A 144,179-nucleotide genomic window follows, 5' to 3' on the forward strand; every position below is an offset into this window, starting at 1 on the left:
TAATAATGCTTCAAATGATAGATATAGATTTAAAATTGATTAAGAGCTTAATATAAAAATAAGTGCCCAAATTATGTTTCGAAAAATGTTTGTGTCTAAATTTTTTCGTTAAAAATAGGTGTGTAATGTTTTCAATATTACATTTTTAGGTGCCCGATCAATAACCACGATTGTCATGGGCCACGTTCTGGTAATTTTGAGAATTTATTTAAAAAATTTTAAAAAAATAAAAATATTTTTTAAAAAACCCCAAAAAGCAGCCTGTCTCCCCCTCCCCCTTCTCTAATAGTCGGCCAGCCAGTCACGACTGTCACTACCACCGTCATCAGCACCGGCATCGACCCCCGATCAAACCCCCGTTGGCCTTTTGTCACAATATGCCACCGTTTGCCGTTGATACGCGTTCAAATGTTTATCGGACTATCGTTGTTCTTCATCGATTTCGACTAATTCCGATGTCCATAAGCCACACCGCGAACACCATTCGAACCACCTTGCAATTTCGATCAAAACTCAACCATTTAGCGATGACAATAATGGCCATAGATGATCGGCGACAGTTGATAATTGGGTTTAAATGTGAAATTTTAGTTTTTTTAGGGTTTTTTATATATTTTTAGTAAAAAAAATTGGGTTTCTTATAAGTAAATTAAGTTATTTAAAAAAAATCTTTTTAAAATAATATTTTTTATTATTAAAAACTAAAAATATAATGGTAATTACCTAAAAATATAACCGAAAAAACATTAAACGTCTTTTTCAACGAAAAAATCTTTCGACACGAAAATATTTTTCGAGATATACTTTAAACACTTATTTTATATTAATCCTTGATTAAGGTCCAATTTATACGTAAAAATAAGAGGATTTTGATGTTGTAGCCTTACCCGTCCATTAATCCAACTATAGGTTTAGGCAACAAAAGTTTATTCAAACCCTTGTCTTATTAGTGTTTGATTATGACACTTGAAGATTGAAACATGTGGTTATTTAATTTAATAAGCAGACTCATTTAGTCTACATACAATGCATTACATGCATCTGTCACTTCAAAAGACACTATTTAATTTATTATTGTAATATGATGGAGAAAATGCTAAATATTGGGGGAAGACTTGTCACCAAGATTTTATAACTCAAACATATGTCCCCTTCCCTTCAAATATCTTAAAACAAAATCCGGCCTTCATTGATTCCCATATTTTTTTTATGCTTAATATATTTTTTTTTGGCCCATTACGGTTTCACCCGTAATTATTTGGCCTAATAGGACACCCGGAAATTATTTTGGCATTTACGACATTTTCTACAGTATAGGGCAAACTCTTCACCTCAAGATGACGAGTTCCAAAAGAAATTATTTTTATTACGGGCCTAATATTTTAATGTTTCCTGAGAAGCTATAAAAAGATGATAATGCATCACTATTTACGAAAAGTTTTCTGATTTGATTTGATATATCACTGAGAAGCTATAAAAAGATGATAATGCATCACTATTTTCAACCGTTTTCTGAACAATTGCTTGAATTATGCATTAAATGGCCTCTGAAAAGTAGCTAAAATGGTGCATTATTGCTGCAATAAATGGCCTTTGAAAATTATATAAAAGATTGATGATTGAGATGACATTTCACTAGAGAGTTGTTAGATGGTAATTAATGAGGGTCATATTTGTTTTAAATTGACTCACTTATGAAAAAACTTTACAAGCCTTGTTATTTTGTTGCAATTGATTTTAACAAGCAACAATCAATCTCTCTCAGAAGCTATGGAAAACAAATTTTTCGCAGTCGTCCACCCAAATATCCAAGTTGTTGAAGCTGAAGATGGTATTCAGTTCATGTCACAGAGTCATGTGAACATGATGTTCCCAGTAAATGTAACTCATGGGAAAATGAAGATGAAAATCCAAAACAAAATCAGAGCTTCTGTTTCAAGTTTAAGATATCAACACATCATTTCAAAGACTCTGCTGAAATATGGAGCAATCGTGCTCGATGATGATGACGTTGTAGCTGTTATGGTTGATCTTCATCAATATTTTGGTAATCAGATGATTGAGATTGTTGTCAAAATCGCAGATGTTCCTACTTCCTTAACTGTTGCACAATTAACCGTAGAACAGGACCATCTGAAGATGTCGATAACCTCATCGGGCGATTGGTGAAATCCTTGTTGATTTCAGTGTGGATGATAAAACTTTTGTTTTTATTACGATGGACGATGACACACCAATAATCGATGAAATTGATATTACCAAGGTTGCTTTAGAGGGACATGCCTTTAACATAGATGGTGATGTTTGAGACATGGTGGTTTCTCGTGCCCAAGCAATGTAGATTTCTCCACCAGTTTAGGCACATCCATCACCAACCTTGCAAGCATAAAGTTTGCATCCCCAATTGCCTCAATATCATCATGCAGTTGCAATGGATGAGATAAACTATGATGCCATCAGGAATCCTGAGATTTCTGATAGACCTGATATATGTGCAGTCCACTAGGGGACCTCAGATGAAGGATCGACGAAGTTTGGAGTTTGGTCATAGTTTGGGAGTAAGAAGGATGTGCAACTGGTTGTGAAGGAGTTATGTATAAAAGCTCATATAGAATTTACCATTGTGGAGTCAGACCAGAAGACATATTTTTTAGATGTATTAACAACAACATCGACTGTAAGTGGAGGACACGTGTCTTATACCTACAACGATAGATGTTTGGGAAGTCACTAGGTTCCACAACCAGCACAGTTCCACGTTAAACTCCTACACTCAAGACCATAATCACTTAGACTCTGATGTCATATGTGCTTACATGAAGCTATTGGTAGAGAAAAATCTGAGGATCCTGGTATCAATACGGAATACATTTGGTTATATTTCGTCCTATAACAAGTCTTGGATGGCCAAATGAAAAGCTATGACACTACTCTACAGTGATTGGGATGAGTCGTACAATGAGCTGGCCCATTTGTTGCTCGCGATAAAATATTTCATCCTACAGACCATTTCACTCCTACACTTGTCTTGTAACCACATTTGATAGACAATTTATCCTTGCCAAAAGAGTTCTCGAAGGCTTGTTATGGGTTTTCAAGTCACAAAATTGAAGTCTTCCGTTATTGCAAATAGATTGTTCAAGTGGATATCATTTTTTTGTATGGCTTATACAAATAGGTCCTTATGGTAGTTATTGCACAAGATGGTGACAAAAACATCTTCCCTATTACCTTCTCCATTGTAAAAACATGTCTAATGAAATGTGGAATTTCTTTCTGTCAAACTTGCGCTCCCATGTTGTCATCTAATATGGGGTTTGTATGATCTCAGACTGTCCGCCTGGGTTATTGGCCACGATTGATAGATCGAGAAGTAGGTAATTGTCTCCTTATATATTCACTGCATATTACATATGCCATATTGTTTCAAATGCTATGATGAGGTTCAAGAATAAGAAGATAAAGAAAGAGATTATTAACATGGGTAACTTATTCTATTTCACCTTTCAATTTTTGGTCTTGATCTTTGTTTAAAATTATTATACTTACACCTAACTATTTTTCCAGGCTATGCATTACTGCAACCGAGCTTCTATGCAAGAATAGAAAATTGAGAGAACATGGAGAAGATGTGTATAACTTTGCAGATGAGATACCTCGGGAAAGATGGGCACAATCATATGATGATAAAGGTCGGTGTTACAGTTACATGACAACCAATCTTGCAGAGTGTATCAATTCAGTGCTAAAAGGGACTAGACATCTTCCGGTGGAAAGTATTGTTCAGGAGACTTACTTCCAGTTGGGTAAGGTTTAGACAGACAAAAAGTGTCCACGTAGAGGCAATGCTCCACGAAGGTAGATATTGGACTCAAGATCTGGAGAAATCAATGACCAAAAATCAACATCATACAACATCAATGCATGTTCGTAATTTCGCCAGACTAAAATCTGATTATATTGTCCAAGCACTTGTTCGACCACATGAAGGTGGGACTTCTACCACCTATACTGGTAATCTGAATATAATATGATGTGATTATGGTCGATTTCAAGTGTTCAGATACCCATGCGCTCACGCGGTTGTTGCATGTATGCATGTGAATGTAGACCCATACATTTATGTTGATGATTGTCATAACTTTCATACTGTTCACAACATATATAGTTACGAGTTCAAGTACCTCCCGACAGATGCATTTGGCCACCTACTGTCTCAGAAGAATGGTTGTCTAATTCGCAATTTTGTAGGAAGTTGAGGGGTCGTCCTGAATCTACTCGAATTCATATTGATATGGATGACCCTCAAAGAGAGCAAGGTCTGTTGAAGCTATGTGGCCACTGCAGAGGTGAAGGTCACAATAGAAAGAATTGTCCACATCTCCCAAGATATCGAGTAAGTAGGTAAATCCTTTGTAATCGTATTTGCCGATTTTACAAATATTCAATGATAATTTTTCAATTTTTTACGTTTCATATATAATTGCAAACTATAATGTTTAACTAATGTCAAATTCATACATTTATTTAAAACATTTTCTCAACAAAGTAAACATTTTTTCCTCTCAATATTCTTCTTCCCCTCCTTCTTATTCTTCTCATCCTCCTCCCTCTTCAACTCTTTATGTTGATCAATAATAGACTTTATTGATTCTTTCACCCACTCTTCATATGAAGACGTGCTAAAATCCGTATCATTTGAAGAGCAATCAGACCAAAGATGATCTTTCAAAAATTGCTTGAAATATTCTTCCCACAAGTGCATTTTTGCTTCTACTATAACTCTATCAACTAACCCAACTCCTATTTATAGTTAAAATTTTAGGAAATGAACGTTGAAACTCATCACCGAGTTCCAACGGCTCTTTTTCAAATAAAAAACGGCTACAAAATTTTAAACCTTTGGAAATTGAGGTGACGATTTCCAAGTATTTAAAAAAATCACTTAATAATCTTGAAAAAATAATAATTTTTTTAATGGAAAGGAAATCTTAAAATATTGGGCCCAAAATAAAAATTAATTTCTTATGAAACTCGTCATCTCGAGGTGACGAGTTTTTCCTGCATTGTAGAAAACGTCGTAGTTGCCAAAATAATTTTTTGGTATCCCATTGGGCCAAATAATTATGGCTGAAACTGTATTGACCAAAAAACCTAATTTTTTTTTATCTTGTAGGCCGATCTCATGAGTTTTGGAAGGAAAAAAATAATCATACCATTTTTAAAAATATTTATGGGTTAATTTGATATAACTTTTGAAAAGTGTTGTAAAAACAAAATTTTAAAATTATTGTATAAAAATGCAGTTTAAAATTTAAATGTTTAGAATTGTTGTTAAAAAGTAAGTTTAAAAAGATAAAATGTCCATTATAATTATTATGTTGTAAATTAAAAATATAACATTTAAATTATATTTACACTTATATATGAATCATATTAAATTTAAACTATAATAAATTCAAAAAATTATTATTATATATGAATTAAATCAATTTAAACTTAATAAAAATATAAAAATACAAATAAAAAATTATAATTTTAATAAAAGTATATTTTATATAATTCATTATTAATATTTTTAGTATATAAATCATAAAGTTTGTTTATTTCTAAATAATTAAAATATATTATTAAAAATAATAAATTATTTTTTAAAGATATTAACATTAAATTATTAAAATAAAATAAAATGTAAATACATAATGAGTAGAGCTCATACAATAGTAAGGGTAAAATTATAATTTATTTCCAAATACAAAGTTGAAAATGAAAAAGCTAGAAATCTTAACTTTTATCGTTAGTTTGAAACCATTGTTTTCACCATTTTTTTACTTTTTACCGGTTTGACATTGATTTTATGGTCAAAAAAATCTTTTTAACTAAAAATACTTTTAGAAAGTATTACTAGACGACCCTATATTTGAATTTATATATTCAATACTAAAATATTCAAATTTTACAAGCGGATTACAATATATATTTAAAAATATTAAATTTTGTGAGATTGTAGTTATTTAAATGAATTAAATTTATTATAAGGTTGTTTAAGAAAATTTAAACAGGGAGATGAAATATATAAATTTATTCACTAATAATAAGTTGGTTTAGTGTGATAAGATACTAGATTTCTTGAACAAAGCCAGTGGTTCAAATCTTGACATTTGTGAATTGAGCTAACTGGATGGGGAGGATCGCCCTCGTCTCTGTAGTATTCGATCTGGTTTAGTCGATCAATAAATCAAATACTATGGTTATACTCTCTCTCTCTCTATATATATATATTCTTTTAAGGAAGAAGGCAACAACCCCACGCCCACAGATCCCTCTTACTTTGTGTCACTGGCTTACACAGTGATACATTTTCTAAGATTGAATTGAAAAAAAGTTAGGCAAAAAAGAAAAAAGAAAAAAGATAATTTAAAACTCTTTTAGTTTTCCACCTTTTTAGTACCATTGCAGGAGAAAAACTAAAGACTGAGATTAACAGTAGAAAATAAGAAGATATTCACTAGAAACAATAATGAGTTAATCTCATCCTTTAATTTTCTTCAATCCAACAATCCTAAACAGTGTAAAATTAAAAAGTTTTACATAGTGTAAGCAGATAATAACCTTGTTTTAGAGAAACTTGAATATATTTCATTTAAGTTAAAGAAAATGTGTTTGGTGCTCTGTTGTCGTCACCTTCGCTTCCTTAACGTGATATAGGAAATTTTGACTTTTGTCTCCTTAAGATGGTTCCATTTTTCTCCTAAATAAATCCATTTCAGTGACTTTATGAGCATGGCTTTTTCTATGCTCTTAAGTTCAACAATTTGTTGATCTTCCTTTCCAACCTGGTTTACAATAGTAACAAGGAAAATGCAAATGTCAAATCCTTTTACCCCAAAAAGGACGACTTCTCTAGAAAAAATATCATTTTCATGAAAAGAAAGAAATAACATCTTATTTTATTTTTGATAGGGCAAAATGACATCTCTTAAAAATGATCCAATGAACAAATTGAATTAAATTTCGATTATTTTATTTCAAGTGGTTCAAATTATTTTCACGAATGTGAAAAGTATACGGTTTCAAAGTTCAACTGATTCTTTGAGCTATGACTGTAGGTTTCAAAGTTACCAATAAATTTACAAGGCTTTGTAGGTCAAGGAAACAGCCTGGATACTTACCAAATGCACGTTGCCTAATGCCATCAGCTGTCATGGCTACACCTGCTTATCAATGAAGGTTGAGTTGGTATACTATAGATATATATACAGGGCCGTGGTTAGGTTGTTGGGGCCATGTGTAAATTCTTATAAAGGGACTAGGTTGTCGGGGCCGTGTGTAAATTCTTATAAAGGTGCCCCTATTTTCTAGATATATTCAATTTTGGTGCCCTATTTTCTAGATATATTCAATTTTGGGGCCCTATTTTTATGTTTCTTAATGGCAACAACTGATACGTATAGTCGATTTCGGATCCTCTATTTTTATACTTCTTAATGGCAACAACTGATAGATATTATTAAATTTCGGGACTCTGTGCGGTCGCCCACCCTGCACACCCTCAACCACACCCCTGCATATATATATATATATATATATATATATATATATATATATATATATATATATATATATATATACGACATATACTTGATTTTATATTATGAGATAAATTTATAAATATCTAAAAGTGGTGAATATAAAAAATTTAAAAAGGATACAAATAAATTATTAATATAAATATAAATATATTTAAAATATACAAAATTTTGAAATTTTAGGGGCGATCGTCTCTCCCCTGGTACAAAGATGTTTTTTATGAAGAGAGAGAGAGAGATCACTAATAGTGAAGCAAAGCAAGAATTAGCCCAATTCATTGGCCTGCTAATAAAATAACAGGAATTACGATTTGGGATAGAAAAGTATAGAGCCCAGGATCCACATAGCAATGTCTGTGTAGTGCGACCCATCATCTCTCATCAACCCGATACAAAAGATAGGCATAATGTTAAGTTTAGTCTCCATGGTTTATCAAAATAGTTATTTTGTCCCCTATTCTATTTCTTGTACAATTTTGGTCCCGAAGTTATATTTTAAGACAAAAAGGCCTTTAACATTTGATAGAATAATAATTTTATCCCTTATTCTTTTTCTCTAGAGCATTTTAGATCAGTGTTTCGTTTTATGTTAAAAAAGTTCATATTTTGAAGTGTTAAGAAACGCTTTAGCTAATGATTCTCATCTAAAGAGAAAGTTTTTTGCCTTATAGTGAAACGTTGGGCTAAAATGCTTAAAAAAGAATACAGAGACCACAATTATTATTTTGATGAATGTTATGGATTATTTTTTATATTATGCACAAAAAATAATACAAAAGTTGGTATAATTACATGCTAAGCTCCTCTATTCGTTCAACATCGGGAAATTAAATGACCTATACTACATTTTATCTCTTTTAACATTTAATTCTTTTTCATTTATAAAATATCACCAAAAATTGATTCGTACAACAGCAGGAAATGATAATTACTTTCACTGTGTCAAACTGTCAGTCCTCTCCGTAAAAGTTTTGTACTATTAATTAGGACAAACATATGATTTTATTATAAGGAGAACGAATTTAAATTTTTTAAAATTTTAAAGAATGAATCTGAAATTATAAAATTTCAGAGAAACAAATATAAAATTTTAGAAAAATACAAAGAAACCTAAATTATAAATAATTTTAATTTTCAGAGGTACACGACAATCCTACTCGCATCTTCAGTCCATCCTTTACTCCCACTACGCATTACCGACTTCATCTGATCTGTATCCTCAATTTTACTCATCAAAATCAGTCATAATGTCAACAGTTGAAAATGTCTCTAAACTCTGCTGAGAAGCAGGAGATTATATCTTGTGAGGCAATAAATTAATTTATTTTGGAAGGATTATGAGGAAATAAATAAAAAAAAACATAAATTATACGGGTGATCACTAAACTATTACCTATTTTCATTTTGATTATAAATATTTTGATTTAATGAATCAGACCATTTAACTATTTAAATGTTTTAATCAAAGCACTGACCTTTAATTTTTAACTGAAATAGTGACATTTCAGTTAATAAAATTTACATAATTATACATTTGGTACTCGGTACTTATATATTCTAACAATTTAGTCACTATTAATTATATATTCTATCAATTTGGTCATAATTTTAATAAATTAAAATAAATTTAACCCTCAAATCAAATTTTGTCGTGTGTCACCATCTAATTGGAGGACTAAATTTATTTTAATTTAATATATTCATTTTCCACCAATTAGAGAATTACACGTGTCCCCTTCTAATGAAAAGAAAATTAAGAACACTTAATGGGGGAGACATGTGACTCAAACTTAGGTCTTTTAGGTGGGTGATGGGAAGCTCAACCACTGGGCAAGCTTATTTTTAGCTTTTAAGTAGTATATATTTTGTATATTGTTGTAATCTTAAATTCTTAATATTTTTAAATATATAATATATTTAAAAGTATTATGTATATCTTAACTTAAATTCATATCTTAATACTAAAAAATATACATGTTATCCTTATTTTAACTAGATTCACATCTTAATATTAAAAACAAATATTAAAAATTATATTTTTAAATTAAATTAATTTTCTGTAATTTTTTTAAATAATTATATATGAATTATATTAAAAATGGTGAGTAAAACTTGACTCGACTCGAATTGACTTTGAGTTGTAATTTTATAACTTGACTCGACTCGAAAAAAAATTTCAAGTTCAAATTGATTTGTAAAATACAACTCGAGTAACTTGAAATTTTTAGAAATTAGTAGATTGATTTTCAAGTTTGAGTCGAGCTCCTCAACTATGTATAATATATGTACATTATAAATATTTATAATTAAATTTAAACAGAAACTCGAAAATTCAACTCTACTTGACTCGGATTTTATAAATTCGACTCGAAAAAATTTCAAGTTAACTTCGAGTTATAAAATATGACTTGTTAACTCGAATAACTCAATTTTTTTAACTCCACTCGATCGAACGCTTACCTCTATCCAAAGTCACAAAAACAACTTAAATCATAAAATAATTTTCTCTTATGAATCTTAACTTTTTTTTTATTCAAATTTTTTTTAGAATTATTTCTTATTTACTTTATATTTACAATGATTTAAAAATAATTGTGAACAAATTAATTTAAAATTAATATCAAACTCATTTTTATTTTTAAATCTTGCATTAACTGTAATATATATATATATATGAGAAATATAATTTATTTATTAGATTTATTTCAATAATTTAATATATATATATACACACACGTGGTAAATAATCTAAATCAAAATATATAGCAAAGTTTCCAATTAAGAGACAAAATTGGACATTTTATCCCAGTGGTTGAGATGTGTCATAGTATTCTTGGGGTCCTTAGTTTGAACCTCTTAGGAAACATTTCCTTCACCATTTATTTTCCGTTACACAGGTGGTGACATGTGTCATTTATAAAGCCCTACAACAGTACGACACGCAGTCGATCAATGAGAGTGTCACATGGAACCACCGGAGTGGCTAACCAAAATTTTTCTTTACCATATTCAATTGAAAAACAATCATTTATAAATGCTTGTAATAAAATAGATGATAACATTCATCCAAGACAGTTACAATGGGGAGCTCCCACAGATATAAAATTCAAAATATATAGACCTTGAATTTAAAACAAGCTACAAACTCGTTTATACAAAATAAGAGTCACAAATATACATGCCCTCTAAAGGACTCGAGATGTACTTTGCTCTGGATCTGGTCTAAAAACACTACTGATCAAAAAATGTTCCTCTACTGATCTTCACCTAATATGCGTAAGGAAACAAATTTCAAACGCTAAGCTAACTAGCCTAATGGCACACTAACAACTAAAACATACAAAAAGGGGTTATTTAAAAATCATGCTTTAATAACTGGTAAAAGTACTGAGAATATATCCAAATCAAACATTGGCAAGTATCCTTGCGATACTCACTCTCTACGCTATGGTAGACATCATGGTGTGGCTGAGGGATGTTTTCATCTCTGAGCTCACACACCCCTCTAGTCTATCGAGGATGTGGCCCCCGAAATCTCTGCATCAAAAACCACACCCCCGACTAGCCCACCCCTTGCAAGTGTTGGATTTTAAGGGCCTTGCACCCTACCTAAGGATATCCGGACTGTTTCTATACTTCGACACCTTGAACTAAAGGAACTCAGGTGTCTGAATCGTTTCCAGAGCATCAAACAAGGCTAGTCTTATTGTCCCTACTTTATCTCGTTTCTACGTTTCATGAAACGTTATTATTATTCCTATTTGTAGTCTTATTTAAGAGTAATTATAGAGTTCTTGGGAACCTCATTTTGCTCTTAATATCCCATGAAAATTCATGCTAAAAATGTACATTGGTACAGATACTGGATCCTCAATATCGGTACTAATCCCCGTAGTATCGATACTTCCCTTGGGTATCGATATTAATTTTTGGTTCGATGTTTTGAAAATATGCTCAGTATCGATACTCATATGGAGAGTATTGATACTTCTACCCTGGGTACCGATACTCCCTTGAGTACCTATACCAAATTTAGCTTCGATGTTTTCAAAAATACCCCAATATCCATACATACCCTCTGTGTATCGATACTGGACACCGAGTATAGATACTCTTTTAATGAGTATCGATAATACCCTTTCAAACTTGAATAATTTTAAGCTGAAAGAAGAAAAATATTGATATTGTTTCATTCAGTATCGATACTCTCGTTCGAAATGGCCATATTTGGGCACTTAAACTTGCCCATATTACTACTTTGAGGTTCTCATGTGTTCTTAATGTTTATGTAATCATAAAGGGCATAAATAAGGCTTTAAAATCATGCTTATAACATAACACATGGAATCTACCAATAACATGCTTTACAAGGTCTAATTCGAGTGTTCATACTAACATACACTTCAAGTGTTCTGATAACTCCGTAAAAAGCCTATATTTAGGGCCTTTTCACTTAAGTTATTGGTTGTCTTAAGGAGCATGTAGGTTCATATAGATGCATTTAGGAGCAATATCTTGTATTTGATTGATTCTTTTTGCAGTGGCATCTTATTTTGAAAATAGTGCTACTTAATTGGAAAGGTAGTGTTGGCTAATGATGTGCAGGTTAATGGGAGAATTGTCGTAGCAAATTAAGATGACAAGGCAACCGCAAATGCCATGTCATTTTAAACAACATTTCTGGGTAGAAAATGACAAAAATGATGAAGATATTTTTATGGGAGCTGCAAACTGTCCATGTTAACACGTGAATGTCATACTCAGGTGTTATTTTTAGGACCACATAACATCCTAGCATCCCCTTCATGTAAAGGGAATGAATCCTAGGATACAAAAGGAATTTTGGCATGAAACCTTAGGTTATTCTCCTAGTATAAATAGAAAATAATGCCATAAGAATGAGAGGAAGATTCTTAGAAGGAAAAAGTGAGGTAAGCAAGAGTGAAAAAGGGAGTTGAATGTTTCCATTTTTTCCCTTTTCATCTTCTTGGTGGCTACCTCCATATCCAAGCTCATGAGAGTGTCGAGTTGTGCATCCAAGAGGAGTCGACATTTCTAAGTTGGTTCGTGGTGGCTGAGAGAGCTCACGACAATGCGTGTTCAAGAGAAACTAAGGGAGTATCAACATGAGTAATGAGTTTTAGCTAAATCCAACTTTAGTGATTGAGAGAAACTAAGGAACGAATTTCAACGAGTAGTGCAAATTTGATAGGTTAGATGTTTCTGTTCACGCTAAGAGGTATCGTCGTGGCATTTTAGTCTGTCAGGTTCCCTTGACTCAAGAGAGTGTATAGACACTCTTAGTAAACTTTGTCGAGCAAATAGACAATAGAAATTCAAATCACTCTGAGAGGTAAGGCTTAGGATTCTTTATAAACCCCACAATTCATTTCCATAGTAACTTGTCATGTGAAGATTATCAAGTTTGCTTACTTATTTCCAAATTCTCAGTTTATTTTGCTTTGACATTTTCAGTAAATTACATTTTAAACATCTCATTTCTCACCACATTTCCATTTACCATATTGCTACCACATCTCACATTGTCATCATATTTCCGCAATACCATAAACCTTCAACAACACACATTCCATTCTACCACTACATACTCATTTGTGTATATCACCACACTAACTATACTTAGTTACTTTAGAATAGTGTATAAACTTTACTCAAGATCCCTCAAATCCCTGTGGAGACGATACACACTCATTACTATATTATTTGTTCAATTGTGTATACTTGCACATTTTTTTACATAATTTATAGCACTACACAATGCGAACAAGTTTTTGGCGTCGATGCCGAGGATTGACAATTGGTGATGTTAAGTTTAGTTGTTGTATTTTTTTATTTCTTCTTTTTGTATATATTTATTAGTTTTTGTGTTTACCTTTTTCAGGTGTTATGTTGTCGCGTGTCCCGTAAAAGACCCAAAGAACCATTATTTCATTTTGAACCCGAGGTTCTTGCAGTTCAAAATCAAGTGAGGATCATTTAGTTCTAAATGCCTTAACAATTCGAAATGATATGGTTGTAGCTCAACCATAAACTATTAGAGATCACTTAACTCCTAACTTGGATGACCTCAAGCCTAATATCGTAGCTCCAGAGATTCAAGCAGCCCACTTTGAGCTCAAACCAGTGATGTTCGACATGTTGAACTTGATTGGACAATTTGGTGGTGTGCCTCATTAAGATGCGAGGCCTTATGTTTGAGCATTTATAGAGTTGTGTGGTTCCTTTCGACAATAAGGCGTGCATGAAGATTTGCTAAAGTCGAAGTTGTTTCCATACTCATTGAGAAATCAAACAAGGGTGTGGATTAATGGAGTACCTTCATGCTCGATAAAATCATGGACAAACTTATGCAAAAAAATTTTGCTATGGCATAATCCATTCAATATGAACAACCATCTTAGGAATTACATGGCATATTTTTGTCAATATGATGATGAGTCTATGTTTGAGTGTTCGGATAGATACAATGGAATCTTACGCGAGTGCACCAACCATGGATTCCATGATTGGACGTAAGTAGTGATGTTCTACAATGGTGTCAATGCTTCCACAAGGATAATACTCGATGCTTCAGTAAATGGAGCTCTGCTGGACAAGTCACCTAAAGAGGCATTTGACATCCTTGATAGGATAGTAGAAAATGACTATCAATTCTCTTCTTTGATACTAAGAATGAGGAGGAAGACTCATGAAACACTTGATCTTGACCTTGATGACTCTATTTTAACTCAATTGTCAACCATCACCAACATGTTAACGAATCTCCAATGCCATAGCAAAGTAAAGGAAGTGAAGATGACTAACTCAACCTGTTTTTTATGTCGTGGAAATCACCATGAAAGTGAATGCATGGATAATCAAGAATCCATCAACTATGTGGAGAATTTCAATCGAGGCAGCAAAAACAACCATACTCTAACACGTACGACCCATGATGGCGTCAGTTTCCTAATTATTTTTGGTTTAATCAAGGAGCCACTAATGCTAATCACTCCACTCGACAGCAGAATGTAAACGAACCCCCATGTTTTAAAACAAATATGCCTTGGCATAATTCTAACAAGGGGGCAACATCTTCCTCTAATATCAACTCACTGGAGGCTACCAGGCAAGATTTCATAGTAACCACATGGACTATGCTGCAAGAACATTCTACAACTATCAAAAATCAAGGAACATTGCTACAAAGCCAAAGTGCATCTTTGCGAGCTTTTAAGGGTCAGGTTGGTTAAATTTTTGTGGCATTGCAAGTACATCCATGAGGTAGTCTGCCTAGTGATATTGAAGTCACTAAGGCACATTAAAATGAACATTGTAGTGCATTCACCTTAAGGAGTAAAACCCATATCAACCAAGAAGCTAAGTTTGGGGGGGGGGACACACGTAGAACCCAGCCATGAGATTGTCACGAAGATCAAGAGATGCAAGAAGACTTACCTTCAATGAAGAGTAAGGCTAAAGGTTCGATGAGTGAACCCAATGATGAAAGGAAAAATATTACCACAACAAAAGATAAACCCTCACCAGCAAGAGTGGATGACAACGAGGTACTATCAATGTCTTCAACACTCTCAAATATGTTGATAATTATAGGGAGTGTCAATAGCTTCAAGATATGTAATCTATGATGAAAGAGGAAGTTGCAAAATTTTGCTGCAGTAATTTTTTGCGCACTAATGATTACTTGAAGCTTGATGATGAAGATGACCAGGAGCACAAATAATGTTCAAGGAAGATGCATCAATCTAGCTCACTTGTAATTAGACCAGGTACGCAATTTGAACCCTTGAATTTCATTGAATTTACTCTTCCCAAACTCTCACTTGAGCATTCACCCACTTTATAACTAAATCCCTTACATTCACCCCTTAAGCATGCTCATTTGGGATGCCATGAAAATTTCCCTATGCTTCATAACCAAGTGGTTGCCCATCTTTTTAGGCTAGAAATTATGAAAAAACTAAGAAATGAAATAGAGATTAAGGAAAATTTTCTTGATAAGAAATTATTATTTGTCGTGATAATTTCATGGTGTGCTGACATTATCAATTTTCTCGTTAGTGATATTTTTCCTCCTAATTTGATTAGCTTGGGAAAGAACAAGTTCATGCACCAGGTTTGCTACTGTGATTGGTATGACCCCTACCTCTTCAAAGAATTTGATGCCCAAACGAGTAAAAGATACTACAGGAAATATGAGCAAAAAGAGATCTTCTTCCACTACCATTCAGCTACATGTGGAGAGTACTCAAGAGGAGAGAGGACTATTGCAAAAGTTCCTGTAATTTGGGTTTTATTAGCTTTCACTGAAGGTGTCACTATTATATATGCCATACCAATTCAGGATGTTTTGGAGTTTGTACCCTTTCAACCCTCTTTAATTTATGCTATAGCAATTTTTGTTTTGTTTTGTGTGCTTGTTTGTTTCTTTTCTTTTCTTTATTTCTTTATTTTTTAATTTTAATATAAGTTTTTTTAGTAGAACAAATTCCCACGCATGTTTTCCAAAGGTTAAGCCACTTTAGTTGCTGCACCCACTTAGGAATAAGGGCGTTTTGGAGGATGAATATGATGAAATCTTACCTGGGTTGAAGGGAAATAGTAAGGCAAAGTTGCCCATGCTATTGGGATTCAAAAGGACAAGCCAAAGGAAAATGTGGAATCTAGTGCAAAGTTATTTGCTATGACAAAGTTAGTTGCCTGCATCGAGTCTACTAGGAAGACGATGGAGCACATTGAAGCTTTATCTGGTGAAAGAGATCTATTTCAAGGAGATGCTCCTCTAATTGGCGCAAGATCTCCTGATTTTTACTAACTTCATACTGCATTAAAATGAAGATACCCTAGCATTTTCAGATGTTGCACAGCCATAGACCTAGACGAGTCAGAACAGCCAACAAAGGCCCACGCTACTGTTGGGGAACCTCCCATCCAGATGCCCACATAAACATAAATATCGCAACAGTACCCCCGTGTAAGAGCAGACGTTGCTTAAAGAAGTCAACAGGACATGTGGACACTCAGTACACCAAGACTCTGAGTGTATTTACTCCCCATCCGCTGAGCCAACATCGGACTTAAAACCGAGCCCACCCCCTTTGAAAGGCGTACCAGGCGCAACACACCCACCACATCACCACCACCTTAAGAAGTCGATGTACCTTGCATTGCATTGCATAAAATATAGTTTAGTTTAACTTAGTTTTTATTAAAGCATTGAAGGTAGTGCTTCCTTCAAGTTTGGGGACGTAGTGTTCTTAGTAGGACATTTGCATTGGTATGATGATACTTTTTATGGCTAGAGTTGAATGTACATGACTGATGATGATGATAGAACCAACTTTAGGACTTGATTCTTTGTGATTCAATGATACATGATTATATGTTTTCTATTCTTAAGGAACTTAGAAATCTTTTATGATAAAACTCATGCATGTTTTGGCCTAAAATTATGATAACGAGCTTAAATGTTAAATGATTGCTTAAAGGCTAAATTAAACTCCCTTATATTTTGAGTTATGGTAACTTGTGAAAAAAATGTTTTGGTATAACTATAGAGGGACACTCCTCTTTACTATGGAATTGCATGGATATTGCGTTTCAATAAATGGCAGTCATAGCTTACGAGTGAATAAAAGTAGTCATGTGATGACTCTATACCTTTTCCTTGCGTTGCAGTGCATGGATACTGCATTTCAATAAATGGTAACAATAGCACGAGTAAAGGGTAGTTGTGATAGGCTGACTACCCTAATAGAAGTTAAAAAATTATTAAGTGTTAAGGAAATGGGATTGACTTTTATGCTTAATTGAATAATAAATGCTATAAAAAAAACAGGAGTGCTTGATTAGAAACTTTCCAGCTTCATTAAGCATAGATTAGATACAATCACACACACCTCTACAAAGGATTTTGCCCTAGGGAACAATACTTGATTTCTCAACCAGTCTAGCATGTTGAAGGAAATTAGTTTGAGGGTTGAAACTCTAACCCATATGACTCTTAAATCTGAACTTTTCCATTACATTTTTCTTTTGCTGACTATTATCCATTGCGTGAGGGGTATGATAACTCTGCAAAAAAGCTATATTTAGGTCATTTTCACTTAAGTTATTGGTTTTCTTAAGGCATATGTAGGTTCGTATAGGTGCATGTACGTTCATATAGTTGCATTTAGAAGCATATTATTGTATTTGGTGGATTTCTTTTGTTGTGACATTTTATATTGAAAATTATGCTACTAAATGGGAAAGGTAGTGTTGGGTGATGATGTTCAGGTTTTGGAGCCAATAATGAGCTAGGAGAATTGCCGCAGGAAATTGAGATGATGAGGTAACAACAAATGCCATGGTATTTTGGACAACATTTCTTGGCAGAAAAAGACAAAAAATGACGAAGATATTTTTATGGGAGTTGTCAGCTATCAATGTTTGCATGTGAATGTCATACCCAACTATTATTGTTGGGACCACATGACAACCTAACATCCCCTTCATGTGAAGGGCATGAATCTTAGGGTAAAAAAGGAATTTTGGCACAAAACCCTAGGATATTCTCCTAGTATAAATAGAAAATAATACCACAAAAATGATAGGAGGATTCTTAGAGGGAAAAATGAGCTAGGCAAGAGTGAAAAATGGGGGCAGAAAGTTTTCATTTATCCCTTTTCATCTTCTTGGTGGTAACCTCCATATCCAAGCTCAAGGGAACGACAAGTTGTGCCTTCGAGAGGAGCCGTCGTCGTTAAGGTGGTTCATGGTGGTCGAGGGAGCTCACGACAACGCACATATGGGAGTTTCTGCTACCCTTTTCTTTTTATTTTATTTTATATTTTATGGGTTAAAGGAACAAATTATTTCCATGGAAGATTTGTACCTATTGAAAACATTTTCATATTTCGATATAACAAATTAAGTTAAATAAATTTTAAGATTTTCCAAAAGATTTTCTAAGTATATTCGATATAATTATTTGAATATCAAAATATTACTCCAAATCTTTCAAATGTCATTTTTAATCCTTACTCAAGTGTAAAATTAAGTTTTAATCTTAAAATAATTTCAAAACAATTTTAAAAAATATTTCGAACCATTTCAAAGAAAAAAATTCCAGATTGCTAAGAGGGAACCGATTCCCCCTGTTTAACGGTCGAAATATTTGAATTTTACACTCAGGGAACCGATTCCCCATGAGGGGGTACCAATTCCCCCCACGCTCCAAGCTGTTTTATTAATTGATTTTACACTAAAACGGCTCTATTGACTCCACTAATCATCCACAACGTTCAGAATCATTTGAAGGTGTATTTAAACAAGCTTAGAATCCATTGATCAACAACAAGAAACAATATTCAACAAGAATCAAGAGATAATCAAAGAGAAAGCATCAAACCTCAAGTTTGAGCATTTTCAAGCCTATTTCATTCAATATTCATTTTTTCTTTCAAGAACACTTATTGTGCTCAATTGTATTATTCTTTAGTGTTCTTTCTTTGTTCTATAATTATGCAAACATCTTTCCTTGTGAGGATTTTCTTGTAAGTTTGTAAAATTTGTATTATTTTCTTTGGGAGAGAGTGTTCTCAAGAATTTGGGGTATAATTCTTGAGGGATTTATAAGGTTACTCTTTGTCCTCAAAAGAAAAAAAAATTAGTGAATTTGTGGAAAATCCTTAGTGTGGATAGCTAAGGTAGTGGACGTAGACTTTGGTTGAGAAAATCGAACCACTCTAAATCGTTGTGCAAATCTTTTCAATTGCAAAGCTTCCACCTAAATATTTATTTGCCAATTCACCCCCTCTTGGCCAACTCCATCGATCGATTAACTCAATAATTGGTACCAGAGCCACACTCATTTGAAGGTTTAATTGCCTCTTGAGTCGATTCGGGAAGAGTTACATCGATTTTCAAGTCATCAATGGTCGACGCTTTAAACTCCGACTTTGGTCTCGATTCGATGCCCGTCAACAAGCCTCCTTTCTTCAATGGAGCTAACTATGCCTATTGGAAGAATAGGATGATGTATTAATTCAAGCAAGTGACATGGGAGCATGGAACATTGTAGAAGACGGATATATCAAGCCTCTCACTCATCCAAGATTGTGGAGTGAATGAGAGACAAGAATGTTCCACCCCAACTCCAAAGCCATCCATATCATATTTTGTGCTCTTGGACCAGATGAATATGGAAGATATTCATCTTGTACAACCGCCAAAGAAATATGGGATAAACTACAAGTCACTCATGAAGGCACCGACGAGGTAAAAGAATCTAAAATTAATCTTCAAACACATAGCTATGAAAATTTCAGGATGAAACCAAATGAAGATATCAAAGCTATGACGGATAGATTCGCAATGATTTTCAATGGTCTCAAATCATATGGAGATATCATTCCAAATGAAAAGCTTGTGAGGAAGTTAGTTTACTCACTTCCAAAATCGTGGCAATCCAAGAAGACTGCAATCATCGAGGCTAAGAACCTAAAGTCCTTAACTCTTGAAGAGCTAATCGTTCCCTCCTCACTCATGAAATGATGCTTAAAGATGAGGTGAACCTCGATAAGATGACGAGACACCAAAGGAGAAGGAGAAGAAGAAAAACATTGGAGTTGCTCTCAAATCCAAAAAAGATGAGAATGATTCGGATGAAGATGACGATGACGAGGAAATGGCATTGTTTGCCAAATAGTTCAGAAAAATGATGAGACCTTATCGAGGAAGAAAATTCAAACGAAATGAAGGCCTCAAAAATGAACCAAAAGAGAAGGACCCTATCATTTGCTATAAATGAAAAAAGCTGGGCCATGTTAAATATGATTGCCCATAATTGAAGAGAAAGGGTCAATCAAAGAATAAGCACAAGGCTCATGTGGCTACATGGAGCGATGAACAAGGTTCCGATGAAGAGGAACAAGAAGTAGCAAACTTGTGCTTGATGGCATTCGGGGAAGATTCTAAGGTAACCTCTAACTCATTAGATGAATTATCTTATGGTGAGTTATTAGAGGAATATAATAGGTTGGCTTCGGATTATGAGAAATTGTTTTTAAAATATAAAAATGATGTTTCAAAATTGAAAAATGAAAATAAGCTCATATCCAAAACCAATAATGATTTTGAAAGTAAAATTAGTGATTTGCAAATCAAACTAGAAGAGTTTGAAAAGAAAATTTTAGATTTGCAAAATTTACTTTCAAAGGTCAATGATGATCATCGAAAGAAAATTGATGATCTTAAAGCTTCTTTTGATAAAGTTGGAACAAAACCTTTTAAAAATTGAGAAAATTCAAAATCCAACTTTGTTAGAAAAAGTTTTAAAAACTACAATCATAGAGGTCCCCGAAGAAACTCTAATGGAAAAATCGTTAGAAGTATATGGGTTCCTAAAGGACTCATTACTACTAAAGATAAAGATATCCTACACAAATGGATACCTAAGGGGACTAGGATTTTGGAAACTAATGAATATGGACCCAAAAGAATTTGGGTACCAAAAATTAGAAATTAATCTATGTTTGTAGGAAAATGAGAATTGCTACAAGGCATGAGAAACAAATTCAAACTCATGGTACCTTGATAGTGGATGCTCAAGACACATGACCGGAGACAAAAGTCGGTTCATAGAGCTTAACGCCAAAATTGGAGGAGAAGTGACTTTTGGTGATAATTCAAAAGGTTACATCGAAGGTATAGGTACAATAGGTAATACCTCTTCCATACAAATTAGAAATGTTTTATATGTGAACGGATTAAAGCATAATCTTTTGAGCATTAGTCAATTTTGTGATAAAGGATTCAATGTCATATTTGAAACTAATGGTTGTAAAGTTATTTACATTGCATCTAATCGGATTATGCTTGTTGGTCATAGAATAGGAAACATATACATGGTGCATTTAGACTCTATAGATATAACTAATTTATGCCTAGTTACTAAGGATGAGCATGATAGTTGGTTATGGCATAGAAGACTAGGACATGCTAGTATGAGTGTCTTGCAACGGTTAATTCAAGGAGATTTGGTTCGAGGGTTGCCTAAACTAAAATTTGATAATAATAAAATCTGTGATGCTTGTGCTAAAGGAAAACAAAATAGAGTTTCTTTTAAATCCATTAATGATGTATCAACTAGTAGAGTATTGCAATTGATCCATTTAGATCTTTTTGGGCCATCTAGAACTACTAGCTTGGGTGGAAAACAATATACATTTGTCTTGGTAGATGACTATTCTATATATACTTGGGTTCTATTCTTAAGTACTAAAGATGAAGCATTATAAAAATTCGTCACATTTTCAAAAGTAATCCAAAACGAAAAAGGTTACTCTATAACTAGTGTTATGAGTGATCATGGAACTGAATTTGAAAATCTTGGATTTATTGAATTTTTTAATTCTAATGGTATTAGTCATAATTTTTCAGTACCTAGAACCCATCAACAAAATGAAGTTGTTGAAAGGAAAAATTGAACTTTAGAAGAAATGGCTAGAACCATGCTTTGTGAAAACAATTTGCCAAAATATTTTTGGGCGGAAGCGACAAATACTACTTGTTATGTTATTAATCGAGTAATGATTAGGCCTATTTTGAGGAAAACTCCATATGAACTTTTTAAAAATAAAAAAGTCTAACATTAGCTATTTTCATCCTTTTGGATGTAAATGTTTTGTTTTAAACAACGGTAAAGACAATCTTGGCAAATTGATGCTAAAAGTGATGAAGAAATTTTTCTGGGTTATTCCTTAAGTTCTAAAGCTTATCGAGTATTTAATAAGAGAACTTTAGTTGTAGAAGAGTCTATACATGTTGTTTTCGATGATAATCTCCTTCAGAGGAAGGATTCTTGTTTGAATGATGATGTAGGTATTATAAATACAAATGACGTTAGACACGACGTTGGAGAACCATCATCAAAGAAAGAAACGAAAGATGAGGAAACTCATGATCCTCTCGATAATCCAACCATTGAAGAAAGGGAAGTATTTTACCCAAGAGAGTACAACTATGTCAAGGATGGTGAAATCATAGGTGATCAATCCAAAGGGGTAACAGCTCGATCTTCTCTTAGAAATATTTGTAATTATGTTGCATTTATCCCATGCATAGAGCCTAAGAATATTAAAGAAGAATTAAATGATGAACATTGGATTATGGCTATGCAAGAAGAGTTAAATCAATTTGAGAGAAGTAAAGTATGGACATTAGTTGAAAGGCCTAGTAATAAATCTACTGTAGGTACTAGATGGGTATTTAGGAATAAGCTTGATGAGAGTGGTAATATAGTGAGAAACAAGGCTAGACTTGTTGCTCAAGGGTATACTCAAGAAGAGGGCATAGACTATGATGAAACATACGCTCTCGTAGCTAGGATGAAAGCAATTAGAATGTTATTAGCATTTGCATGTTTTCATGAATTTAAATTATATCAAATGGATGTTAAAAGTGCATTTTTAAATGGTTTTATTAAAGAAGAAGTGTATGTCGAACAACCTCCAGGTTTTGAAGATTCAAAATTTCCGGATCATGTTCTTAAATTGACAAAAGCACTTTATGGTTTAAAACAACGTCCTAGAGCTTGGTATGAAATATTGTCAAACTTTTTAATTGAAAAAGGTTTTTCAAAAGGGTATGTTGACACTAAATTGTTTTTAAAGCATAAAGGTAAAGATTTATTAGTAGTTCAATTTTTTGTTGAAGATATAATATTTGGTTCTACTAATGATGTTCTTTGCCAAGAATTTTCTAAGCTAATGCAAAGTGAATTCGAGATGAGCATGATGGGGGAGCTCTCATTTTTTTTGGGACTCCAAATCAAGCAAAGAAAAGATGGCATCTTCATCAATCAAGCTAAATACGTCAAAGATATGCTCAAAAAGTTTGGACTGGAAAACGGGAAACCTCATGACACTCCAATGAGCTCTTCTACAAAGCTTGACTTCGATGAATGAGGTAAATGTGTGGATCTTAAATTATATAGGTCAATGATTGGCTCTTTGCTCTATCTAACTACAAGTAGACCAGACATTATGTTTAGTGTTTGGTTATGTGCTAGATTTCAATCATGCCCTAAGGAATTACATTTACTAGATATTAAGAGAATCTTTAGATACCTTAAGGACACTCATAGTTTAGGACTTTGGTATCCTAGAGACTCTAGCTTTAGCTTGAATGCCTTTTCTGATGCGGATTATGGAGGATACAAATTAGATAGGAAAAGCACCTCCGGTTACTTGCCAATTCCTTAGAAATATGTTGATTTCTTGGTTTTCAAAGAAACAAAATTGTGTTGCATTATCTACCACTGAAGCCGAATACATTTCAACTGGTAGTTATTGTGCACAAGTTTTAGATGAAACAACAACTTTTTGATTATGAAATTAAAGTAGGTACCATTCCTATCAAGTGTGACAATACTAGTGTTATTTGTCTCACTAAAAATCCCATCCAACACTCTAGAACTGAGCACATTGAAATAAGACATCACTTCATTAGAGACCATGTCACTAAGGAAGATGTAGTTCTAGAATTTGTTGATACTTTGCATCAATTAGCGGATATCTTTACAAAGCCTTTAGACAAGGAACGTTTTTGGACACTTATGAGAGAATTAGGTTTAACTTACATATCTTCACTTAGTGCTTAAAATAATTTTAGCATTTTTAAGAATAAATAAAAAATGCTTATAATAGTAATTTTTTATTGCATTCATTGCTTTTAGTTAGGGGGAGTTTATGATTCTTGGTGAAAATTAACTTTATGTTCAAATGTAATTTAAAGATTAATTTGATGGATTGAACATGATTAATTTTCAATATATAAGTTTCCAATACCACTAGAGAAAATTAATTTAGCATTTTGAGTGTTTAAAATCAGATTTTATTAGTTTTGGTGCAGAGGGAATCGATACCCCCTTGAAGGGGAACCGATTCCCCCTTTGAAGGGGAACCGATTCCCCCTGTAGAGGAATTGATACCCCCTGGGGTTCTGGTTTTTAACACGGGCAGAACACCCTAAACTCTCAAACCCTATATTCTTCTCTCTTAGGTATTTTCATCTCTACTCTCACCCTATCTCCATACTTCTTCAAAACAACATTTTTAATCGAAATTCTCTTCAAATATCATCTCCTAAACCTGTTGGAATCATAAAAAACGTGCAAATTTCATCTAATCTCACTCAAATCCGAAATTCTTCAAGGTATTTTTCTAAAACTTGTATTTCATCAATTTTTTGAATTTAAAACTAGTTTTAATTAGTTCTAGGTTGAACTTTAGATCGGGCATTGATTGTTTAGTGTTTAGAAACTAGATTCTACAACTAATTTCATTAAAAAAACACAAGAATTTTTGAAAATTTTTTAAATTAAAAAAAATTAATTTTCAAATTGTTGTGTTTTGATTTAATTATGTTGTTATTATGAAAACTATGTGTATATTGATTTTCAAACCCTTATTTTTCAATAGTTTTCAAAAACTTTGCCCACTAGATTTGGTTTAGAGAACCTTGAATTATTGAGGACTCAATTGAGTTTTGAGATTGATTATATTGCATACATGTGTTCTTAAAATTGCAGGTTAATTCTTCCATTCCGATTACCTTAAATCATGTCTCACAAACGTTCTAGACCTTCCTCTAGTCGTTCTAGCCAACCTCCAAACTCACCTCCAAATCCTCCACCTATCCAACAAATTCCTAATCCTAATCTCGATGATCCAAACATGACCATTCGCAATTCTTGCTTCAATGAACCCGGTCGTAGACAAAATCTCTACTTTAGGTTTTGTCAATACTTTGAGTCCTACAAAATCTAGGAAGAACGAATCCCATATCTTCAAGCCATGTTAGACATCAATTTTTGACATCTTCATACTCTTCAAGAGTGAAAATTTGATAAACTCTTCGAGCTTGAACCAATAGTCTACCATCAACTCGTTCGTATCTTCTACTTTAATGCCATTTGCATTCAAAACCGAGATAAAACCTTAACCATAGGAATTCGATCCTATCTTCTAGGACGATTCCTTCATCTTGACTCGGAATACATAGCCAAAGCATTAGGATTAGATAATGATGGGTTAGACAATGAAAAACTGACGGTAGGATCTCAGTATAAATGAAGGGATAGTACAAATGTTTTAGATCTTCACGACCATTTTCTTCACCTTATGATCTCTTGGTGGTTTCGACCATCCGAAGGCCGTTACTCTATTCTCCGAGCCTTAGATTTATTTTGGCTACATTGTGTCAAAAATAATCTCAAAATCAACCTTCCACAGATTACCTTTTCTGAACTTGTCAAAACCGTAAATCTTGTTCCCAATAAAAAATTATGTTCTTCTTTAGTTTACGGTTGTATTCTTAGTAATCTGTTTAAAAAGGATGGGCTTAGAGTTGGTCTTGATGCTTCTTTTCCCCTCAAAAACCAAATCAACCTCTTCTCTTTAACCAAATCGAGATGAAAGTTCAATGAAGAGACTGGTCTTTAGGTTCGTATTCATGAACAACCTCCGGAAGCCGATGACTCCGACAATGAGCAAGAACACACGACGAACAAGCTCCACCAGAGGAACAAGCACGACCAGAAGATCAAATGCCTCGATACTTTCAATCCTTTATGGAGACATTTGATTTCCTGTATACATCCATGGATTCTCGCTTCATTTCCATAGAGTCTCATTTATCCACAATGGGAGCTCAACAATTGGAGATTCTCAGGGAGATGCGCGCGAACAACGCTTCTATGAATGAACGTATTAATGCACTCTCGCACGAGATGGCCGCTATGCGAGCTCATTTTCCTCCTCTCGATCCTCCTACGGATGCTTGATTATTTGTCATGCTTTAGAACTTTGAAATAGAACATGGAGTTTATTGTTTCAATATTTTGAATGACTTTGGATTGTTTTTTGGATGTTTGAATTTGGTTGATGTTTTATGGATGTTAGAACTTATATTTCTATATATTTGGTTTGGTTAAATTTATTGATTATTGCATCATTTACATCATGTTAGATATATGACCAATTTCGCCATATCACATTGTTTTATGAATATTGATTATGAAACTAATGGCTAACTTTTCTCTTGATTGTGATCTTAGCAGCTTACGCTATATTTATTTATAATCAATTGGCTAAATGTTTTTTAAACACTTGTTTAAAATATTTTAAAAGTCTTTTTGATTTAACAAAAGAGGAGGAGAAATGTTAAAGTATTTTTAAGGGGAGAAGTGTTAGAATAAGGGGGAGTAATTTCAAAACTTGATTTCGAAATCTTAAAATTACTAAAATCTTTTGTTATATCAAAAAGGGGGAGATTGTTGAAAACATTTTGATATTTCGATATAAAAAATTAAGTTAAATGAATTTTAAGATTTTCCAAAAGATTTTCTAAGTATATTCGATATAATTATTCGAATATCAAAATATTACCCCAAATCTTTCAAATGTCATTTTTAATCATTACTCAAGTGTAAAATTAAGTTTTAATCTTAAAATAATTTCAAAACAATTTTAAAAAATATTTCGAGCCATTTCAAAGCCAAAAATTCCAAATTGCTCAAAGGGAACCGATTCCCCCTGTTTAACGGCCGAAATATTTGAATTTTACACTTAAGGAACCGATTCCCCATGAGGAGGTACCGATTCCCCCCACGCTCTAAGCTGTTTTATTAATTGATTTCACACTAAAACGCTTTATTTACTCCACTAATCATCCCCAACGTTCAGAATCATTTGAAGGTGTATTTAAACAATCTTAGAAGCCATTGATCAACAGTAAGAAACAACATTCAACAAGAATCAAGAGAGAATCAAAGAAAAAGCATCAAACCTCAAGTTTGAGCATTTTCAAGCCTATTTCATTCAATATTCATTTTTACTTTCAAGAAAACTTATTGTGTTCAATTGTATTATTCTTGAGTGTTTTTTCTTTGTTCTAGAATTGTGCAAACATCTTGCCTTGTGAGGATTTTCTTGTAAGTTTGCAAAATTTGTATTATTTTCTTTGGGAGAGAGTGTTCTCAAGAATGTGGGGTATAATTCTTGAGGGATTTGTAAGGTTAGTCTTTGTCCTCAAAAGAAAGACAAATTAGTGAATTTGTGAAAAATCCTTAGTGTGGATAGCTAAGGTAGTGGACGTAGACTTTGGTTGAGAAAGTCGAACCACTGTAAATTGCTGTGCAAATCTTTTCAATTTTTTGCAAAGCTTCCACCTAAATTTTTATTTGCCAATTCTCCCCCCTCTTGGCCAACTCCATCGATTGATTAACTCAACAGTACCCCACCATGAAGTAACCTTATTTAGTGTGGGTTTACTTTTAATGATTAAGCTTTTGTTTTAATGAATGATTTGAGGCTTTTATGTTTATCTATTTGTTTTTCTCATTGTGCTAAATTACTTAGGATTGTAGTAGGTAGGAGAGTGTCCATTTCCTAAGTATATTACTTAGTGTTCGAGAGAAACTATGGGAGGATCAACATGAGCAATGGGTTTTTGCTAATAACTAGAGTCTAATCCAACTTTATTGTTCGAGAGAAACTAAGGAACGGATTTCAATGACTAAAAGGAGTAGTGCATATTCGATAGGTTAGATGTTTCTGTTCACGCCAAGAGGTATTGTCGTGGCATTTTAGCTTGTCAGGTTCCCTTGACTCGAGAGAGCATAGGGACGCTCTTAGTAAACTCTATCGAGCAAATAGACCATAGAAACTCAAATCAGTCTAAAAGGTAAGGCTTAGGATTCTTTAGAAACTCACCATTCATTTCCATAATATCTTGTCGTGTGAGGATTATCAAGTCTTCTTACATATTTCCAAATTCTCAGTTCATTTTGCTTTGACATTTTTAGTTACTTACATTTTAAACATATCATTTGTCACTACATTTTCATCTACCATATTGCTACCACATCTCACATTACCATCATATTTATGTAATACCATTAAACCTTCATCCACAAACATTCCATTCTGCCAGTACATACTCATTTATGCATATCACCACACTAACTATACTTAGTTACTTAGTGCATAAACTTTACTCAAGATCCCTTCAATTCCTGTGGAGATGATATTCACTCATATATTACTTGTTCGATTGTGTATACTTGCACATATTTTTACGTAATTTATAGCACTACACAGTGCGAACATGACCCACTGAGAAATATAAGGTAGTTGTAAGTGTGGTTACCTTTATTTCTTGGCTGAAAACAATGCCTTAACTCACTCAATAGGAGCTTTCTCTTTCCCTTTAGCCTTTGAGCTTTCACCCACTTCTTTAGCTATTCGATAATAATAAAACAAATTCTAAATGAACTCAGTGATGGAAATAAAGGTAAAACACTCCTAGAACTTGAATATATTAACAACTTAAAATCCTAACTTTCCTTTAAACCTCTCAAAAACCCATTTTAAAAACTCAATCTAAAACTTGCAAAATGGAGCTTAAATTGGAGTTTAAAAGATGATGATTCTTAAACTTACCTTGTCTTAACAAGACTAAGATTATATTGCTTGAAGTTTGACTTTGAAAGGAAAAAGGAAATGGAAGATTATGGAAGGAAGAAAAAGAAGAGTTGGTAAATATTAAGGGGGTTTGGTTCAAGTAAATTAAATGAAAATAAAGGGGAAGTTTTCAGCTTTAATTAAATATAGGTAAACTACACTTTAGGTTCCCACACTTTCAAGCCCATAACAATATCATCACCCCTTATACATATTTTGGGCCCAACTCAGCCCCAATTCCAAATAAACTTGGTCCAAGCTAATTTAATAAATCTTTTGGGCTCTAGAATAGGCCTCGGGTTGACCTAAATTATTGACCCGATTTTTGGGGCTTTACATCATCACTTGATTGCTGAAAAATTATTTAATTAAAATATTAAAATAAAGTAAAAAGAACACTCCAATAATATGTTAACCATGACACCTCCGAATTAGAGGGTTAATTTTTTAAATTAAATTAAAATTAGGAATAAATTGATAAAATATATAAGTATTGATGACTAAATATATAATTATAACAATTTTATTAACTAAAACGTCTCCACATCTGTTAAAAGTTAACAATCAATAATATGATTGAAGCATTTAAATAGTTGGGTGGTTTGATTGATCAAATCAAAACATCAATGGTAAAATGAAATGGGAAATAGTTTAGTGGTCATCCGTGTAGTTTACCCAAAACAAAAAAGCATAAAACATAACCAAGCAGCGAAGAAAGCGGAGAATCGAGAAAAATAAGACCGAATCAAACGACTGATTATTCGACTCTATAAATAGTCTCATTTTCCCTACGTTTCATTTCCTCTTCCACCTTGTCCTTTCCATCTCATTTTCTCTTGTTTCACATCTCATACAAGGTACCCTACATCTTTTTTTTTTCTTCTTTTTTTATTCTTATTTCCTAAATTCACGCTGATTATTTTTTATTTGATTTTTTTCTACATTTTGTTTGTAGATTTGCTATCCATATTGTTTTTGTAGTCGGATTTTCGTATGTTGAAAGTTAATGACTTAATATATGAATGTTGTTGATTTGGAATGTTTTTTGTATTATGTTTGTAGTTCGATCAATTGCTTGATTTCCAATTCTTAGGTGATATGATTCTTTGACCTTTGGTTTTTACGGGAAGAGTACGATTTGAATGCGGAAGCATTGTTTGTTTGTGAATTTTTTTATTGCGATGAATAAAATTGTTTGATTTAAATTTATTGAAATTACACTAACTTTTAATTGGTTAGATGTGAATTTGGACATTTAACAATTTCATCACTGAATTGCTATGTTTTTTTCCTAATTGAAAATTACTTCTGTTTAAATATAATTAAAGTACAAAAATATGAATTTATGTGTGTGTATTTTTTTTTCTTTTAGAAACTTAACGAAGCAAAAAGCAAGTATAGCCACAATGAATAGAGCATTATCATGTCCTATACTTGCGTGGATAAATTTTCGTTTAGAGGTTTTTACTATGTCTTTGTGTAGCATCACTTTTGTTGTTTGTGAACTTGATTTTTCATCGTAGTGAAGTCAATCTAATGCCTTATGATATGAACTGCAGATATGGATACTTTCTTATTTACTTCCGAATCTGTCAATGAAGGTCACCCCGACAAGATCTGTGACCAGGTTTCAGATGCTATCCTTGATGCCTGCCTGGAACAAGACCCAGAAAGCAAAGTGGCTTGTGAGACTTGCACCAAGACGAACATGGTTATGGTCTTCGGTGAGATCACGACCAAGGCCAAAATTAACTATGAGAAAATTGTTCGGCATACTTGCAGAGGTATAGGGTTCACATCAGCCGATGTTGGCCTTGATGCTGACAACTGCAAAGTTCTAGTTAACATTGAGCAACAGAGCCCTGATATTGCTCAAGGGGTACATGGCCACCTCTCCAAGAAACCTGAGGAAATTGGGGCTGGTGACCAGGGTCACATGTTTGGTTATGCTACTGATGAAACCCCTGAGTTAATGCCTCTAACCCATGTGCTGGCAACTAAGCTTGGAGCCAGGCTCACTGAGGTGAGAAAGAACAAGACATGTCCATGGTTGAGGCCTGATGGTAAGACCCAAGTGACTGTTGAGTATAGAAATGATGGTGGAGCCATGGTCCCCATTCGTGTTCATACCGTTCTTATTTCAACCCAACATGATGAGACTGTCACCAATGAGAAGATTGCAGCTGACTTGAAGGAGCATGTCATTAAGCCGGTTATTCCAGCAAAGTATCTAGATGACAAAACTATTTTCCACCTTAACCCATCCGGTAGGTTTGTCATCGGTGGGCCGCATGGGGATGCAGGACTTACCGGCCGAAAGATTATCATTGATACCTATGGGGGCTGGGGTGCTCATGGTGGTGGTGCTTTCTCTGGGAAGGATCCCACCAAGGTGGATCGCAGTGGTGCGTACATTGTGAGACAAGCAGCAAAGAGCGTGGTGGCCTCAGGCCTTGCACATCGCTGCATCGTTCAAGTATCCTACGCAATCGGAGTTCCAGAGCCCTTGTCCGTTTTCGTAGACTCATACATGACAGGCAAGATCCCTGACAAGGATATATTAGCATTGATTAAGGAAGCTTTCGACTTCAGGCCGGGAATGATCTCTATAAATCTTGACTTGAAGAGAGGAGGAAACTTTAGGTACCAAAAGACTGCTGCTTATGGTCATTTCGGCCGTGATGATCCTGATTTCACTTGGGAGATCGTTAAGCCTCTTAAGCCAAAGGCCTGAGTTACCACCGTAGCCATAATATCATTGTGGTAGGTATCTGTCAATTTGTTCCATTCTACATTCTTCACTTTGGATTTCCTTTTCAGGGCATGATTGGTTTCATCAACCATTTCTCTGGTTTGCCATGGAATTTTTTAATTTAATTTTATTGTTTAATCATTCAATTCAATTTGTTTTTTCTTTATTCAAATATTGTTGAGGTACAAATACTGTCGTTAGCTCTACCTCCTGGGTAATGGATGAATTGAAATTGATCTGTATTCCGAAATATTAGTGCAATGCAATTACAGCGTATCTATATTTATATTGGCTTTTAACTCAACTTCAACGTGTGCATCTAATATAACTTATTAATCTTAATGGTTGAAGAGAGTGTTACTCTTCTTAAAGATTTCGGTTTTGAGTAACTACGTCTGTGGGAGTATTGCGCTCATTATCAATTTAAAAAAATTCTGAATAGATACACTATCTTATAAAAAAATGTGCATTTAATATATATAATATATGTATACCAGATCCATTAAAGTTTATAAAGGTAGGTTATGCATCCAAGCATATCACAAAATTCTAAACTGAGAATTTTTTAAGATTTTCTTTTTCATATGTTGACGAATCTATTTAAATTTATAATTTTTACTTTTATTACACATAAAAATGTTTGATTAGATCATATTATTTTTCTTAACGATATATAATGATAATATATTAATAAATGAAAAACAAACACGTTGACTAAATAGAGAGTTAGACTAAACATGTCGAGGAAATAAGCAATGTTTCTAAAACCATACTGGACCTTAAACCGTTGAAGGTACTGGTTCACTGGTTCAACCGGGGTTCAACCGGATTGAACCGGTTTATATAAAATAATTTTTTTTTAAATTTTATATAATATTCAAAGCAATATTAATATATACAGCACTACAAAAACATAAAATTTTTTCTAAATGTAATGATTTAAAAATATCATATCATATGAATTATGTTTCATTATAATAAAGTTAAAACCAAAGTATTTTTATGAATAGTGAATAGTGAATAGAACAATACAGTGAACAGTGAACAGTGTACCGATGCACTGCTACAGTAGCGTGAACAGTGCATCGATGCACCAAAATTTCGAACTTAAAATGTGTATCGATACACTGTTACAATACACTGCTACAGTAAATTCCGAAAAATACATATAAAACTCATAAAAATTAACTTTTCATCGCTATAAATTTCCATTTTTGTTCCCAACTTTATTCAACAAAATAAATTAAACATTATTAATTACATGCCACGATCTAATTCAAATTCCATCATAGGATGTCTTACTGATATTGAAATATACTCCTCGATGCTTGATGTCACTTTGAACTCTTTATTCCACTACTGGCTTTTTACCTATGCGTGAAAATCATCACATGCTAAGTATAAACTTAGTGAGGCAATTAAAATAATAAACCGTGCAATACAATTCATGCATGAAGTTTAATGTCAAATTCAAAATGCCATAAAATCATGTTACCAACATTATCCAATATTTTACAATGATCAAAATGATATAAAATTTCTTATCATTTATCCCATAAGCTCGTAAGCTTATTTTACCAATATACTTACCATTTAATCCCATAAACACGTAAGCTTATTTTACCAATATACTTACCATTTAATCCATAAGCACGTAAGCTTATTTTACCAATATGCTTGCCATTATTCCATAAGCTCGTAAGCTTATTTGCATACTTACCATTTATTAACCAATAAACTATAAATCATAGCCCATAGTATAACTGTATGAGGAACCCGGTATAGGAGTCAAATGTTGCACCGAAGTGCTGAGGTCGAGCTTTGCTCACCTAATAATGCACCGTAGTGTTGAGGTCGAGATTTACCCACCTAGTACATCGTAATGTTTATACTGTGTCTTCACTAGACACTAAGGCCTGCATTATGTGCCTTCTCTAGACACTCTAGTGCTACCTAATATGAAGCTGCTAAACTCTATGGCATGCCATTAATACCACTGAACCTCAATAACATACTTGGGTATATAGTCAATTTTATTTGATCTATCCATGGAAAAGTATATCAATACCATGTAACATTGGACAGTTCATACCCGTAATATCATTCATGATAAAAAATCATATACAAGAATCAGTGATCAATGCATTTTATATTCCACCTTTGACATATTTAGAATATGTCAAATATATGATAAGACATAATATCATGCTGCTAAAACAAGGTTGACTTATCTCAAGCTTCCTGATGATGTATAAACATCCATGTATAATTTCATGCATGTATTGCACTCACCTTGACACTTTAAAATTTTCCAATTTGTGCCTCACTATGTTCCACAATAAACCCTTTATACTTGACTTGCTTCAATCGCAAATCAATCACAATCTGTATAAATCACAAATTCATAATGATAAATATGTTAGTATTGTACTAACATAAACATATCCCAAAATAACTCCATAATATATTTGGAACTCATTTTCTACCAAATACTCAATACTTAACAATTCCTTTTAACACTGGAACCAACTTTTCCAACACAACAACCCATCAATTTTCCAGAATTCAGACAACTCGCACTACCTTTAAAGAATCAATATTTTATATTGATATACACACTGTAATTCTATTCTGTTTCTTCCGTTACAAACTAGACTCGAATATGAATCTATCCATATAAAGAACTTCTTCTAATTCATTCTTTACAATTTATGGTGAATTTTCAAAGTTGACCAACAGAATCTGTTTTGCAGAATCTGCTGTCCGATTTTTTCTGACCTTTCCTTGGTTAAAAATCCATATCTTTTTGTATACACCTTGAAATTGATCCCCGTTTGTTTTAAACAAAACTATATCAATATATTAACACAATATATAAAAATAATCTCCAAATTATTTATATAATATCTGGTGAATTTTCAAACCCACTGCTAATTTCAAAATATAAATTGTTTTCTTTAACCTCATCCTTAGGTTCTTCATCAATTCTTACAACCAATTCTTTAAAATCACTTAACTATTCAAAACCCATAAAACACAAGAATCAACATCCCCTTCATCAACTCAAGATGAACTTGAACATGAATCCTAGTAATATTCATGTCAAAATGTAGAGAATTGAACGTAGAACATTTTTCCTAACCACATTGAGTCTAATTCTCAAGAAATAGCTTCAAAATTGAAACTAAAAATGTTTACCTTTCTTGCTTGAAAGTGCCGGCCCTTGGAGGAAGAAGAAGCTGGAGATGCTCATCCATGATTGAATTTAATAATAAATAAATCTATCACATGGCAATATATATTATAATGGCTTTTTTTATTCCATTCAATAAGAAATTCCATTTTTGCCCTTAATGAATCTTCCTATTCACCATAAAACCAAGCCACCTGATCCATATCATATTACAAAGTCAAATACGAATTAATTTGACTTTTATTTCCGAAATTCCCCTTGAATTTTCAAAAATTACATTTTAGTCACTAAATTCCACTATTTCGATTAAATCTGAAAAATTGCACATTTCCAAACCAAATTTCTCTGATATAAAATATTAAAATAATATTTCCAACCAATTTTTGTAAAATTCCAATTCGATCTGAAATACCGATTTCCTTACCGGCGTTAACCCTTTCTAGTTTTTCTTTACTAAAATTCCAAATCCAAAAATATGATTTCTATAAAACTGCACTCTCAATAGTAAACCATCTATTTATGGAATAAAATTCTTTTTAGGAAATTATCACTTAATTCCCTAAACGTTTTCCCAATTTTCTAATTTGACCATAAAACTTTCAAAATTTTCATTTTGGTCATTATCTAAATTTTTGGGGTATTACAATTCTCCACTCCTTAAGAAAATTCGTCCTTGAATTTTAAAACTTTCTATGAAAACACTAACTCCCCTTTTATAAGGATTGCAATTTCAATTGTATATTCATAACCTTAATTTAGGGTTATACAAACTAGTAAGATGTGCCCTATTTTTATGCGAAAACCTCTTCTGGTCTTGCCAACTTCTTGAATTCTGATTTTTCCTCCTTCATTTGGGAATTTTGTGAAGATCATGCAATTCATTAGATTTTGAACCTGTTTAATCCAAATCTTTAACCTGATATTAAAATATCTACACATTTACATATCATCCTCTTTTTCCAAAATAACGTCCTTGACTTTATGATTTTGCCAAAGTACTTTGACTAGAGGAATCGTCTTGTTACACCGTTCTTTAATTTATCGAGCTAACATCCATATTGGTTCTTCTTTTATAATTAAATCTGTTCGAATCTTAATTTCCTTTGATGTAATGACATATGAAGAATCTGATCGATACTTTCTAATTATCAACACATAAAAAACATTGTGCACTTTGTCCAACTCTGGTTCTCAATTACCTCCAGAGTTAATGCTAACTGATAAGCCATCAGTCTAACTGTTTTTAATGTCTCATAAGGTCCAATGAATCTTAGACTTAGTTTTTCCTTTGTGTTTTGGTCCTAGAATCTTTTTTTTCAAGGTTATACCTTAAGAAAAACTTTATCACCTTCATGAAATTCAATATATTTTCGCTTCAAGTCTACATAAGACTTTTGTTGATCAAATTCCATTTTGAGATTATCTTGACTTTATCCATACTTTATCATCAATCTCTTTCAATAAATCTGAGCCAACAAGATTTCGATCTTTTAGCTCTAACCAATTTAATTATGTTCGACATTTTCTCCTATATAAAACTTCATACGGAGCCATCTTGTTACTCAATTGATAACTGTTATTGTAGGAAAATTCTACTAAAAGCAAATACTTTTCTTTTCCCATGATTCCATAGAATCCATCATACATGCACTCAACATATCTTCTAATATCTGAATAGTACTTTTTAACTTACCATCCGTCTATGAATGAAAGATCGTACTGAAATTCAATCAAGTACTCAAAACTTTATGCAAATATTTCTAAAATCTTAAAGTGAACTTTGGATCCCTGTCATATATAATGGATACTGATACTCCTTGTAATCAAACTATCTCTTCGATATACAACTTGTATATTTATCCAATACATAATATATTCAAATCATAATGAAATGTGCCGATTTAATTAACCAGTCACTATCACCCAAATGAAATCCTTTTTATTTAAAGTCAAAGGTAATCCATTAACAAAATTCATAGTGATTTTTTTCTACTTCCACTCTGGAATAGAAATTAGTTGTAACAACTAAGAATGCACTTTATGCTCAGTTTTTACTTGTTGACATGTCAAACATGTAGCAACAAACTCAGTAATGTTTATTTTCATAACTGGCCATCAAAATGACTCTTTACATCCTTATACAATTTTTTTCCACCTGAATGCATATTCAATGGACTATAATGTACTTTAGAAAAAATATCTTTCTTTAACTCATCATCATGAGGAATACAAATTATTCCTCGATAAATAGACATTCATTAGACTTAACTTCAAAGTCTTTAGTCTCGTATTTTTTTTACAAGTGAAATATTTTTTTATCTCTTATGCCATATATCGAGATAACATAACTAAAAAATCAACTTCTGATAGCGAAAACTGACACTTTGACATTTTGGCAAATAACTTTTTATCCTTAAATATCTCGAGTAGCATACGAAGATAAGCATCATGCTCTATCTTTGTCTTCAAGTATACCAAATTTCATCAATACAGACCACCTCAGATTAATCCAAGTAAAATTTAAATACTCAATTCATCAAATCTATGAATGCTGCCAGAGCATTTTTCAAACCAAACGGCATTACTACGAACTCGTAGTGTCTATACCATTTTCTGAAAACTATCTTTGAAACATCTTCCACTTTAATATTTAACTTCTGATATCCCATTCGAATATCAATTTTAGAAAACATTGATGCTTCTTTTAAGCTGATCAAACAAGTTGTAGACACCAGTTTTTGTCCTGGTTATAAATATTATATTATAATTATTACTATTATATTATTATTATATTATTATATAACATTATTATAATAATTATTAGTATTATTAATATCAGGTATGTTCTTGCAGGTTGTAAAACAAGCCCATGCTTCTCACGTGCTGCTGTCACTCACCGAACAAGACCCATACTTTAGCCAATAATGCCATCTTCAGAATATCACGTGGAATCTGCACAAATCAACAAATCATCAAGGAATCAAATCCAACATAATCCCTAAAATTTCGGGATGAATTCACCTACACTTTACCTGCTCCAACCAAAGTCTCACCAAACAGAAAGAAATTGGCATGCAATGACAAAGGAGGGGGTGGAGAAGAACAATAGAAAATCACCAAATAAGAGGAGGCTCTGGAACGGAAAAAAAAAGAAAGGAAGAAAAGGGGGGTAATGAGGGTACTTTGAAAACCCAAAGAAACTACTTGTAATTCTCGATTCTCTTCGAAAGCAATAACAGCTTATTAAGGTAATATGTATATTCATTTTCCTATGGTTTTAGTACTGTGTGTGGGATTCATTTCAAAGCAAATAAAAACAGAGAATGAAAATAAGATTTTAGTTTCAATATACAGTTTTTCGTAGCAATACCAACATTGAATCAATTGTTATTTCCATAGAACCAAGCAAGAAATGTAAGCAGAATTAGTTCTTTCTCGCTGTTACTTATCTAAGACATAAATCATACCAAAACGAGAGATTTCAAGTTGTTTTTATTTTCTACTTACGTTTTTTAGTTTCTAAAGGTACATGCTTTCGATTGAAAGTAAAATAGTATAGAAGGAAAGTGGTAGCTTTACCTTGGCCGAACATCGGGAGTTATTCGGTCGAGAAGGCGAGAAGGAGGAGGGTCGTTTTGAGGGTAGATAGGTTCAGTTTAGGTGGTGAGAAAATCGGTTACCTCTGGTGGTGGTCGACGTGAGCGTAACGCCGATGTACGGTGGGAAAAGGAAGTTGTGGTGAGAGTTCGAAATCGGGGTTTTAAGGAAAGAAATAGGAGATTCGAGTTGGTTTAGGGAAGGGATTTAGTTTACCATGTCGATTTTAATGGTGAGCCACTTTGAAGAAGGTAGCCGACTGGTCGGGCCTTTGTGGATCTTCAAACGATGAAAACAGGGCGCTGTTAAGGTTTCTGCCGTGGAGTTTGAATGGAGAGAGAGGGTTCCAATGGTGCCGTGAAAGGGGAAGCAGAGAGTTGGGGAAATGAAAAGAGAGATTGCGGCACTAAGGGATTTAAACAAAGGAAAATTAGGGTTTAAATTTTACAATATATTATATATCAATTTGCTAAAATGGAACCGTTTCATCAACAGTAAAGAATATTTGTTTTAGCGCTTGGAGTTATTTAGGTATGTACCCGCCAAGTTTTGTTTTAATGCGTTTCAGTCCATGTCTCTTTATTTTTAATACTTTTGATTCTGCAATAAAGTTTTACGCTTGTTATGTTTTAGTCCTTCATGACATTATTGTAAAATACATATATATACGTGTGCTTTCATGATCATTAAAAGGGTTTTCCTTTAATTATTCTACGATGTAGTGTTAATGATGTCTAATTTCTATTGTCTTTAAAGTTACTCTGGTGTTTATTTTTCTAGGTTACATTCAAATGTTGTTAGTATGCTCGTGGTATGCATTCATGCATTTAGTTGTAATTGTTTGCATTAATGTCATCTAGTACGATTTGCATGATATCCTCACGTGCATAACTTCACCGTATTACATAATTTAACTAAGGGTAATATTCTTTTAGTTTAAAACGTTTTAAGTGGGTTGTCTTAACTGATTAGATATCCGCTTTTAACGATTTTAAATTAAAAGTGTATCCCTCTAGTGACACCTAAAAAATGATTTATCACTTTAAAATTTGGGAATGGAAGAAAAAGAAATGTTCGACTATTTAAATTTATCGAGAAAAGGTTGTTATAACTATTTAAGATTTGGTCTCGACATTTTTAAATATTCGAACATTCTTTATCTTTCTAAAGGCTGGGTAATTTTAATTTAATTCGTTTTGGTAATTTTGAATATTGAAAAAATATTGTGTTGTTTTTTCGGGGATCATAAACCAAATTAAAACTCGAATTTGTAAATTTCATTGCAAAGACATTAATTAATCGATCAGGTACCGATTTAGGGCGTTGTGGGGGTGCTAATCCTTCCCCACGCGTAACCGACTCCCGAACTCATTTTCTGGTAACGCAGACTTTAAATTGTTGTTTTAATTAAAATTAACTTTTATTTAAAATGACAAAACATTTTTGGGTGCCCAATCACACCCTAATCAAAGATTGGTGGCGACTCATCGAACCATATGTTTTTATTGTAAAGGAATTTCCAAATTTTTCGAAACGAGAGATTTTCTAAAATCACATTGTTTTTAATTAAAAATCAAACATAAAGAGAATAATTAAAAATGACGTGGTTTTCCAAATCCTAAAAATCGTTTCGACACAAGTCATCAATCCTCAAAATAGTATATTTGTTCTTGATAGTTACTCTATTTAGCTATCAATAATTTATGCATAATCGTACATATCCATTTTTTTATAAACACCGGTTCACCCCAAGGTATAATATTCAGTCTAATGCATCCTCCATCTATCAATTCTTGCAATTAGTTCTTTATTCTCTTAACTTAATTTCAACATTCGATATGAACCCATAAATACAAGATTAATGCCTTGATAACCATTAATATTTAATTCCACCTCTCAATCTGGAGGTAGCCCAAATAATAAATCTAGAAAGACATATGGAAATTCCCAAGTTATGGAAATATCATATGATCTTACTTCAGATACTTGAGTATCTATCACTTTAGCTACAAAAGCTATGCATCCTTTTTACATCATCTTAATCATAACCATTGATCGCAACCATTGCTGATATCACTTATTGATGTTTCTAAATTAATCGCTTCTTGCGACCATTAACCCAACCTCAATACAGAGACAACCCACTCATGATCAAAATGATCTTAAACTCGTTAATGATAATCCAATAAGATTCACTAGTAACATAAACTCCTGAATCTTTATCGGACATTTACTATTTGTCCATCTAACACTTGTATCATGACCGTGATTTATGGGTCTTCCTCTATAATATCACTCGATATTAAGTATGACCAAATTAAAAAAACAGAATATAAAGCCCAAACAATAATAAATAAAAGTTGGAAATTGAAGGATTAGAATACAAATAATGCTAATTTAAGACAAAAATTGAAATAACAAAGAAAATTAAACAATAAAAATTTTAATAGACTCCAATAAATGATACGAGTTAGTGGTTAATTTTTAATTGTTACCCAGACCATAAATAACGCGAATCATACCCCAGAGCGGGTCATCGCGAGGTCATATTATGATTTAATGTTCGCATTTTAATAAAGGGACCATAATGCAATAAAATAAAAGTTAGTAGTTAATTCGAAATAATGAAAGAAGCATACCAAGTGACCACATTGTAAATAAGCATAATAACGTATCAAAATTAAAATAAACAAAATGTAAATAAAAGGGTCAAAATATAAATTAAAAAAACATCACATTTAAATTAAAATAAAATGTAAACATGTGACCATAATGTAAAATAATGAAATTAATATACGAAAATCAAAATAAATAAAAATTGAAAATTCAGGGACTAAAATGGATAAATACGGCAACACTTGGGGAACTAAAACAAGATTTATCATTTTTTTAAATTTAATAACACCTAAACAAAACAAAAAGGTGAATTAGCATGGTCAAATCCTAGAAATCAAAATAAAATTAAAATAGCCCGAAATCAGTGACTAATATGTAAATATGCGACTAAATAAGATAAACCAGATGGAAATTTACCCTAAAACTTTTATAAAACCTTAAAACTAACCTAGACTAAAGTAAAACAAAAACTAACCCTCATATTCTCCCCCTCTTCTCTACCCGTACAGCACCGACCTCAGCAAAGAACACAGCCGAACAATGTTGGCCTTCGAATTTGGTGGCCAAACTACCTTCGATCATCATCAAAACCCACCGGAGAAGGGATATCGACCACAAATCGCCCCAAAAGTTCCATATTTACTTTATTTTTTGAACGAAACCTTCACCAACTCAAAACCCATGATCGGCTGCCCCTTTTTTGGGTCGAATAAGTCTTCGACGAATAGAGGTTCGAACGAAACCCTCCCAAAAGCAAGGTAAAAACAACTAACTCTATTCGTCACTCTTCTATTTCCTTTATTTTGCTTTGTTCAAAAATAAAAAAGGTACATATTCGAGAAAAAACCATAAAAAAACATCATTGTTGTATTGATTTTTGAAATTAAAAGGGGAAAAAAGATCCCCATAATCTATTATTGTTGGGTTTTATAACCTATTGTTGACGAAAACGGGTAAAGAAAACGAAAGAACACGAGAATTTTACGAGGTTCGGCAATGTGCTTACGTCCTCAGTGCCTAGGCGGCGCTAGAAGTTTTATTCAATGATTTTTTTAGGTCTTGGTTACATCTCTATTTATAATAGAAAACCCTGGTACATAATTACAAAATCAACCCTGTACCGTACCGCGGGGGCTGCGCCCCCCACACCCCCAACCCACATAATTCGTAACCCCACAACGAGACTTTTTATGAGCCATACATAAAAAATCTCCACCTTGGCGAATATCCTGCCCCTTGGAAACTTCAATGTGGGTTGGGTTACCTTGCTTCTTTAACAACTCGAAACATTCAACAAGTCCAAGCAATGCTTGAACTTGTCTGTCGTAACTGGCTTGGTGAACATATCAGCGGCATTCTCATCAGTATGTACCTTCTGAAACAAAACCTCTCCAGATGCAACCAACTCTCTGATCTTGTGGAACCTTACATCAATATGTTTAGTTCTAGCACGATACACCTGATTCTTAGCCAAGTGAATAACACTTTGATTATCACAAAGCAACTGAACTCCACCTTGTTGAACACCCAACTCCTTCACTAAACCAGTAGCCATAAAGCTTCTTTTGCAGCTTCAGCCGCTGCCATGTATTCAGCTTCAGTTGTAGATAGTGCCACGACAGATTGAACAGTAGACTTCCAGCAAATAGGCCCTCCACCAAGAGTAAACACATACCCTGTCGTAGATCTTCTATTATCCAAGTCACCTGCATAATCTGAATCCACATATCCTACAACCAAAGGATTATCCCGCTGACTCCCAAAAACAATTCCATGTCCCAGTACCCTTTAAGTACCGAAAGATCCACTTGACTACATCCCAATGTTGCTTACCAGGTTTAGACATGTACTTACAAACTTGACTAACAGCATGAGCTAAATCAGGACGAGTACATACCATCGCATACATCAAGCAGCCAACAGCATTAGAATACGGAACCTTTGCCATATTTTCAGCTTCCTTATCTGTCTTAGGGCACTGTTCTGATGAGAGCTTAAAGTGATTCGCCAATGGAGTGCTAACTGGTTTCGCGCTGCTCATCGCAAACCTTTCTAGCATTTTCTCAACATAACCCCGTTGAGATAGCCGCAGTTTCCTTGAGTCTCTGTCCCTGCAAATTTCCATTCCAAGAATTTTCTTTGCAGCACCTAAATCTTTCATATCAATTCCTGACTCAATAAAGTTTTCAAACCGATAACATCATCCATGTTCTTCGCACAATCAACATATCATCAACATACAGTATAGAAAAATAAAAGAACCATCATCAAGGCTCTTAACATAGACACAACAATCATACTCACATCGTTGTAGCCATCTGATTATATAGGAGTCAAACCGTTTACCACTGTCTCGGAGACTGTTTTAACCCGTACAAAGATTTCTTCAATCTGCAAACTAAATGCTCGTTTCCAGGTTGAGTGAAACCTTCAGGTTGCCGCATGTAGATCTGCTCCTCTAATCACCATGCAAAAAAGCAGTTTTAACATCCATCTGCTCTAATGCAATCCCAACTAGCCACCAATGCAAGTACTGCTCGGATTGAAGTGTGCCTGACCACAGGAGAAAAGATTTCATCATAATCAACTCCTTTCTGCTGTGAAAACCCTTCGCTACCAAACGAGCCTTGAACTTCTCCCCCTCTTTTTCTGTTACTGTTGGTTTCTTCTTATACACCCATTTGCAACCAATCGGCTTCTTACCCTCAGGAAGGGGAACTAACTCCCATGTGCGATTGTGATTCAAAGACTCCATCTCCTCAACCATGGCTGCCATCCACTTGTCGTTTTCCTGACTAGTAACGGCATCATGAAAAGTAACTGGATCATCACTGCTAACAGTAAGTGCAAAAGATACAAGTCTTCAAAACCCAATCTGTTCGGAGGCTTTATATTCGTCCGTCTCACCCTGTCTCTGGCGAGACTATAATCCTGCAAATCATCCGTAGTGGAACCCCAGAAGTCAGTTGAGAAGTTCTGGTTTCTCAACTGGAAACTGCTCGAATCTACCACTGTCGTGTCTTGCTTCTGCTGCAACATAGACTGTTCATCAAAAACGACATCTCTACTAATCACAACTTTCTTCGCAACTGGATCCCAGAACTTGAATCCTTTGACACCTTTCTTGTAACCCAGAAAAATGCACTCCTTCGATTTGCATCAAGTTTGGATCTCTCATCAGCAGGTACATGCACATAAGCAGGACAACCAAAAATCCGTAAGTTATCAAACTAATATCATGACCAGTCCATACTTCTTCTGCAACTTTCCCAGCCAGCGATGCCTTGGCGATCTGTTGATAAGGTAACGCCATGTTAACAGCCTCAGCCCAGAAGTGTTTGGGAAGCCCCGCATTCAACCGCAAACATCTGGCTCTTTCATTCAACGACCTGTTCATTCGTTCCGCAACACCATTCTGTTGTGGTGTCTTGCGCACTGTAAAATGCCTCTGAATCCCATGCTCCTTACAGAATTGTAGGAACTGTGAATCTGTGTACTCCGTACCATTGTCAGACCGCAAACACTTGATTTTTCGTCCTGTTTGGTTTTCTACCTCAGCTTTCCATAGCTTGAACTTCTCAAAAACTTCAGATTCTGTTTCAAAAATACACCCAAACTTTCCGTGAAAAATCATCAATAAAAGTAACATAGTACCTAGATCCACCCAAAGACGATGTCGTGGAAGGCCCCCATACATCAGAATGCACATAATCAAGAATCCCTTGAGTTGTGTGCTTCGTAGTCTTGAAACGGACTTTAGTCTGTTTACCAAGAACACAATACTTGCAAAAATCTAGCTTACAGCTTTTGACACCATGCAACAAGTTTCTCTTGTGTAATTCTGCCATACCACGTTCACTAAGATGAGCAAGGCGCATATGCCACAATTTTGTCGTATCATCACAGGACTCAACAGAGTGAACTCCACCTGCAACGGTACTCCCTAACAATCTGTATATATTCCCTGCAGTCATCTTGCCTTTCATCACAGTCAATGCTCCTTTAACAATCCGAATGGTTTCCCTATCCTCGTCAGCCTTAGGGATAAAACCATTCTTGTGCAAAGTGCCCAAGGAAATCAAATTCTTCTTCAAGTCTGGGATATGTCGAACACCACTCAACGTCCGAACGGAGCCATCGTGCATCTTAATTCTGACATCACCAATACCAACAATATTGCAACATCGATCATCACCCAAATAAACCGAACCAGAATTAACCGGCCTGTATGTCGAAAACCATTCCCTATTTGGCGTGATGTGATAAGAACATCCAGAATCAAGAATCCAAGCATCCGTCAATTGTGTCGTTGAAATAGAAAGCATATCACCCTCACTGCAATCAGAAGTATCATCCTCGCCACGTTCACAGACTTGGATGAGCCATCACGCTTCTCATCAGTCTGCTTTTTCAACTTCGGACAGTCTCGCTTCATATGTCCCGCCTCCTTGCACTTGTAACAGTGATCGTCTTCTTATCCCTGGATTGGATCTGGAATTCCGCTTCCGGACCCTGCCTTCTCTGGCTTTCGTCCACGATCTCGATTACCCTTGACATATAAGCTATCGGCTTGAGAGCTTTCCACTGCATTCTGCTTCCGCTGGTTGTGAGCCAACAAGGCTGCAGTAATCTCCTCAACGTTGATAGTCTCTTTCCCATATGTAAGAGTAGTCACCATGTGTTCGTAAGAGGAAGGCAACGAACACAACATAATCATCGCTCTGTCTTCATCCTCAATTTTCACATCAAGCCGAGCCAGATCAGAAACGATTTGATTGAAGACATTCACGTGTTGCGCCAAATCGTGATCGTCCTGCATCTTCAGCCCATACAACCGCTGCTTCAGATACAGTTTTTGTCGTTAAGGATTTGGACATAAACTGACTTTCCAACTTCCTCCAAATTTCGTCTGGAGACGATAGATGCATGACGTGATACATGACCTCGTCCGCCAAGCATAATCGTATGGTTCCTGCTGCTCGCTGCTGCAATTCTTCCCAATCTTCCTCATCCATCGACGCCGGCTTTGTAGGTCGCAAAGCCTTCAAGATCCCTTGCTGCGCCAATAGATCCTTCACCCTCGTTTGCCATAATCCGAAGTTACCCTGACCATCAAAATTTCGCGACTTCGAATTTTGCTCCTGACATCTGATACCAATTGTTGACGTAAACGGGTAAAGAAAACGAAAGAACACGAGAATTTTACGAGGTTCGGCAATGTGCTTACGTCCTCAGTGCCTAGGCGGCGCTAGAAGTTTTATTCAATGATTTTTTTAGGTCTAGGTTACATCTCTATTTATAATAGAAAACCCTGGTACATAATTACAAAATCAACCCTGTACCGTACCGCGGGGGCTGCGCCCCCACACCCCCAACCCACATAATTCGTAACCCCACAACGAGACTTTTTATGAGCCATACATAACACCTATTTTTTACATATTTGAAAATAATAAAAAAAGGTTGTTGAGTCCATACTTTGCAGGCGTGGAGCTGAATTGGTGGGTCGGCATGGCATGGTCGTGGCGTGTTGGAGCAGCAAGTGTCAACATGGAGTGTTGGAGATGATTTTTGCATAGGCATGGTTGTTTTGAAATAATAAAATAGGGTAAACAATGGTGATTACACCAAGGTTAGATTTGACTACGCATCAACTGATTAAGATGACACTTATTTATTATCCTATTAATCTCTCATACTTTGGACCCTCGAAGTGAATTTGGATACGCGATTATGTGCGAATATATTTTTCTCACAAAGCTTGAATCTGATTTACGATTATCAGTGATCTTTCAATAGCTTGATCTTCTGTTGATGTTCGTTTATTGATGTAGTAAGATATGCTTGTATCTATCTTTTTATTCAAGTTTTTTGGATAAATTTTCAACCTTTTCCTTTTATGATCATTGCATGATCTCATGATGAGTGTTCAGAATAGTTAATCTTTGCTCGTTATTTCTTCAATTTTGTGGAGTTATTGCTGTTGATTTGGTTGTGTTATGCCTATTTTCGTGCAGGTCCTTACTTTCCAGAATTTGTGACAAAACGGGAGAATTCTGCATTTTATTTTATTATTTGGTCACACCTGGAGACATGGGCACGACTCTAGGCACAATGCGGTCTGACGTGACAGTTTCTAGAAGGTCCAGTCAGTGATGGTTTCTAGAAGACTTCCTCCGCATTCCTTCTGGAAGATTGACGAGTAGAGTTGCATTAGGAGACTAGTTTAAGTTTGAATTTAAATTAAAAAAACAATTATCTTTAGGATTATTTTATTTTTTTTCTTTGTTTATCCTTTAGGCTTTGAGAGGCTATAAATACCCACTTGGGGCAAGCCTAAACTCATCACTCAAATTACATTCTTCTTTTCTCTCTAGTTTTATTAAAGTTTTCTCTTTTTACTTTTCAAGTTTTTCCCCCTTTTTTTTATTTTCAAGCTTTGTTTTCAAAATGCTAAGTATGACTTTTGTTATGCTTAGCTAAACTTTTCAAAAGCCAAGAGCTATCGTGATGATTCAATTCCAACGGGAGAATTGAAACGGTCCCTTAATATCTTCGGAATATCTCTCTCAATCTCTACGCTTATTTTTCAAAATCAAAACAGTTTTCAAAATCAAAGATTGACTTTGGTCAAGAGGTTGTTGCGATTAAATATGTGGGATGAAGATTCAGCTTATAGAAAGCAATTCGACTTCCTGGGAACACACTTGGCGAGATAGTTTCGCCAAGAGGGAATTGAGATCGGAATTGACGGTTATAGAAGCAACAATCCGAGTCGGATGCTACGAACTTAAACGGTAATTAATCTACGACAATTGATGTCGTTAGAATCAATTATCGAAGCCAGAATCAAAGATTGCCTTGGGTGTTCGGTATACAAGATAGAGTCACGAGGATAGCCCCTGTAGACAAAGTAACCGACGTAAATCCCGAAGAGAAAATCTTATTCGATGATCATAAGGAAATTGAATCAAAGCGAAGCTTGAGGCTACTTTTACCGAATTTATTCACAATCTTCATCTTTTTATTTTTACTTTAATTACTTTTATTTAGTTAATTGCTTTAATAACTTTTTACCAAAATTCCCTCCCATTTTTACTATTTCACGCCTGGCATAAATAAATCAGACAGAAATTTATAATTTTCTAAGTCCATGTGGAATCGACCCTTATTTCTCTTTCCTATGTATTTCCTTTATTTATTGATTGAGAATAAGGAATTTATTTTGACACCGAAACGACAGTTGTCATCTCAAGTGATTGGTTTTTTTGTGCCAATTGTGTAACACCTTAATCTGATACGACCTGAAAATCAACAAACTAGAGCCTTACACAGGACCACTAAAGTGGCTAAACCAAAAATTTTCTCAAAAACAATTGAACATTCATTCAAAAATAGTCTCCATGAATTCATAAATAAAAAAAGTAAATATTTAAGTTGTCAAAGTGGGGAGCTCTTATAGTACATTCCAAACAAAATAAGTAAAATACTTCAAAATAGAGTTTGAATTAATAAAAATGGGGTCTATGAATAATACATGCCCTCAAAAAGACTCAAGACGTACTCTGATGCCTCGGTAAATCTAGAAAGCTGACTGACAATAAGATCCTCAAGAAATCTCCTAAGAACCTATACAGGGAAACATATTTCAAACGCTGAGCTTGCAAGCTTAGTGTCACACTAATAATTGTGCTATACTACGTGCATTCACTACATGAGCATGCTAGCAAGCATGGTATGAACATATAATAACACTAACATGTAAGACGATCGTCATACTACTAAAGTAACTTGGGTGTCCTGAATGTTTCTCGAGTGTCACACAATGGCTAGTGTTTGTTGGCACCGTCGGCTCACCCCATAGCACAACGGAGACAAAAATTTGACGGCCTCACCAGCGATCCAAGTACGATAAACAAAAAATGGGAGGAAATGATGTAAATACTTACAGAGGGTTCCTTGAAAAACAGCAAGGACAACAACGACTAATGCTGGTGATGATCGGTTCGAATCGTAAGCCTCCACAAAACCAAATCTCGACCTTTACTCAGTTCACCCGATTAAGAGCAATATTTGTTTTTCCCAAAACTGTTTTGAGAAAAATTTGAGAAAAACGACTGAAGATGATGTTAAAAACGGCTGCTAGACCTTACACCTCTTTTTATATTCAAGTTACCCTAACATATTAGGGATTTTATTATTTTGAATTAATTAAATATTTATTTAATTAATTTAAATTAAATATTCAGGATAATTAAAACATATGTATATCAAATATACATATATTAACTCTATATATATTTAGTAACATACAAAAAATTGTACATCTTTGCTCATTTCAATCCTAGGGTGTGACCCTGTAGGTTCTTGTATCGTTAGCAGTAATTATTAGAACAATTCTAATATTAGATACAATGAGTGACACCTAACAATATACCATTGTCACCTAAGTTACAAGAAAATATGATTCGACATATCATCTTCGTGATTAAATCTTTTATGTATTACATCCTTTTGTCCTTTATATCTAGAATAGGCACAAGTCCTGGAATAGTCACACTTGTATAACCCATCTATTTTTTCTTGATATCTAGAGTAGATTTTAATTAACAAATAATTTGTGATATCTCATATCAACTTATTCGAGCATGGACATGCATTTCTAGTCTCACTCAATCAAGTGGCTTGTGATATATTTCCTATTATGCAGGAAGGACAAATCATATCTTAATCATACACACCCACTACATATATCGAGATATATTCAATAACAGTCTTTATAGAGCAACTAGTTACTGAGCATGTTTAACTGCATCAAAACATACAACAATATAAGTTGGGATAACGTTGATCTCAAATCCGAGGATCATACATATAGTCATCATTATTAGCAATGTTATTACTTTCACATAATAATCCAAGACATATATGCTCATGGTGGGTCAATCCAATACATTGTTCTCTAACAATATAATCATCTATCAATTCTGACATCTCTATGTCAATGACAACTCGTTGTCATCAATCAATAACATGTTAGTCTTAAGCGTATTATTATTGTCCATGCCCATAATAATACTTAACTAGGGATCTTTTAATAATAACAATTATGTTATTATATGGACTTTATTATCTTCTAGTTTATGTTAAACACATATATATAACTGAAAATAATAGAGGTAATGCCTTTATCCAATAAAATCAGTAAATAAAATGTATCATTATAATCATCATATGATTGGTCTTTGGACATACTCTAACAATATTAATTTGTATAATTTCTAAATGTAGTTGTATTCATTAACTTTTCTCATTTTAAGTTTTATTTCGTGAAGTTCTGGTGCTATTAGACCCTTTTTTCTAACCTTTTGAACAAGTTGGGTTTGTTACTCCAATTAGTATGATGGTACTAATACTAAGCCCTTTAGTATCGATACCTACCCTTGAGTATAGGTACTCACCTTGGGTACCGATATCAAAACTGGTCATCAGAATATGAGGAAATTGAAAAGTATAGATACGCTTAAATATAGTGTTGATACTTTTGAACTAGAGTATCGATACCATCTTGAGTATCGATACCAAAGTTAGATTCGATGTCTTGAAAATTAATTTATTATCAATACCATACTTAGGGTATCGATACCCTTTACATGGTATGGATACTCCTTTGAGTATTAATACCAAAATGGGCCAATGGAATTTGAAATCTGAACAAGGTACCGATACCCCACCCTTAAGTATCGATACCTAACAAAAAATACCAATACCCAACGAATAGGTATCAATACACACAGAAAAAAACCCCTTTATTCTAGGTTATGTGAAGAACAATATCGGTACTGTTCATTTAGTACTGATACCCAAGACTATAAATGCTTTGTTTTGAAATAAAAAATGCTACCAACTTTCCCTAAAAACTCTACTAAGGTACTCAAATATTATTTAAGTCTTATGTATGATAAGTGTAATACCCCAAAAATTTTTTAGTGACCAAAATGTAAATTTTGAAAATTTAGTGGCCAAAGTATAAAATTAGGAAAAGTTTAGGGACCTAAGTGGTAATTTTTGCAAAAATAATTTTTATTCCATAAATGTATAGTTTACTCTTGAGAGTGGGGTTTTATTGAAATAATATTCTTGATCCAGAATTGGTGTAAAACTAGAAAGTGTTAAATTCTGATAAAAATTCAATAAATTGGATCAAATAGAAATTTTGAGAAAATTTTTAGGATGATAAATTAAGCTTAGAAATATTATGTCAACATTTTTAAAATGATGGAAAATAATATGGAGTATTGGATTTGAGAAATAATTTCCATGCTCAATTTGAACCGTTGGATGAAAATAGCAAGATTGAAATTTTGGAAAAGTTGCATTGGCAAAGTTATAAAGGGTAAATTAATTTGTTTATATTTGAATTTATAAAGATGATAAGGGTTATGTGGCTTGGTATGGATGTAATTATCAAGTTTTATTAATTGTAAAATTGTCATTTATCATTAAATAAATTTATATTCATTTAAAGCTTAAATACATGATAAATTAGCATGAAATTAACTAAAATTTCATGAAAACTTGGTCATATTTCTCCTCCATTTCGTGGCCTTCATAACCATGGTAAGAGAATTTTATTTTTCATTTTTAAGCCAATTTATTAGGTTTTTGGATTAAGACGTGAAATAGAAAATAGTTTTATTCGATGAGCTCTATCATTTGGTACCATTATTGCATTCTAATCTTGCTTGGGTTCAAAGATCCCAAATTCTAGGGTTTATGATCATATTAGGGTATATGGAATTGATGATGGATTTTGAGGTTCTTAAGGTTGTAGAATAATTTCCAAACTTGTTTGATGATTAAATCATGATCAAACCTCCTAGAAATGCATTTGGTAGTTTCGGTCTAGTCCTAAAAATTAGTGGAAGTTTTGATTTGATGAATTTTGATTAGGAATTTGATTGTATATATTTTATAAAGTTGGATAGAGGTTGATTTCATTCTCGAATTGAATCAAAACCAAGTAAAATCATGGAACCCTAGACTTGTACTATCTGGCCTTGGCTTTTCAGGATGAGAAAAATTATGGAAAAATTATGTAAGGTCTGGAAATGATGTAGAAGTATCCTACAAGCCTTAGAAAAATTTAGGGACCATTTTGTAATTTTATGAAAGTTGGGGGACCTAGTTAATCATTATGTAAAATTATGGGATCTATATGTAATGGTTCAATAGTTGATGTACTATGCTGGAAATTAATGTTAGAGTATTGAAATTGATGTTAGAATGTTGGATCATTTTGGAAACTTGGTAAGTTTGGTGAGTAGTTTGGGAAGTTTGGAAAGTTTGGAGGGTTTGAAGGTAATTATGAAATTTTACATGTACTATATTGATTATGTCAATTTGATTCTAGAATTTTCAGTATTGAATTTGAACTGAGAAAAGAGTAAAAGACCATTCGAATGAAAAAGAAAAGTTGAGATGAATTATAAAAGAATTCATAATTTGTGGTTAAAAATGAAAAGTTGAAAATGTTATGTGGAATTTAGAAAAAAAGGACTTGAATGGTCAATTTGAAGTGTTATGGTCAAAAAGTGTGTTGTGACATGGAATTAGTATCGAATGAGCATCGAAAGAATTTTTAGGAAATTATTTTATATTGTGTGCCTATGTTAGTAAGATTCTAACACGTGGTTTGAATTTGTATATGTTTGTAATGATTCTCATTTAGATTGTGTTCTTGAATTCAAGATCAAACAATATTAAAGCTAAGGAAAAGCTTAAGGATGGAATGTGAATATCTAATGAAGGTTTACAAACTAAGATACCAGGTGAGAGCAAATTTAATTTGTACTTATGTTATCGAACAAATATTGGCTTGCGATGAGCCAGAGACGGTTAATATGGTAAGAAGTGACTCCTAATTGTTATGTGTTTTGTGTTTCATGCATTTTTGTTCATTTGATGAGCTAATAGAATTAGTGAATAAGCTGGAAATGCAAATAATTGAAATTTGCCCGGTTTTTTTATCGGAATAGTAAGTTTAGAAAATCATTGAAAACTCTAAAGAAATAATGAGAGGATGATTATTGCACCAATTGGATACATATATCAGTATAGTTTTGTTTAAAAAAACGGATATTAATTCCGAGGAGTATACAAAAGGATATGAATTTTTTAATCGAGGATAGGCCAAAATACAGTGTAGCAGATTCTGCTCAAAATAGCTTATGTAAGTCAGCTTTGAAAATTCATTATAAATTGTAAAATTGAACTAGAAGAAGTAACGTATATGATTAGATTCATATTCTAGTCTAGTTTTCAGTGGTATAAATGGAAATATTTTTTAAGTGTGTATATTAATACAAAATATTATTTCTTTAAAAGTAGTGCAAACGGCCAGAGTAGTAAATTACGATAAATTTTGTAACTGAATTAATCAAAAGCGAAGGAATAAACCTAAAGCTTAGTGAGGCTTATATTTTGGACCTATAAATAAAGTTTCAAATTGAGTACATTATTTATTTAAGTTATATCTAACTGAGGAAGACTTGTGATAAGTTAACCTCAGATAATTTAAAAGAAAAGTTTGAATTAAATTATGGGATATTTCCATACTGATTAACGAAATGATTTATGATATATTTGGATATGAAATATCCAATATGTTTTTATATGATATTTTATGAAAATATATTTGAATGAAATTTCTAAAATGATTTTTAAACAAGAACAGCTCAAAGTATGTTATGTGATATTTGTATTTTTAATTATGGATGGTTTTGGGTATGAACTATCCAATGCATTGGTTTTGATAAAAGATATTGAAAAATACTATTGGTTAGAAATATTGAATTATAAATGATATGAATTTAAAGTAAAGCATATTGTATGTTGCATTGAGAGTCGTAGGTACAATTAGCATGTCATGAGATAGAGTGATTATGATTATGATCTGGTACATTATGTATCGCACCGTTGGTTCAAATGATATGATTGCACTTGGAGTGCATAGTCTGAGTTTGATGAAAGCACTGAAGCTAAATATGAATTTGAAATTAAAGTTATGAATTTGAAAATAAAGCTATGAATCTTAAATAAATTATGAATTTGGAAAGTTCTGAATCTGAAAATGAGAGTTCTGAAATATATCTAAATGAAAAGAACGTGGCATGATTATTATGTTTGATATTGATTATCATGGTTTTGACAAAATCATGAGACGATATTTTTACGTTTCTGATGAGGAATAGCTGCTTGAATAAGTCGGGTTGAATATTGAATGATTTTATTTAAATTCAAATTTAAAGTTTTAAACTATTATAATATTATTAAGTTGTTTTATATATGACATCACTTTAGTTTATTTATAATGTCTCACTAAGTGTATACTTAGCGTGTGATGATTTTCACGCGTAGGTAAAGAAGAGAAAACGAAGTAAGGAGTTCAGCTTGGCATCAATCAACCAAGAATAATTACAGGTATCAGTAATGACATCCTATTATTTTAATTTCCTACATGGCATGTATGCGAATAAGATATGCATGCGATATATAATTATGAATATAAATATCAATCTAAGATATGTGAGTAAAAAATTATATTTTTATCAGAATAAGAAGCATTTTAATTAGATGATTATCGACAGTTTATTTATGATAGGAAGCAATATAGAATTATCTAGTTGATTCCTAAAATTGTTATTGATTTGGATGATCTAAATATTATATTATGATTTTACGTGACTAATTTATTATATTGAAAGGATTAAATTGGATAAGTTTTAAAGAAACAAATTTGTACCGAATTTTCAACTATAAAATGTATGTAAATGTTATGTAAAATCTTTGACTTGTATTTGGGTACGTATATGGGTTAAGGGTGTGTTACAATTAGAGGGGTCATTATAGGGCAATAATCATGCTGGAAAACATTATATGCTGAAAACTACCATGAATATGCTTACATGCTTCATAATCATGCAAACCAACCAAACACGTACATCTAGTGGTCTACAGGTGGTAGAGATGAGTTAGAAATGTGTTACCATGATTCCTAAGATGATGAAATACTCTTTAACTCAACAAATAATCAACTTTTCCTTGCCTTTGGTCTTAGAAATTTCTCTTACTTCTTTCACTAATTGCAATAAGGGAAAATGAATTACTAACTCATATAGGAGCTTAGAAAGAGGTTAAGAAAACTTCCTAAGGCTTAAATCTACTAAAAACGAGCTAGTTTAGTAAGGGTTTCTATAGCCACCATGGCCAAACCTTGAGTTTGAGAGCTAGAATAGAAGCTTTGGATACGAGGATTACAATCCTTACCTTGGTGTTTTCGGAATAAGCTTGCAATGTGGCAAAGTTGCCATCTTTACTCTAGATCTAAGGTGAAGGATGAAGTTGAAGGAAGAAGAAGAAAATTACAAAGCTATGTGGGAGGAAAAAGAGGGCTCCACGCGTGATATCATCTCAATTAATGGGATTCAACCTTTCCAAATAAAATAGTATAATTACTTCCTTGGTCCTTCAAATTTTAGTCTCAACTTAAAAATGCCTCTTTTTAACTCCGATTGGGCCCAATCAAAGCTCAAACCTACTCAAATTTGGATCAAGCTTTCGTACAAGGCCAATGGGCTTATCTAAAACCCTCTCGAGTTAGCTTGAAATTACTAACCCGAAGTTTGGAGTGTTACAAATTCTTATATGAATATATCTTAATTATGTGTTTTATTTATCTTTATGATGGTAAACATTTATTATAATTTTAAATATTTTTTAATAAACTAACCGCTTCAATTTCCATCAAAATTTTAAAATGAAAATAATTAACTTTTTTAATATTCGTTTCAAACCGAAATAAGTAAATATACAAGTAATAAAAAGGGTGAAAAGGAAAGCCAATGGAATCTAAAATAGTCCTACTTCCTAAAGTGAAATAAATAAATAACTTGACTTTATGCCTTAAATAATTTACAATTGGGAGAGACTAACTTTTCCTTATGATAAAAATTTCCAAAATTGTCGGTAGAATAAATCTCGATCCTAATCCTATCACCATCTTGTTCCCTTCCATTATTCAGTTTTATATATATGATTTTTTAAATAATTAAACAAATCAAATATATTATTCTAAAATTATTATAACTATAATTCAACAATGATGATCACGTATAATCCATGCATTGTTTTGTCGTTTGTTTTCACTAGTTATATTTATTACCGACAAAATAGTGGTTGTGGGATTTTGTTATGATAGTTATGATACTTGTTGCTCATATTTGATTTTGAGTTACATAAGTTGGATTTCAAAATTGTGTTTCTCAATGGTAACATTGATGAAATATTTTATACGGTGCAGTTAGAAAATTGTATATGATGATACAAATTTACTGATATGCAAATTAAGGAAATCCATTTATGAGTTTAACTCTCTTTAATTGTATAAAAAAATTCACCAAGTGATTTTCTCATTTGGTTTTGAGATAAATTTGGTTGATAATTGTATATACTATAAGTTCAGTGGGAGTAAAACAAAGGAAACAAGTTTAATCTTGATCAGTGCCCTAATTATGATTTTGAAACTAAGTAAATTTAGAAAGGTTTCTTGTGCTTCAAAATAAATAAAGAATTTAATATATGCTCATGTTTAATACGCATTTAGACATAACATGTGATTTTAGGATATTAAGCATGTATTTAAGCAATTCAAGTATAGATCGTTGGATACCAGTCAAATTGATTCATACAATACATGTAAGAACAAAATGTTACATGCTCACATATCAGAGGTCTAGTTAGTAAGAGATCGTTAGGTTTATGAAGTCCAATTTATTGGAATATGGATGCAAAATTTTGTCACTGTGAACTGCTAATTATGGATTGATAAGAAAAACCACTTGAGTTATTATGTGACAACTAAGTTGCAATCTTTTATTCCATATATAACAAAAACATCTTAAGTCTAAGCACATATACAATATGTTTCTGGTTGTTAAAGAAAATTCGGAGTGATTGTGTGTTTATAGAGCATATTGCACTACAAGAAAATATACCTTTAATGACACACGAACGATGACACACGCTAATTTATGACTTGCAAAACATGTGTGTCATAAAAAATGTCATGTTTTTTTTAAAATCTGAATGATTTATGACTTACAATAATGTGTGTCATATTTAATAGTCATAATCCAAAAAATTTAGAAAAACACGGAGTACAGATAAATTTTGTGTGTCATCTTTAGGAGTCGCATTCTAATTCCACCCCCTTATTTTTCATCCTTAATTTCCCGCTTCTGCTTCCCCCCTGGTTAACAAAAGTTCACGCCGTGCTTCCCCCATTTTTCTCTGTTTTCCCTTTTTTGTCTTTGCAACCTCCCAGTACTGGTTTGACCATTCACCACAACGCAGTCGAGGCAGTCAAAAATCAAGGGATTCCACAGGTAATCCTTGTTCTCTATTCTAACATTTGTGGGTTTGTTGATTTCTATTTTTCTGATTTAATGGGTTTGATGCTTTTACTTCATATATGTTTTTTTGAATCTAGATTTGTTGCATGCATGCTTGTTTAATCGCTACTGATTTGTTTAATCGCTACTGATTTGTTCATTTCATAGGTTGTTTAAGTGGGTTATTTCGGTTTTTTTTACTTCAGTGGACTCTTATGCTAGTTCTTGATCTCTTTTTGATTTTTGGGTTTTGATGGATTATGTATTTTGGTTCAAAAATATTAAACTTTGATTGTCTTGTGATATATGTTTTTTAATGCTTGTTGAAATGTTTACAGACATAGCTTGTTTCACTTGACTTGAAGTATCATTATCCGGCATGGAAAACCTCAAAAAGAATCACGTATCTGTTACTCACTTCCGAGTCCAAGCGATATAGGTCTGAATGACCCTACAATAGTATATATTTCGAGGATTTTTGGAAGGTTTTATTATGTTTTAGATTCTTTTGTTTAAAAAAATGAGGAGTCGGGGAGGTGCCTCTACTTCCCAGTTCCCACATATGTATTTCATTCGCTAACTAGAATGGTTTCAAGTTTTTACCTAATTGACATGTTTCAGATGGATTTACTTTTGGTTGCTTATGGTTGCTGGTTGTGGACTTTTCATTAGTGAAGAGGCTTTAAATATCTGGGTCTGTCCTTTGCATTGGTACTTAATATTTCACTAACACAACTTTTCCTGCCTTTTTCTGCTTTCTATGTTGTTTGGATTCTTCTTTTCATTTGAAGTATCGGTATCTGACATTTTATGTCGGACATATAATATGTGGATATGACCTCCAAATATCTTCTAAATTCATAAATATAACTTTAAAAAATCTAATAATACATGTATTCGACGCTCATACTTACGTTCGAGTAGCATAGTTCCCTTTTTATTGTTTTGCTAGTTTAACTAAACACTCCCTCTTGAAATTAAATTTTTGTTTTTGATAAATGTAGGTTGGCGTAACTTTGGCACGGATGCTATCATTGATGGAAAATGACATTCCTTTGCTGAGTCTCTCTCAAGAAATGCCCCATACATAATATCCACAGTTCTCTGGGTATACTGGTTAGTGGCATCTTATCTTATTATTTATTTTAGTCGAATTTTGTAACTATGTGTTGCTCCGGATTTTCATTCTTTTCTTGAATTGTTTATTTCTAACATTTTTATCTCTCATATGGGTACTAGGATATGACTTTTAAGAATCTTCTTTCTAATATAATCGTTTTAGACATGTACTCCTATCTGATGCTCACACCCGAATTCAAGTAACGTAAAATATGATTATTAACTTAGATAAGAATACATTCTTTGAATGATGATTACAAATAGGCAATGAGGTTATCTCATGTTACAACCATGTGCTTCAACTTAAATTATAACAAGCACAAGGCAGAGATTTTGAGGCTAACACCAAGAACGTTAGAAGATATCGAATAGGCTAACATCAATAATTTATCCAACATTGTTAGGGTTTGTTCCAGTTTCGAATAGGTTTTTTAGATTTTATGAATGGGTTATAACCCTTGAACATTTTTCTATAGCATAGTACAAAATGAATTTGTTAGGGTTACTTTGTACTCGGTAATTTGGGGTAAATATTTTGTTCTTCATATCTTACATAAATATTTCATCAATCATCAGTTATAAAGTTGTAGTTTTGCTAATACTTTATAATTATTTAGGTTGGAAAGTAATGGTCGATGGATAAAGCATGGATTTCGTCTGATAGGTTATCTGATGCATATGAAGTGGGTGTAAACACCTTTCTAGACTTTGCACAAAGTAATGATCCAAATTCAGATCTTATTCGATGTCCTTGTATATATTGTATCAATTTGTGGCACCACTCAATTCAGACCGTGTGCTATCATCTGTTTGCCTATGGCTTCGATGAAAGTTATAAGGTTTGTCTTTCCATGGAGAAAGACAGCTCGAGCTTGATTCTAGATGCCCTAACAAATCTATTCCTCCCGACTTTGATTATACAAGAGATATGCTACATGATGCCTTCGGAGATGTAGAAAAAGAACCCGATTCATTAAAGTCACTTCTTGAAGATTGTGAGAAGCCACTTTACGTAGGGTCAAAGTATAATGCACTTAGTGGATTATTGAAATTCCAACATATCAAGGGTCAATTTGGGTGGTCTAAGGCTAGTTTTGAAGTATTGTTAGGTGCCCTAAAAGATGTCTTACCATTAAACAATAGAATACCTAATTCCCTATATGATGCCAAGAAATTGCTAAAAGGAGTAGGTCTACAATATGAAAATTTTATGCATGTGAAAACGATTGTGTTCTATTCTGGAAAGAACATAATGAATCTTCTCAATGTCTAACTTGTGGCACATCTTGTTGGAAAAAGAATACCAAAAACGTACCTTCGAAAGTTTTGTGGTATTTTCCTCCCATCCCAGATTTAGGAGAATGTTTTCGTCACCAGAAATGGCACAAGACTTAACTTGGCATGCACAAGTTCGGGCTAATAACGGTATGCTAAGTCATCCTCGCGATTCCCCCTCTTGGAAGCTTGTTGATAGAACGTGGAAAGAATTCGGAGAAGAAAAACAGAATCTTAGATTAGCCTTATCCGCTGATGGTATCAATCCTCACAAGTCATTAAGTTCCAAGTATAGATGTTGGCCGGTTATCTTAATAACTTATAATCTACCCTCTTGTTTGTGCATGACAAGAAAATTCATGATGTTGACTCTATTGATATCAGGTCCAAAACAACCTGGTAACAATATTGATGTCTACTTGGCACCATTGATAGCAGATCTAAAACTCTTGTGGGAAACTGTCATGAAGACATATGATGCTTATAAGAAATAATACTTCAATCTAAGAGCAATATTACTTTGGACTATAAATGACTTTCATGCATATGGTAATCTTTCGAGGTGTGTTACCAAAGGTTATTATGTGTGTCCAATATGTTCAGAGAATACTTGTTCACAGTGGTTGCCAAATTCGAAAAAAGTATGCTTTCTTGGTCATAGAAAATTCATGCCACTTCAACATCCTCTTCGTAAAAGAAAAAAAGATTTAACAATCAACAAGAGGATGGTGTTATAAAGCAACCATTATCAGGTGAAGATATTTACGACAATCAACAATCAAAAAGATGATTTTGGATTCATATTGGTTAACTTTGCTAGGTTTGATCACCAATCTGAACGCTTCATATTAGCTAGTCAAGCCAAACAAGTTTTTTATGTTCAAGATCAACAAGATGCAACTTTGTCTGTTGTCAGCTTCACACCACATAAGATGTACATGTATGGAGCAAATGGTGAAATTGATGATATGTTGGAATACAATGCTACTTTTGATTTTTCACAAGACTCCCCTTTAGTAGAACTTGATGATGATTTCTTGTGTACACGCCCGGACGGCGAGGGCATATTAATTTAAAATATTTTGTACAAAATAAAATCTTTTTGAACTTTTTGGTATGTTTTTATTTCAACATCTGTATGTTATTAATTCTGTCCCAACTGCAAGAAATATCAATTTACTAACTTTTTTTATTTGAATCATGTTGAAACAGGTTGTACTTTGTACCATGGAATCGGATCAGTCTTTGAGTCATGATGAAGACTCTAAACAAAGAGGTCCGACAATAAAGGGAAAAACTACTAAAGGAAAAGTTATCGTTACTGATAATAAAAAGGGTGTTCTGATTGACGTTGAAGCAACGAAACTTGCTTCCTTTGAGGGCATGGTAGCAAGATCAATGGTGTCTATCACTTATGCCACTTGGAGAGATGTTGAGCAGGAAAAAAAGAAGACTTATGGCAATACATTTTGGTAAGTCTAACATCTGATCTTAACTTCCAATTAATCTTTTTTTTTTTGTTAAAAATATTATTTTTTTAATTAATGCTTTATGTTTTAGATGAATTTTGAACTTGATCCAAGGAGTCGGAAGAACACCCTTCAATCCATTGGGACAAAGTGGAAGAACTTTAAGCATTATCTGTATAAGAAATTCATTGAGAAGTTTAAGAATGACCCTAATGCAAATCTTCTCAACCCTTCAGAGATGTATCCTTATTTGAAGATAGATGAGTGGAAGGTTTTTGTATCGTAAAGACTTTCAAATAAGTGGGAGGTTAGAAACCAGTATGTATTTGTTATATATATTAGTTTTAGAAACCAGTCTTGACTGTTTTAATGTTTCTAATGCAGGAAATAAGTCAGAAAACTAAAAAAATACGTGGACAACATAGATACAATCATCTATTGAGTAGAAAATGATATGTTGGACTAACTCTTGAGATTGTATGTAGTAAATTACTTGAATAGTTTAGATATGTAGTTGTTTATGTTAATTTATTGTTGTTATCTTTTTAATTTAGATGCAAGAAACGGGAAAGGAGGAAGACGAGATTGATAGAGCATTGTTGTGGAAAAAGGCAAGACAAATGAAAAAAGGAGGTTATAACCCGAATACCAGATTATTATTGATAAAATGGTAAGTTCCTATGAACATTCCTACTTTATTTATTTTAATCTTATTGTTATAGCACCATATGAGCTTTAATCCTTTGAATATTTTGAATATGAATATTTGCTTTCACTACAGGAAGAGATGCAGAAGTCAGAAACTTTAGGAGAGGTCAGTTGTGGAACAAATGACATGCTTACCCAAGCCCTAGGTACCCAGGAACAACGTGGGCATGTACAAGGGATGGGCAAATTTGTAAGGTCACACCAATACTTTTACTTACCCAATACGTGAAGAACTACTTAGATGGTGAGAAGAAAAAGATTGAAAAAAGGTTCAACCAAATTGAAGGTGCAATAGAGAAACTACAAAAAGGGATGAATCATGCTTCCGAAGGCGCAAGTTGCAAAGGGTGGGGCAAAGCATATTTTGAAGACAACCCACCCGAGGAATTTCTGTAAGTCTTATTAAATTATAGTATAATTAAATGTAAGTCTTGACTACAACTAATATATATAATTTGTAGGATACTTCCTTTTATCTTGCGATTGATATTATCTCCAATATAGTTGCCAAAGGAACGATAGTGAAGCACAATGATCTATCAGGTATTACAAAAAATATCAGTTTTCTTTTTGACTTTTAGAATATTGTATCTTAGAAATAACTTTATATAACAGGTGAAAACATTGAAGTAATGATGGAAATGAGTGTGCAATGAGACGCTTTACTACCGTTTCCACTAGATGAGGAGTTCATTTACAAGGTTAAAGATGCAGTGGGGTTCCTAGTGAAGTGGCCTAGACATCTAGTCATTCGATGCTTTGATTTGGTAATATTTTCATTTATTTAAAGAAATTATATATGTCTAATTTAAATTTTATATTTATATTTTTTTGTAGGAAAAAATGTTAGCGTTTATGGGAAAAAAACGTGTGAACGAAGATAAAGTAGAAAGTAATAAAGGAAAAAATGACAAAGAGAACTTGTTGAAAAGGAAGAGGAGAAAGGAGAAGGGACACTGAAGACGGAAAAAGAGAAAGAAAATGAAGAGGGTAAAGGATAAGGGACACTGCAAAGGAAAAAGGAAGAGGAGAAAGGAAAACGAAAAGGGGAAAAAAAAAAGAAAAGGATGAGGGAACACCGTAAAGGAGGAGGATGAAAGCACAAATGAGGACAAGGCTAAGAGTTGAAAGTAACCGTGTTTGGAAAGTGTTTGCATGTATGGTTGATATACAACTTGAAAAAGTGGAGTCCGTGAAAGTGCAATGTGAGGACGATATGTTTGGGTACGACAGTTTCACGTACATAACTTGGGAAGATTTTGAAGTGGTTTTTACTGTGGATGAGATAACCGGTTATGCGATTACTTGTTATATGATGTAAGTGCATAATTTTAATTTTATTCAAACACAATATACTTAATCATCGTACTTGTCTAATGTTAATATATAGGTACTTTTTTGAGGAAATCAAGAATGGGTCAAAAATAGATCATGGAATTTGTTTTATGAGCCCGTCTGCAATCTCGCCATCAGGACGTAAGGCAAAATTCAAAAATAGCGATGAGGCAATTCGAAGCGTTGAAGATCGATTGTCTCTAAGAAAGGACAATGACATCGTCCTAGTTCCATATAATCCCGGGTTTGTTTTTTCATTTGATTATCAATATATTTTAGAAACTTAATTTGGTTTTTTGTTTTTATAGAAGACATTGGGTGTTGGCAGTGATAGATATGAAAGCAACAAGTTATTATTATCTTGATTCCTTGGGGCCCACGAATGTCCATCAGTGGTTGAAGCAAGTTATTGATGTGTAAGTAACATAAATTATCAAAACATTATAGTATATTCTTTGATATATTTCATCAATTTTTATAGGGCAATGAAATTGTACAGTGCTCAAAGTGGATCTAACAAAAGGTTAGCCACAATTGGATCAATGTTTTGGTGAGGACTTCGAACGATCATTCCTTGTTTAAATTGCAGCTTTCAATTTGACTAATTGTTTATTGTAAACTGTTTGTAGTGTCCCCGTCAGTCGGGAGGTACCGAGTGTGGATATTATGTTTGTAAGTTCATGAAAGAGATAGTCGAGAACAGACTTCAAGTGCTGGTCAATAAGAATGTAAGCAAACTTTTCTGATACACATTTGTCATATCATACATACACATTAGTCATACAACTATCATATGGACTTGAAGTAGGATGATATTATTGGAAATTCATCTACGATAACATCTTTTCTATTCATATTAATAAGAATTGTCATGCTCTTTTTATTTCTACTGAAAAACTCATAGTTAGATGCTATTTTAGACTTCTAGTTATCACCTTGTGGTTTGAAATGTTTTTTTATTTTGATGATTCACGTTTCTGTATGGAATGGAGGTTATCATTTATAATTTGAAACAAAATTAAAAATCTTGTGAATTTAACTTAGTGAAAGATTACATTGATGGTAAACTTCTTGTTATTTGATTCTACTTACAGATTCTGTTGTAAGTAATGAGTGAATTCTTGAATCTAATTACACGTTTTACGCATGTGGCAATTGATATTATTTTTCGATATATGAATCAATGTCTAAAGGAACAATTTGAAATGTTTGGTGGAGTTGTGAAAGCATTTGACACGTACTAGCACTTAAAATCCAAAATTTTATTTTGTCAAGTACTCTAGACGTAATAGGGACTCTCTTGTGGTGATAAAAGGTCAATAAATGATTGTCGAGTTTTATGTCCTGTAGATTCAATAGTTCTAGATGATGCAATTGTTACTTTCACTTTCTTGTTGGATGCGAAATGGATAAAAATGAGATTTTATGATCAATAAGACATATTGAAACTTTGTGAGTCTGATGAATTTAGAAAGCAAAAGATAATTCATTTTCGCACGAGGAATCATGGTGCCAAAAGTTAAAAAATTAGAGCTCTATTGTGAAGAACATGAGGTTGATTAAGTTGTTCATGCCATATATCTTTTTATTGAAAGCATATACATCTTTGATTTTCGCATCGTATAGTGCATAATGTTATTATTTGTGGTGATATTGTTGTGAACAAAGTTGGTACTTTTTATAATGTTATTGATTTGATGACTTTGCATAATGTTATTATGCTTCAAAGAATGCATATGTAAAATTGGTCATTTTAGTACTCTTTAATAGTTCATTATATACTTCAATTTAAATAAGTATAAATTATATACTTATTTCATATTTTTTACTTAGGTTGGCGATGGGAAAGAAGAATACACGGATGATGACATTGATGATATTCGCAAAGAATGGTATCTTATGTGGCAAACTTTATTATGCCTTGATATTTTGTATCGACATATGATTAATACAATATTTTGATAACTTAATGTGAATATATTGTATGCAAATGGATTGCTTATATATAATATGATACATAGATTTAGTATTATGAGGCATTCAATGTGATTTAGTTTGATTATTTGTCAATCTACATTATATATATATATATATATATATATATATATATATTTACGAAATACAATCATGACAAACCAACGTTTGTCGTCTTTTTTAATGATGTGTGCTTCAATGACACGCAATATAAGTCATACATGCGTGTCATAAATTTATGACCCACAAATGTATGTCAAGAAGATTTATGACGGGGGCTTCAATGACGCGCAATGTAAGTCATACATGCATGTCATAAATTTATGGCGCACAAATGTGTGTCATCTTAATTTATGACGGGGGCTTCAATGACACTCAATGAACGTCATTAATGCGTGTCATAAATGTGTGTCATAAATAGCGTCATATTTTTTCACACACAGTTAAGCGTCATCTGAAATTCATGTCGGTGTCTTCAACGACAGGCAAATGTGTGTCATCCGCACCCATAGATGACGCGCAATGCGTGTCATTAAAGGGGTTTTTTCTACTAGTGTTGGCACAAACTCATAATCGTGCGCTTACTAAGGAACTGTTACCCAAGGTCTTTTATGAGCACATTACTCATGTGGGTGTATATCATTTAAGGATATTGGGTTCTAGTGGGAGTTTGTATTTAATGCTCATTTATTATAAACACAATTTCAGTTACTTTAGTTTAAGGAATTTATTTTAAAGTTATTTTCTACAAAAATAAAGTTTGTTTTGATTTATCTACACTCTGTTTTTGGTAAAATTTGATCTCACTAAGGCGGACCAATTGGAAATATATATGTATGATTCACATTGTATGTAATTTTCATGTTATGCTCCATGATTGATCTATGTCATTTGATTGTGTTTGTATACATGACCATCGATGGGTCTAGTCATGATAGATATGACAAAGGCCGCTTTGATCCTATATGGATATAGTTGATAGACGAGATTGTTATAGAATAACTATTGTATGATAACAAGTTTTGAGCTCATAAGGTTGTATATTTATCAGGAAACATATGTTGCCCAAGTGGAGATTATTGGATTAAAATCCATAATTATGGGCACATCTTTATAATGTATATTGTTATCATAAAATATGACATAAATTAAGTGACCAATTATGTTTTAAAGTCATAAGATATTAAAAGTGTCATGGAAATAAAAGTGTAGATACTATTAAATTTGTATTTATAACTTGACGAGGGGCAGAGTTATAAGTATAGACAATAACAAATTCTTAAATCAACCATATAAAGGGGTTATGATCCTAAAAAATAGACATTCTCGTATTTACTTTTATCCCGTCAAAAGTTTATACTCAAGGGAACTCTATCTTCTTGGAAGATCACAACCAAAGAGAGATTCAAGGATTTAACCTATCAATTAATTCAGGTATGCTTCCGCATCTAGTATTCTATTCTTGATGATTTGGCATAATTAATCCTGATATTTTCATATTTATTTATGATTTAATTCTTACAGAGATACCCATCTACCCTTTTCTTAGCTTGTTTCCAACCATGTAAAGCCAAGCAAAATAGTTGTAGTTTATGAGCAAACAAATTTGTATGTACTTTGTAATTGTTGCAGTAGAATTTAATTCATTTTAACCGTACATTATTCTATCTACAATAGCATTAATTTGAGCCTATTTTGTTTAGTGTTATTAATCCTTCGATTATTCATCACCTTCCTCCATGTCCCAATGTGAACCCACTATCTTCTCTTTTTTTTAAAGGGTAAACTACTTAAATGATCATTTAACCATAGGTTAGTATCGATATGACTACCATACTTTCAATTCTGACATTATGGTCCCATAACTATTTAAATGGTTTCATTGTAGTCATTTATTGTTACAAAATAAATGGTGTAGTTGATGTGGACCTCTGACTTGCCGTTGTTAGTCAATAGCAATAATGTCAGCTACGTCATTTGTTTTGTAATAGTAGGTGGCTATATTGCAACCATTTAAATAATTATGAGGTTATAGAATTGAAAGTATGGTGAACATATTGACTGACACCAACATCATAGTTAAGTGGTCATTTGAGTAATTTATCCCTTTTTTTAATTAATCAGAACTGTACTGCCAATGCCATACTCTTCATTTATGCCTTGTCCCGTTGCTTTCTCACTCTCTCACAAATCACAAATCACACACCACCATTTATACACTCCAATCATTCCACCCCCACCCCCCGGCAACTTTCTTTCTTTCATTCTTTCACCATGTCTATCATCCTCTCATTTCTTCTCATTCTATTGTTTCCTTCAGCCAATGCTAGCTGGCCACCTTCTCCTGGTTACTGGCCAAGCTCTAAGTTTAGGCCTATGAGCTTTTATAAAGGGTTTCGAAATCTTTGGGGTCCTGCTCATCAAAGTGTAGACCAAAATGCATTAACAATCTGGCTTGACAGAACTTCAGGTACTTAGTTTTTTAGTAGCTGCTTATATCAATCTGGTATTTGTTACCTTATCTGATTGCTTCGTATTTTTTTTTCAGGCAGTGGGTTCAAGTCAGTTAAGCCTTTTCGTTCTGGTTACTTTGGAGCATCCATTAAAGTGCAACCTGGCTATACTGCAGGGGTCATAACAGCTTTCTATGTGAGAAATTGAAGTAACTTAATCTAATTTCTAGCTTCAAATTCTTTGTTTAATGCTTTTTTAATTAGAAAATCAAACAAATTGCAGCTATCAAACAATGAAGCTCATCCAGGGTTCCATGATGAAGTGGACATTGAGTTCCTTGGAACTACATTTGGGAAGCCTTACACTTTACAAACAAATGTGTATATCAGAGGGAGTGGGGATGGGAAAATCATTGGCAGGGAAATGAAGTTTCATCTTTGGTTTGATCCTACCAAAGATTTTCACCACTATGCTATTCTTTGGAGTCCTAGAGAGATAATGCAAGTGTATTGAAATAAGAATGAAACATGAATAGTATTTGTGTTCATCTGCAATGATGTATGCACATTTCATTTGTCTAGAATGTATTCTATGTGTTGATTCATCTGATATTTGTATCAGATTCTTAGTAGATGATGTGCCTATAAGGAGGTATCCGAGGAAGAGTGCTGCAACATTTCCTTTAAGGCCAATGTGGGTGTATGGTTCGATATGGGATGCCTCATCATGGGCAACTGAAGATGGGAAATACAAAGCTGATTACAGATACCAACCGTTTGTTGCAAAGTATACCAACTTCAAAGCAGGAGGTTGCAGCGCCTATGCGCCCGCTTGGTGCCGGCCTGTCTCGGCCTCGCCTTTCAGATCCGGCGGGCTAACGATGCAGCAACGTAGAGCAATGAGATGGGTTCAAAGATATCTTGTGGTCTATAACTATTGCTGGGACCCCAAAAGGAACCATGCCTTAACCCCAGAGTGTTAGACCAAGTGAATGAACTTAATAACAACTCAATCAAAATTCTTTTCTTTTTTCCTTTTTACTTGAAATAATTTTACTATCTTTGTTTTGGTTGCTCTAATACAATGAGACAATGGGATGATGAAGCCATGGATATGGGGTCATGGGAGTATTGATTGAGTGTGCTGTTTCAGTAATCATTTCTTAATAAAAGCAGAATTTAACTGTAGATTTTTTTTTATTTTTCTTTTTTATTGAAATATGGATGACCATCACTTAGCAAGTCATGGAATCCAAGAAGCTCATGAAAGAAGAAAAATTTCCAGAAAATAAACTGCTGGCAGTAATAATGCAGGCGCACATGATAAAAGGCAAACAGTGAATTTCAAGTCAAATCTCTCACTTGGACTTTTTGTTCATCAACCTGACTGTTTCTTTTCGATTTCTAAATGTGATGCAGTGATTCTTAAACACAAGCTTCTTCTTCATCTCTATTCCTTCATTGTTTTGAGCTTGTTTGATTGCTGGCCTTGTTAAGAAACTCAAGGATTGTTTTTGAATGTGTTTACTAGGAAAAAAGCTTGTAGTATTCAATAAGGTTTCTCCCTTTCCAGGCCACAACTTGCAACTCTTATTCAGCCCTTTCGTCGGCACCGCCAGGAAACAACATTTCGGGTGTTAAATTGGATATTACCTATTAATTCAGCGTACCACGTTATCGCCTTTTCTCGTAACTGGCGGTATTGTGATCATTTTGTGATCGAATTAAAAATTTAATAATCGTTTTATAACTTTTAAAAATCTAAAGAACGAAAATATCATTTTAAAATGATTTATTGATCATTTGTTTATTTAAACTTAATCCTTTTTAAAGGATTACATTAATGCATATATTAATATTAGGCTTTTTCAAATGCTACTGGAAGCTGTGTCTTTCCGGACAAGATTGAAGGAAAAAGATTCCTAGCTAGTTATGACAATGTAATAAGGGTGCGTTTGGTTCACGGAATGTAAGATTACCAGTGGCAATAAAAGATTACCAAAGAATATGATTACTGGGAATGTTACATTATTGTGTTTGGTTGGTTTGGCAAGAATGTAAGATTACAGTGTTTGGTTGAAGGAATAAAATATTACTAGAATGTCTATTTTACCAAATTGTCCTTGTTCTATATTTTTTAACAAGTGAAATTCTAAATTTTTAAATAAAAATTGTTTATATAAAAATTCTATTTGTTGATAATATATTACTTGAGTATTTAAATATATCATGTATTATTTTAATTTTAATTAATATTAAATTTTACATAATTTATGTAAAAATATATTAAAATTTTACATTAACATTTAACTAAATGTTTACATTGTAAAAATTCTTTATATATATTCATAATAATAAAAAGATGTAAATTATTTTTGCTATCTAAGATATAATATTTATTATATCTTCTATATACAATAATTTATTTATTTATCTTTTATATTTATATTTAATTCTTCATATTTTATCATTATTATTTATCTAATGAATTTATATTACAAAAACATAATTCAAATAAGAAATTAAATTTATTCGAACTCAAATAACATAAAAATTAGTTTCACAGAAAGTAACGACCATAACTAAATAACCAAACAATTTACTGCTACTTGACACAGACTTGCTTCATGCCCTTTTGGCGAAATCACTTCTATTCTCATCGTCGTCGTCCCGGAAGTTCTCATTCATTGGCTCGTTTGAGTCGAATGCTTCTCCTCCCTCCTTGAAGCCATCTTCAGCACTACCGAATTGATTACTACCATCAAATCACGTATTCTGGCTTCCATATCCAATAGGACCTCCGGTGGCAATGTCACCAGCAGTAGTTGAAATTCCCACCATCGAAATTAGTTGTAGCAGATTGATCAAAACCACCATAATTTCCTTTGCCTCCATAGTTACCACCACCGTATCCAACATTACCTCCATAACTTCCAGATGAGGACATTTCTATTGTAGCCACCATCACCACCGTCGCCTCCAAAGTTACGAGGAGTCTCTCAACTGCATAGTTCACTCTTACTTGACGGCCATGGAGAGCCTACAACAAGAAAGACAACCAAAAAATCCCACAAATAACTACCACAAATATAAGAACCAATGCTGCTATGTTAAACATCTGAAAAATCAAACAGGGTAGGCAAAGATAAAACTACGTTTTCACCCTTATCTATACCTTATAGATTAACCAAGAATATTATGATGATAAAACATCTCGCATGCTAAATCAATTATTTATACATACATGCGCAAATTAAGGCCTACATAACATTTTTTTTCAAGTAATGAAAATTATTTGTAAGTTGAGGCGATTGAGAAAACTAATGTGGAACTTGTACTTCATAGTAAGAATTACTAGCAGACATGAAAGTGAACCCCATACGTTGCCAAGGAAAAATGAGTTATAACATGAAGATTGTGGCCCTGACAAAGGACATATTGTGTTTCAAGATGCTGATAGTGAACATGAGTAGCATAAATTAATTTGCGATGCAATAATTCCAAATCTACATAGTTCACCACAGTTGGAATCTTAAATACCAAGCATTTGACATAGGCCCAACCAACACAATGCAAAAGCTTTTACAATAGTTGCAGATCAACATACGAAGAAAAGGCCCAATAGGATTACAAAACATAAATTGCATGCATCATATTCTAATTTTTATCTCTTTGTACAAAGGTTTAAGCATATATGCTCGTTATGAAATACATTATTAGCATTCTATGAGGTTTACTTAAACAGAAGAAACCAACGGATATTCCAAGACTGCCAATATAAAAGGAATAAACAAATTCTTCAAACAATAGATACTTAGATGTCTTATATTACTGTCCATCCAAGGCCTGTATTGCGCTGAAAGCATCCTCAGTACTGGTGTACGTGACGAAGCCAAATCTCTAGCTTGCTTTCTTACTCTTGCTACAATAAATATCAAATTAATCAGCTATTTTACACATATAAAAGCAGTGGACATTAAACAAACTTGACTGCAAAAAGTGAGTACATCATATACACAAGCCCACACAAACTTAAGTTAAAAACTTTCATTCGTTATGAAAACATATCAAAGGTGGCATCTAAATCTTCACGGGACATGCCATTATACTCAAAAACATGAACCAATACGACACACTCGACATGTAGAGGAAAATATTTAAGCATCTCGAGGAACTTTTAAATCCCTTCCATAGTGTTAACTCGCAATTACAAATTGAAATTAGCAAATACATTCATCAGAGCATACCTTCAACAACTTCACCATATTGGCTGAAAGCCTCTCTCAGACCTTGGTCATCCGTTTGATATGAAACACCTGCAATAAAAAAATCACTAAGAAACCCTAAAAAAATAGGTAACAGAAAACAGTTTGCTCCAAAAGTATAAACAAAAGCTGGGCGGCACCTCTGACAAAAACTTTCAACTTTCGAGCTCAGTGAGTTTGACATGCACCGAACACTTGAAAAAGGTTGGGCCTTGAAGCAGAAAACTGATAATTGATCTGTGTGGTCGAGGCCTGCCTAAGAAAATTCCCAATTTTACTTAAGAAAGCCATTGTTACAACCTACAAAAAAATAAACTTCACTTTCAGCAGATTATTAAATGATAACACGAAACACTAAAATAGAAATCTAATACAATGAAAAGTTAGGGAATAGATTAAATGATACAGCAATGAGGAGAAACCCTTTCAAATAAAAAAGATGATCAGCCAAATCAACAATCATCATGAAAAACGAGAAACTAGAGATATCCGAAAACAAAGCTTAGGGCTTTTTCGAAGCATAACCTTCTGGTTATGGAGCTGAACTACCGGGAGAAATGTATCTCTGAACCCTAACCCGAAAGCATTTTTCTGAAAAAATGGGTTCGATCTTACAATACTAGATTAAATAAACCCTTACCCGAAACCATTTTTTTTGAAAAATTAAACAAGTAAAATATTGTAAAGAAAGGGAGAGGAAAGAAAGGAGAACGATGAATTTTTCACAGAGGAAGCAAGCTCTCACAGGAAGAAGAAATATACAGAGGTAAACGGGAAAAAGAAGATTATTTTAGCCCTAAGCACACGGAATAAAGAATAATAACGGGTGTGTGGAAATAACATTCTCAAAATAAACACAAAGAAATATTACCCTCACTTGAGAAAGAATACATAACCAAACATGGGTATCCTTAGTCAGAAAAAAATATATTTCAGAATCCTAATCCTTGATCCAAACAGCCCTAAAGGGTTTTAATATAAGGGTAAACTACTCCAGAGCCACTAAACATTATTTGCTGACTCGTTTATATCAGTAAACTTTTAATTTTCAATTATAACATTGAATTTTAATTTTACATTCAATTATGTCATTCCTTCGTTAAATCACTAACAATACGATGACATGATTAATGGATTGACGTGGCTTGTCATATCAAACGGCGTCATTTTGGCGACGACTATTGATGTCTAAAATGACGTCGTTTAGGTATTAAATATTATGGATTTATTAGTTTTGCCACTAATATTTCAAACAAATTACTTTTTTAGCATTGCACTTTTTAACCGTCGCTGGCAGACAAGCACCAATCATCACTAGTCATATTTCACGGTAAGATCTGTGTCATTTCACTCTTTCTTCTCTAGATTGGTTTTCCATGAAATCCACTAAAATTCAATAAAAATTTATTTAGAAGTTCGACGTATTAATACTCTGATCTCTTTCAAGATGAGCTAGTTTTGAGACATGTTATTTGTCTTCTCGAAATAATACTTCTCACTTTCAGATTTTCAAACAAACACCTAAAATCTCATAAATCTAATAAAGTTTCTAAACATAAAAAAATAGTGGATTTTTTTGTTTATTTTTCAATTTTGAGTGGGTTTCGTGAAAAACAAATAATCCTATAAGAAGAATGAAGAGTGAAATATGAACGTTTTGGTATTGGTTTTACCATAAAAGACAATCGGTGGCATGCAATGATTAGTTGTCTGCGACGTTCGGAAAGTGTAATGCCAAAAAATAAATTGTTTAAAAGTTTAATGGTAAAATCGATACACCCCAAAATTTAATGGCCAAAACGCAGTCATAGTAGGCATCAGAACAGTCGCATCAAAACAATGTTGTTTTGGTGTGGCATGCAACGCATAAATTGTTAACCGATCGTCTCATTAGTGATTTAACGAAGAGTGACACAATTGAATGTAAAATTACAGTTCGGTGTTATAATTGATAAAATTAAAAGTCCAATCGAGATAGTAGGTAAAATTCATCGATGTCTGTTGCAATTTACCCTTGTATAATTTTCAGCTCACAATCTAATCAAGAAAGTTGAGTAGCAACCTCCAATAAAAGAATCTAAAACATGAGTGAAATAACACTTCAAATAATAGCAAAGACTTGATTGTGCAATTTAAGGCAATTATATTGATGGGAATAGTAAATGAGATTTGGGCAACAATAATTCAAAAGAAAGATCCGAATGAAAAATATTGGGGTCGTTGGTGAGGAGCTTTACAACTCTTATTAAAGTAGTATAAAAATGCTTTTTTTCCCAAAACCCAAAAGCTCCAAATCTACTTTTTCTTTGGGTCTTTCTTCTTTTGTCTTTCGTAATAATTTTATTTCATTGTCATTTCTGTCCTTTGGTAGTCCAGCTTTGAGGATCAATGATGATGACCTCTAAAATTGCTGAGAAATGCTGTTTCTTCCACATCAGAATCCAACGTCTCGAATTTCAATGTTAACCACATTCCATTTTATTTTTATTAGTAAGAATTCTTTAAGTACGGCTAAGATAGAAAAGCAAAAAATGAATGTAGGTATAATACGAAACTTGAATTTGAACAATAAAAATAATGAAAAATGATGTACTATTTCATCGTTAGATTGAGAATGAAAAAGACAAAAAAAATGAAGAATGTTTGATGAATTGAAGAATGAGATTTAACGGGGAAATATGATGAAATTTAATCTAGAATTGAATAAATTAATATGAGATGAAAAAGGAAGATCGAAAAATGAAAATTTTATATAATTGAAAAAAAATAAGACCCCAATTATAAATATGAAAATTGAGAACCCTGAACAATAGCTCAGGGTGCTCCCCTAATAGCCGGCCCTAGATATTACCAGCTACATATTTAATGAAAACTAAAATTTTCATTGTCAACATTGTAAGACAATAATATATATAACAAGATTAGCAAAATCTTATGCAGGATACATTTAACTAAAACATCTAAATAGATTGCTAACCATAGCTATAATAATACAATGCAAGTGGAGCCGACAAAAAACAATACCATCTGATGTGGGTCGATCACCTCCGGTATCATCCGGAAACCTGCAATCACGTTCAAGAGACTCCTACAGTATCAGCAAAAGTTATTGCAACCTTCACTGCAATAACTCTCAACCATCAGATGGCCCTAAATCTAGGTAAATATAGATATATATATTCACGATCATGTCGTTAGGAAAGGAATTCTTTCGGACAGATTCCCAGTTAGAATCTAAATCTATTTTAGAGCATGATTACTGTAAAGCAGCAAAATACCCTCACTTAAACAACCTAACAAGCCTCCTTCACAGGCATGTGCATGCTTTACATCATAAATAGGTTGCTTTGGTGACTTAAGGTGCTGAACAACAGTAAAAGATGGCAACTCTTGCAAGACCAATTCACAGGTAAGTTCATCCCCTGATACAAACAAACACCCATGATTCTCTATGTTCATAACTGTGGATCTTAGCAATCGAACGTCATTGACATTGGCACATGTAACCGCCAACTTCTGATAGCAGTTGCTTCCGACTCTCTTCAAATGAACATGGGAACCTTGAACCCCTTGCCCAAGAGCATGAGCAGGAGTAAGTAAGGGTTGAGAAGATGCCATCTCGTTAGAATTGTCAATTCTTGGGCGAAATGAAGCAACCATGTCATCACTGCTAGGAGAATAAGCAAGAGATATGCAAGCTCCTTGATTGCCAGCCTCCGAAACCAAAAATCGCCTTCAAGAGAGTCGGCCAAAAGTTTTTTAGACAGCCTTATAAATTAGAGTGGTCAACTAAGAAAATAAGTTATCTAACTTGAGCCCTAAACATTGATAACCACAAGGAACAAACAATTTGTTAATGTTATGTATAATTTAAACAAGAAGCATAAATTACATTTCCAACTCACCCCTGCTCAGATCCACCAAAGTTCCAGTGACAAATGCCAGAGGATGACGCTGACAGTACAGTCGTAACACCTGAAGGAAGGGTTGAATTAGGTGTCGAGTATATTGTATGAATTGGGTTGCTTGTCAACCCGTGAACAAACTCCAGAGGCTTGGCAGTTTGGCGCATATCAAACACACAAAGAGAGCCATTCTGCATAACACTTTAAAAGATCAGTTCAATTGACCAAGATTTATCTGGACAAGCAATCAAGCTCATTTTTTAAACCTGCAGCCCAGCATATATTTGATGTGAACTGTTGAGATCCCATGAACAAGACCATGCAGGAGCCTGAAAGTCAAATGTCACTATGTCAGTACTACAAAAATCTCCATCAGGGAGAATGATACAAAAGAAGAAAATTCTCGACCTAATTAGTAAATGAAGGTATAGCTGATGAAATTTTACCGGTAGATCATATACAAGGGTAACTTGGTTAATTTTTGTGCTGCAACAACATGAATGATTAAGTCAATTAAGGGAAATACTAGGAATAATTCAGATGACTTTTCAATCTGAGAATATCCTACCTAAGAACTGATAATTTGTTTCCGAGGGAAGCAAAAAGTGCCAAGCTACTACCAGAGGGCAAATGTGCAGATCCCTAACAGCTTTAGTACCAAAAGGCAAAATAATGTCCTCTCTCATATACGGAGCTACCAAGCCCGTCTGCAACCCATGTTTAGAAATTATACAGGTGTGTTCTTTGCAGAAACTGCAGGTAGTTATAAACTTATAATAAAGTCACATTCCATGTGAAGCTCAGAAACTTTACTTTGGTAAGAACATGTGTTCCGCTCAACCCTTGCAATCTTCGTGCCATTAATATAATTTTGCTTGAAGCATCTATATCAAATAGCCGTGCACCATCCACACCAAGCTCCTTCTGCAAGATAAAAAAGAAATTAGTCAAGGAAAAAGTCAATCAAAGAAATTGAAATTTATTAAAATTAATCAAATTGCAATTACATTACGAAAGAATCAACTGTGCACAAAGCAAGGTGTCAAGTATTATGAAAAAGAGTCCATGTCATAACCACAACAAACAATATTACAAAGTAACATTTTAAGAGAACAAGCAGACTTTAGATTTGAATTTCCAACAAAACACCATCTTATCTGAGAAGAATGTTTCCAATATCAAAGTCCTTAAAAAAGTGGGTGTGAAAGAGATGTAGCAAATTAGAAATAGAAACAGTTAAACGAAGCAAATTTTGATTGAGAACTTTGAGAGGATGGAAATTTCAAAAAGAGCAACATCCAAGTAATGTCAAATGCACTGCAAGTTTTCACATAACCATGAAAATGAACTGTTTCCAACTTCAAGAAAAATTCAATTGGCATTTCATACAAAAGCTAATATCACACACATTCAAGTGATGAAGTGAGTTTACAAAAGAAAAAAAAGAGACAAAAAAAGAGAATGAGTAACACCTGCAATATGAAAGGTCCATTCCCATAAAACTCTGAGCCTAGGTTTTGGCCTACAGAAAAGAATGTGAGGTCAAACAGAATTAGTATGCATATGAATAAGCCCTTGAGAAAATGAAAAAGCACCAATCCTTATATTTCATGCATAGAAGTTTCTATTGAAGATGATTTAATAGTCTCATTGTCAAGGATTAGAAGACAAGATCATTAACCCTATGAGAATATGTCTCTTCCTTAAAAGAATGGCAGAAAAAGGATTACCAAGAGATGGCACTTGATAGCCTCCCATTGAAGGTGGATGTCCCAGTGTCCTACTCTGCACATCTAATAAGTGTTCCAAATAATTTGTTGTCTGCAAAATCAAAAAGTCCCAAGATATGAAGGGGGTTTTTAATGAGGTCTCCCTTTCCTATAAAAAAAAAGTCTCAAGATAACAAAATACTATTATTGTTTTAAGGAACAGGTCGGTCAGCCTAAAAAAAAGGATATGACAGATACGATTTATATGTAAGCACTCAAATATGGTTCAGGCCTTCCAAACTTTTATCTCTAATAGGAAACAAGATCCGAAAATCAATTAATTAAGAAGGTCAGAGATTCCAAATTCTATAGTACAACCAATAATATTTCCTAAAACTCTAAGCATGCACAACATTTGCTGCCACAAAAAAAAATGAATATAACTGAAAGCAGTTGATGTTGTAAATGTGAGATTGCACTGCTCATAGCGAATGAGGCAAGCTCAAACTCAAGCACCTAAACACTACTGCATAAAACAGAGCACAGAAAGTACTGGAGTAGTGAAAAGCTCAAGAAGCAATAAATGAACTGTAACAAAACTGCAACAACTGAGATATTTAATGGGGAAAACTAAAATCCATTAAACAAATTCAATAGGACATGGTAGTTTTACGAAAATGTATAAAGAAACAATCAAAATTAATAACATTTATGATCAGCATACCTCCTTAAACTGGCGAAGTTGTTGTTCCAACAGGGCTTCTCTCTGTTTCCATTCAGCTTCTTTTTTTCGCCATTCAGCTTTGTTTTTAATCAAAACAGCATTCTACAAATTTCTTTTAGAATATCAGAAAGACAGAGTGGATTACCACAAAACAATACCAAGTTGAAAGACATTATTTTTAATTCTTTTTTTTTAAATTACCTTCTTTTCGAGAGAGATACATTTAGCTTCAAGAGATTGAATTCTCTGCATAATAAAGATACACCATTAACATTACACTTATTAAATCTTCCTTAAAAAATTTATCAATTCTCTAGAATTTTAGCAAGACCTTTTGTGATTCTCCATCAATAGCAACAATCCTTGACGCAAATAATTTCCTTACATCCTTCATTGTGCATTTCCTGTTACATTGAGGACACTTAAGAAAACAAGAATGTCAGATAAATATAAGTGCAGTCCGTAGAGTTGAAAATTGTGACATGGTTTGACGATGAAAAACGAAACCTTTTTGGTAGGTCGACCTTGCTGTAACCATTTTCGGATGCACGAAAAACCAAATATATGCCCACAAGGAAGACAACTACAGCCAAACAGTTAGAAAATTGATAAGCATATCTAGTGAGCCAAAATTTCATATTTACAAGAAAAACACCTCTATTAGTAGAATGCAATAGATTCTTTGATTACATGAACTAAAAGGCAATACACGTTCAACTGTAATTATTTCTCATCCAAAAGGCCATCAGAGTTATTTTTTTTAATTATATAAAGTAATACTAATAAACCAAGGAATTCATAGTTTGGCGCCAATAGGAAAGCCGAAACGAAATTCAAATAAAAGCCCAAGAATTCAAAGACGGATCGTAAAATGTACATACCAGACATGATGGTCACCTGCTGTAGTCCAAGCTTCCATACAGATGGTACAAAACAACCCATCGATGTCGCCACGATTCCATTCGTTACCTTGAGAATTTTCCCCAACCTCGCCCGCACTCGAACAGCACTTGCCTTCTCCTCCTTCCTCGTCTTCTTTTTCGGACAAAACCCTAGGCGATTCCATCACAGGAATAAACCCTTCTTCTTCTTCTTCTTCGGATTGGGAATTTTGTTCTTCAGTTTCTCCGGAATCTTCTTCTGATTCTGGTTCGGTTTCTTCTTCAGATTCTGAACCGACTGCAATGTATACGATAGGGTTTGGCATGGGGAATTTGGATTCTGTTGAATGATTAAAGAAAGATCGTTTTTTTATCGTTTATTAATATTATCAATCTATCACCCTTTCTGATAATACGCATATTTAGATCATCATCTGCACTTTAATTGAACCTTTAATATATACAGAAGATATCTTGATATATACAGAATATACAAGTCTGATTTCTATAGATTTGCATCAACCCTAAAAATATTTTAAAAAATATATATTTTTAAAAAATAAAATTATAAGATTAACATTATAATTTAATGCATATTAGTTCCATGAATTGAACAGTTTATTGTGTTAGCTTATTTAGGCATATTAGACTGTTTAAGTTATGTTTCTTGATAATATGAGATAAAAGTTAAAAGGTGTATTCCTTAACTTTTTTATTTCTATATCTAATTAATCTACTTATACGCTATTGTTAAATTACATTAAGTTCATATTTATTATTAAGTTTATATTAATTAAGATTAGATATTTTTTATATGTTAATATATAAAACTTGGACAAGTATAATTTTATTTTTTACTTAGTAAAAGTAGGTTTTGTATATATTTTTTATATAGGTACCATTAAGTTTTGTCATGAGATATGGACCCTCGTCTTCTTCGATTAATGTACCCCATATGATTAGTTGCATATAATGAATTTGACAAATAGTAATTACCATTAGTGGTAATGCTTAACTTGGTTCATATATAATATACAAAAAGAATATGACGACGACGAAATTTATTAAGTGATTGAGTAATCAAAGACGTATAGATTGTTTTATCTATAAGTTCTAATCTTGATACTTAGTTTAAATAATAATAATAAATCGTATTACGTCACTCAAACAAGTTGCTTGTGGATGTCATTTAGCCAAACTTAATCCTTTTAAGTTATTCTTATTTTCATTTCCAAAAGATTATATAATATATGCAAATTTATGTGTGGAATAAGAGAAGACAAATCAGTCCAAATTTTTATTTTCTCGTCATTGGAAAGTAAACCCTTTTGATGTTAGCAAAAGATAAAAAACAAATTAGATTATTATATTTACCATCATTGTCCTCTCACTTGGATACTTGTTTGTCTTTTTGCTTACTAATTGAAAACATTTTGATGATTCAATATAACAAATTAAGTTAAATGAATTTTAAGATTTTACAAATGATTTTCTAAGTATATTCAATACAACTATTCAAATATCAAAATATTACTCCAAGCTTTTCAAAATATCAATTTTAATTCTTACTCAAGTGCAAAAATTAAGTTTCAATCTTACAATATTTTTGAAACAATTTTACAATATTTCGAGCTCTATTCAAGCCAAAAATTACAGTTTACTCAGAGGGTACCGATTCCTCCCAAATAAGGGAACTGATACCCCCGAAAGGTTTTGGCTCCGAGAAATAACATATTACTCGGAAGGTACCGATCCCCCCCCATGAGGTACCGATTCCCCCCATCTCATAACGTTCGAAATATTTGAATTTTACACTATAGGAACTGATTCCCTATGAGGGGGTACCGATTCCCCCCACGCTCCAAGTTGTTTTATTAATTGATTTCACACAATAACGGCTCTATTGACTCCACTAATAATCTCCAACGTTCATAAGTGATCCAAGGAGTATTTAAACAAGCTTAGAATCCATTGATAAACAACAATTAAGAAGAATTGAGATATAATCAAAGAGAAAGCATCAAACTCATTGTTTGAGCACTTGAAGCCTATTTTTTATTCAATATTCATCTTGCTTTCAAGAACACCATTTGTGCTCTATTGTATTTATTTTTAGTGTTCTTTCTTTGTTCTAGAATTGTGCAAACAATCTACCTTGTGAGGTTTTTCTTGTAAGTTTGCAAATTTGTATATTTATCTTTGGGAAAGAGTGTGCTCAAGAATTTGGGGTATAATTCTTAAGGGATTTGTAAGGTTACTCTTTGTCCTCAAAAGAAAGAACAAATTAGTGAATTTGTTGGAAAATCCTTAGTGTGGATAGCTAAGGTAGTGGACGTAGACTTTGGTTGAGAAAGTCGAACCACTTTAAATCGATGTGCAAATGTTTTCTATTTTCTGCAAAAGCTTCCACCAAAATTTTAATTACCAATTCACCATCTTGGTTATTTCGTCGATCAATTAACTCAACAATTGATATCAAGCCTCACTTATTTGAAGGTTTAACCACCATTTGAGTCGATTCGGGAAGAGTTAAATCAATAAAGATGGTGTCCACTTCCGATTCATTCTCCATGGAAGAATCCAGACCAATTGGCATGTCTCCACAGTTCAATGGAACAAATTATCATAATTGGAAGAAGTTTATGATGATATTTATCCAAGCATTTGATATGGAAGCTTGGATGATGATCGAGAAAGGATATGTTTCTCCTACGAAGAAGGCAAAGAAGTGGAGTAATCAAGAACGGAAGAAAGCTCAATAAAATACAAAGGCTATACACATGTTGTGTTGTGCAATTGATCCTAATATATATAAAGGAGTTTCTTCTTGTTCAAATGCCAATGAGATGTGGGATAAGCTTGAGGAGATCTATAGAGACAAGGAAGAAGAATAACCAATAAAGGTGATGTCTCTAATAGCTCTCACAGAGCCAAAGGTATTTTCTAACTCAAATAGATTAAATTCAAAATCTTTTAATGAGTTACAAGATGCTTATGATGCATTATTTTTGGAGTTTGAGACTATGAACTCCAAATACAATAAATTGATTTCTAAATTTATAGCTAAATATGAATTTCTTTTGAAAGCTAAAATAGATTTAGAAAATCAAAATGAAATGTTGAGAAAAGAGTTAGAGCTTTCAAATACAAAATCTGAAAACTTTGAAAAAGAAATTTTCAAATTAGACAAACTTCTTCTAGAAATGAAAATGGATTTTGACAATCAAAATGAAATCTTGAAGAAGGATTTAAAGCTTTCTAAAATGAAATTTGAAAGTATTGAAAAAGAAATTTTCGATTTGAAATTTAAGCTTGAATGCTTAACAAAAGAAAAAGAGATCATTTTAAATAATTCATATATTTCAATAATGACAATATGTTCACATTGTCATTATCATAGTCATAAGGAACATACTTGTTATTTATAGAAAGGAAAACGATTTAAAATTAGACAAGTATAGGTTCCAAAAGGAACAAGAGGCATCAAAACTAACATTCAAGGATCCAAAGCAATTTGGATACCAAAATCTACTTAAATGTCTCTTGTAGGTGTGTGGGAGAAAATTGTGATGAAAATGACGATATTCAAGATGCTTGGCCACACATGAAAAATGAATGGGTAACATCTAAACTTAATGTAATTATTTTATTTGGTTGCTCATTTAGTTTATGCATGCATGAGGTTTTAAATGTTGAATAATTCTAAATGATTATTTTTTATCTCATGTATGTTGAAAAATATTGTATGATGAACATAGTAATTTTTGGTAATGTTTTATAAACTCTAGTTCATCATATTAATTTTTGGTCAAAATTGTTTTTAAAATGTAATTTATATCTCTTTAACAATTGATATCGATTTTTTCAAGAACTTTGGTTTTACAAAATTTTGACCTTAAATTTTTCTTAATGATTATGCATAGATCTTATTTTTTTTAATGATATAAAGTTTTAATGCATAACATTTTCAAAAACTTTATGCATAAGTTCTTAATCTCGATAATCGACATTGCATAATGTTTTATTTGTGAATGGGTTAAAAGCATAATCTTTTGAAAAATAAATTTGATAAAAGATACAATGTCTTATTTTAAATTAATGATTGCAAAATTGACATTGCATCCATTTTGATTATGCTTGTTGGTCATGAAATAGGGACATATATATGATGCATTTAGACTCTATAGATATGACTAATTTATGCCTAGTTGCTAAGGATGAGCATGATAGTTGGTTATGGCATAGGAGACTAGGACATGCTAGCATGAGTGTTTTACAACGACTAATTCAAGGAGATTTAGTTCGAGGGTTGCCAAAGCTAAAATTTGATAATGATAAAATCTGTGATGCTTGCTAAAGGAAAACAAAAGAGAATTTCTTTAAATCCATTAATGACGTATCCACTAGTAGAGTATTACAATTGATCTATTTAGATCTTTTTGGGCCATCTAGAACCACTAGCTTGGGTGAAAAATAATATGCATTTGTCTTGGTAGACGACTATTCTAGATATACTTGGGTTCTATTCTTAAGTACTAAAGATGAAGCATTAGAAAAATTCATCACGTTTTCAAAAGTAATCCACAATGAAAAAGGTTACTCTATAACTACTGTTTGGAGTGATCATGGAACTGAATTTGAAAATCTTGGATTTACTGAATTTTGTAATTCTAACGGTATTAGCCATGATTTTTCAGCACTTAGAACCCCTCAACAAAATAGAGTTGTTGAGAGGAAAAATCGAACTTTAGAAGAAATGGCTAGAACCATGCTTTGTGAAAACAATTTGCCAATATATTTTTGGGGAGAAGCCACAAATACAGCTTGTGATGTTATTAATCGTGTAATGATTAGGTCTATTTTGAAAAAAAAAACTCCATATGAACTTTTCAAAAATAAAAAGCCTAACATTAGTTATTTTCATCCTTTCGGATGTAAATGCTTTGTTTTAAACAACGGTAAAGAAAATCTTCACAAATTTGATGCTAAAAGTGATGAAGGAATTTTTCTGGGTTATTCCTTAAATTCTAAAGCTTATCGAGTATTTAATAAAAGAACTTTGGTTGCATAAGAGTCTATACATGTTGTTTTCGATGATATTCCTCTTCCGTGGAATGATTCTTGTGTAAATGATGATGTATGTATTATAAAAGCAAATGACGTTAAACATGACGTTGGAGAACTATCATCAAAAGAAGAAACGAAATATGAGGAAACTCATGATGTTCTCAAGAATCCAACCATTGAAGAAAGGGAAGTCTCTTACCCAAGATAGTACAATTATGTCAAGGATGGTGAGATAATAGGTGATCCATCCAAAGGGGTAACAACTCGATCTTCTATTAGAAATATTTGTAATTATGTTGCATTTATCTCATGCATAGAGCCTAAGAATATTAAAGAAGCATTAAATGATGAACATTGGATTATGGCTATGCAATAAGAGTTAAATAAATTTTAGAGAAGTAAAGTATGGATATTAGTTGAAAGGCCTAATAATAAATCTACTGTAGGTACTAGACGTGTATTTAGGAATAAGCTTGATGAAAGTGGTAATATAGTGAGAAACAAGGCTAGACTTGTTGCTCAAGGGTATACTCAGGAAGAGGGCATAGACTATGATGAAACATACGCTCCCGTAGCTAGGATGGAAACAATTAGAATGTTATTAGCATTTGCATGTTTCAATGAATTTAAATTATATCTAATGGATGTTAAAAGTGCATTTTTAAATGGTTTTATAAAATAAGAAGTGTATGTGGAACAACCTCTTGGTTTTGAAGATTCAAAATTTCCAAATCATGTTTTTAAATTGACAAAAGTACTTTATGGTTTAAAACAAGCTCCTAGAGCTTGGTATGAAAGATTGTCAAACTTCTTAATTGAAAAAGGTTTTTCAAAAGGGAAGGTTGACACTACATTGTTTTTAAATCAAAAGGTAAAGATTTATTAGTAGTTCAAATTTATGTTGATGATATAATATTTGGTTCTACTCATGATGTTTTTTGCCAAGAATTTTCTAAGCTAATGCAAAGTGAATTCGAGATGAGCATGATGGGGGAGCTCTCATTTTTCTTGGGACTCCAAATCAAGAAAATAAAAGATGGCATCTTAATCAATCAAGCTAAATATGTCAAGGATATGCTCAAGAAGTTTGGACTGGAAAATGGGAAACCTCATGCCACTCCAATGAGTTCTTCTACAAAGCTTGACAAAGATGAATGAGGTAAATGTGTGGATGTTAAATTATATAGATCAATGATTGGCTCTTTTCTCTATCTAACCGCAAGTAGACCGACATTATGTTTAGTGTTTGCTTATGTGCTAGATTTCAATCATGCCCTAAGGAATCACATTTACTAGCTGTTAAGATGATATTTAGATACCTTAAGGACACTCCTAGTTTAGGACTTTGGTATCCTAGAGACTCTAGCTTTAGCTTGCTTGCCTTCTCTGATGCGGATTATGGAGGATGCAAAATAGATAGGAAAAGCACCTCCGGTACTTGCCAATTCCTAGGAAATAAGCTTATTTCTTTGTTTTCAAAGAAACAAAATTGTGTTGCATTATCTACCACTAAAGCAGAATACATTTCAGCGGGTAGTTGTTGTGCACAAGTTTTATGGATGAAACAACAACTTTTTGATTATGGAATTGAAGTAGGTACCATACCTATCAAGTGTGACAATACTAGTGCTATTTCTCTCACTAAAAATCCATTCAACACTCTAGAACTAAGCACATTGAAATTAGACATCATTTCATTATAGATCATGTCGCTAAAGAAGATATAGTTCTATAATATTGATACTTTGCACCAATTAGCAGATATCTTTACAAAACCTTTAGATAAAGAAAGATTTTGGACACTTAGGAGAGAATTAGGTTTGACCAACCTACCTTGACTTAGTGTTTAAAATAATTTTAGCACTTTTAATTAGTTTTGGAAAATGCTTATAAAAATAACACTTTTGATTGCATTCTTTGCTATTAGTTAGGGGGAGTTTATGATTCTTAGTGAGAATTAATTATATGTTCAAATAATGTTTAAGGATAGATTTACATTGATTAAACATTGTTAATTTTCATAATATGAGTTGTCAATACCACTAGAGCTGATTAATTTAGCTTTATAAGTGTTTAAAACATATTTTTGGACATTTTGGCGCAGGAGGCATCGATACCCCTTTGAATGGGTACCGATACCCCCTTTGAATGGGTACAGATACCCTCCACGAGTTCTGGTTATTAAACACCCAGAAGAACCCTTTCTCTCAAAACCATCTCTTCTCTCTTACATGTCGTTCCTCTTCTCTTTCTCTCTAAATCTCCACTTTTGCCAAAATCATCAAATACAAGTCGAAATTAGATCGTTCTTCAACTTCTGATCCTGCTAACATCATTAAATCCTTGCAAACAACATCACATTCTCATAAAATCCAAATTTTCAAGGTAATATTTCAAAAACCTCTATTTCATTGATTTTGAACTTATGACTAGTTTTGATTAGTTCTAAGATGAACATTACATCGAGCATTAGTTATATGATGATTTTACAACCAATTTCTTCAAAAACACTCAATTTTTCAAAATTATCTTTAAATCTCGAAATAAAAAAATCAAAAATTGTTGTTTTAATTGATGTTTTTGATTCAATTATATTGTTTTCATAAAAACTATACGTATTATGATTTTCAAACATTATTTTCCAAATAGTTTTTCAAAACATTGCCCTTTAGGATTCGGTTTAGATAGCCTTGAAATATTTAGGACTTATTTGAGTTTTGGGTTTGATTATATTGCATACATGTGTTTAAATTTGTAGGTTACATATTCTATTTCGATTCTTAAACCATGCCAAATCCTAAACGACCTAGGACATCGTCTAGTCGCTCAAGTCAAAACCGACCTCCTATTCCTCCGCCTAATTCAAATGACCCAAATATGACCATTCTGAACTATTGTTTCAACGTACCTGGTCGTAGACAAGAACTATACCATAGGTACCATACTTGTTTTGAGTCATACAAAATCCGGGAAGAGTGTATCCCTTCGATCCAAGCTAAGTAAGATATGGACTTCCAATATCTTCCTACTCTTAAATCCTAGAAGTTCGATAAACTCTTTAAACTCAAACCTTTTGTTTGTCATCAATTAGTCCACATTTTCTATTCCAATGTGGTATGTGTCCAAAACGAGCGTCGATCCGAAACTATAGGAATTTGATCATATCTTTTAGGACAATTCATTTTTATTGACTTCGACACAATCGCTACCCATTTTGGACTATATAACTCAGGTTTATATAATGAAAAAAAGATTGTGGATTCACCCTATAAGTCTAAGGATAGTGTGAGTACCCTAAGAACTCATCATGATAGATTCCTTCATTATATGATCTCTAAGTGGTTTATACCATCCAGAGGTTGATAGTCCTCCCTTAGGTGCATAGATATATGGTGGATATACTATATCCAACATAATAAGAAGATTAATCTACCACATATCATATTTAATGAGTTGGTAGATACCATAAACACTGTTCCTTCCAAGAATATAGAAATTTTGGTTTATGGTTGTCTCTTTAGTAATTTGTTTATCAAACTCGGTCTTAGGGTCTCTCCTGATATTCCTATCCCTCTCCAAAACCAAATCAATCTTAATTTCTTAAAGAAAGCGGGATGGAAAAAGGATAAGAAAACGGGCCAATGGGTTTATCGTCTAAATGAGAAAACTCTGGGAGCTAGCTCTTCACAAGCTCCACCTCCTTCGGAACCGGCAGCTGATGACGATCCAGAGCTTTAACAACTGATGCAAGATATTGACGAGGTCGTACCCGATGATGATTCTCCGGCACCGGCACAACAAGAGGAACAAATGCCTCTATATTTTCAAACATTTATGGAGTCATTTGATCTAAGGTTTGCTTCCATGGAGCCTCAACTGACTGAGTTTCAACGAGAGATGCGTGAACGTATGGATGCTATCACATTTGAAGTGCAATCACATTATCCTCCTCCTCTCGATCCTCCTATGGACGACTAGACCTATCTTGCTTTAGTTTGCTTGAACTGAACCCCGAACTCAGAACTTTGAATTGTGAAACATTTTGATGTTCATGGATTGTTTTATTTTGGATGTTTGAATTTGTTGGATGATTTGATAATTGAACTTACATGCTTATATATTTGGTTTGATTTTAACTTTCATTTTGAGCTTATTGTTTATTTTTACATCATTTACATATTAGTTGCATTATGACCAATTTTTGCCATTTCACATTGTTTATTAATATTGAGTTATGAAACTAATGGCTAACGTCTTCTCTTGATTGTGATCTTAGTAGCTTAAGCTATTTTTAGAAAAATCAATTGGCTAAAATTTTCAAAAACCTTGTTTAAAAGTGTTTTAGAGTTTTTTTTGATTTAACAAAAAGTGGGAGAAGTGTTATAGTAAGGGGGTAATTTTTCAAACTTAATTTTGATTTCAAAAATGATTTTTCAGTTAAGAAAATCTTAAAATTACTAAAATGTTTTGTTATATCAAAAAGGGGGAGATTGTTGAAAACATTTTGATATTTTGATATAACAAATTAAGTTAAATGAATTTTAAGATTTTACAAATGACTTTCTAAGTATATTCGATACAACTATTCGATGTCAAAATATTACTCCAAGCTTTTCAAAATATCAATTTTAATTCTTTCTCAAGTGCAAAAATTAAGTTTCAATATTAAAATATTTTTGAAACAATTTTACAGTATTTCGAGCTCTATTCAAGCAAAAAAATTAGAGTTTACTCAGAGGGTACCGATTCCCCCCAAATAAGGAACTGATACCCCCTGAAAGGTTTTGGCTCCAAGAAATAACAAATTACTTGAAAGGTACCAATCCCCCCAGGAGGTAACGATTCCCCCATCTCATAACGGTAGAAATATTTGAATTTTACACTATAGGAACCGATTCCCTATGAGGGGTACCGATTCCCCCCCCCACGCTCCAAGCTGTTTTATTAATTGTTTTCACACGATAACAACTCTATTGACTCCACTAATAATCCCCCAACGTTCAGAAGTGATCCAAGGAGTATTTAAACATCCTTGGAAGTCATTGATCAACAACAATTAAGAAGAATTGAGATAGAATCAAAGAGAAAGAATCAAACTCATTGTTTGAGCACTTGAAGCCTATTTTTTATTCAATATTCATCTTGCTTTCAAGAACACCATTTGTGCTCTATTGTATTTATCTTTGAGTGTTCTTTCTTTGTTCTAAAATTGTGCAAACAATTTACCTTGTGAGGTTTTCTTGTAAGTTTGCAAATTTGTGTATTTCCCTTTGGGAGAGAGTGTGCTCAAGAATTTGGGGTATAATTCTTGAGGGAGTTGTAAGGTTACTCTTTGTCCTCAAAAGAAAGAACAAATTAGTGAATTTGTTGGAAAATCCTTAGTGTGGATAACTAAGGTAGTGGACGTAGACTTTGGTTGAGAAAGTCGAACCACTCTAAATCGTTGTGCAAATATTTTCTATTTTTACAAAAGCTTCCACCAAAATTTTAATTGGCAATTTACCCCCTCTTGGCTATTTTGTCGATCAATTAACTCAACAAATTTTCTTTTTTTTACTATATTATAGAAGTTGATAATGCATTATTACATTCATCAGAAGTATGCATGCATTATTACAAGGTTAACAATGAATGTTCAATCACCTTTATAGTCATTGATGCTTAAACTCGTAATTTCTAGGAACAACGATGATTCTTTTAACCACTGAAGTAAGTTGATTCATGCTCACTTTTAAATTTCTTAAATTAACTCCTCTCAATTTATCGAAATCAAAATGCATATAAGATATATATATCACAATATACGTTGATGATATAGTAGTAACGTGATCTAATACTAAGTAATTAATCAATTATTTTTTCACTTTTATTTTTTGGGTTGATGTAAGGTAACTTAAAAATTAAACAAATAATAATTTATCAACTTCTAATTACATTTATATGTATATAATTGAAATAAAAATGTAATGAAAACGATCGAAGACAACTCATGTAAACATAACCTAAACAGATTGTCAAGAAATACGCATTTTAGTTTTTATCCCACATTGTCAAGAAACATAACCTAACCACTCCAAAATGTCTTTATAAGCTAACAATATTAAGCTCTTCAACTCATAGAACTAATATGCATTAAATTACGATATTAGTCCCTATAGTTTTATTTTTTATTTATTTTTTAAAGCATCTTTTTTAAAATGCTTGTAGGGATGATGTGGACCTATGGAAGGCGTGCTTCATGATCCGCGCCTTCCGTATATGTCCCCGTGAAGGCACGGATGGTGATCTGCACCTTGTCAAAAAAGGTGTTACATTGGTAATAATAGGAGAAAGTATGTATGATAGGAAATAATTACATGTACATGTGATATTTTGGTCAAATCGCCAAAAAAAAGTAATAAGAGATAAACTACATAAATGGTCATTCAAGTATGAATAAATTATTTTTCACTAAAATTTAAAAATAATAAAATGGTTACTAATGTTAACAAAAAATAATAATAAAACGATCATTGTGTCATTTAATATTAGGGTAAAATATACCAGGGATCACCTAATTATAGCCCCTTTTCATTTTGACCAATAAATTTGTTTAATTACATTTGGTCATTGTTACTTATATATTATATCAATTTGGTCCTAAATTTAACAAATTAAAATAAATTTAATCTTCGAATCAGATCATGACATGTGTCACTAATAGCAAATATAATGACACGTGTCACCACCCAATTGGAGCATTTAATTTATTTTAATTTAATATATTTTTTGACCAATCAGAGGGCGACTTATGTCGCCCTTGTGGAAAGAAAATTAAGAGTGGTAAAAAAGGTATAAGGGATTTGAACTAGGGCAGTAAATGAGACGAGATAAATAGCGAGCTACTCGAGATCGACTCGATCAAGGCTCGATAAACACTCGGATCGAATGGAATCGACTCGAGCTCGAGCTCGACTCGAGTTCTTAATGAGCCGAAACGAGCTACTAGATATTCGACTCGAAAAGCTCGTGAGCAGCTCAAAAATATAATATATTAATATTTTTTTAAAAATAAATTATAAATAATAATATTAATATTAATATTTATGTATTGATTTTTTTAAAATACAATAAGATTTTCATGTATTTAAGGTTCAGGTTCGAGTTTGAGGCTTCAATCGAGTTAGTTTAAGATTTTTTTCTTCATTTTGAGCATTTTCGAGCTGCTCACGAGCTTCAGTTCATGATTTCAAGTTCGAGTCGAGCTTGAAAATTTTAAGCTCGTGAGTTTTCGAGTCGAGTTGAGCTCCATTTCAAAGTTTTCAAGTCGAGCCCAACCACTAAGCCAAGTTCATTTTTTTGATTTAAAGTATACTACATATTGTATATATCTTGTTTCCTAGTATAATCTTAAATTCTTAACTATAAAAATATATATTTTATTATTTTTCTTAATTTATCGAATATATATATTTTGGTTTAAAGTAAGCTAAGTTTATTATTTTAGGTAAGAATATATTCAAAATATTTTAAAATATTTAAATTCTTAACTATAAAATATATATTTATTATTTTTTCTTAATTTATCGAATATATATTTTGGTTTAAAGTAGGTCAAGTTTATTATTTAAGTTAAGAATATATATTTAAAATATTTAAATTATTAACTATAAAAATATATTATTATTTTTCTTAATTTATCGAATATATATTTTTTGGTTTAAAGTAGGCCAAGTTTATTTTTAAGTTAAGTATATATTTAAAATATTTGTTTAAATTCTTAACAGTAAAAATATATATTTTATTTTTTTTTCTTAATTTATTGAATATATTTTAAAGTAGTATAAGAATAAAATTAAAATATTTAAGTTAAGATAAAAAAATATTTTATAGTTAAGAATTTAAGATTATATTAAGAAAAAAAGATATATGCAATATACTTTAAACCAAAAAATGAACTTGACCTAGTTGTTGGGCTCCTCTTTCTCCCTTAAAGATTGTTGGCTCAAATCCCTTGTGTTCTCTTTACCACTCTTAATTTTTTTCTACCAGAGGACGACATGTGTCACCCTTTGATTGGTAGAAATTAAATATATTAAATTTAAAATAAATTTAATCTTCAAAACAGATTATGTCATGCGTCATTAATATCCAAATTGAGATAATATATAAGTAAAAGTGACAAAATGTGTAATTATACCAATTTTATTAACTGTCACATCAACACTTCCATTAAATGAACGGAAAGTGGCCTGATTGAATTCATTTAAATAGTTAGGTGACCTAATTGATAAGAATTCAAATATAGTGGTCAAAATAAAAGGGGCTATAGTTGAGTGGTCTATTGTATAATTTACCCTTAATATTATTAACTTTGTCATAGAAAGTTGACTTGGTAGATGTTGAGGTGTCACTATTCGATTATGTTCTTTACCGACTGAATTATGTTGACTAATATCTTAACCGACTGTTCATCGTAAAAAATAACTATGAACTTTTAACAATTTTTTTACAGTTGTTTTTCCTAGTAATTATATGTCTCTTTTCTTTTGTTTCTTTCTCTCAACTTGTAAGATAAATTTCAAAATTAAAATCAATGGTTAAAAGTAAGATAGAAAATATTCATTTGTAAGATTCATAATATTGTCCGTAAAATATCTTACTCTTAAATATATTTTTTTAGAATTTTTTTGTCCTTTTTCTGTTTCACGTTTCTATTATTATTGTAATCTATCTTCTTCTCGCAAATACTCACATATCAATCTTTCATCTTCTGTCATTCTTACACGTTCATGTTGTTTCATTTATTTCCTCAGTCTCTCTTCCTTTAAAAAACAATTTTAATAATATGAGTTAATATTGTAACACTCTAAACTTAATTAAGCCTAAAGTGTCACATTAAGCTTCTAAGGTAACCACTAAAATTTAAAATCTACTCTTTCATTTCAAAACACGATAAATTTATCAAAATATAAAACAGTTACAAAAATATTTTTATTAACTAGAGCTCTGTGTCACATAGTTTAAATAAAAATAGTACATCACGAGGTTTACAAATTCAAATACATAAGTAAAAGTCCTATGGATATACATGCACACTAAAAGCTACATTACATTCTTTAAAGAGATGCTTGAAGTCTTGATGTGATAGTGCTCGTCAAACGGCTCAAGCTACTAAATTGCGAACGAAAACATCTTAATGTTAAGTCTACAAAGACAAACAATATAATCTCTAATAACTCCATCTTTCACGTATGAATAGAGACATACGTATGAATATGAACAAAGGCAATACACCCCAAGAATGAATAGAGAAGTTGGGAACAAACCTGACTAGCACATCAATTGGACTTTGCATTCAAGATCACGTATGGGAAGTCTATTGATTAGATGAGAAATAGTCAAGAAGCCTCACCCCGATATTGTTTAGGGACATACTTATGAAATAATCGGGCTCTAGTGACTTCAGGAGATGACCATTCTTTCGCTCGATTACATTTTTGAAATCTCTTAGTTTTGTTTCCAAACTTAGCGTTAACCATATTATAGAAATTAGGAAATTTATTGCTCACATCATATTTATGTTTGAGGAGATAGTTCCATATGGAATGAGTACAATTATCTATAAAAGAAAAAAACCATCGAGCACTAGAAACATTTGGAATAGTTGACAGCCCCAAATGTCACTGTGTATAAGACTAAAAGGAACAAGTGTTTTCTACTACCAAGAGGAAATGATGTTTGAATAATTTACAGTCAGTACAATGAATAGAATCAAGATTAATACATTTTATGTGATTGATGACACTTGGAAAGAAATGATGTTGATAGAGGAATATCACCACCTGATAAACTGCCGAATTGTTCTAGGAAATAGAAACCAGTCATCCTCTTTGCGTCCATTGCATGAAAAACACAATGTGAAGGAAAACATTATTACACTACAGTTCAAATCAGTGGTTAATTTATGGATATAAATAAAATTGGTGAATAGTGTAGGAATGTGGAACACATTTTTTAGGATAAGTTCTTGTTGTGACTCTGGTGTTATTAGAGAAGAAAAATAGACGAAGAAGAGAAGAATAAGATAGAGAGACGAAGAAGAGAAAAATAGATTTTAGGAAAGAAACTTTTCATTCATTGATTGCATAAGGAAAACATTCTATGGCAATACTCTCTATTTATTTGTTTACAGGTACCGAATCTAAGGCTTGTCCAACTTCAACCTCAACGTTCATTTCTAATATTGGCCTTCTCATTCTGGGCCTATTCACAATACGCCTGACTTATGCTATTTTCCTTGTAAATACTTTTGGTCTCCACACGTGCAAGGTAAGTAAAATTTCCCAATTCTTCCGACACAATCCCTAACCCTTGATTTCTTATTTCCCCTTTTTATCATCGAGTTTCACCTCTTCTACTTTGGTCGTGACAATACCCTCCCCGCGAAATGATCCTTGTCCCCAAGGATCAAAATCTGAGAATTGTGCTGGAAGTACAATATAATTTACCATAGTGATGTGTTCCATTCCTAATTTCATCCACTGCATCTGATTGTGCTCCTGCTCCTTACGTTTGTCAAGCACTATAGAACCATAGAACATTGCTGCCAGCTTTAATTCCTTTCGAAGAGCAAGTGAGGTTTGATGGTAAGACTAGAATTTCAAGTAAACTCGGCCCCCGACCTTCAAATTTCTATAAATTTCCATTTTGCTTTGTGCCTTCACACCCCATACCTTTAACATTTGATTCATATTTTCCTTGGGTTTGAGAATTAAGTGAACTATAGACTGCCCATGATTTTTCCTTCTTATGATTGAAGCTAACAACTCCAATAGTGCATGCTCTTTGATTCTTACTTCATCTCTGCTGCCTTCAATGTTGACTTCCCTTACACTGATGGCATTTTCCTCTCCTTGAGATGACCCTTGTGCTGGTGGTTGTCTTAAGTGCAATGAACCAACTAAACCATTCTTTGTAAGAGCAGATTTGTTTCTATATATTTGTGTTTTTTCTTGGGCAAACAAACAGGGCATCCATATGATAAGACCTTAGTTGATTCCTCATTTTTCAAAAGCTCGCATTGAAGATGATTTTCGTGATCACAACAGAAAATCCAAACACAGAAGCTAGAAAATTTTTTGGTGAAAAGGCTATTGCATATGCAACACCGTAATTTTTGAGGGGCATATCCATAAGAAGCTCCCATCATCACTAGGCTCATAGTGTTAAATATGACATCCTCGATCAAAGATTTGGCAGTATTCAGAATTCTTCTTTCAAAGCCATAAGTTCCTAGAATTTGTAATATAGTAAGCTTAAAATCTCCAAATTCTTGGCCATCATTATCATATAGGAGTTTTGACATAATAGTTGGAAGATGAACATATTCTATCATGCCCTCAATAATTGTTGTGAAGTATGCTCTCTCTAGATTTTACACCCAGCGTGTTTTGTCAAAAAGTGACCATGTTATACAAACTTCCTTGAGCTTGCTGGTGAGAGATTGGAGCCTTGGTCTATTTAATGCGAATTCAACCACCATTTCTTCATATTCCTTCATACTATGCACAATCATATCCTCCCCCAAACCAGTAGCTAGACAAAGTGATCCATCAAACCTTGTAGCCATTTTGCTTAGAGGTAGAGTCACCATAGGTAAGCCAACCCATAACACATTTGTGCCGGTAGTATATGCATTGCATAAAGGAGTGTCAAGACATAGATCAGCTAAAGCATTGTGCCTACTATGTTCTTGTTTCATGGTCACATCAGTGAAAATAATTTGGTCTGGTTGTACTCCTTCTACATCAGCATACGCTCGCAGTCTCATTTATCCAGCAGCTTGAAATCTAAGGAGCCAATGTGCACTATTTGGCACACACTTGAGAATATTATACCAAGTGTTAAAGATTTCAGTATCCATTTGATACAATGGGTTGCAACATGCAAAAAATGATGCAATTATGAACCAATGAACAATATATTTAAGGCTTATATCAAGGGCAAGCATTGGATCAATAGGATATGCTATGGCATAGAAAGGTTGCACACTGAAAAGAACTGACGTAGTAATATGCCTTCGGATAATTCCTTCAACTTCAATAAACATTTTATCGTGTTCCTCCCAATTGCGCACACACTGTAATATATGTAGGAGGTTACAAGTAGCTTCAAGAAAATCAGGTCGAAAAAACAGTGTCTGCTTATAACTTTTGACGGCATTTTCCACATCTCCACTGTCTTTATAAGCAGAAGCCAGATTTGCATGGGCTACTGCCATATTTGAGCAGATGTTAATAGTAGGAATATAATCCTGAATTGTATCTGTGACTCTATTAATCTCCTTGTAAGTGTTACCCTTGTTACTAACCCATCAGCTGCTAAGGGATCAATCCACAAAACCTCATTGTAACAAGATATAGCTTCCACATAGTTGCCTTGTTGCTTATAGATTACTGCAAGGTTGTTGAATGGAGCAGACAACCCTGTTGTGATAGCCAATGTAGCCTTATAGTAAGAAGCAACAACAACCATGTTCCATTCCATATATATGTTCCCCAAGTTGGTAAGTGCTTGGGAATGATTAGGTTGCAAATTGAGACATTGTTGGTAAAAGCATGCATCGATAGTTTTCTGAACCAACCCTGTTTCAGAGTCCACCATCAATTCTTTCCCATTTTTGGCTTCCACGTTTGCATCTCCAGTATTCCTCAATTGATAATGGTCCACCCTCCATCCCGTATCATAATAAGTGACGATTTTATTACTCAATTTTTCTGGAACCTTCATTTGATTTTGAAGTTGTTGTGCAAATTCCAGCCTATTCCAATTTTTTTTCTATCCATGTAGAGGTTTAGCCCCTCGACATTGAACTCACATTTGATGAATTTATCAACACCACCTGTGAAAACTTGTCTGAACAATTTGTCATTACTGTCATGATTTGTCCAATGATAAAACGTTAGCTTCAACATTTTTCAAACAGTTTATACCCTCTATTGTGAAGTATCCTAATATCATTGGTTGTAAACTCATTGGTGGAGTCACCATGTGTTGGTTTAGATTTTAGGATTTTAGGTTCATTGGGCTTATATGAAAATTGAGATTCATTCATCCCTGTCACTAAATAGTCTTCTTTCCATCAGTCTTAGGAATGTTAGGAATATTTACTTGTTCATTCTCTGAACTAGATTGTTCTTGTTCCTCTGTCATCCCAGTTAAAATCCTCAAAATTTGCTCCACACAACCTTGATTCGTTGTCATCCTTGACTCCAGTTTACTGATCCGATTATCCTGTTCTTCCCACCATTTAGGAGGTTTTGTGCCATCTGTTGCTTGCTTCATCAGAGTTGTAAGTTTTGCAATCTGCTTTTGAATAGCAGATAAGTCAGTTGATTCAGCCATTGCCCGATTTTTTTTAGAATATCCATATATCAACCTGCCAAGATTAATGGCTCTGATACCAATTGTTGGGACTCTGGTGCGATTAGAGAAGAAAAATAGACGAAGAAGAGAAGAATATGATATAGAGACGAAGAAGAGAAAAATAAATTTTAGGAAAGAAACTTTTCATTCATTGATTGCATAAGGAAAACATTTTATGGCAGTACTCTCTACTTATTTTTTTACAGGTAGCGAATCTAAGGCTTGTCCAACTTCAACCTCAATGTTCATTTCTAATATCGGCCTTCTCATTCTGGGCCTATTCACAATATGCCTAACCTATGCTATTTTCCTTGTAAATACTTTTGGTTTCCACACATGCAAGGTAAGTAAAATTTCCCAATTCTTCCGACACAATCCCTAACCCTTGATTTCTTATTTTCCCCTTTTTATCATCGAGTCTCACCTCTTCTACTCTGATCGTGACAGATCTTTAGTAATGTAAACGTCTACTGGGCTGACTACAATAGTGATAGTTATGTCTGCAATGATAATTTTTTAGTGGCTCGAAGCATATTTGTAAAAACATTTTGGAGGAATAAGTCATGTGGTTAGTGGCTTCGGAATCTAATACCTAAAGTACATGAGAAGTGTTTCTGAGGCACAAGGACGTCAATGACTTGTTACCCGTTGAAGTTGGATTCTCAAGAGATTCCAACAAAGTTCCCAACTTTGCAATATCCTCGATATTAAACTCAGGAGCATACGTTTGTTCTGTACTAGTGGATAGAGTTTACCAAAAAAGCTTTGACTCTTGTCATGTACATGTCGACTGGATTTGTTTGTGGTCTTGTCATGAAGTTTCCAATATTGTTCCCTGGTGTGCCGAGGCTTCTTACAGTAAGTGCAGAATAGGGAATCACGATTGGATGTTTTTGTTGAATCCCCTCTTTTGGGGTAACTTTTGTGAAAAGCGCAAAACTCTCTTCCTCTTGCGACTTGAGCATAACACCATGAGGACTCCCTTCTGCCCATGTGATAGAAATGTTCTCATTTAGGGACAAGAGCTCTGTTTTACCTAAAATCTGTACTCAGAAAGCATCAAAATCAAAATTCAAACTTGCAAGAAAATAATAAATTCCCACAAATCTCTTTAGAGTTGCTGCATCATTAGTACAAGTCATCTGGATGTTTTAATAATGATCTAATATTATTGTCATAACCCTTGTAAAATACTCGAATACTCAACGTCGAAATTCTGTTTTTAATCTTAAAAATTTCGGCAACATCGTTAACCTTCAAGTACGTTTATTGAACAGCCTCTCAAATCTCCTTAGCAGTCCCGAGAAACATGCACACATCACTTATCTCCATCAGCATCGAGTTCTATAATCAGGACATGACCACTGAATCCTGTCCATCCCTCCCTGCGAATTTCCCTCTGCCCTTGAGAAAGGTTCAAACCAGGTGTCACCACCAAGTTTATCTTGTTATCTTTAAGTACTCTTAATATTGATTCCAGGCTTTGATGTTGCGTGCAAAAGATCAAGCAACCGCCAAGTTTAAAATGCTATATATGATTTAAATTATTGCTTAAAAATTTGAAATAATTATGTCTGATTTCTGGTTGATGGTCGTTGCTTTTGCTCGTGTTAATGTTGCCCTGGCCCTGGCTTTTTCTTTACTTATTAATGTGTTTAAATAAATTTTATGTTCTTTGATTTGTCAAAGATTTTAGGGTATTTTGCAGGTTGGGCCAGAAACAGAACCTGCTGTACCGGAGTCTAGTTCTAAACCAGAGGAAGTAAAAGATTCCAAGCAGGACTGATTATAAAGTTTGAATTACGTCCCATGGGACAAAAATCAGACATAAATATATTAGTCTTTTTAAATAGAGACTTGTTAAGCTTTTTGATTCGTGGAGGAAAAAGTGTTTCGTACATCATAAACATAGTAAAGCATGGGAAGCTCAAACTCTTTCATTAGGGAATGTATTGATTATCTAAGCTTTTAGTGAAACATGAATTTGGGTGACCCGATTGATAAAAATTCAAATATGGTGGTCAAAATGAAAAAAGGACTATAGTTGGGTGGTCACTGTTATAGTTTACCCTTTAAGAAAATGAATTTGTACATGCTTATTTTTAAGGAATGCAGCTCAGCTCGTGCATGAAATTAAAACACAACTTACCTCCATCCCTAATGCTTACTTTACTGATTCCTGGGATTCCTGTTTTACATGTTTAAATTCAACAGCAAGTGGGCAAACGTTTCATGCTTATTGACTCGTATTGACAAAGCTCATCAAACCTTTATTAATATCTAACCGCACGACTTCTAGACCTATCCTACTCCTATCCCAAACTACTTAAGAAATATTAAAGTTTGTTGTACTTTGTAGTCCTAGTTTGTTGAACTTTTTTATTTAGATATAAAAAAAAATCTTATTTTTTTTACATTTTAAGCGTATTTAATTTTTATCTGTATGACACGATTGTTCGTGTATTCTTATGGCACATTTTGTTTATTGTTATAGTAGTTTAGCCTTTCGTGTTGTACTCATGACAACACACCTCCTGATAAGGAAAAATCGATGATCTAGTATAGTTAAATCTCATTTTGTAATAGTTTGTCAGTGCATCTAGAACTGTTCATGGAGTAATCTGACATATTCATTTTTGTCAATCTCTACACCTACATCAATTTTATGTTTAGGTTTAAATAGAGACATGAAGATTATTTATAGTTGCTAAATTTTTTTAATAGATGAAACATGTATTTAATAAATATTTTGATTTTATTTTACTTCCTTCCTTTTGAATTCTTATGTTGGAATGTATTATTTTTATTATATTTTACCATTTTATTTAACGATAAATTAACTTTTATCCAAAAGGAAAAAAATATTTCGCCTTTATTAAGAAGGAATCAATTCAGAATCAAAATAAAAGTTATGTATATACTATAAGATAATGGGTAAACTACATGATTTGCCACATATGTTTAAGTTTTGTAAAATTTTGTCACTTATTTTAAAAAAATTACATTTTAATCATTTATGTTATTGATTTATTATATTGTTAACTCCCGTTACTTAAGTTGAACTGTCATATTAAAAATGGTTAATTTCCAATTTACTCTAAAACTTTAAATAAAGTGTCAATTTAATCTTAAAAGTGAGAGAACTTGAGATGGGGGCCTCATCCAATAGCATCGAAGTTTATCGAAGGAAGTTTTAATTCAAGAAACTGAATAGTTTTCTCCATATCTACGACAATCAGAGCCTTGGTTGGGAGAATATACCTCGTATCCAAGTGTAAGATACCAAAAAAAAAAGCCTTACATGTGAGATTTGGTTCTAGACAATCACTGACGACGACGGTTGACGTAACGGTCAACATCGATCGATGATCAACCGACTCAATGGACGATGTAGTTTAGACAGGAATGGATTTAGGGAGAGCGGATGTAAACGGTCAATCCCCTAAAATTCTAAAATTACCAGATTTAGGCTTCCGTACTTGTGACATTATGTTATTGTACAAAGAAAAATGTTTTCCATTTGGATTCATATGAATTAGTAAGTGTACCAAAAATTATGAATCATTATGAAGTGTTTTCTTTTTCCTAAAAAGAATATATCCTAATACTTATCTACGCCATCCTTATCGACACCATCTTTTTTTAAATAACATATTATTTTTATTACACATATCCAACTTATAAAACTCTATATTATTATTAGATATTCCAATGTAGATTCAATTTTAAAATTGTTAAAATAATATTTTAGTTAGCCTAAATGTAAAAATTAGTACTCAAATTATACCTAAAATTAATGTTAGGTACCTATTTTTATATTTTTATTTTTATATAATATTTAAATAAAATAATTATAAATAATTTAAAAGTTCAAAGCTATGTTCAATTTAATTTACATATACATTCTTTATCAATAAGATTATAATTATTGTTAGTGTTAAAAGAAGACAATATAGTAAGTATAGTGATTGTACAATAAAAGAGATATCAATACTTTGCATGAAAAATTCTTAGGAGAAAATTCTACATCTTTTGTCAAATAATTCAAGTGGATTTTTTGTTGTTGAAAAATGCAGGTATTTCATAATTAATTTAGGAACTAGGTCATTTGCTACATTATGCGTTGAACTTGTCATGAGAGAATAATGAGTTTTATAAAATATAATAAATAATTGAAACTTATTATGAGGACATGATGAGTTCCATGAAATTTTTTTCAAGTTCATATGACGAGTTTTACTTTTTAATATATTTTATGGAACTCGTAATTCCCTCATGAATAGTTTCATGTGCAATGTAGCAAATACCCTAGATTTCAAAATAATTTTTCAATGTCTGTACATTTCAAAAAAAAAATCACCAACAATATTTTCTACTTTTAATCAACAATTAAGTAGAATATTCACTATTGTCAAAAGTAGAATAATTAATACAAGAGGAATTCTCATGGATAACCTAATCTATCACCCTAATCCCTAGTATCTATTTATAAGGATAGTTAATTACAAACTAAACTGAATATAGATTTATTAAGATTATATTTTCTACTTTTAATCAACAATTAAGCAAATATGTTACAAACATTCAATCAGGCTTTCTGTTTTTCTTAATTTTCTCTTAATTTATATCTTTGTTAATTTAGTCAAATCGAATTTGTTTCAAATTCTAACATTCTCTACTTTGACAAGAATTATGAAAGTGCAAATAGTTCGAAACAATTCTAAATATGATGAAACACTCAAACATAGCAAAGAAAAATCAATTATTCACATTGATGAAAAAGTTCTACACCTTGAGAACATATTCCTCGCCTTCTTTCACGAAACTCCTTAAAGGGATATTCTTCAATAATAATTGCCAATTAAATACAAACCTTGTCAAAGGTTGAATGTACATGGTAATTTAATTTTCACATTAGTAAGATCATCACAAATTCTCCACCATGAGTAATATCATGCACAATATGATCCTAATCATTAACGACAATTTTATCATTAGCCACCCATAATGATTTAGCCTCATTAAATTTCTATAGAGGTCTAGTTTCTTTTTCGATACATATTCCCGATATTAAACATTGTGAAGAAATAATCATTCCCTTATTAGTGTTATTAATCTTTGTGACGAAATGAAATTTCTTTCCAAATTTGTTATGCTTACGAAACTTAATTTTATGTTTCTCAAATCCATTATTTCTACATAATTAATTATCTTTTTCGTCTCAAATTTGTTATGCTCACAAAATTAAACTCTTTTCTACTCTTAAAATTCGTTATGCCTATGGCTATCTTGTTCAATACAAAATTCTCTTTTGCTTGATTCAATTAAGATGTGTTTACTAGTAATGTCATAATCTGACGAGAAGGAAAAAGGACTACATCTTTTAGAATTGTTGCACCCTACGAAATATAAACTTTGGTAGTTTTTTTCTACCTTTTCGTCACATTAAGATAGCTATAAAAAAATTATACCTCCACTTGCCACAACGTGAATTTGGTGATGTGATCCAATAATGAAATTTCATAATTGAAATGTATCATTATCATGATCGAGTTAAACAACTTAGACATTCTGATACAATCTGTTAAAAGATAATGATAAGTATGGTATAGTGATGGCACAATAAAATAGACACCAAGATTTTATATGAAAAATATTTTCGAAAAATATCATGATAAGAAGAGGAGAAAATTCAATATTTTCAAAAGTAGAAGAATACAAGAAAAATCCTAATAGATAACCTAATCTCTAGCCTTAATTTTGAATATCTTCTTATAGAGATTTTTACTTAATTATAAAAGAAACTTATTTAATAGAGATTTAATAAATTGAAGTTTCTACTTTTTAATCTACATTGAAAACATATACGTTTCTTACTTTCAATCAAATTAGGTTTTCTATTTTTCTTAATTTTATCTTAATTTCTATCTTCATTGATTGAATCAAATCAAATTTGAGTCAAACCCTAACAGTTAAATAATTTTTAAAAAAATCACATAATATATTCTTTTCATACTTTCATAAAAGATTCAAACACAAAACTATTAAAATTATAAGTTAAACCATTATTACTCTGCTTATTCTAATTTGTTGGTTGAAAACACTATAAGTTTCTATATCACATAAAAGTTATATTTTATTTACTCTCCGTATATTTGAAAAATTGATCTAAAATGCTAAATCTATAATCAGTTGGCTTAAACATCATTTAAGTTCTTATCAATTTTAAAATTAAATAAGGGTTTGTTTGTTTCACTGAAAACAGTTTTCGGAAAATCAAATCTGAAAAATGTTTTACAGAAATGTAAATCATTTTCCATAAAACATTTTCCAGTGTTTGGATGGTAACTTGCTCCTTAACATTCACCGATCTTGTCGACTGTAAAAAATTGTTCCTAGTAAGGAGGTCAAACAAATTAAAGAACGCAAGTGGTTGCATTCGTATTATGTCGATACAATTCTGATCACCTGTATATAAAATATTATTGATATAATTTTCTCTTTCATCATCTCGATTCACATGACATTGACGACTTATTTGATTTCTAGATTTTATTTTGTGAATCCAAAGAGCCCCAAAAGCCAGTGCTTAAGCAGCAACTCCCACTAATGTTTTATGAATAGAATTATGTTCCATCTACAAAGAAATGATCGTAATAATTTATGAATACTTGAACTGTAAAATAAATATTAATCAGTAAATTATGGACAATCTACATTCATTGTAACATCCAAATCATCGGGTTAGTGACTATAATGTAAGATAAAGAAGGAGGTAAAAGTAGGAGATTAGTTTTTGGTTAAATTTCGAAATGGAAATGGAAATTATGGGCATGGAGTATCGGTACTAGAAGAACAGTACCGATACTTCAAGGCAAATGCAGTTGAATTCGAAGAGTAGTATCGGTACTAGTTGAGGTGATATCGATACTAAATTGGTAGTATCGATACCATTTCCACTATATAAATTTACAGAATGTCAAAATGGTATCGATACCGAAGGGGGTATCGATACCATAGAAGGGAAGTATCAGTACTCTATTGGGAGTACCGTACTATTGAGCATGAAATGAAGTGTTTCCCTATTAATGTGTGTTCCATGACAATGAAGTAAGCCATATACAATGAGAGTGCCAAATTTGGAAATTTGATTCGAAGATGGACTAATACTATTGTAATGTTCTTAGACGTGTTGACTAGATCGAAAATGGAATTTTTCTATGTAGATTGAATGTTGCAAAATTATATGGTATGTATTTCAACTGTATAATGTTTCTAGCATATAATTGTCAAAAAGGTAGTTGAGAAATGCATTGTCATTTCTTCAATAAAGCCATATATGATTGTAATGGATCATGAAGAAAATGCTTAAACATACCCAAAGAATTCTAGGTGATTTGCATAATATAATAGCATGCTTCCTTGATTCTTATCGTTTAATGTTTCCTTTAATGGGTATAGCATGCTTTGAACCTATATGGATTAGTCTAACTTGGTTCTTCTAATGGTGAAGTCTGGTGAGTTATGAATAATTTATTTGAGCTTTATTTGTGCATCTAAATATCCTTCAGCTGCTTTGTTAGGTACCCAATTTCCCTAATTCAATCTCACAACATGCTTAACATAAACAATGAATCAATTGACATAGAAAAAAGAAACTTATGCATTTTTCCAAATTGACATTCTTCACAAAGACTAGAATTTGCAGTAATGAGACAACATGTTGAGTTAATCGATCGACCGAATAAGCCAAGAGGGAGTGAATTGGCAATAAAAATTCCGGTGGAAGCTTTTGCAGAAAATTGAAAATATTTACAAAGCAATTTAGAGTGGTTCAACTTTCTCAACCAAAGTCTACGCCCACTACCTTAGTTATCCACACTAAGGATTTTCCACAAATTCACTAATTTATCTTTCTTTTGAGGACAAAGAGTAACCTTACAAATCCCTCAAGAATTATACCCCAAATTCTTGAGAACACTCTCTCCCAAAGAGAACAATACAAATTTTGCAAACTTACAAGAAAATCCTCACAAGGAAAGATGTTTGCACAATTCTAAAACAAAGAAAGAACACTCAAGAATAATATAATTGAGCACAATAAGTGTTCTTGAAAGTAAAAAATGAATATTGAATGGAATAAGCTTGAAAATGCTCAAAATTGAGGTTTGATGCTTTCTCTTTGATTCTCTCTTGATTCTTGATAAAAAAAATTATTGATCAATGGCTCCTAAGCTTGTCTAAATACTCCTTGGATCACTTCTGAACGTTGGGGATCATTAGTGGAGTCAATAAAGCTGTTTTTGTGTGAAAACAATTAATAAAATAGCTTGGAGCTTTGGGGGGTATCAGTACCCCTGCATAGGGTATCGGTACCCTGCTGTGTAAAATTCAAATATTTCGACCGTTATAAGATGGGGGTATCGGTACCTCCTGGGGGTACCGGTACCCACCGAGCAATCTGTTATTTCTCGGAGCCAAATCTTACATGGGGTATCGGTACCCTCTTGGGAGGTATCGGTACCCTCTAGGCAATATGGTTTTTTCAGTTTAAGATTATTTAAGAAAATATTTTTGGCTCAATTAAAGGCTCGAAATACTTTCTAAAATTGTTTAAAAGATTAAAACACACTTTTTACACTTGAGTAAGGATTGAATTTGACATTTGAAAAACTTGGAGTAATATTTTGATATTCGAATAGTTTGATCGAATATATATTTGAAAATGATTAGAAAATCTTGGAATCCAATAACATTTAATTTTTTTATCGAAACATCAAAATGTTTTCAACAATCTCCCCCTTTTTGATATAACAAAAATATTTTAGTAATTTTAAGATTTTCTAAAAAATCATTTTTGAAATCAAGTTTTGAAAAATTACTCCCCCTTACTCTTAACACTTCTCCCTCTTTTTGTTAAATCAAAAAGATTCTAAAATGTTTTTAATCAAGGGTTTTGGAAGTTAAGTCAATTGATAGATTAATAAAGCGTAAGCTGCTAAGATCACAATCAAGAGAAATGTTAGCCATTAGTTTCATAATTAAATATTCATAAACGAATGTGAAATGACAAAATTGGTCATATATCTAAAATGATGTAAATAATGCATAGATTTAAACCAAACCAAATAAATATAAGCATTAAAAGTTAAACATTCAACATCCATAACAAATTCAAATATTCAATCCAAACACATCAAAATGTTTAACAATTCAAAGTTCTAAATCTGAAGTTCTAAATCGAAAGTAGGCAAGGTCTACTCCATTAGAGGATCAGGAGGAGATAGATGTGTCCATATATTGGCTAAATCTCGTGTAAGAACATCGAGTCTATCGTCTATAGCATTGAATCGATTATCCATTGCTTCACGATTAGCCCGAATCTCTTGTTGATTCTCCAATTGTTGAGTCCACATAGCAGATAAATGGGACTCCATGGATGTAAACCGTGAATCCATTGATGTATATCGGATGTCGAATGTCTCCATAAAAGATCGAAAATATAGAGGCATTTGATCCTCTTGTTGTGCTTGTTCCTCGTGTTGCTCCGGCTCATCGTCGGGAACCTCGTCAATGTCTTACATCAGTTGTTGAAGTTCGGGATCATCGTCTGCTCCCGGTGCCGGTGGAGCTCTTGAAGAACTAGCTCCCGGTGTATGCTCAGCAGATCGAACCCATTGCTCGGTTTGTTTATCCTTTATCCATCCCGATTTTGTTAAGAAAATGAGGTTAAATTGATTTTGTAGAGGGATTGCGGAATCAAGGCTTACCTTAAGCTCGGCTTTGGGAAACAGATTACTTAGAATACAACCGTAAACTAGAGATGAACAAAGTTTCTTATTAGGATCAAGGTTTACAGTTTCAACAATTTCAAAAAAGATAATCTGAGGTAGGTTTATTTTATTATTGTTTTGGATACAATGTATCCACCAAAGATCTAGGGCTCTAAGAGTGGAGTATTTTCCTCCGGATGGTCGAAACCACCAAGAGATCATCAGATGAAGAAAACGATCATGGAGATCTAATACACTCGCACTCTCCTTTTTTTTATAGGGAGTACCTACCGTTTGTTTTCATTGTCTAAGCTGACATTATCTAATCCAAATGCACTAGCTATGTATTCCGGGTCAATATAAATGAATTTTCCTAGAAGTTAGGATCTAATTCCTATGGTTCTGGTATTATCCCGGTTTTGGACACAAATGGCATTGGAATAGAAGATTCGAACAAGTTGATGATAAACTATTGGTTCGAGTTCAAAAAGTTTATCAAAAAGTTCAAAAAGTTTATCAAAAACTATAAAAAAAATTAATTTCGAAAATCTTAAAAAAAGCTTGAAAAAGCTTGTGTTTTTTTGATGAAATTAGTTGTAGATTATAGTTCTAAATCAAAATCTAAGCAATGCCCATTGTTTATTTCAACCTAGAACTAATTAAAACTAGTCCTATGTTCAAAATCAATAAAATAGATTACCTTGAAAAGTGAAGATTGAGTTGATTTTGATGTTGTTTGCATGAAATTAATGATGCTATCATGTTTATGAGTTGAAAGTTGAAGTTAATCCGACTTGTTTTTGAAGATTTTGGCAAAAAGATGGAGATTAGGGAGAAAATGAGAAGGAACATTGAGAGAGAGTGAAGAGAGGGTTTTGAGAGAAAAAGTTATTGTGAGCATTTAAAAACCAGACACCGTGGAGGGTATCAGTACCCACTCAAAGGGGGAATCGGTACCCATTCAAGGGGGTATCGATACCTCCTGCACTAAAATTCAAAAATATGTGTTTTAAACACTCAAATGCTAAATTAATCTTCCCTAGTGATATTGGAAACTCATATTATGAAAATTAACTATGTTCAATCAATCAAATCTTTAAAATCTATTTGAACATAAACTCAATTTTCACTAAGAATCATAAACTCTCCCTAACTAAATGCAATCAAAAGTATCATTTTCATGAGCATTTTTCATTTCAATTTAAATGTGCTAAAATTATTTTAAACACTAATTGAAGATAGGCCAGTTAAACCTAATTCTCTCCTAAGTGTCCAAAATCTTTCTTTGTCTAAGGGTTTTGTACAAATATTCGCTAATTGGGGCAAAGTATCAACAGATTCTAGAACTACATCTTCCTTAGCGGCATGGTCTCTAATGAAGTGATGTCTAATTTCAATGTGTTTAGTTCTAGAGTGTTGGATGGGATTTTTAGTTAGACAAATAACACTAGTATTGTCACACTTGATAGGTATGGTACCTACTTCAATTCCATAATCAAAAAGTTGTTGTTTCATTCATAAAACTTGTGCATAACAACTACCGGCTGAAATGTATTCTGCTTCAGTGGTAGATAATGCAACACAATTTTGTTTCTTTGAAAACCAAGAAATCAACATATTTCCTAGGAATTGGCAAGTATCGAAGGTGCTTTTCCTATCTATTTTGCATCCTCCATAATCCGTATTAGAGAAAGCATGTAAGCTAAAGCTAGAGTCTCTAGGATACCAAAGTCCTAAACTAGGAGTGTCCTTAAGGTATCTAAAGATCCTCTTAACAGCTAGTAAATGTGATTCCGTAGGACATGATTAAAATCTAGCATATAAGCAAACACTAAACATAATGTTTGATCTACTTGCGGTTAGATAAAGCAAAGAGTCAATCATTGACCTATACAATTTAACATCCACACATTTACCTTCTTCATCTTTGTCAAGTTTTGTTGATGAGCTCATTGGAGTGACATGAGGTTTCCCAATTTCCAGTCCAAACTTCTTGAGCATATCCTTGACGTACATAGCTTGATTGATGAAGATGTCATCTTTTCTTTGCTTGATTTGGAGTCCCAAGAAAAATGAGAGCTCCCCATCATGCTCATCTCGAATTCACTTTGCATTAGCTTAGAAAATTCTTGACAAAGAACATCATTAGTAGAATCAAATATTATATCATCAACATAAATTTGAACTACTAATAAATCTTTACCTTTATGCTTTAAAAACAATATAGTGTCAACCTTCCTTTTTGAAAAGTCATTTTCAATTAAAAAGTTTGACAATCTTTGATACCAAGCTCTAGGAGCTTGTTTTAAACCATAAAGCGCTTTTGTTAATTTAAAAACATGATTTGGAAATTTTGAATATTCAAAACCTGGAGGTTGTTCCACATACACTTCTTCTTTTATAAAACCATTTAAAAATGCACTTTTAACATTCATTTGATATAATTTAAATTCATTGAAACATGCAAATGCTAATAACATTCTAATTGCTTCCATCCTAGCTACGGGAGCGTATGTTTCATCTTAGTCTATGCATTCTTCTTGAGTATACCCTTGAGCAACAAGTCTAGCCTTGTTTCTTACTATATTACCACTTTCATCAAGCTTATTTCTAAATACCCATCTAGTACCTATAGTAGATTTATTACTAGGTCTTTCAACTAATGTCCATACTTTACTTCTCTCGAATTAATTCAATTCTTCTTGCATAACCATAATCCAATGTTCATCATTTAATAATTCTTCTTGCATGAAATAAATGCAACACAATTACATATATTTCTAAGAGAATATCGAGTTGTTACCCCTTTGGATGGATCACCTATTATTTCACCATCCTTGACATAGTTGTATTCCCTTGGGTAAGAGACTTCCCTTTCTTGAATGGTTGGATTCTCGAGAGGATCTTGAGTTTCCTCATTTTTTGTTTCTTCCTTTGATGATGGTTCTTCAACGTCATGTCTAATTTCATTTGTATTTATAATACCTACATCATCATTCACACAAGAATCCTTCCTCGGAAGGGGATTATCATCGAAAACAACATGTATAGACTCTTATACAACTAAAGTTCTTTTATTAAATACTCGATAAGCTTTAGAATTTAAGGAATAACCCAGAAAAATTCCTTCATCACTATTAGCATTAAATTTGCCAAGATTTTCTTTACCGTTGTTTAAAACAAAACATTTACATCCAAAAGGATGAAAATAGCTAATGTTAGGCTTTTTATTTTTGAAAAGTTCATATGGAGTTTTCTTCAAAATAGGCCTAATCATTACTTGATTTACAACATAACAAGCGGTACTTGTGTCTTCTGCCCAACAATATTTTGGCAAATTGTTTTCACAAAGCATGGTTCTAGCCATTTCTTCTAAAGTTTGATTTTTCCTCTCAACAACTCCATTTTGTTGAGGGGTTCTAGGTGCTGAAAAATTATGGCTAATACCATTAGAATTACAAAACTCAGTAAATCCAAGATTTTCAAATTCAGTTCCATGATCACTCCTAACACTAGTTATAGAGTAACCTTTTACATTTTGGATTACTTTTAAAAACATGATGAATTTTTCTAATGCTTCATCTTTAGTACTTAAGAATAGAACCCAAGTATATCTAGAATAGTCATCTACCCAGACAAATGCATATTATTTTCCACCCAAGCTAGTTGTTCTAGATGGCCCAAAAAGATCTAAATGAATCAATTGTAATACTCTACTAGTAGATATGTCATTAATGGATTTAAAGAAACTTTCTTTTGTTTTCCTTTAGCACAAGCATCACATATTTTATCATTATCAAATTTTAGTTTAGGTAACCCTCGAACTAAATCTCCTTGAATTAGTCGTTGTAAAACACTCATACTAGCATGTCCTAGTCTCCTATGCCATAATCAACTCTCATGCTCATCCTTAGCAACTAGACATAAATTAGTCATATCTATAGAATCTAAATGCACAATGTATATGTTTCCTATTCTATGACCAACAAGCATAATCCGATTAGATGCAATGTCAATTACTTTACAACCTTTAGTTTCAAACATGACATTGAATCCCTTATCACAAAATTGACTAATACTTAATAGATTATGCTTTAACCCATTCACATATAAAACATTTTAAATTTGTATGGAAGAGGTATTACCTATAGTGCCTATTCCTTCAATGTGACCTTTTGATTATCACCAAAAGTCACTTCGCCTACATTTTTGGCGTTAAGCTCTATGAACCGGTTCTTGTCTCCGGTCATGTGTCTTGAGCATCTACTATCAAGGTACCATGAATTTGAATTTGTTTCCCGTGCCTTGTAGCAATGCTCCTTTTCCTACAAACATAGATTAATTTTTAATTTTGGTACCCAATTCTTTTGGGTCCATATTCATTAGTTTCCAAAATTCTAGTCCCCTTAGGTAACCATTTGTGTAGGATATCCTTATCTTTAGTAGTAATGAGTTCTTTAGGAACCCATATACTTCTAACGATTTTTTCATTAGAGGTTCTTCGGGGACTTCTATGATTGTAGTTTTTATAACTTTTTCTAACAAAGTTGGATTTTAAATTTTCTCCATTTTCAAAACGTTTTGTTCCAACTTTATTAAAGGAAGTTTTAAAATCATCAATTTTCTTTTGATGATCATCATGTACTCTTGAAAGTAAGTTATGCAAATCAATATTTTTCTTTTCAAATTCATCTAATTTTATTTGCAATTCTTTGATCTTACTTTCAAGATCATTGTTGGTTTTGGACATAAGACTATTTTCATTTTTCAATTTTGAAATATCATTTTTATAATTTGAAAGTAAAGTCTTATAATCTGAAGTCAACTCATTGTAATCCTCTAATAACTCATCATAAGATAAATCATCTAAATCAAATGAGTTAGAGGTTACCTGAGAGTTTTCCCTGATGGCCATCAAGCACAAGTTTGCAACTTATTGTTCCTCTTCATCGGAATCTTCTTCATCTCTCCATGTATCCACATGAGCCTTGTGATTTTTCATTGATTGACCATTTTTATTCAATTGTGGGAAATCATATTTGATATGCCCTGACTTTTTGCATTCATAGCAAATGATAGGGTCTTTCTCCTTCGGTTCATTTTTGAAGCCTTCATTGCGTTTGAATTTTCTTCCTCGGTTGAGCCTCATTAGTTTTCTGAACCGTTTGGCAAATAATGACATCTCCTCGTCGTCGTCATCTTCATCCGAATCACTCTCATCCTTTGTGGATTTGAGAGCAACTCCAACGTTCTTCTTCTTCTCCTTTTCTTTCGGTGTCTCGTCAATCTTCTTGAGGTCTACCTCATCTTGAAGCATCATTTCGTGTGTGAGGAGGGAACCAATCAATTCTTCAAGGGTTAAGGACTTTAAGTTCTTAGCCTCGATGATTGTTGTCTTCGTTGATTGCCAAGCTTTCGGAAAAGAGTAGACTAACTTTCTCACAAGCTTCTCGTTTGGTATGATCTCTCCATACGATTTGAGACCATTAACAATTGTGGAGAATCTATCCGTCATAGCTTTGATATCTTCATCATGTTTCATCCTGAAATTTTCATAGCTATGAGTTAGAAGACTAATTTTAGATTATTTTACCTCGTTTGTGCCTTCACGAGTGACTTGTAGTTTATACCATATTTCATTGGCGGTTGTACAAGATGAAACTCTCCCGTATTCATCCGGTCCAAGAGCACAAAAAATAATATGGATAACTTTGGAGTTGAGCTGGAACATTCTTGTCTCTCCTTCACTCCACAATCTTGGATAAGTGGAGGGTTTGATGTATCCGTCTTCTATGATATTCCATGCTCTCATATCACTTTATTGAATGAAGTATATAATTTTTATTCTTCCAATAAGCATAATTAACTCCATTGAATAAATGAGGCTTGTTGATGGGCAATGAATCAAGATCGAAGTCGTGGTTTGAAGTGGAGATAATTGATGACTTGATTATCGATGTAACTCTTCCCGAATCGACTCAAGAGGCGATTAAACCTTCAAATGAGTGAGGCTTTGATACCAATTGTTGAGTTAATCGATCGATGGAATAAGCTAAGAGGGGGTGAATTGGCAATAAAAATTTCGGTGGAAGCTTTTGTAAAAAATTGAAAATATTTGCACAGCAATTTAGAGTGGTTCGACTTTCTCAACCAAAGTCTACGTCCACTACCTTATCTATCCACACTAAGGATTTTCCACAAATTCACTAATTTGTCTTTCTTTTAAGGACAAAGAGTAACCTTACAAATCCCTCAAGAATTATACCCCAAATTCTTGAGAACACTCTCTCCCAAAGAGAACAATACAAATTTTGCAAACTTACAAGAAAATCCTCACAAGGAAAGATGTTTGCACAATTCTAGAACAAAGAAAGAACACTCAATAATAATACAATTGAGCACAATAAGTGTTCTTGAAAGAAAAAATGAATATTGAATGGAATAGGCTTGAAAATGCTCAAACTTGAGGTTTGATGGTTTCTCTTTGATTCTATCTTGATTCTTGATAAAAAAATTATTGATCAATGGCTCCTGTTTAAATACTCCTTGGATCACTTCTGAACGTGGGGATCATTAGTGGAGTCAATAGAGCCGTTATTGTGTGAAAACAATTAATAAAATAACTTGGAGCGTTGGGGTATCGGTACCCCTGCATAGGGTATCGGTACCCTGCTGTGTAAAATTCAAATATTTCAACCGTTATAAGATGGGGGTATCGGTACCCTCCGAGCAATATGTTATTTCTCGGAGCCAAATCTTACATGGGGGGTATTGGTACCCTCTGGGCAATCTGGTTTTTCAGTTTAAGATTATTTAAGAAAATATTTTTGGCTCGATTAAAAGCTTGAAATACTTTGTAAAATTGTTTAAAAGATGAAAACACACTTTTACACTTGAGTAAGGATTGAATTTGACATTTGAAAATATTGGAGTAATATTTTGATATTCGAATAGTTTGATCGAATATATATTTGAAAATGATTAGAAAATCTTGGAATCCAATAACATTTAATTTGTTATATCGAAACATTAAAATGTTTTCAACACAACACTTTTGAGTAGCAGTAACATGCTTATTAGTATTATTAATCCTAAGAGATGTAAAGGAATCAAGAGAGTTTGTAGAAACCAGCTGACTCAACCCATTTCAGCACCACCTGATTCAAGAGATGTAAAGGAAAGTTTGTATTAACCAAAATGAAAGATTTTACTCCTATATAGACTATGGTTTTCAATGATAATTTATATAAACTTTATTAATTTAGTCTTCTAATTCTGTTTCTTTTGGTTCTAATTCACTGTCCTGGTTTTGCACATGACTGCATCTTTGCTCAATTTTTATCTAAGGAAGTGTAATTATTCAAAACTAATTGGCATCTGAGTTTCTAGTAGAGGTACGTTTGAAGAGGAAACATGTAGCAGTTTTTAGGTTGGAATGGATATGTGGTCTATTATTTTATTTTTCCTCTATAATATTTAGGAGGATAAATGAGAAGATTTGTACATTGACAGTAACATTTTGATTTCATCCCAAAGGGTTTCTAAGCTCGAGCAAGATTTCAATACTTGAAAACTGAAATAAATAAAACACTTTTTGTGCTTATATAGATTGTGAAATTGCAACGCCTAGTAGACTAGTTCCAGTGAAAACAAGCAAAGATACGAGGGATAACAAGAAAGTTGTGAAGAAACCTCAAATAAATCCCCTTTAAAGAAATTATCTCACATCTACTGCAATCAGAACAAAACCAACATACATGGATTGCTATATCTCACATTTATAGTTTTCCATTTAATAATTATCAGATCAAGTAAGCAAATGTTGATTTCATCCCAAAGGGTTTCTATTATTTCATTCTATATTATGAAGAAAATTAAGTTTACTTCAGCTTTGGTTCTTTCGGTGTCTTCCATAGATAGTTGTTTATATCTCAGTTTCCATTAATACTGGAAACAAAAATTTAAGGAGTTGCTTCCCCACAAACAAATCAAGAAGGTACAAACAAGTAAATGAAAAATAAAACCCAATCAACGAAAAAAAATAATACTACGAGTGAGGGAGAGATAACCTCTTGGAAAGGTTGTTTGGTGCACTGCCGGTAGCCTTTAGCAACACGAAAAAGAGCAATTTCAGCTTTCAGATCTTTGTTTTCTGCCTCGGTGGTGAAATTGAAAATGGAAAATGAGGAAAAGATGAAACAAGAAAATGTGATCAAGGAAGATGAAAAAGGAGAAGATGAAACGAGAGATACATGAGAAGACGACCGCCCGCCTCGCCGGTGAGAAGGATTTCAAACAGTCGATCGATTTCCGGTGTGGAGCAAGGGACGAGAGAAAGCTGGAAAACAACTTACCCTTTTCCAAACGGTACGTCAAAATACCATATTTTCCTCTCCCTTCTCCGTTGACCGTAAAACGTTTTACGTTGACCCGGGTGTTTTACGAGAACCAAACACAGGAAAACAGGAAAACAGGAAAACAGGAAAACATTTTCCGTAATATATTTTCCCCGTTCCAAACTGACCCTAAATTAATTTCCCTTGAAATTAAGAAAATAATTTAATCAATCTATATTTTAGAAGTAGGTAAATAAAAATGACTGATACTAGTGTTGATCTTTTCCGAGTACATAACATGTATCTAATTATGATTGAATACATTTTTTCAAATTAAAAAAAAAAAAAAAACCTTTTTGTGTGTCTTTGATCATGACTTGAATCTCTATTATAGCATTACAAATTTTCTCGGTGCTTGTAACTTTTGCATTTTTATATGTTTGACCGAATGATTAGTGTATTGTGCAATCGATTTTGTTTCAAATATTTTTTTAAAGAAAATCATTTCCTATCTTCAAGATATATTACCTTGCTCGTAATAATAATACAAACTTGAATTTAAAATATAATATAAATTTTATTTGTTATATCTTAATGTAGAAATTAATACATACTTATGTTCAAACTTATAATCATTATTCTTTGAGATTTTAAATTCGAACACCGCGTATGAAGATATGAACATTCATTATCGAATGGTTAAAAGGTTTTCAATAAATACTACATTCTATTCACTCACCCAAAATTTATGAAAAGAAAAAAGAATGGACAAAACTAAATTTCCGTTATAACGCTGACTACTTTGCTAGCTAAGACCAGCGAAAAAGAAAAGCAAAGATGGTGGCGGAGGAGCATTCCAGTAGCCGCCGTTGTGGGTGGCGAGATATGAAGAACTTCAGCCTGAAACTGATTCTGGGACGGTGGTTCATGGTGTTTGGTTCACTTCTTATCATGTCCGTATCGGGTGCTACATATATTTTCGGACTATATTCTAATGTTATCAAAACATCTTTGGGATATGATCAAACAACTCTCAATCTTTTAAGCTTTTCCAAGGATTTGGGAGGCAACGTGGGGATCATATCAGGGTTAATCAATGAGTTAACGCCGCCGTGGGTGGTTCTCTTGATTGGCTCCGTCATGAATTTCTTCGGCTATTTCATGATATGGCTCGCCGTCACCGGCCGCACCGTCAAGCCCCACGTCTGGCAAATGTGTGTTTACATTTGCTTGGGTGCAAATTCCCAGGCTTTTGCCAATGCCGGAGCTCTCGTCACTTGTGTCACACCGAAAGCAGAGGAAGCGTTCTAGGCCTTTTGAAATCTTACGTCGGTTTAAGTGGTGCGATATTGACTCAGTTGTACCATGCTTTCTACGGCAACCACTCGTCGGCTCTTATCTTGCTAATTGTCTGGCTTCCCGCTGCTGTTTCCTTGGTGTTTCTCCGGACGATTCGAATCATAAAGATCGTCCGATGGCACCGGCAAACGAACGAGCTGAGAGTTTTCTACAACATTCTCTTCGTCTCTCTTGGCCTTGCCGGTTTCCTTATGGTCGTGATTATCTTACAAAACAGGTTGAGCTTGAACAGGATTGAGTATGTAGGAAGTGCTTCGATCGTTACTGTTTTACTGTTTCTCCCACTTGCCGTGGTTATCAGAGAGGACTTCAAGATTTGGAAAACAAATCAACAACCTTCCAGTGATGCTTCTCATGTGAAAGTAGTGACGGAATATCCACCACAACCACAGCAAACGGCAGAGAAACAAGTCGGTTGTTTCGAAAACATTTTCAAGCCACCAGACTGGGGCGAAGACTACACGATATTGCAAGCTCTTTTCAGCATCGACATGTTAATCATCTTCACCGCCACCATGTGTGGCGTCGGCGGGACATTGACGGCGATCGACAACTTGGGGCAGATCGGGATTCGTTAGGCTACCCGAGTCGTAGCATAACCACCTTCGTCTCGTTCGTGAGCATATGGAATTACCTCGGACGAGCAGTCGTGGGTTTCGCTTCCGAGTACTTGTTGACGAAATACAAGATGCCGAGGCCATTGTTGTTCTCCTTCGTCATCCTCTTCTCATGCGTCGGACATGTTTTAATCACCTTACCGTCCCGAACACCCTTTACTTGGCGTCGATCATCATCGGATTCTGCTTCGGAGCACAATGGCCGTAAATGTACGCCATAATCTCCGAAATCTTCGGCCTTAAATACTACTCCACGTTTTTCAACTTCGGTTCCGTGGCGAGTCCAGTGGGTTCGTACATTCTGAACGTGAAAGTGGCCGGACATTTATACGATGTTGAAGCTTCGAAACAAATGACAGCTTTGGGTCGAAGGAGACAACCAGGGGAGGAGTTGAGTTGCAGTGGAGGGCATTGCTATAGAAAGGCTTTCCTTATTATTACAGCCACCACATTGTTTGGATTCCTTGTTTCTTGTATTTTAGTTCTTCGGACCAGAAAGTTTTACAAGAGTGATATTTACAAGAAATTCAGAGAAGAAGATCAGGTTGCTGAAACAGAGATGGCTTCAACTTCAACTTCAAATCAAGTTGAATCCATGACGACTTCGGTTGCCACAAGTACCTAAAGCTAACCACAGGTTACTTGATTTAGTAGGGTGATGTGTTAAATTTATTAAATAATATTCTAAGTTTAAATCTCGATATTATGAATACAATAAATTAAATTAGAAGAGTAATCTTTATAATAAATCTTTATTAATCGATTAATATAACATATGCATGTATGATTTTACCCAAACAAAAAAAAATAGCTACCTCTTCTTGTATATTTATTTTCCTCAATTTTATTATTAAATACTTCCATAACTTGTGGAGTACTTGACCTTTGCCACATGAATGGTTTATGAATGACATTTTATGATATTTAGATTCGAATTTTTATTTTAAAATATTCATTTTTTAGATATTTTTCAAGAATACATTTATATCTATATTTATTTTTTAATATAATTTGCAAAGTTGAGTTAAAATGGATTTTGCAAGAATTTGAAAAATCAAAAAGTGTACTCCACCTAGAGATGAAATCATGATTTTATATTAAATATCAAATTTATAAATTCAAAAGAACGAAAAAATATTTCAAATAAAAATACAAATAAAATATCTAAATATACAGAAATTTAAAACTTTTAGGAAATAAATTATTCCACTCGTCCTCATACGATCCATCCCCGATACCACCGACACCGGAAAAAGCATGAGATTGATCCATGATCACATGTCATGTACCACTAGATGACCCTCTGCAAAACAAAACAAATACCTGGAACAAAATACAAGACAAGACAATAACAAGATGGTATATCCAAGATTTTACCTTTCAAAATCTTGATTTTGAATATAAAATAAGCATCCGCATTTTTTCCTTCTAAAACCTTTGCATTTATTTTTGAAAATTAAGTTTAATTTGACATTATTTGCTAAAAAAATAAATTAACTTAAATACTGCTCAAATTCATTATATTATGATATATTAAATAAATTAATCTAAATTATAATATATATAATTATGACAACTCATTGATAATATTTTGTATAAAATATGAATTTTAAATGTTTTTAAGCGATTAATGTAAAATATTTATAAATTTTAATTTAAATATATAAATTATAGTGGGAATAGGCATTAGATTCCTTAAGCAAGGTCATGGTTCGATTATGACGTTTGCGTATGGAGCAAACTGGGTAGGGAAGGTCATCCATAATGGGACTCTGCAAAACTCGATCTGAATTAGTTGATCAATATATCATATACCAGTGATTAATTCAAAACATATATAAATTATATTTAAAATATTAAAATTATATAAAAATAATATCATAAATTAATAATAATTTTAAAATACATTACAAATAAACTAATTATATATTCAACAATTAAATAATTGAGAGTATAAATCTTAATTTCATTTTAAAAGTGTTTGGTAAAATAAAAGTTAAAACTTTTTGTTTTTTTAATTGAATATATAAATACTTTTTCAAAATGATTTTAATAACAAAAGTAACGTGTTTGACATTGCTTTCCTGCTAATTGATGCTTTTGGCACAAAAATAAAGTTGTCAATCTCACTCTTAATATGTTTAGCTCTTTCTATTCGCATAAATGTTCATTTTAAAATTTTTGTAAGAATTTCAGCAATATTAAAAATTATGGTGGTAATAAAATTAATTAGGATCATGATAAGATCAAGTTATCAAGTAAGTTTATAGTGGAAAAATAGAGTTATATCATAAATAAATATTTAAAATATAGTATTTTTTTATTTAAGTATTTAAAATAATTTTTTGTTAAAGTAAGTGTTTAAACTTATCTTTTTGATCAAAAAATATATTTAAAATATTTTATGGTCAAGATAGATATTTAATTTTTTTCATTTTAATTACTTAAAGTATTTATTTTTGGATAAATCAAATTTTATATCCAAAAGAGCAGGAAATTGCTTCAAAAATACAACATGTTCTTACAAAAAATCAATACTTACAGCTATATACAACAAAACATAACATCAACGTTCACTACCCTATTGAATACAAAGAGTACTATTGACATGGTCATTTCTATTAATTTCCCTACCCCTAAGTTGAATAACAACAAAATCTTTAATAGCTAGGAGTAAGGCATTAACATTTCTTGAACATCCTTGGCAAATTCTTTTGTTCCTCTCCTCCCAGATAGTGTAAGTAAAAGTAGTCCAAGCTAGCTTCATGATGGTAGTTAGCAATGATTTTCCTTTCCAGGAAGCGCAAGCCCACGAAATGTGAGTACTCCACGAACAAGATCCTCTGCAAATGCCATTAAGATTCAAAACATAGCTCCATACCGAATTACCTAAAGTACAATGGAGAAACAAGTGATCTCTAGTTTCCATCGCCTCATTACAAAGCACACAAATACCGTCAATGTTGAACCCCATTCGAATCAAACTATCTTTGGTTGGTAATCTGTCAAGGAAAGCCATCCAAGTAATAATACTATACTTAGGCACATGAAGAGGAAACCAGAATAGCTTATGCCAAGCAACCTTATCCGCATTGTTACGAATGTGTTTCCATATGTCTTTAATTGAATGTGTTCCTGAAGCAAAAACGGAGGAAGCTTGATTCCTCATCCTTAGTAGTTTACGAAAGCTCCAACTTGTATTGATCCTAGCCTACATGATCCAAAAGTCAGAATTCTTGATAACATAATTTTTAATCCAAGCAATCCATAACGAACCATCACCCGCAAGGATTTTCTTAATCAAGTGCATAATACAAGATTTATTCCAAGATTTTATGTCTTTTAGACCAAGACCCCCTTCAGATTTTGGGAGGCACAACTTATCCTATTTAATTCTTGCACCTGTAGCAGCTTTGTCAAAACCTTTCCAGAAAAACCTTGAACATAAATGCTCAATTCGATTAAGCACAGATTGAGGAAGGATTAGCTGCCTACACCAGAAATTAGTAATACTTTGCAGAACAGTTTTAATGAGCTCAAGTTTACCAGCATAGCTCAAATGTCTTCTAGACCATTTTTGGATACGGTCTCTAATATTTTCAATTAATGCTACACAGTCTTTCTCCGAAAGTTTCCTAGAAACAAGTGGAACACCCAAGTAACTGACAGGTAAACAACCATGATTAAAACCTGTAATCAGCTTGATTTCTTCAATTTTCCTAGAGGAAATTCCAACAATGAAGAATTCACATTTATGAGCATTAAGTTTTAGGTCTGATATTTCATAGAAGTGATCAAGAACACTAATTACCCCAACAATATATTCAATATTCCCTCGACAGAAAATAAGCAAGTCATCGGCAAAGTAAGATGAGTTAACCCTATTTTTTTACATCTTGGGTGTAAGCCAAAAATACCTTTAGTAGTAGCCTTGTTAAGAATACTATAAAGGACATTCATAGAAAGATCAAAAAGAAGAGGTGAGATAGGGTCACCTTGACTTAATCACCTAAAATCCAGTTTGAAAGCCCTTAATCAGAACCATTATAGCAACATTTATGCTCGTGTCAACCAAAAGAAACTGGAGCTTGAGCAACAACAGATCATATCTTTAAATTTTGCAGATTCTTTCCAAAAAGAACCTCTTTAGATACTCAGGTTTATTGCTTTCCCTAAGTCCCATGTGGAATTCCTAGCTCCTGGAATTTCTGACCATTGTTTGGCAATTGCTTGGCTATCTAAAGAGGTTCATGCTGATCATCCTAAGCCTTTCAAATTTTTTAACTTCTGGGCCCATCACTCTGAGTTCCTAAATATTGTTAATGGTTGGATTGAACCATTTAAATACTCAGGTGGTCTGTTTGATCGCTTTTAAACGTTGATGGTCAAAATGGTTAATGACCATAGTTATGTGGTCACCCGTGTAGTTTACCCATAAATTTATTGGCCACCTATTTTTTATTATAATAATTTAAAAATATAAAACTTCTATAAAGTTTGAATTCCAATCTATAATTTTATTATAAAATTCATTTATACTAAATTTTATTATTACTATTTAAAATTAAAATAATTTGATACATATTAATATGAGGATAAGCTTAAGGATAAGGATAAATCCAACAAAGATGTGCCAAGCGGACCAACTATGGGGGTATGAGCCACAAAAATTTGATAAGCAATGGAAGGGCTTGGTTACGCAAATATTTCATATTTGAGGGCAAGTATCTTCTGGATATTTATGTACGAGTGTTAAAAAATATTTACGTATATATACATAAGAAATTTTACAGTAAATGCCGTACACCGAAACACACTACTAAAATAACACAGTGAAACACACCACTAATTAAATTAAAATAAGATAAAATTACAAAATAATCATCAAGCAATTCATTCTTATATGTTCCTATAAGTTTTTCTTTCCTTTTCACAAAGATTTCAAAAAAATTTCAACGTTTTGAAGTTCCTAGTGGTGAAGAGCAATACCACCTTTGTCCACTCCAATCTCTTGGGCTTACGAGATTTTGGAGAATTGTGTTAATCTCAGGGGGCGTTCGACCATTGTTACGATTACACTCATCGGGCTGAATTAGCTTCTAAGGCATGGACCACCACAACAAGTTTTTATTGTTCCGATTTATTTTATTTATTTATATTTTAAGTCAGTGCAAAGACTCTATTTTGTAGTTATTATTACTAAAAATTTAGAAGCTAGTTATGATACTGCAAAACAATGTTGAATCCTTTGAGTAAGCTTGTACTAGACCCTTCCAAGTTTGATGCACTTGACGGATCAAACTATCGTAGATGGTCCCAAAGCTTCATCATCTTCTTCGAGTAACATCATCTAGACTATGTGGTGCTCAAGCTACTACCTTAGTGTTGAAAACATTTTGATATTTCGATATAACAAATTAAGTTAAATGAATTTTAAGATTTTCCAAAAAGATTTTCTAAGTATATTCGATATAATTATTCGAATATCAAAACATTACTCTAAATCTTTCAAAAGTCATTTTTAATCCTTACTCAAGTGTAAAATTAAGTTTTAATCTTAAAACAATTTCAAAATAAATTTACAAAGTATTTCGAACCGTTTCAAAGCCAAAAATTCCAGATTGCTCAGAGGGAACCGATTCCCCCCAAGGGGGTACCGATTCCCCCCTGAATGGTTTGGCTCCGAGAATTCCAGTATGCTCGGAGGGAACCGATTCCCCCCATGGGGGTACCGATTCCCCCCACTGTTCAACGGTCGAAATATTTGAATTTTACACTTAGGGAACCGATTCCCTTAATGGGGTACTGATTCCCCCCACGCTCCAAGCATAAATATTAATTGCTTTCACACTTAAACGGCTCCAAAAACTTCATTAATTATCCCCAACGTTTAGAAGTGATTCAAGGTGTATTTAAGCAAGCTTAGAAGCCATTGATCAACAAAAAGAAACATCAAGCAACCAGAATCAAGAGAGAATCAAAGAGAAAGCATCAAACCTCAAGTTTGAGCATTTCAAGCCTATTTTTCATTCAAAATTCATTTCGCTTTCAAGAACACTGATTGTGCTCAATTGTATTCATTCTTGAGTGTTCTTTTCTTTGTTCTAGAATTGTGCAAACAATCTACCTTGTGATGATTTCCTTGTAAGTTTGCAAATTTGTATTGTTCTCAAGAATTTGGGGTATAATTCTTGAGGGTTTGTAAGGTTACTCTTTGTCCTCAAAAGAAAGACAAATTAGTGAATTTGTGGAAAATCCTTAGTGTGGATAGCTAAGGTAGTGGACGTAGACTTTGGTTGAGAAATTCGACCCACTCTAAATCGCTGTGTAATTTCTTTCAATTTTCTGTAAAAGCTTCCACCAAAATTTTTATTGCCAATTCACTACCCTCTTGGCCGATTCCGTCAATCGATTAACTCAACAATTGGTATCAGAGCCTAACTCATTTGAAGGTTTAATCACCTCTTGAGTTGATTCGGGAAGAGTTACATCGATAATCAAAGTCATCAATGGCCTCTACTTCAAACTTCAACTCCGATCTCGATTCGATGCCTGTCAACAAGCCTCATTTCTTCAATGGGGCTAACTATGCCTATTGGAAAAATAGAATGATGTAATTCATTCAAGCAAGTGACATGGGAGCATGGAATGTCGTAGAAGAAGGATACTTCAAGCCTCTCACTCATCCAAGATTATGGAGTGAATGAGAGACAAAAATGTTCCAGCTCAACTCCAAAGTCATCCATATTATATTTTATGCTCTTGGACCAGATGAATACGGAAGAGTTTCATCTTGTACAACCGCCAAAGAAATATGGGACAAACTTCAAGTCACTCATGAAGGTACCGATGAGGTAAAGAAATCTAAAATTAGTATTCTAACGCATAGCTATGAAAATTTCAGGATGAAACCAAATGAAGATATCAAAGCTATGACGGATAGATTCTCAACGATTGTCAATGGTCTCAAATCATATGGAGAGATCATTTCAAATGAAAAGCTTATGAGGAAGTTAGTTTACTCCCTTCCAAAATCATGGAAATCAAATAAGACGGCAATCATCGAGTCTAAGGATCTAACGTCCTTAACACTTGAAGAGTTAATCGGTTCACTCCTCACTCATGAAATAATGCTTGAAGATGAGGTGGACCTCGATAAGATTGAAAAGACACCAAAGGAGAAAGATAAGAAGAAAAACATTAGAGTTGCTCTTAAATCCACAAAAGATGAGAGTGATTCGGATGAAGATGACGATGACGAGGAAATGACATTGTTTGCCAAACAGTTTAGAAAAATGATGAGACCTTACCGAGAAAGAAAATTTAAACGAATTGAAGGCCTCAAAAATGAACCAAAAGAGAAGGACCCAATCATTTGCTATGAATGCAAAAAGCCAGGGCATATCAAATATGATTGCCCATAATTGAAGAGAAAGGGTCAATCAAAGAATAAGCATAAGGCTCATGTGGCTACATGGAGCGATGAAGAAGGTTTCGATGAAGAGGAACAAGAAGTAGCAAACTTGTGCTTGATGGTATTCGGGGAAGATTCTATGGTAACCTCTAACTCATCTGATTTTGATGATATATCATATGATGAGCTATTAGAGGAATATAATGGGTTCGATTCGAATTATGAGAAATTGTTTTTAAAATATAAAAATGATGTTTCAAAATTGAAAAATGAAAATAAACTCATATCCAAAACCAACAACGATCTTGAAAGTAAAATTAAAGATTTGCAAATCAAACTAGAAGAGTTTAAAAAGAAAAATTTGGATTTGCAAAATTTACTTTCAAAGGTCAATGATGATCATCAAAAGAAAATTGATGATCTTAAAGCTTCTTTTGATAAAGTTGGAACAAAACGTTTTGAAAATGGAGAAAATTCAAAATCTAACTTTGTTAGAAAAAGTTTTAAAAACTACAATCATAGAGGTCCCCAAAGAACCTCTAATGGAAAAATCATTAGAAGTATATGGGTTCCTAAAGAGCTCATTACTACTAAAGATAAGGATATCCTACACAAATGGATACTTAAGGGGACTAGGATTTTGGAAACTAATGAATATGGACCCCAAAAATTAGAAATTAATATATGTTTGTAGGAAAAGGAGCATTGCTACAAGGCACGGGAAACAAATCCAAATTCATGGTACCTTGATAGTGGATGCTCAAGACACATGACCGGAGACCAAAACCGGTTCATTGAGCTTAACGCCAAAAATGGAGGAGAAGTGACTTTTGGTGATGATTCAAAAGGTCACATTGAAGGTATTGGTACTATTGGTAATACCTCTTCCATACAAATTAAGAATGTTTTATATGTGAATGGATTAAAGCATAATCTATTGAGTATTAGTCAATTTTGTGATAAGGGATTCAATGTCATGTTTGATACTAATGGTTGTAAAGTCATTGGCATTGCATCTAATCGGATTATGCTTGTTGGTCATAGAATAGGAAACATATACATGGTGTATTTAGATTCTATTGATATGACTAATTTGTGCCTAGTTGCTAAGGATGAACATGATAGTTGGTTATGGCGTAGGAGACTAAGACATGCTAGTATGAGTGTTTTGCAACGGCTAACTCAAGGTGATTTAGTTCGAGGGTTGCCTAAGCTTAAATTTGATAATGATAAAATCTGTGATGCTTGTGCTAAAGGAAAACAAAAGCGAGTTTCTTTTAAATCCATTAATGACGTATCAACAAGTAGAGTATTACAATTGATCCATATAGATCTTTTTGGGCCAACTAGGACTACTAGCTTGGGTGGAAAACAATATGCATTTGTCTTGGTAGATGACTATTCTAGATATACTTGGGTTCTATTCTTAAGTACTAAAGATGAAATATTAGAAAAATTCATCACGTTTTCAAAAGTAATCCAAAACGATAAAGGTTACTCTATAACTAGTGTTAGGAGTGATCATGGCACTGAATTTGAAAATCTTGGATTTACTGAGTTTTGTAATTCTAATGGTATTAGTCACAATTTTTTAGCACCTAGAACCCCTCAACAAAATGGAGTTGTTGAGAGGAAAAATCGAACTTTAGAAGAAATGGCAAGAACCATGCTTTTTGAAAATAATTTACCAAAATATTTTTAACGGAAGCCACAAATACCTCTTGTTATGTTATAAATCGAGTAATGATTAGGCCTATTTTAAAGAAAAATCCATATGAAATTTTCAAAAGTAAAAAGCCTAACATTAGCTATTTTCATCCTTTTGGATGTAAATGTTTTGTTTTAAACAACGTTAAAGAAAACCTTGACAAATTTGATGCTAAAAGTGATGAAGGAATTTTTCTGGGTTATTCCTTAAATTCTAAAGCTTATCGAGTATTTAATAAAATAACTTTAGTTGTAGAAGAGTCTATACACGTTGTTTTCGATGATAATCCCCTTCCGAGGAAGGATTCTTGTGTGAATGATGATGTAGGTATTATAAATACAAATGAAGTTAGACATGACGTTGAAGAACCATCATCAAAGGAAGAAATAAAAGATTAGGTAACTCATGATCCTCTTGAGAATCCAACCATTGAAGAAAGGGAAATATCTTATCCAAGAGAGTACAACTATGTAAAGGATGGTGAAATTATAGGTGATCCATTCAAAGGGGTAACAACTCGATCTTCTCTTAGAAATATTTGTAATTATGTTGCATTTATTTCATGCATAGAGCCTAAGAATATTAAGGAAGCATTAAAATATGAACATTGGATTATGGCTATGCAAGAAGAATTAAATCAATTTGAGAGAAGTAAAGTATGAACATTAGTTGAAAGGCCTAGTAATAAATCTACTGTAGGTACTAGATGGGTATTTAGGAATAAGCTTGATGAGAGTGGTAATATAGTGAGAAACAAGGCTAGACTTGTTGCTCAAGGGTATACTCAAGAAGAGGGCATAGACTATGATGAAACATACGCTCCCGTAGCTAGGATGGAAGCAATTAGAATGTTATTAGCATTTGCATGTTTTTATGAATTTAAATTATATCAAATGGATGTTAAAAGTGCATTTTTAAATGGTTTTATAAAGGAAAAAGTGTATGTGGAACAACCTCCAGGTTTTGAAGATTCAAAATTTCCGGATCATGTTCTTAGATTGACAAAAGCGCTTTATGGTTTAAAACAAGATCCTAGAGCTTGGTATGAAAGATTGTCAAACTTTTTAATTGAAAATGGTTTTTCAAAAGGGAATGTTGACACTACATTGTTTTTAAAGCATAAAGGTAAAGATTTATTAGTAGTTCAAATTTATGTTGATGATATAATATTTGGTTCTACTAATGATGTTCTTTGCCAAGAATTTTCTAAGCTAATGCAAAGTGAGTTTGAGATGAGCATGATGGGGGAGCTCTCATTTTTCTTGGGACTCCAAATCAAACAAAGAAAAGATGGCATCTTCATCAATCAAGCTAAGTACGTCAAAGATATGCTCAAGAAGTTTGAACTGGAAAATGGCAAACCTCATGTCCAATGAGCTCTTCAACAAAGCTTGACTTAGATGAAGGAGGTAAATGTGTAGATGTTAAATTATATAGGTCAATGATTGGCTCTTTTCTTTATCTAACTGCAAGTAGATCGGACATTATGTTTAGTGTTTGCTTATGTGCTATATTTCAATCATGTCCTAAGGAATCACATTTACTAGCTATTAAGAGAATCATTAGATGCCTTAAGGACACTCCTAGTTTAGGACTTTGGTATCCTAGAGACTCTAGCTTTAGCTTGCATGCCTTTTCTAATGCGGATTATGGAGGATGCAAATTAGATAGGAAAAGCACCTTCGGTACTTGCCAATTCCTTGGAAATATGATGATTTCTTGGTTTTCAAAGAAACAAAATTGTGTTGCATTATCTACCATTGAAACCGAATACATTTCAGCTGGTAGTTGTTGTGCACAAGTTTTATGGATGAAACAACAACTTTTTTATTATGGAATTGAAGTTGGTACCATTCCTATCAAGTGTGACAATACTAGTGCTATTTGTCTCACTAAAAATCCCATCCAACACTCTAGAACTAAGCACATTGAAATAATACATCACTTCATTAGAGACCATGTCACTAAGGAAGATGTAGTTCTAGAATTTGTTGATACTTTGCACCAATTAGCGGATATATTTACAAAACCTTTAGACAAGGAAAGATTTTGGACACTTAGGAGAGAATTAGGTTTGACCAACCTATCTTCACCTAGTGTTTAAAATAATTTTAGCACCTTTAAGACTAAATGAAAAATGCTTAGAATAGTAATTTTTGATTGCATTCATTGCTATTAGTTAGGGGGAGTTTATGATTCTTGATGAAAATTAACTTTATGTTCAAATATATTTTAAAGATTAATTTGATTGTTTGAACGTGATTAATTTTCAATATATGAGTTGCCAATACCACTAGAGAAAATTAATTTAGCATTTTGTGTGTTTAAAATTGGATTTTAGCATTTTGGTGCAGAGGGAATCGATACCCCCATGAGGGAAACGATACCCCCTGGGTTTCTGGTTTTATCGGGCAGAACCTCATATTTTGCTCAAAACCTCTCTTATCTCCTCTTCCGCCGTTTCTCCTCTCTACTCTCTCCATATCTACATTCTTGCCTCAAAGCAACGTTTTTAATCAGAATTCTCTTCAAATATCATCTTCTAAACTTGCTAGCATCATTAAAATCGTGCAAACAACATCAAAATCCACTCAATCTCATCTTTCAAGGTAAATTTTTCTAAACTCTATATTTCATTGATTTTGAACATAGGACTAGTTTTAAAGAGTTCTAGATAGAAATAGTGATCGGGCATTGATTGTTTAGTGATTAGAAACTAGATATTACAACTAATTTCATCAAAAACACAAGAATTTTCTAAAAATTTTGATTTTTTTGAAATATATAAAAAAATGTTTTTCAAATTATTGTGTTTTAATTGAATTATGTTGTTGTTATGAAAACTATACATATATTGTTTTTCAAAATCTTATTTTTCAATAGTTTTCAAAAACTTTGCCCATTAGGATTGATTTAGAGAACCTTGAAATAGTAAGGACTCAATTGAGTTTTGGGATTGATTGAATTGCATACATGTGTTTTCTAAATTGCAGATTATCCATTCTATTCTGATTTCTTAAACCATGTCCAATCCTAAACGTGCTAGGTCATCATCTAGTCGCTCACACCGTCAATCAAATCCACCTCCAAATCCTCCTCCTATTTCTGAAATTCCAATTCCTAATCCTGATCCAGTTGATCCCAATATAACTATCCAAAATTCATGCTTCAATCATCATGGTCCTAGAAATCATCGTTTTTGGTATTATCAATATTTTGACTCTTACAAAATTAGAGAAGAACATATCTCTTCTCGTCAAGCTATGTTAGATATTAATTTTAAATATCTTCCTCTTTTACAAGAGTGGAAATTTGATAAACTTTGTGACCTTGAACCTATAGTTTACCATCAACTTGTTCGCATCTTTTATTCTAATGCCGTTTGTATCAAAAATCGAGCTCAAACTGAGACCATAGAAGTTTGTTCCTACCTCCTAGGATAATTCTTACATATTAACTCGGCTTACATAGCCAAGGCATTAGGATTAGATAACGATGGTATTTCAAATGAAAAACAAATTTTAGGTTCTCGTTATAAAAAAGGGATAGTGCGAGTTTCTTAGACCTTCATGAACGTTTTCTTCATCTAATGATTTCTTGGTGGTTTCGACCATCCGGAGGTCGTTATTCTACTCTTAGAGCCTTGGATCTTTGGTGGTTACATTGTTTCGAAAACAGTATTAAAATAAACATACCTCAGATCATTTTTGCTGAAATTGTTGAAACCGTAAATCTTGTTCCTAACAAGAAACTCTGTTCATCTCTAGTTTACGGTTGCATTTTGAGTAATCTTTTTACTAAAGCCGGGCTTAGAGTTGGTCTAGATGCCTCTTTTCCTCTAAAGAAACAAATTAATCTTCTTTCCTTAACGAGAGCGGGATGGATAAAGGATAAGGAAACCGGTGAATGGGTTCGATCTTCTGAAAATAATCCGGGAGCTAGTTCTTCACGAGCTCCACCAGAAGCTGACGACGATCCCGAGCTTGAACAATTAATGCGAGACATCGATGAAGCAGAAGATGAGCCTGAACAGCCCGAGGAGCAAGCACAACAAACGCATCAAATGCCTCCATATTTTCAATCTTTTATGGAGACATTCGATTTTCGATATGCTACCATGGATTCGCGCTTTACTTCTATAGAGTCCCATTTATCCACAATGGGAGCTCAATAATTATAAATTCTCCGAGAGATGCGCATAAACAACACTTCGATGAATGAACGTATTGATGCACTCTCACATGAGATGGCCGCTATGCGAGCTCGTTTTCCTCCTCCCGATCCGGATGTTTGATTCTGTGTTTAGCTTTAGAACTTTGAACTAAAAGATTATTGTTTCAACATTTTGAATATTTTGGAATGTTTGATTTTGTGGATTGTTAGACTTTGGATTTTTTTGGATGTTTGAACTTATATATTTGATGTGGTTAAATTTATTCATTATTGCATCATTTACATCATGTTAGATATATGACCAATTTTGCCATGTCACATTAATTATGAATATTGATTATGAAACTAATGGCTAACGTTTCTCTTGATTGTGATCTTAGCAGCTTAAACTATATATAATCAAATTGGCTAAGTGATTTGAAATCCTTGTTTAAATTCTTTTAAAAATGTCTTTTTGATTTAACAAAAAGGGGGAGAACTGTTAAATGTTTTAAATGGGAGAAGTGTTAAAGTAAGGGGGAGTAATTTCAAAACTTGATTTCAAAATCTTAAAATTACTAAAATGTTTTGTTATATCAAAAAGGGGGAGATTGTTGAAAACATTTTGATATTTCGATATAACAAATTAAGTTAAATGAATTTTAAGATTTTCCAAAAAGATTTTCTAAGTATATTCGATATAATTATTCGAATATCAAAACATTACTCTAAATCTTTCAAAAGTCATTTTTTAATCCTTACTCAAGTATAAAATTAAGTTTTAATCTTAAAACAATTTCAAAATAAAATTACAAAGTATTTCGAACCGTTTCAAAGCCAAAAATTCCAGATTGCTCAGAGGGAACCGATTCCCCCCCCCCCAAGGGGGTACCGATTCCCCATGAATGGTTTGGCTCCGAGAATTCTAGTATGCTCGGAGGGAACCGATTCCCCCCAGGGGGTACCGATTCCCCCCACTGTTCAACGGTCGAAATATTTGAATTTTACACTTAGGGAACCGATTCCCCTAATGGGTACCAATTCCCCCACGCTCCAAGCAGAAATATTAATTGTTTTCACACTTAAACGGCTCCAAAAACTTCATTAATGATCCCCAACGTTCAGAACTAATTCAAGGTGTATTTAAGCAAGCTTATAAGCCATTGATAAACAAAAAGAAACATCAAGCAACTAGAATCAAGAGAGAATCAAAGAGAAAGCATCAAACCTCAAGTTTGAGCATTTCAAGCCTATTTTTCATTCAATATTCATTTTGCTTTCAAGAACACTTATTATGCTCAATTGTATTCATTCTTGAGTGTTCTTTTCTTTGTTCTAGAATTGTGCAAACAATCTACCTTGTGAGGATTTCCTTATAAGTTTGCAAATTTGTATTGCTCTCTTTGGGAGATAGTGTTCTCAAGAATTTGGGGTATAATTCTTGAGGGTTTGTAAGGTTACTCTTTGTCCTCAAAAGAAAGACCAATTAGTGAATTTTTGGAAAATCCTTAGTGTGGATAGCTAAGGTTGTGGACGTAGACTTTGGTTGAGAAAGTCGAACCACTCTAAATCGCTGTGCAATTTCTTTCAATTTTCTGCAAAAGCTTCCACCAACATTTTTTATTGCCATTTCACCCCCTCTTGGCCGATTACGTCAATTGATTAACTCAACACTTAGTCCATTCCATCTTCCTTGACGTTGCTTTCAATGTCGTTCATAGTGATGTCACTCCCACAAGTCAAGTTTTTCATGTCGCAAATGTTGTCGGTTCTACTCAGGCATCCTTGGGGAAATAAGAGAAGGACAACAAAATTGTTCATGGTTTTCTCCTAAATCACATGTTAAACAAACTGAATGTTATTTTCTAACTTATAAATAAGAAGTAGATGATTACTCTACATACAGAACAAAAGATGAAGCTGAAGGTTATCTTCTGACTTATAAAGCAGAAGTAAAAAACCAGCTCGATAGGAGAATAAAACGTCTTACGTCTGATAAAGGTGGTGAATATGGTTCTAATTTTCTTAAAGATGTTTGTGAAAAGAATGACATAATACAAGAATATTCTGCACCCTATTTTCCTTAACAAAATGATATAGCCAAAAGGAAAAATAGAACTTTAAAAGACATGATGAATGTTTTATTAATAAGTTCAAGGTTGTCTGATAACATGTAGGGGAAGCCATTCTTTCTGCTAAACACTTGTTAAATCGTGTACCTCATAAGAAATTAGATTGCATCGCATATAAATTGTGGAAAAGGTATCCTCCAAACCTACAACACCTGAAAGTGTGGGAGTGTTTTGCTAAAGTAGGATTGCCTGCTTTTAAGAAAACTTTTATCTGTCCTAAAACATTGACATTATGTTTATTGGTTATGCTACAAATAGTGTTGCATATAGATTTATGTCTTTGCATGATTTTTCAATTTGTGAATCTAGAGATGTTGCTTTCTTTGAGAATATTTTTACTCTTAAGAAACCTTGCTTTAAGCTTGATACAAAAACAAAAAAATTTGTTCCACTTCTTCTAATACACCAATTATTATGGAGACTAGACCATGATGTTTACTTGTTGTATGATTAATATTTGACAATAATGTGAGACCTAGTATAATCATTGTGATTGTATGATGATTGTGTGTGTGTTGCATATGATAATGCATTGTAGTATGATATTATGGTTAGAGATCCAATATATGTATATTTACGGTGAGGCTCTTAGCGATAGATTAAGTGAAGTATGAAACTTATACTTTAGTGATAGAACGATTGAACTTTAAGTAGATAACACTTGATTATGATCATGCATGTATCTACTATCCAATACCATGTCTTCTAACATGCTCATGTTTATAAGATTCATATATTGCTTTAGATTAGCAATTATACTATTGGACTTTGTAAGCTCGACATTCGCATGCTTCTATTCGTAGTTAGTATATGGAGTCATTTATAAAGATTCGTTGCAACATGATTTCTAGCATTCCTTATAGGGTATTGTATGGTTACTCATAGTTGACATATGTATTCATAGGACCCTTATTATTGTATTCAGATTTGTAAATCCTAAGATTATATTATTTTGATTTAAACTATGTGTCACACTGCTCTGGTTTCTAAAAGTATTCTATAAAAATTGTGAATATTGTTTAATGAATTCATGGATTTTAAACGAAAATGAAAAAAAGTTTTTAAATTTTAGTGGTTGCCTCGAGAGTCCAATGTGACACTTTAAGCCCATTCCGATTTAGAGTGTTAGAATGCAACCACTACTACAGTGTAGATCTAACAAAGAGCTCACGATTTTTACTTTTTCTCCAATGACTTTTCAACTCCTCAATAGTCGTTCGTCCTCCAAGTTAGCCAAAGCTAAGTTCTCTTATCCTCTTTCAATTTTTATGGTGGTTTTGCTTTGAATATTTCCAAAGCTTAAAAACTTTTGTGTAGGTTTTTTGTGTTCGAAAACTTTAAGAACTCGTCCCCTCTTATTCTTTTGCAAGTTGTTTATATAATGCTCGGGGATTCTTCTTTCCTTCAATCAAACATGAGTGAATCTCCTAAATTGTCGTGATTTGTAGATTTATTTATCCTTTTCTCTTGATTTGATTATCTTGCATGTTTTTGGAGATATATGTTATTTTGGAATATCGATTCTGATTTGTTTCATCTTTTGGAAATGTTTCCAAAAGTTTTCTTGCCAAAATCCTCTAGAGTGGACTGAAAATAGTTTTTTTCGGCACGTGATGACGTGTGAGAGCTTGTGGCATCGACGTATGGTCTTCACGCGCCGTAAATCAAACTATCGTTATCTTCTTTTGACTGTTGGTGCAACTTTGAATATTGGTGCAACTTTGAATGTTGGATCATGAAACCCAATCCAATGACTATGGATGAGCTATGCATAACTTATAGGGTTTGAAACCCAAAACCTTCTCTAATATGGGTCATCATTTCAATGTTTGATCTAACGACTATAAGCCATGTGGTGCTAGTAGCTAATGTTACTAGGGTTTCTAAACTTTTAATCCCTTGTTGGACTTGGACAAACGGACTTCATAATTTGGGTCTGACAATTTACTCATAGGTCAAGTGAGCTTATTTGTTGGCCTCTTTAAATTTGGACCTTGAACTTTTGGACTTGAATTTGGACCTATAAATAATAATAATAATAATAAATACTATATAAATGCTATACTAAATATATATAATATAAATATAATATATACTATATACTATATAACGTAATAAAAATACTATATAATATATATACTATATAAAATCTAAATACTATAAATATATATTATATAATATAACACCATATGCTTTCCTTTTTCTCTGTCTTGGTCCTTTTTTCTCTTTCATTAGTAGGCGGCAACATCAGTCTTGGTGTTAGTTGTCATCGTCGATAATTTCTTTTTATCTTGTATCTTTGTTTTTTTTCTTTGTTTTTAATAACTCTGCCTTCATGGCGCAAATTTTCCTTACTTTTGTTGAGTTAATCGATCGATGGAATTGGCCAAGAGGGGGTGAATTGGCGATTAAAAATTTGGTGGAAGCTTTTGCAGAAAATTGAAAGTAATTTGCACAGTGATTTAGAGTGGTTCTACTTTCTCAACCAAAGTCTACGTCCACTACCTTAGCTATCCACACTAAGGATTTTCCAACAAATTCACTAATTTGTTCTTTCTTTTGAGGACAAAGAGATAACCTTGCAACTCCCTCAAGAATATACCCCAATTATTGATAACACTCTTTCTCAAAGAGAAGATTACAAATTCGCAAACTTAATGAAAAACCTCACAAGGCAAATGTGTTTGCACAATTCTAGAACAACGAAAGAACACTCAAGAATAATACAATTGATCACAATAAGTGTTCTTGAAAGCAAAAATGAATATTGAATGAAATAGGCTTGAAAATGCTCAAACTTGAGGTTTGATGCTTTCTCTTTGATTCTATCTTGATTCTTGTTGATTGTTGTTTCTTGTTGTTGATCAATGGCTTCTAAGCTTGTTTAAATACTCTTTCAATTGATTCTGAACGTTAGGGATGATTAGTGGAGTCAATGGAGTCGTTTAAGTGTGAAAACAATTAATAAAAATGCTTGGAGCGTAGGGGGAATCGGTACCCCCTAATAGGGAATCGTTTCCCTTAGTGTAAAATTCAAATATTTCGACCATTGAACATGGGGGAATCGGTTCCCTCCGAGCATTCTATTATTTCTCGGAGCCAAACCATTCAAGGGGAATCGGTTTCGTCTGGGCAATCTGCCCATTTTGGTTTGATTTTAATTAAGAAATGATTTTTGACTCGATTAAGGCTCGAAATACTTTGTAAATTTGTTTAACATATTTTTACACTTTAGTAAGGATTAAAATGAACTTTGAAAGACTTGGTGTAAAATTTTGATATTCGAATAATTATATCGAATATACTTTAGAAAACCTTTTGTAAAATCTTAAAATTCATTTAACTTAATTTATTATATCGAAACATCAAAATGTTTTCAACAACTTTCATAGCACGCCTTTTCTCTATCTCTTGGCATACTTTTTAATTTCTTTTTCGATCGTTTGTCTTTATTTTCTCTCATGGTTGGATTTGATGTCACCACGACTGATCAAGATGGCTCTCATTTGTTATCCCATTGATATTCCCTACTTTGGGCCCTCGAATTGGATTTGGATACACAATCAGTGATCATATATAATTATCTCGTGATGCTTGGCTACGATTTCCATTTTGTCGTTGGTCTTTTAGTAGTTTAAATCTCTTTTTATGGTTCGTTTGCTGTAGCAGTCAAATTTATTCGTATCTACCCATTTGTTTGAGGTTTTATGGATAAGATTTTCATCTTTTCCTTATATGGTTCTAATATGATCTGAGTGGCTAGTTTCATAATATTTTAGGAGAATATCTCAATTATGTATCTAATTTATATTTTTTTCATAAATTTTATTGTAATTTTAAATATTTTTTATTTATTAATAAAATTAGTTGCTTTTATTTCAGAATAATATAACACCATTTACTATATACTATAAATACTAATTAATATGAATACATAGAAATTCAAAATAATTATCGGACAAAAATAGGTGTCTACAACAATTACCCTATTTGGGCATCGCACAATTGCTTAGGTACCAATTTTGGACGTTATGGGGGTGTTTGCCCTTCATCACACATAATCGACTCCCGAATCTTTTCGAAATGAATTTCTAGTTAAACGCAGACCATTTTAGCTTTTAAAAGAAATTTTCTCAATTCTTTTTAAAATGTTTCAGTGACACCTACTTACTCCAAAGGTCGATGACACCTCCAAACTAATTTGTTTTTCTAAACCTATCATCACATCATTAATAATTTAATGCTCCAATGACAAAAATAATTCAAAAATGTACTAATAATATTGAAACAATTTATAATATAGTAACCAAAACAAGAAAAAACCTAAAATTCAAAGACCAATAATATAATTTACCCTAAAGTTGAAAAGAATATCTATGATTAATTGATATATTTGATATCAAATTCTAATCTCAACGACACTTTACTTGATACACTTGGCAATTATTAGGTTGCATTTAACAACGAAATCAAAAAAAAAAATCCCGAAAAGGCCAAAAACCTTCCTTCCTCTTCCACTAAATCTATTAAAACTGTACCTATCTGAAAACCGACACCACTTCCTTTTAGAGCTCCCACCCTCTTTACACCATTATTCAAAACCCTAGCCCCACCAGGCCACTACCAAGAGTCCTAAATCTCTGTCATTTTGCTAAGGCTGGTTTTGATTCACAAATGGGTATTTCGAATGCTATATTATTCCTACGCCAAGGGAGTGTCAAGTCCAAATACGCACGCAATAAAAGTATACCCAATTATTAGTAAGGTCCTTTTCAAGGTCATCATTCTTTCTTGTTTTAATGCTGAAATTTGAGGTCAGATTTCAAACCCCAAAAGAAAATGGTGTTTTTGGCTTGCGCTGAGGAATCCAAAGATATGGTTAAGATCAAAGATATGGTTATTAGCTGTATCGGCAGATACATATGGTTCGATTTTAAGCCGTGGCCAAATATTTGAAGTTTTCATATCTTTTAATCGTTGCATTTAAGTTTATTTTAATTAAAAACTCATTGAACAATCTTAATAATATAGGAGGGTGTTGTACTTTTTAAAAATTGAGTTTAAAGAGTTATATTGTCAGACCTATATTATCAATTGACTAAGAAAATATTTGAACAATTATTATATAATAATCACTTTATACCAATAAAAAAATTATTTTAATTAATATATTTTCTAATATAAATCGACTTAATTAGATTATACAAGATTTTTATATTTTAAAAACAATTACCCTATATTTTGTCTTAACCGTTTTTAAATTTTTTTAAATTAATTTAAAAATAAAATATAAGGTATATTTAATAGTCGTAATTCATATTGTAAAAAAGGTTTCTTTTATTTTTCGGTGTTTGATTAGCGTAAAATATTTTCTAAAATTTAATTCATTTTTTGGTTTCTTTATATTCTTTGCAAAGTGTTTTACGGTCTTGTAACATCATAAACTCAACGGGTAACCTCCGATGAGTTTATTGATTATCACACTCGATCATCGGAGTGATCCAAACAATTTTAAATGATACAAACTAAAATATCGTACTTAGATAGCTATACAAAATTTGGAACTCCTTTTTTTATGAGAGCTTTATTTATGACCTTTTGTCGTTGTTATTCAACCAATTATTGCTACTATTAAGCGATTTGGGATTCTTGTTCTTAGAGAGACTCAACTTCACAATGCATGAAGGTGAACTGGTAAGAATTGTGCATGTCTTTGAGAAAAGGCTTGTTGGGGCTATGGTTGGGCTAATACACTTGTTGGAGACTAGCATAGCCATAAAAATAGTTTTGGGATTGGTAAGGTTACATGAGGAATAAAGATTGTTCTTTGAGTCATTATTTTGACTTATTTATTGGGTTTGAAGATCATATTATGGATTCGACGTAAAATAGAGCATACGAAAGAGATGATATTTAATGTGACTTGTTTTGTATATCTCAATAAATGAGAAAAATAATAATCTATAAATCATAAAGAATAAAAATATGTGATATATCATGTATCTTAATACTTAATTTATGTCAATATATGAAGTATCTAATATCTCTATAAAACTCATCTCTATAACATAAACACCAAATGTTGCAAAACTATAAAAGGATTACATCTCTCTGAAATAAGCATCTCTCATAATTCTAAAGGGTAGGACATGCTCTCTATTTAGTGTCATATACTTGGTTACAAAGAATCCTTATTCAATAAGAATTCTTAATTAAATAAAAGGTAGCAAGTTTTCTTTTCCTCACTAAAGTTTCAAAAGTAATAAACTGATCAGTAATGTTATCGATTTTTAACAAAATGGTCTAACTTTATCGATTTATAACAAAACCATCACTCCACCGTCATCTCCGTTAAATCAATGACGTAACAACTTTAACAAAAGGTAATTTTTTAGTTTTACCACTAAATTACTGCTAAAACATCAAATATGTTCTTAAACAATGATTTTATATTTAATTTACCCCCAAAACTTTTAAATTAAAAAAATTATAATTATAATTTAATATTTTTTAAAAATAAAATTATAAAAACGTTAAAATTGTAAAATAATTAAAATTAAAAGATCTAAAATATACTAAAAATGTGACGAGTTTATGAGAAAATAAATACTAAATATTTTTTATTATTTTAATTAACTCCAAATGGCCAGTTATGATGGAATATTTGGATTCTAAATAATAAAAATTAAGGTTAACTAAAATAATAAAAATATATTTAATATTTATTTTCTTATAAACTCATCACTTTTTTAGTGTTTTAGAGATATTTTAATTTTAATTTTTTACATTTTTAATGATTTTATATATTTTTATTTTTAAAAATTTATTGAAGTATAATTTTAATTTTTGAATTTTTTTTAAATTAGAAATATTTAGCATAAATTAGATATAAAATCATTGTTTAAGAATATATTTGATGTTTTAGCAATTGTTTAGGGGTAAAATTACATATTTACCTTTTTGTTAACATTGTCATGTCATCAATTGAACGAAAATGATAATGGAGTGACCATTTTTTTACAAAATTAATAACGTTAGTGAACAATTTGTTACTTTTGAAAATATAGTGGGGAAAACAAAATCTTACTTAAATATTAGTAACCATTCGTGTAGTTTACCCTTAAATAAACTTAATTACTAATCAATCTTCCTCCAATATAATTAAAATAAAATTCATCTTAATTTCTATGTAGAATTTGAGTAAATATCTATCAATCTATCTCTCGACATAAATTTCATTAAAAAATAAATCTTAAAATGTTCAACAACTTCAACTCTTATGTAAGCCAAATATCCATGGAAACTCCACCATCAAGTATTCAATAGCTATAATATTAGTTGAAGTCTCGTTCGATCAATCGAGAAATGCTCCTTTATAATTTAAAATCTCATTGCAACAAAATTCCTCTTATATGTCTTCAATATAACTAATAAAATCTACATTTATAGAATGAGGCTGGAATGTGTAGGTATTTGATTTGATATTTGTCTTATGTTTGTACTTGTGACTAGGGATTGGTATGGGTCGGGTTTTTGGTCCACCCGACTCGACCCGAGAACAAGGAATCCTCCACCCGAGATCCGACCCGACGCGACCAAAACAAGATTTCACCCGACCCGATATATAACTTAAAAACCCAAACTGTCCCAACCTGAAATAATAAAAATATTATTTTTATTCAATAAAAACAGTGACTTAATTGAAAATAATAATATATGGAGGGATATTATTGTAATTATTCCTAAATATATAAGATAAAATTATATATTTTTTCGGGTCGATTTAGGTCGAATATTTTTCACCCTAACCCGAACCAGACCAGACTCAAACCTGAATTTAAAAAAAAATCTGACCCAACCCGATTGGGTCGGAATCCGTCGAGTTCAGGTCCATGCCCATCCCTACATGTGACTCTATTCTTTTTATACAAAATTTTGTATTTAATAGTTTAACGAATTTTAACTTATTTATTAATTAAAGTTTAAGTTAATATCTAATCATATATATATTATAGGATGAACACACATGTATTAATAACATAAAATTTTAAATGAGATAGATCCAAATAAAATTTCATGATGGGTACCGTCCGCAAAATAAATAACTAATCAAAGAAAACTCAAATTTTAGAATAGACAAGAAAAATTTTAAGTTGGACACCATCAATATTTTAACTCTATTCAATTATGTCGGTTCAAAAGCCACTGTTATTCCTCATCACCGCGTATAATTGCCTGATTTCATATGTAAACTATGAATGCATGTGACCTCCTATTGTTGTTTCTAGCGGAACCAAATTATATAATTAGTTAAAAGAATGTTTGTTATTTTTAAATATCTTAAGTTCGAGTACTAGAGATTGTAAGAATAATAAACTTTCATTATCAAATTATTTAAAAAATTTAAAACAATTACTACCTTAGAATTACGTTATATTTTTTTGTACTAAAAAGCTTAAGTCAGGGGTGATTCCCGTAGTCCAGAGCCAAGATATACATAAGACTTAGTTGAGATTTACATAGGAATTTATAGATTGCTCACCAAGAGTGACGGTGGTAGGATTCGAACTTGACACTACAAACTCAAATTCTTAAATCCCAACTATTTGTACTAACACTCGTTGGCATCACATTAAATTAATAAAAATAAACTTTATATTTTACATTCTTATCATAATCACATTTAAACTATTTTATATCTATATAAAATTTTGATAAGCTAATAATTTATAATTGTATATTTTAAAATATTTTTATATGAGTCTTCATATAATATTTAAATTATTCAGATTTAAAAAAATTAAATTAAAAAAATATTAAATGCTTAAATACGTACAATAATATGTTTTTATATGTGGCACTAATAATAATGTCAATCATGCTAAATTTATTCTACTTTTAATTATTTTTATATTGTACAATTATATAAGAATAGTGATAATTATTTCGCTTTACTTCCGGTTTTACAACTTTTTAGAATAAATTGAGAGATATTATATTTGAAATAAATGCCGGGATTTGAGCTTGCTTAAGAATAAATAATATGAAGTGTTTTTAATTATTCGGTCAGGATCCCTGAATTTACAATATTTCTTATTACTTATTGCATTAAATATAACAAAAAATAAAATTTAGATTAATGAATTATATTTTTTTTGAAACTATAATAATATTATTAATATGTTATAATTTTTAAATTAGTTTAAAAATTACAATGTAGTATATCATTTTAATTTGAATAAGTTGAAATCAATTATAATACCAAGTTAATTTATGAGTTGATGTTTGGACCATTTTTAAAAACATGTTTGGACCAATTATTTTAAGGCAATTCGACCTAAATATCATCCTATATTCGTAATATGTCTGAGTGCATATGAATATTGTTCAACTATGTATTTATTTATTTATTTACACATGCATTGCATTTTATCTTTATTTTTAATTTTCTGACTGTCGGAGGTCTTCTACGGAAATTGCTCTCAACCTGGCGTTGGGGGCTGCTCTCAACCTGGCGTTGGGGGCTGCTCTCAACCTGGCGTTGGGGGCTGCCTACTACCCTACCTCTCCCTTATCTCATTGTATATGGGAATAGGGTTTTGTTGTTGTTATTGTTGTTGTCGCCTTGGGCTTTAACGAGATTTTTGTTGATTGGGATGCTAAGCGGGTAAGGCGCTTTGCATGGAATGCGCCTTACATGGGTTTCTGCTGACTGGGATGCCACGCGGGTAAGGCGCTTTGCAGGGGAGCACTTTTGCGGGATTCGGTGACACGTGGGAAGGAGCGTTGCCGGGGACACACCTTTCAATAATAGGTATTTAATTTCCACCCGTTTTCTCCACCTAAACCCCCTCCTCCTCCTCTATATAAACCCCCTTAACCCCCCTCTTCATACCAAAACAATTCTTTCTCAACTCAAATTCATATCTTATTTGAGTTAAAAATTTCTTAGTAGCTGGTAATAAATTTATTTTTAAATTAGAATATTTTTTTAAATAGTTGTTATATATTTTTTATAAATAGTTTTTTAAAAATAATGTTATATTTTTTATTAAAATAATATTTATATAATTATTATTTATTTAAATTTTACTAATTATATTTGTTTGCTTATAGTTATAATGGAAAGCGAGATGCTGTTGTGATTAGATGCAAATCATATCTCAAGATATTTTAGTGATATGATAATATTTTTTTAAATTTATGTAAATGTTTAATATTTTTTTAATTTAAAGTTATCATGAATTTATATTAATTTTAAATTTTTGAAATGTTTATTAATTAGTAAAATGATAGTATTTTGGAGACATTTATTTGAAACACGAAGATACCGACACCAACACGTATTTGGTCGTATCTGTCTTCCACCGGGTTTGGGTATATTGCGAAAGTTGTTGGCGGTTGCAAAATCAAACCCACTCTAATTTCCGCATTAATTGAGAAGTGGAGACTGGAGACAAACACATTTCATCTTCTATGTGGAGAGTGTACAATTACGCTGGATGATGTCTCAATGCATTTGGGGCTTCCCGTTGATGGAAATATTATATGTGGTGTGGCCGATGGTGATTGACATTCATTATGCATGGAGTATCTTGGAGCTTCTCCGCCAGATTTCAATGGAGGTCGAATATCTTTATCATGGCTAAAAGCCAATTTTGAAGTTTTG

The 144,179-nt window shown here is 32.7% G+C and overlaps 4 protein-coding genes, 1 long non-coding RNA gene and 2 pseudogenes across 6 annotated transcripts; 3 read left to right on the plus strand and 4 right to left on the minus strand.

The window, feature by feature from the left end:
* Positions 1–29,920: 29,920 nt before the first annotated feature.
* On the plus strand, positions 29,921–32,007 carry LOC120181005 (S-adenosylmethionine synthase 1-like). The gene is made up of 2 exons (XM_039186258.1): positions 29,921–29,976; positions 30,679–32,007. The coding sequence occupies exon 2, from the start codon at positions 30,681–30,683 to the stop codon at positions 31,851–31,853; it is 1,173 nt and encodes a 390-aa protein (XP_039042189.1). The 5' UTR covers positions 29,921–29,976; positions 30,679–30,680; the 3' UTR covers positions 31,854–32,007.
* A 5,904-nt stretch (positions 32,008–37,911) lies between these two features.
* LOC120181006 lies at positions 37,912–38,894 on the minus strand. The gene is made up of 3 exons (XR_005521723.1): positions 38,644–38,894; positions 38,097–38,197; positions 37,912–38,016 (listed from the first exon to the last, which is right to left on the minus strand). It is a non-coding gene; the product is annotated as an uncharacterized LOC120181006 (long non-coding RNA).
* A 28,915-nt stretch (positions 38,895–67,809) lies between these two features.
* On the plus strand, positions 67,810–69,211 carry LOC120181002 (probable xyloglucan endotransglucosylase/hydrolase protein 32). Of its 2 annotated transcripts, none has more exons than XM_039186256.1 (4): positions 67,810–68,078; positions 68,157–68,257; positions 68,345–68,568; positions 68,684–69,211. In XM_039186256.1, the coding sequence occupies exons 1-4, from the start codon at positions 67,883–67,885 to the stop codon at positions 69,042–69,044; spliced, it is 882 nt and encodes a 293-aa protein (XP_039042187.1). In that variant the 5' UTR covers positions 67,810–67,882; the 3' UTR covers positions 69,045–69,211. The 2 variants fall into 2 exon arrangements, with proteins under 2 accessions (XP_039042187.1, XP_039042188.1); XM_039186257.1 differs by having other exon boundaries at positions 68,345–68,562.
* A 1,475-nt stretch (positions 69,212–70,686) lies between these two features.
* On the minus strand, positions 70,687–75,516 carry LOC120181010 (glycine-rich RNA-binding protein 5, mitochondrial-like). The gene is made up of 7 exons (XM_039186260.1): positions 75,511–75,516; positions 75,351–75,414; positions 72,309–72,377; positions 71,894–71,983; positions 71,814–71,830; positions 70,878–71,101; positions 70,687–70,816 (listed from the first exon to the last, which is right to left on the minus strand). The coding sequence occupies exons 1-7, from the start codon at positions 75,514–75,516 to the stop codon at positions 70,687–70,689; spliced, it is 600 nt and encodes a 199-aa protein (XP_039042191.1).
* Positions 75,335–79,922, minus strand: LOC120181012 (E3 ubiquitin-protein ligase RFWD3-like). Its single transcript, XM_039186261.1, is given in 14 exon segments — positions 75,335–76,062; positions 76,235–76,422; positions 76,498–76,560; positions 76,678–76,717; positions 76,800–76,860; positions 76,863–76,938; positions 77,045–77,155; positions 77,704–77,756; positions 77,962–78,052; positions 78,665–78,766; positions 78,866–78,910; positions 78,996–79,085; positions 79,172–79,247; positions 79,546–79,922. Coding segments are annotated over 14 exon segments (1,818 nt in total). The 5' UTR covers positions 79,872–79,922; the 3' UTR covers positions 75,335–75,566.
* Positions 79,923–88,288: 8,366 nt separating this feature from the next.
* Positions 88,289–97,383, minus strand: LOC120181011 (annotated as a pseudogene).
* Positions 97,384–116,932: 19,549 nt separating this feature from the next.
* LOC120181003 lies at positions 116,933–118,751 on the plus strand (annotated as a pseudogene).
* Positions 118,752–144,179: the final 25,428 nt, after the last annotated feature.

The sequence above is a fragment of the Hibiscus syriacus genome, unplaced genomic scaffold, assembly GCF_006381635.1.
Source record: "Hibiscus syriacus cultivar Baekdansim isolate YM2019G1 unplaced genomic scaffold, ASM638163v2 tig00112505_pilon, whole genome shotgun sequence".
In the NCBI taxonomy this organism is placed as follows: domain Eukaryota; kingdom Viridiplantae; phylum Streptophyta; class Magnoliopsida; order Malvales; family Malvaceae; genus Hibiscus; species Hibiscus syriacus.

Excerpts from the sequence above, each read along its gene's own strand:
- LOC120181005 (XM_039186258.1), top strand. The coding sequence starts at position 30,681 with ATGGATACTTTCTTATTTACTTCCGAATCTGTCAATGAAGGTCACCCC.
- LOC120181002 (XM_039186256.1), top strand. The coding sequence starts at position 67,883 with ATGTCTATCATCCTCTCATTTCTTCTCATTCTATTGTTTCCTTCAGCC. Across the intron at positions 68,079-68,156 it reads CTGGCTTGACAGAACTTCAG|GCAGTGGGTTCAAGTCAGTT; the intron begins GTACTTAGTTTT and ends TTTTTTTTTCAG. Across the intron at positions 68,569-68,683 it reads CCTAGAGAGATAATGCAAGT|ATTCTTAGTAGATGATGTGC; the intron begins GTATTGAAATAA and ends TATTTGTATCAG.
- LOC120181010 (XM_039186260.1), bottom strand. Across the intron at positions 71,984-72,308 it reads ATATGGTGAAGTTGTTGAAG|CAAGAGTAAGAAAGCAAGCT; the intron begins GTATGCTCTGAT and ends TATTTATTGTAG. Across the intron at positions 70,817-70,877 it reads GGGAATTTCAACTACTGCTG|TAATCAATTCGGTAGTGCTG; the intron begins GTGACATTGCCA and ends ATTTGATGGTAG.